We start from the raw sequence: 144179 nt of genomic DNA, 5'->3' as shown, positions 1-144179 counted from the left end.
ATAAATACCCTGCCTGTTGGGTGAATCACCAGTTCGTACCTCGTCTCTGGAGCCCCCATTGCGCTGATTCACGAATACAACTATTACTTTGATTTTCTGGCCCTTGTAAGCTCTCACTACTGCCCCGTCCTTTTCTCATGCTCTCACATTTAAGAATTAATATGTTACAGGCCTATAGGTAACCTTGCCATTACGTTAGACTATGGGCGTTTGCAGAAATTTGTCCAGAAGGGGGCAAAAGTCTAAAATTGCCTTTTTTCAAAAGTCAAAAAAATGGTTCAAATGGCTCTGAGCACTATGGGACTTAACTTCTGAGGTCATCAGTCCCCTAGAACTTAGAACTACTTAAACCTAACTAACCGAAGGACATCACACACATCCATGCCCGAGGCAGGATTCGAACCTGCGACCGTAGCGGTCGCGCTGTTCCAGACTGTAGCGCCTAGGACAGCTCGGCCACTCCGGCCGGCCTTCAAAAGTCTTTCGATGAGTTTGGGGACTTGGAATGTCTCAACAACGAAGTTCGGCAGGATGTGCAAGAAATTTATTATATCTCAAAAGTTTAATAGTTACCCAACAATTTGTTTAATGTAAACTACTTTGATACTTAAAAAGATAAGCATAGTTCACTAGCCCATGCAAAGCGCATAGTTTTTATGTTATTTATATGAATGTGGATGCCACCTTTTTGAAATACCGATTTGAAAACACTTCCTTACAGTCAGAGTAGCCAATGAGTTAGGAAATACAAAATATTCAATAGCAGCTTTTATTCATGTACAAGTAATATTGGTTTGATTCTGAAAAGTAAACGTTATAAATAGAAAAAAGACGATTGCTTGATGAAATTCTGTTCTACGTCGACAGTAATAACCCGCAAAAAACTCCACTGATTATTTCTCTTCTGAGTGGAGAAATAGGTAACTTTTGTAAGCTTTGATGTTACCTGTAGCACTCTTTTCTTCTAAAAAAAAACCTGATATTTGATCATGTTAATGGACTCAATTATTCTTAATGCTGAATGGCATAATAAAAGTTGACCTAGATAAGTTTTGAAAGCTACATCTTTTAAGTTGCTTGCGTGGAGTGTAATACAGGACCAGCGTTCGACTAGATGAATTTGGGAAGCCTTCCTAAAAACCCTCAAGTTGGCCGGTAGAACATACTCATCTCCCCAGTTGACACGTTATTGTGTAGCCCTGCAAAACTGATTCAATAATTCGTAACTATAGGATTGCTTGTTGCTCTTTGTTGCATCCCGTTTTGTGTAGAAGGCCACATCTCCTACATATGTCATCTTTTCAACATTGAAGTTACACATTCTCTCTCGTGTCTCCTATCTTATAAAATGGTATATCTTGTTTTCGATTGAGTAACTTGGGTCCATGGCTGGAGTATCGATGAACTCATTACAGTACAGCATGACGGTGTCCGTCAGAGACAACTACATCCGCTCTGCTGTCAGTGTAGTTTCAACATGGCTTGGCGAGTCATCTTCCTCCGTAGACAATGGTAAACTACGGTTGTGATTAAGTTGTGCAGCAACGGAAGAGTAAGTGGGGCCGTATTTACTTTGTGACGTGTGTTGAACTGTCCCCTCTTTCAACTTGATAGGGGATGTACGAAGAATCGACAGAGACAACAACGGGAATCCTATTTCGGCAATATTCTGTAAAGGTTCATATCCATCATGACTGAAAACCAGCGCAGAAATCGGTGCTATCAACAGCAAGAGAACAAAACAATCCAATATACGTAGCGCTTGCTAAATGCCAAAACGTTTCTCGTTGCATTTGGTGATACGAAAAGTTCTAGTAGAATCACAATCCTTCCCAGAAATTAACAAATATTCTGTAATGAGTTAAGTCTGTACCCCAGATTCCTGGAGGGGATAAGTGCCCCCTCGTGTCCCCCCCCCCCCCCCCCCCCCTCCTTGCAGACAGCTACGGGGACCAGTCAAAATCGCGTGCGGTTACCACTGACCGCGATGAACGTGTTAACTAATAAGTTTCTCTATTTATTTTCTCACAGCACCACAAAAATTCACATATATTTAAAACAAAAAAAAGATCGTGTGCTTTCACAGCGATTAACAATTAATGCAGCGGTCTCAGCTATTTCTTTTAACGTCACTGGTGCACCTCACAAGCGCACAGTCACGCATACGTCTTATCGTGTCCCTGCTCAGCCCAATTTAAACAACGCTTCATCCAGCTGCTACATCGCTGTACAGTGTTATATAACACACCTCACATCCTGGCCTTTTGATGTGGAAGGCCGGCTTACGGTTACAATACGAGGGGAGTGTGCGCAGTAGAAGCTGCGACGCCGACGTCACAGTCGACTCCGCCATCGCTCCGCGGCCCCCAGATGCCATAGCCTTTCCTGCTGTCATTGCGTTTCTGAGTGAATAGGAGGTTGTTCACTTGACTAAGTTTTTATCGATGATTGACGATTAAATGTAGAAGTATAAGATAGTAGTTAGTGCACAGCTCGTGGTCTCACGGTAGTGTTCTCGCTTCCCGAGCAAAGAGTCCCGGGTTCGATTTCCAGCAGGGTCAGGGATTTTCGCCTGCGTCAAGATAACTGAGTCCTGTTGTGTCGTCTTCATCATTATCCATCCCCATTACGGTCGGAGGAAGGCAATGGCAAACCACCTCCTTGCCTAGTACGGCGGTGCGGGTCTCCCGCATCGTTCTGCTACGCTCTGTCAAGGAGTATGGGAATTCATCATCATAGTCATTAGTGTATTGAGAGGGGTTTTGAGAGTAAGTTTCAGTGAAAAATATTGGTTTGCTGTGCAGTCACTAATTGCACTTACCACTGCAGTCAGCAAAAAAAGTTAGGAATTAGATTTCGTATAATTACTGAGAACAATGAGACGAAACAAAACTGATAAACGCTTATAAATGTGTATATTCGTTTTCAGTTGCTAGTGCTTGAGTGTGCTCAATACATTTTGCTCATTTGGATTATGAAAGAGATTTGAAAAGTGCGCTGTTGGATCTTCCTCCGAAACACGAACTGAAGCCTGATGCTGTTCAAGGTCTTCGTCAAAAATGGTTCAAATGGCTCTGAGCACTATGGGACTTAACAGCTGTGGTCATCAGTCCCCTAGAACTTAGAACTACTTAAACCTAACTAACCTAAGGACATCACACACATCCATGCCCGAGGCAGGATTCGAACCTGCGACCGTAGCAGTCGCGCGGTTCCGGACTGCGCGCCTAGAACCGCGAGACCACCGCGGCCGGCGAGGTCTATGTCGTCCGTCCTCCAGATGATTTAGGGGATAGTAATGATTTTAATGGCGACAGAAGAACTGAAGCACAAAAATAAGTTAGCATAAAGAAGTAGAAAGCTTTTACAGGTAAATTTAATACCCACAAATGAAGAAACTACTAGCAGAGAGCAGGCCGGAGTGGCCGAGCGGTTCTAGGCGCTACAGTCTGGAACTGCGCGACCTCTACGGTTGCAGGTTCGAATCCTGCCTCGGGCATGGATGTGTGTGATGTCCTTAGATTAGTTAGGTTTAAGTAGTTCTAAGTTCTAGGTGACTGATGACCTCAGTAGTTAAGTCCCACAGTGCTCAGAACCATTTGAACCATTTTACTAGCAGAGAAAACATTAACGATGAAAAAAAAACAATGTTGTAAATGAGAAAGTGCGCATTCTTGACAACAATTAAGAATTACCGAAAAGAAATAAAAGAGCTTATACACTCCTGGAAATGGAAAAAAGAACACATTGACACCGGTGTGTCAGACCCACCATACTTGCTCCGGACACTGCGAGAGGTCTGTACAAGCAATGATCACACGCACGGCACAGCGGACACACCAGGAACCGCGGTGTTGGCCGTCGAATGGCGCTAGCTGCGCAGCATTTGTGCACCGCCGCCGTCAGTGTCAGCCAGTTTGCCGTGGCATACGGAGCTCCATCGCAGTCTTTAACACTGGTAGCATGCCGCGACAGCGTGGACGTGAACCGTATGTGCAGTTGACGGACTTTGAGCGAGGGCGTATAGTGGGCATGCGGGAGGCCGGGTGGACGTACCGCCGAATTGCTCAACACGTGGGGCGTGAGGTCTCCACAGTACATCGATGTTGTCGCCAGTGGTCGGCGGAAGGTGCACGTGCCCGTCGACCTGGGACCGGACCGCAGCGACGCACGGGTGCACGCCAAGACCGTAGGATCCTACGCAGTGCCGTAGGGGACCGCACCGCCACTTCCCAGCAAATTAGGGACACCGTTGCTCCTGGGGTATCGGCGAGGACCATTCGCAACCGTCTCCATGAAGCTGGGCTACGGTCCCGCACACCGTTAGGCCGTCTTCCGCTCACGCCCCAACATCGTGCAGCCCGCCTCCAGTGGTGTCGCGACAGGCGTGAATGGAGGAACGAATGGAGACGTGTCGTCTTCAGCGATGAGAGTCGCTTCTGCCTTGGTGCCAATGATGGTCGTATGCGTGTTTGGCGCCGTGCAGGTGAGCGCCACAATCAGGACTGCATACGACCGAGGCACACAGGGCCAACACCCGGCATCATGGTGTGGGGAGCGATCTCCTACACTGGCCGTACACCACTGGTGATCGTCGAGGGGACACTGAATAGTGCACGGTACATCCAAACCGTCATCGAACCCATCGTTCTACCATTCCTAGACCGGCAAGGGAACTTGCTGTTCCAACAGGACAATGCACGTCCGCATGTATCCCGTGCCACCCAACGTGCTCTAGAAGGTGTAAGTCAACTACCCTGGCCAGCAAGATCTCCGGATCTGTCCCCCATTGAGCATGTTTGGAACTGGATGAAGCGTCGTCTCACGCGGTCTGCACGTCCAGCACGAACGATGGTCCAACTGAGGCGCCAGGTGGAAATGGCATGGCAAGCCGTTCCACAGGACTACATCCAGCATCTCTACGATCGTCTCCATGGGAGAATAGCAGCCTGCATTGCTGCGAAAGGTGGATATACACTGTACTAGTGCCGACATTGTGCATGCTCTGTTGCCTGTGTCTATGTGCCTGTGGTTCTGTCAGTGTGATCATGTGATGTATCTGACCCCAGGAATGTGTCAATAAAGTTTCCCCTTCCTGGGACAATGAATTCACGGTGTTCTTATTTCAATTTCCAGGAGTGTATAAAATAATAAAGATTTACAGGATCGTTAAGTAAAGCACTCTGAAAAAGTGGTCGTCGGTTCTTTTTCTGTCTGTCTACAACAAGTAGTTATGAAAGAATGGTGTATTAAGTGGTTATCTGAAGATATTGCGAGGGCTGTGTCTTGTCATTGTACAGGGTATTTCAAAAAGAATATGCGTATTTCGAACACATATATTTGTTAAACTGTAAGACATACAACTATAAAACTTGCGACACGTATTTACGAACCTGTCAAGTTTAGATTACAGATATTCAATATGTCCTCCGTCAGCAACACGAAGAACATCACATCAATACTCCAATTCCTTCCATACTCAGATAAGCATGTCGACCGTCTCTGAGTATATGACAGTACGGATCCAGTTTTTCATCTCTTCTAGGTTCCGTGGTAATGTTGGCCCATACACGTTGTTCTTAATGAAACCCACAGGAAGAAGTCAAGGGGTGTCAAATCTGGTGACTGTGGAGGCCAGCTGAGAGGTACTAAGTCGCTGGCTGTTTGACGATCAATCCAATGGCAAGGTAGGGTTTCATTCAGATATTCACGCCCTTGGCGACTCCAGTGAGGGGTGCCCCGTACTGTTGAAAAATGATGTTGTCCTCTTTAAGCCGTGAAACAACCAGTTTTGTAACATAGCAAGATACTGCTGATCGTTAATCGAGTTTCCATAAGAGAAGAATGGACTGTATACACATGAATGGGATATTGCACAAAATCGATTGACCTTAGGTGAATCTGGCACATGTACAATGTGTTCATGTGGGTTCTGTAGGACCCACATTCGAACTCAGTGCTTGTTTACTTTCCCACTAAGGTGAAAAGTCACTTCATGACTGACCACGATGTGTTGTGAGAAAGTGTTATCATTGTCAATAGGACTCAGAAAATTCCACACGTTTGCGTCTGTCGTCATGACGTAGAGCCTGTAACAGCTGTAACCTGTACGGCATCATAACCAACCGACCTCCCAAAACACGCCAAACTGTTGTTACAGGCAGTTATAACTCCTGACTGACACAACGAGTTGATCTTGTAGGATTACATTGTACAGCGTATTTAATTCGTGCGGCATTTTCGTTGGAAACACGAGGGCGTTCAGGACTCTTCCTTTAAATATGCACCATCCTGTGTCTACAAACTGTCGGTAACACCTGCGAATATTCCATCGATTCGGAAGATCAGTTTGGCACCTCAACCTGAAGCGCCTTTGCACTGTTATCACTGAATTACACTTCGCAAACTCCAGAACACAAAATGATTTCTGCTGCGGAGTACCCAATTTGTAATATGTGCCGATGACCAACTAAACAGAAGACAATCGACATATAGCGGCAATGGATACAAACTAGACACTGTATTGATTACTCCAATAACCGAGTCGTTCGCAAGGATCCATAGTTATGACAACATAACACTTGGTAATACGTATATCCTTTTTGAACCAACCCATATATCTAATAAAGTCCGCTCATCAGTACCAGTCATTGCTGTGTCTATAAATGAGATAAACGTTGCAGTACCTTCTGATGCCGCAACCGGCGAAACAGATCATGACGGCTGGGTGGTCGTTTTGAGCCACCTTTGGCAGCTCACCTTCTTTGAGGAGGTGTGACATTAGGGCTACAGTCTTGTATACAGGTGTCTCATACATACTGGGTGATTCACGAAGATATGCAAATATTTTAATATGTTACTCTACAAGTTAAACTAAAGAAAAAAGTTCATATAAATATAGGTCCGCAAATGTTTAGTCACGAATTACGGCTAATATAAGATTTTTCCTTAAATTTTGCAGCTTCGCTAATATGAAGCCATCGCAAAACTGTACGAGGTTAAAATAAAGCACGATTTCCATTTATTTTGTTATTCTTGGTCTGATGAATCTAATAAAACATGTCCCAGATGTGTATCTGCAGTAGATTTCCAGAACATCCCGAGAAGCAAAGATCATTATATAAGTAAATCTGTTTACTTTCTATTAAGAATGTAGAAACGTTTATGTCATTGTTTGCAACTGTTAGTGAGTTTCCAGAATGAGAAGGTAGGAGACGAGATACTGGTAGAAGTAAAACTGTGAGGACGGGGTGTGAGTCGCGCTTGGGTAGTTCAGATGGTAGAGCACTTGCCAGCGAAAGGCAAAGGTCCCGAGTTCGAGTCTCGGTCCGGCACACAGTTTTAATCTGCTAGGAAGTTTCATGTTAGTGAGTTGTTTCAGTCGTTTCCTAACCTTGAAACGAGTTAGTTTTCTGTATTGTTCAGTGCAAGAACGTAATAACAACAGTGTATTTAAGCTAATCCACATAGTAACTGTTGTAATTTGCAGATTATTTAAGAAATAGGGATGCCTTTCATATTTACGACCGAGGAATACGCCGATATGGTGTTTATTTATGGCAAATGTGATGGTAATGCTACGTCTGCAGTTAACGAATATCGCGTACGGTATACAACTCGGATTCCGAATGCACGAACCATTAACGGAGTATTTCGAATGTTACAGGAGACAGGTTCTCTGCTTGGCGTTCATAATCACTACGAGGGCTCGATACGTGAAAACGATGGTGACGATATTATGGATGCTTTTCAACGTACCCGGGGTACCAGTACACGACGCATCTCCCAACGATTAGGCAATTCACAATCTAAGATATGGCATACTCTGAAGTAAAATAATCTGTATCCTTACCATAAACAAAAAGTGTATCATTTACATCCAACAGATCCTGCCCTTCGCTTGGAGTTGCGCAAATGGTTACATACTAATCGACAATTACACAAATACATTTTATTTACTGATGAGGCACAGTTTACTCGAGATGGTATACACAATTTACATAACGAGCACGTATGGTCTGAAGCAAACCCACATGCAACAGTGCAACGCAATTTCCAGCAGCGATATAGCATAACTGTGTGGTGTGGTGTAATCAACACACACTTTATTGGAGCATTCATTTTCCCAGGACGTCTAATTGGCGAGACGAACTTACAATTTCTTCAAGACGAAATGCCCTACTTGCTCGAAGATGTTGCACTTGCTACGCGATTGCAAATGTATTTGCAACATGACGGCGCGCCTCCACATTCCACCAACGGTGTTACTACACACTTAAATGAACATTCTCCCCAAAAATGGGCGTGGTGCTACACGTCTGTGGCCACCCAGATCGCCCGATTTAACAACAATGGAGTTTTGTGTATTGGGATTGATTAAAGACATAGTTTATGAGGACAAAGTCAATACACGTGAGGCATGAATGGAATGCACTATGAATGCAGTAGACGAAATTAAGAACAACCCTGCAAAACTGAAACGAGCAACAAAATCTGCATACACGTGCAGCTAAATGCATTGAACTCGGTGAAGGCGTTTTTGAACATTTATTGTGAATGTATTGTGAAATTTTGTGTGCACTGTACTACTTCCTTAACACTAAGCTTTGTTTCCTCCGGTTTAACATGAATTCACGTGTGCTATGGTATTAATAAAAGCGGATTATCTGACACATTCATACAATTTCAGTTAACGTTATTACCACCATTTTTCCAAAATTAAATTCTCTTCAACTTCTGTTGAAAACTTTGTGCAATTGTTTGGAATTTAAAAAACAACTACGGCCAAGTAGCTAATAAATTAAAAATTTTACGAAATTACTACTTTGCTTCTCTGGATATTCTGGAAAACTAGTGCAGATACACATCTGGGACACGCTTTAATAGATTCACCACATCAATAACAACAAAATAAATGGAAATCGTGCTCTACTTTAACCTCGTGCAGTTTTGCGATGGCTTCATATTAGCGAAGTTGCTAAATTTCAGGCAAAATCTTTTATTAGTCGTAACTCCGTAACTAGACATTTGCGGACCTATGTTTATATGAACTTTTTTCTTTAGTTTTACTTGTAGAATAACATATTAAAATATTTGCATATCTTCGTGAAACACTCTGTATACATGTGTGAGCCTGGCACTATATAGGAATGCTGATGGACTGCAGTGCCAGTATACTCGTACACCTGCCGCAGTGGGCCTCTAAAAACACAGTCGAGTCGCATTGTTGGCCGCCATACGTGGCAGAGCTGTTTTCAACTCTCGTTGTTTCGACGTGAAATGTACGTCTTTTTCGGCTTACAAAGGGGTACTGGTAAGTTCATATTACCTGGTGCCAGAACATCAGACACAGTTATGTTGGGTCGGCATAGCGAGAGTGTTATTATTATAAACTGTTTTTAAGGAATAAAATGGTCAAGATTAATTGCTCAGTGTTCGTGTATTTCTGTACCCCTTGGAACCAGTGCATGAATAGTCCAGACAAATAAACCCATAATCCCCTATGGTTTATTTATTTATTTATATCACTAGCATACAAATATGTACTTGCATTTATTCTACAATTTTAAACATTCAATTAAACTTACAAAGTTAACTACAAGTTCTAATATTATACGCAACCAATTGTTCTTAGAAAATAAGTTAAATAATATATATATATATGAGATACTGTAGTATATCACTTTCCTTGTCCTATATCAAGAGTATATGCTTCTATAACATGTAACCAGCAGGACCAAATAAAAATCAAATCAAATCAATCGGATCATGGTCATATACCAATAGTTATTTTTAAGTGCGCAATATGCACAATTATTTCAGAGGCATAGGTGAGGGTGCAAGAGTTTAGTTTAGTTCTATAAATTTACGTCTGAAGGAATGTGTTTGAAGGAAAGTTCATAATGCATGTGATAACCAACTTCTGTAGCTACACTAACCTGCGTATATGTAGGCCTCCAGCAGCTTCGTTTCTCCGATTCTTTTACTGTACAAGACGGTGCAGCAGACACTGCACCGTCATTCACATGAATACCAGTTCCATATCAATCACTTAACAATAAGCACACAACAGTCGAACAAATCGGATATGATGTACCATAGGGCTCAGTTTAAATTCCTGTGTTGTTTCTCAAATAGATAATGTTTCAGAAGATACAAACTTTGTACTTTCTACAAGTGATACAGGTATAGGAACAAAAAATAGTACATCTTCTATCTGAAAAAGTAGCTAGTGAAATTTTCGGAAACATCAACAGACAGTTAAAGGCAAATTGATATTAACTGAATTTCGACAAGGCTCAGTACATACAGTTCAGTATATGTCATAGTACTGCACAGGCTTTAGGGATAGGTTTCTCAAACATTGAAATACAGGAAGTAGAAAGTGTTAAATTTTTAGTGCTACAGACAGATAACAAACTTAAATGGAAAATTCACTGTATAGCCCTTAAATGCACAGTGTTGGATATCGCCAACATGGATTGAAAATTATTTTGTATACTCTAGTGGAAATTTAGTGAACTAATCCAAGATTCACAGATGCAACGAAGTTCTTAAAGAATATGTCTGATACTGTAGTGCAATTCACCAACGATGGCGGTTGACACAAGTCGAGGCATGTACAGGGGTTGCAGTGTTGCGGTATGAATATATGTGTGCTTTGCGCTTGAAGAAAGAGTGTTTCCTCTAAATTATGTCTCTGGCTTGCTCATACAGGGTGAGTCAGGAGGAGAGGTACATGCTTTGACGCGTGACAGTATTAGTGATTCCGAATAAAAAACTCCCTATTCCAAATGGTTTCCGAGATACAATACATTTAATGTACCTTGTTATATATATTCTGTCTTATTCAAACACTGTTATTGTTTATAACGCACCACGCAAGTTTAGACGAAGTTGGGACGAACAATTTGACCCCGGACACTTGTGGTCTATCAAGTCGGGAAATTACCTAAAATAAGCCTACAAAATCTATAAGCTACAGCGCATGCACGTCGCGCGAGATTTCCAGTATTCTCGCACTTTTTTTGGAGGAAATTTCATGTAGTTTAACTTTGTACTTCGACACGTTTTTAATGGTGGGTGCGGATTTCGAGTTATTGAAAAAAATATACATAAATGAGATTAAATGTGTTCTGTCTCGGAAACCATTCAGCATAGGGAATATGTCCATTTGAAGTCTTTTGTTCAGAATCACAAATACTATCATCTTTCGAAGCATGTAGCTTTTCTTCTGAATCACACTGTCCAGAATTTGTCGCTTACCATCACAGTCAGCGATGACAGCTAGCTACAAGTGGAATAAATAACTCATTACGATCAAAATTGGTTGATTTATTCTAGAGAAAGAGCTTCACAAACTGAACGAGTCAGTAACGTGTTGGTTCACATCTGGTCCTTATGCAAGCAGTTATCTGGCTTGGCACTGATTGATAGATTAGTTGGATGTCATCCTGAGGGATATCGTGCTAAATTCTCTCCAACTAGATCTACTAAATACAGAGCCACTTGCAAGGTCCTGCCCACAATGCTCCAAATGTTCACAATTGGGGAGAGATCCGGCGATCTTGCCGGCCAAGGTAGGGTTTGGCAAGCACAAAGACAAGCAGCGTATGGGTGGGCATTACCTTGGTGAAGTGAAGTCCAGGATGGCTTACCACGAAGGGCAACAACTCGGGACGTAGAATATCGTCGACGTACCGCTGTGCTGTAAGAGGGCCGCGGATGACAACCAAATTGGTCCTCCTATGAAAAGAAACGTTACCCTAACACTATGGTTGTCGGCCAGTATGTCAGGTTGGTATCCCGCCACTGTTCAGAGCGTTTCCAAGCACGTCTTCATTGGTCTTCAAGGCCCAGTTCGTAGCGGGACTTGTCACTGAAGGCAATTCTACTCCAATGAGATTCCAGGCCGAAGAGGAGTCTGCATACATCCCGGACAGCTGTGGGATATCAACCTGACTGTCACCCGCCATACAGCCCGACAGTAGTTAATGGTCAGGGGTGCCATTTCTTTTCGTGGCAGGATCCCTTTGGTTGTCATCCGCGACAGCCTTACAGCACAGCGGTGCATTGATGATATTTTACGCCCTCATTTTGTTGCTCTTCACGGCAAGCTATCTTGGGCTATTTCAGCAAGGTAGTGTCCGCCTACACAGGTCGAGAGCATCTACTGCTCTTCTTTGTGCTTGCCAAACCCTATCCTGGCTAGCAAGGTCGCCGGATCTGTCCCCAGTTGAGAACGTTTGGAGCATTATGGGCAGGGCCATCCAACCATCTTAGGATATTGACGACCTAACGCGCCAGTTGGACACAATTTTTCACTATATCTCTCAGGAGGATATCTAAGGACTCTGTTAATCAATATCAAGCCGAATAACTGCTTGCATAAGAGCCAAACGTGGCCCATCGAATTACTGACTTGCTCAGCTCTTTCGCTCGAATAAATAATCCATTTTTTTCTGAAATTGTAGTAACTTGTTTGTTTGTACATGTGCATGACATCTACCGATTTCTGTCCCATTCGGGTAATTCCTGCGTGGCGCGCCTTTTTTTGTGTTAGTGTGTGTACACATTTATATCTATTAATATCCTATATCATGACCATTATTTCTCTCTTCACAAAAATAGTGAATAGCATGAATATAATACTACGACCAAATACACTACAGAAAAGTCAGGGGGTTAACGTTAGTACAGAAAGGAGTCAGGCACATGGGTACACATGTATTGAAATACGTACCACAGCGTATTAAATATCATTTAGACAATGTGGTAGAGTTTGAGAGACTCAACACTTTGTGCAGGAGTAGCTGCTGACAATCAACGTAAGCTAATGTAAAACATTGCATAGAATTTGACATAAAGACCTATCATTGTTGGGTTCATTACCAGGAATGCTTATAAAAGGAGACCAGACTGGCACCAAAAGGGAACATGACAGAGACAAGACCGAAATACTGAATTTAGTCTTCTGAATCTTTTCCACCTCAGACGATCGTCACACGGATGCTCCTTTCAGACACTGCACGAACTCCAAAATGACAAATACTGGGATAAGTGACCATGGGAATATAATAGTAGCTACAATTGTTTAGTACTGGAAACGCTTCTACACCAGGTGAGATACCTGTAAGATCCTACAGAGATTGCGCGAAAGAATTTGCCCCCCTTCTAGCAGTAGCTTATTGTGGGTTGCTGGAGCAATGAAGGATGCCTGATTACTGAAGAGCAGCGCAGGTCATTCCCGTTTTTGAGAAGAGGCGTAAGACAGATGCACATAATTATACACCTATACCGTTGACGTCAATATGGAACATGTTTTATGCTCACATTTTCTGACATAGTTGGAGAATGAAAATCTCTTCTATAAAAACCATCATGGATACTGAAAACAGCTTGAAAGGGGTCAAATTGTGGCCTTCCGAGTGGCGGGATGTTCCTTTCGTAGAATTGCCACACAAGTTGGATGTGCAGCGTCAGATGTGTAACGATGGTGGTATCAGTGGCCACATGAACATTCTCACACCTGCAGACGAAGTTACTGACGTCCACCCAACACAGACGCCCGCACAGTCGTCGTTTTGTAAGGGCAACAGTGACAGAACGTACAGATCCCACAGCACAGATAAGAGAGCTTGTGAGCCCACATGTCTCAACAAGAACTGTTGCGAACCCATTATTAACAGTGGGACCACACACACTTCTAGCCCGTCTTCCAATCACGCCACAGCATCGACGTGCACGGCTCGACTGGTGCTGTCAAAGGATCACTTGGAAGATGGAATGGCGCGCCGTGGTCTTCAGCAATGAAAGCGGATTCTGACTGCACGCAAGTTATGGTCGTTTGCGTGAAAAACGTAGACGTGGTGAGCGCTGTCTCATAGAGTGCGTTTGTCCCAGACACACTGGCCCAAACCCAGGACTTGTGGTCTGGGATACGATAAGCTGCAGCTGTCGTTCACCTTTGATGTTTCTGGAGGGGACGCTAACCAGCGCCGATACACGCAGAATATTGTTAGACCCGTTCTTTTACCGTTCTTGCAACAGAAAGGTGATGTGTTTTTCCAAGACGACAATGCTTGCCCACACCATGCCAGTGAAACAGAAATGCTCTGCAAGACGTGCAGCAACTTCCCTTGCCAGCACGATCTCCCGATTTGTCTCCAATTGAGCACTTGTGGGATATAATGGGACAAGAAGTGACTCGTGCGATTAGTCAATCCACAACTCTTACAGAACTATGTGAACAGGCCGAGAAGGCGTGGTATAATGTATCCCAGGATAGTAACCTCCATCTGTCCAATCGGCTGATTGCCAGAGTGAGAGCATGCACTGCCGCTGTGGAGGCTACACCACATACTAATATGGCCACATACTAATATGGGTGTCTCCTTATGGGTCGACAGTAGTACCTCACAACTGCTTTTGCTATTGGTTTGTAAATGTAATTATTTCATGTATTCCATACGCATTGTTGCAACAATAACTCTTGAGGGGTTAGGAAACCTCTAAAGGGGTGTACCAGTGTTTTTCAGGCAGTGTAGTTCCACATTGTCCTTTAGTGAAAAGAAAATACGAGCTTACCAAGTGTCGGACCAGATTTGTGATCATATTCGAGACTTCTGTTGGGACATCGGGGGTCGAACTTGGGACTCCAGATGGCAGAGCTGAAGCCGGGACCCACTATGCCGCATTTTGTCAGGAGGCCGAACAAGTTCAAGAGCGTCAAGGGGCAGTGCAGACTGATACAGCGGTATTTGGTAACATTTGTTTATTCCGATAATTTACAGTACTCAATGGGTGAAGTGTGCTGTCCTGCGAGTCCAGCCGGCTCAGCAGACTCCTGGTATGCCGACGCTGCTGCTGCTGTCATCAAGGCCGCCCTGCTGGAAGTCGGGCGCCTGGCGATGCGTTGTGACTTGCTCTGCGCTGCTGCCCACGATTCCGGAGACTGCTCCAGTCCCTGGTCCTCGCCGCCCCTCTGCCCCATTTGGCCTGCTTTGTCCGACCATGGGATGAAGGTGGGTTTACTGGTCACCCGTAGCCCTTGGGCCCCCGCTGCTCCCAGTGCAGGACCGGACTCGAACCTGCGCCCTCCTGCATGCTGTGCTGGAACTTGCCACTAGTGGTGCTTGCCAGATGGCAACACCCGCCGCCATCTCTGGCGCTGCTGCAGTGCTGCTGCGCCTCCCGTAGCATACGCCTTGCCCGGACCCCGGTACGCCAGGTGGGAAGCGAACTTGCCCCGTAGACTCAAGTGGAACCGAGCCCCCCCTGGACCCGCTGCACACCGCTGCCACTGCCCTCTTTCAGACAGAGCATTCAATCTCCAAATTCCAGGCTGCCGTTCCGTCCCGCCCCAGTGTTGTGCCCCCGGAGGCGGAATATAGCCCGAACAGGTACATAGAAGCAAAGTACAAGTTTATGCAGAATACTTATAATATTGCTGCCAGACTGGCCCCTATAAGCGTAGACAAGCACAGGTCCGTCCCTATGCTCAACTGACCTGGCACATTCTGTCCCAAGCTAAAACTACCCGTGTATTTATATTGGGTTCTCCCTCACTTCTGACATAGTGTCAGAGAGAGACAGAAACTATGGAAGGGATAAATTTCCACACGTCAGCCACTTACAAATCGCAACTCTTGCCTCTGCTCTAGTGCCTCATACATCGCAATAACTTAAAGCAACACTGCAGTTTCCTGCCTCGTCGTTGCTCCACTCAAAACAAATTGTGCGTGCAATGCCACCATCGCAGCTCCGCCCCTGCGAGTGCCATGTTTACCTTGCCTGGCCCGCTGGATGTCGAGTGATACCACACTCTGCCAGTGGCCACAGGTTTCATCACCCAACTGCGCCTTCATTGAATTTTGATAAAATTTCCCTTTCCCTCGACTAGGACTGATACTAGCGCAGTACTTCCTTGCAGATAGAACTCTACATGTTGCTCTTAATCTAACAAAATCGACGTAGGTAAAGGTAGTTACAACACTACCTCAAGGAAGTGTGATAGGACCACTGCTGTATACAAATGATCTAGTGATTAATATCGGAATCTCCATGAGTCTTGCAGAAGGCAGCAAAGTCAGAAGACTGCAGCGAATTGCAGGAAGACCTGCAGAGGACTGATAAGCGGTACAGGGACTGATAATGGACCGTGAATGTAAATAAATGTAACTAATTGCGCATTCTCTATAATCATTGTTTTCTAATATATTATGCTTCTTGAGTGGGTATTGTTGCTGTATCTGTAATGGATTAACCAAAAACGATAAAATATAAACGCTTATTTTTGGCACAAATCGGAAATAATAGATAGAAATTGATGTCGTTTATATTGAAGCATTATAAAGCATTTTAAATATATTGTTGAGGAATCGGCACAAAACAATATGCTTCGTGCCAAACTGATATTTCGCTTCCAACTATGTTGCCTGTGAAAGAAAAGATCTTTCAGTACGATGTTTCAAACTGTTTGTTACCTGACCAAATATAAAAATGATAACCATCGCATTAATATTTAGAATTTCAGAGAAATTAGGTTAACTGTCCCACTACACCTGTAATACACGCAAGCAAGTCGTACAGTTGTGATAATCAGTGCTTGAGTTCAGCTACAAATTAATTATCTGCCCCATTTTGTATAGTGTGTAATGACATAAACTCGACGTTTTGCCCTCTGTCACATGATTCACATGTTGGTTTCAAACGTTAACACGGGAGAGATAGGGCCCTGTGCAGTCCATATGTATTTATGGTCTAAGGTCGTCACATACCGCTTCCTGTTGCTAACATATGATTTTATCCATTGCACTGCATGTCCACATATACCATACTTTTTCCACTTAGAGTTACACAGGTGATTATCAGAAACTTTTGACAAATCCAGAAAAATGAAAGACACACAGTTCATTTTGCATAATACATCGGTAACAGTTACTGTTTTTTGCTGGCGATAGCTTTTACTGTAGATTTCACTCTTTGTAAACTCTCTTTTGCCGGAATCAGAATATTGTGTTTCTGTTGGAATTTAACCATTCTACTGTGTATAGGTGTCAATAACATTTTTGAGAAACCAGATAATGAAGACACTACTCTGAAGTTATTTAGTCCATATCTAACATTCTTGGTGTGTCTGTTTTGTTCTAAGTCGTGTCTCCCTGCCACTTTCGAGCAACGACGCTCTGAGCGTGTTTTTTTTTGGGAATTGACTAGTTTGAACCTGGGACCTGTTGCTGGTAAGGAGACGCCAGACCACACACGACATGTAGAGTTCAGTGAGACTAGCGATGATATAATCAAATACTTAATGATTTCAGCGTCAGCTCCACTGCACTCCCTGTAAAAGAATCTTGATACTAACTAAATTTAGTGGAACGGATTCAAGGCATTCCTATTTTTAGTTAGCTGGTAAAATAACGTCGAAAAAGCTGTTAAGTTTACCATTGGAAATTTTATTCTACTCACAAAACATTGTTTATAAATTGCACTATTGATAAAAGGAAATGTTTTAATACAGGATGATAAAACCAATTGTGTTCAACAAAAATGTGAACGAATATTGCCTGAATGGGTTTCCAAGTTCTACAATGGATCGAAGGATGACCTATGCCATATCACATCTATAATCTAGGTTTAAGTTAAGTTTCATAAAAAGAGAAAACTATCAAAATGGTCTACAGTGACCCTCAATTATCTTTAATTACTTATCTAACTTGTCGCAAATTACAGTGGCTGATGTGGCTTCTCAATAATTATAATAACAGAAAAATCATCACATTACAGGTTTTTACTTCAAGTGGCAAATGCGAACACGATGAGATTTAATTGACGATCGACACTAGTATTACGTAAAAAGGGGGTGTAACAGATGAGACTTCTGCAGTTCTGAGTGAAGCTTTATGCGCTGTTATGCAGCATCGCATGTGTTTATTACCTTGTCGTTGGTTAGGCAGTGTAAGGGGGCGGCTGGCGGCGCAGCTCCATACAGCTCGCCGTCTCGGAGCAACTCAGTCCTATCTTCTCCTTACTACAATTTACCGAAGTTGGTTTTTTAAAAAAAACTATCTGGCTGTGTTTTCATCTGACCAATCAGAGTCTCAATGTTAATCTTAAGCTCCGCCTACAAAAATTCTGTCTATCCAATGAGAAACGTTATACTTTTCGTGATGGGGCAATGTTTATTAACGTTTGCAACGTAACAGAGACGCGAAAAAGTCTCACGCTAAAACTTGCAGTTGGTGTGGCCCTTTTAGTGTTATCGTAAGATCTATACTGTTCTTCTGGAGGGCTCTATCTGTTAACATGGGCTGGGGGGTGGTCCTGGCGGTTGGCTGGCTACGTGGGTGACTGTCCCTTATCGTAGGGCCTTCTAGCTTAACACGGTTCTGCTCTCGGCTTCTGTTCTCGTTTCTCCCCTCGGAACTGCGTCTGTTTCACGGTGGGAAGGTATGACATGCATTTAAGCGTTCTCCTGTTCGTCTGTGGTATTCCATTTGCTTACTCGTTAATCGTATTACTTTGGTTAATTTAATGTCACGATTTATTTGGAGCTATGTGACATACTGCTGCATTTGCTTATTACGTCAGGGTTTTCATGGAAGGTGTTGGATTTGCCTGACACCGTACATATCACCACTCTTCGAACTTAATTTTTGCACTGAAGTTAGGCAATGATTGAATCGTTGTCTAAGTCAGTCAAAAATTATTCCTTTATCTAAATTTTGTTGCCTACTGTTCAGCCACGTTATTCTGGTTCTATGCTAGTTTGTATTAATAATTTATATTTTTATATTCTTCCACATTATTCTCGAAAATATGTTTATATTGACAAGAGAAGAATATTTTTATGCTATTATTATTATTAATTTTTAATGATTTTCTTTCTTTATTTAAGTGTGAAGTTTGTTTTTTAAGAAGTTTGTTATCGAAAGTGAGGAGTCTTTCACATCGATTTTCTTAGAATTTTTTTTTTTTATAAATGTAGTAATTAAGTAAAATCTATTCCTAACACACTTTCTAAATATCATGTACAAGTAAAATGTTTTTGTTTCTAGACACTCATTTCAACATTGTTACACTAACAAATAAGAATTATTTCCAAGAATTGCTTTGACAAAGAAATATACATACACAAGTATTGAGATATTATCCTAACAAATGGTACAAATGTTAAAAAAAGGGAAAACATCCAACAAGATAATTTTTTATTCTTTGTTTTTATAAGGAGAAAATAAGTAAAATATAGTTATTCTTTTATTTTTATGAGGAGAAAATAAGTGGCATATAGTTTTAGAGTTTATTATGCCTTACGTTTGTTCTTTATATACTATCCATTTCAGAACTAATGACTTATTTTTATCGATAGTCTATTTTTTACTTAAGTCCATAGTCAATGACTGTTATTTTGTAGTTTAGTAGCTGTCTGGTGTGCATAACTTATTTAGTTTTTCACACATTTCTTTTTCACAATTCCTACATCACATAATTTGATTTCACACATTCACACAATCCTATGAATGTTTAAGCATGAGTTTGGCGAATGTTTTTGCACGAAGGTGATGGACTTGAGCGAGATGGATGTGGGCAAGTATTTGATGTACAGCTTCGTTCGTCGTTCCTTGTTGGCTTTGCAAGTGTGTGTTGCTGTTGTGGAGGTCCTATAATGGAATGGAGCTGTGAGTGCAGAATTTCGTGGTTTACTGGCTTTGTATGCGTGAAAGTCATCGTTATGTGCCGCTGAAAGCGGTCGTTTTTCGTTGTAATACTTTGTAGACGACTAGTTTACAATAGGATAGCGATTTGGGAAGGTATGTCGTCTGTTCTTCACCCATCTTCTTTCTTGGTCTCAATCTTGCGAATCTTCAACTTCTGTTCTTCCTGCTTTTTCTCTGCTTCTTACTTGTTTCTTGGTTCTTCTCTGGGCAGGATATGGGAATATTTATTGATAACTAGTCGCTTTGAAGTTCTCCTCTTAGTAACAGTTTGATAAATTGTTTGGACATGTCATTTCCACTTTGTGGACATTTTCTTCCGTTTCGTGCATCAGCGTGCTGTTTAATAGCAGTAGTGTGACTTTTACACATATTTTTTGCCAGTGGTGGCTTGCCCAAGCGGTCTTCTCGTCGGGCCGTTTTTTGCTCGCTCCGCTGAATCGAGGCGTTCCGGGGCCCTCTTGGCCTTCCGTGTTCTGTCCCAGCAGGGTTCCTCCACTCTGTGGTTCCGCTTAGCAGCAGCTTTACTGCCCACTTCGGCTACAAGGGCCCTCTGTTGGTCTCGCTGTCCTTTCCCTTCTCTTGACGCTTTTGCCTAGCTTGCTTTTTACGTCCTTTTCTTTCTTGATACTTCTCGCGTTGCAACTTGTGGGTCGTTGCATCTGGTCCTTGCTGGAGTTTTTACAATGGTTCTTACAAAAAGTTTTACTTATAATCATCTGACATATGTCTAGTACCTACATTGGTTTACGCCTTCTTAAAAAGCTTTACAAATTTCGGCGCCCTTTCCATGTTACAATTCTAAGATATTTTGAATCTTAATTTCTACAAGAATCCTCAAATTCGTTTTTTATTTTTATGTAGTGTTGTGGTGTATAGCATTTTAGTATTTCATGCTGTTACACCATCTGCACTTTATCCCTTCACCTTAATCTATGGTACTATTGGTGTCATTTTTGTTTTTGTTTTTATTGAAACTACTTTCTTTTTCCCACCTTCCTCTCTCTTCATTCTTCTTTCTCCTGACGATCTTATCTGCAACATAAACTTGAAATATTGTGCTGATTATTTACCAGTAATAAAATTAATCTTCAAACTTTTTGATATGGCTCACATGGTGAAGTCTTAAGGTTTTGCCTGATTTTGGGTTCATTAGTTCCACAGCATTATCATGAGCAATTCGGCTAATTATGACAGGTCCTTTGTATGCAGCATAAAACCTATGTATTTTATGTTTCTGTTTGATGGAGAGATGGTGTGTTTTTACAAATACTTTCTGGCCTACTGAGAATGTTCTTTTAATTGCTGTTCTATCTCCTCTTTCTTTTCTTTTAATGGCTGCCTTTATGATGTTGGAGAGTGCTGTTGCTATGACTTGTTTGTGCTGTCTATGTGGTAAAATAGGAAATCTAACATTTTCTCTGGTTATGTTTGGGGGTTCAATATTTTTAAGTACAGTAACTGGAGGTAGTAGTGTAGTACTATGTGGCATTTCATTTATTACTTCTTGAAAATCTTTAAGGTATATATCCCAAGTGTTGTGTCTTTTGCCTACATATATTCAGCATAAAGTGCCTATGTCCTTCATAGATCGTTCTGCTGGATTTACGCTAGGTTTGTACTTAGATATGTAGATGGGTTTTATTTTGTGTTGTTTTAACGTGTTCTGCCATTGCACTGATTTGTATTGTGGGCCATTATCCGAAATTATTCGTTCCACTCAACCTACTTGTCTGAGAAAATCTTGTCTAAATGCTTTACCTATAGTAAGACCTGTTGCCCGTTTTAATGGTGTCAAGGTAACATATTTAGTAGTAAGTTCCAAAACAGCAAATAGGGAAATATATCCATTTTTTGTGCTTGGGAGGGGCCCCATCAAATCTGTTGCAGCTATTTGTTTTAATTTTTTAGGGATTAATGGAAACATAGGTGGATTGGTTTGGAAAGTGACGTGTTTAGCCCTCATACATTTTTTGCATTTGACTAATACTGTTCTAATTCGTCTTTCCATATTAGGAAAATGGCTTGTTTGTTTTATTTTTAAAAAGCTTTTCTTTGGTTCAAACTGGCCATTACTTAAATGTGTATGCCATACATACTTATTAATTAGTTCATCTGGGATATAAATTAACCATTCATTCGTTGCAACATTTCGTCTAAAAAATAAAACATTGTTTTTTCGAGATAGTGCTGTCGAATGTCTGGAAAATCCTTACTTCTCCACTTGTGTTTGATTCCTAGTATTTCGGGATCCTTGTCCTGTTCTTTATCTATGTTTTTCAATGCTGTCATAATGTAGTTTTCGAAAGGTACTTGTTTAATATAGTACATTGTAAATTGGTCTTCTGTTGCTTCCAAACCTATGTTATTGGATGCACCCTGTGGACATCGTGATAAAGCACCTGCTAATACATTCGCTGGACTGGTATGGGTGTAATAGTGATGTCAAATTCTTGTAGTATTAACATCCATCTGGCTAACCTCCCATGAGTTAGTTTGGCGGATAACAGAAATTCTAATGCTTTGTGGTCAGTGTATCCTTTTGTTTTTCTTCCGAATAGGAAATATCGAAAACGTTGGAAGCCCCATACAATGGCCAACGCTTCCAGCTCCGTGACTGAATAGTTTTTCTCGCTTTTTGTGAGTACACGACTGGCAAATGCAATAGTTCTGTATGATCTTAGCCCTGCCTGTTCATATTCTTGGAATAAAACAACTCCTAAACCTGTTTTCGCTCTATCAGTGGCCATACAAAAATTTTTTGTTAGATCAAGATGTGCTAAAATCGGTGCTGTTGTTAGTGCGTTTTTCACTTTTAAAAATTCTTCATTGGCTTGTTGAACCCATACCCATGGCGTGTTTTTTCCAGTCAATGCACATAGGCGTGGTGTTGCGAGAGAGTCGATCCAAATAAATTTTTTATAGAATCCGGTGAGACCTAGAAATCCTCTAAGAGTTTTCTTATTATATGGAGTACAGAATTCTTTGATTGCCGTTAGTTTTTCTGGGTCGGGAATTACCCCTTTCTCTGAAATTATTTGTCCTAGAAATTTGACCTCGCGCCTTCCAAATTTGGATTTTGTTATATTTACTGTGACCCCATGCTCTTTCATGATCTGTTAAAACTGATTTAATGTGTCATTGTGATGTTCCCAAGAGGGTTCTGCTATAATCACATCATCAACATAACAAGTAATTTTTTGTAAAATTTCAGGACTGAGTATAGTATTAAATCCCCTAATAAACGCTGCTGATGATATGTTTAAACCAAATGGCAATCGTTTAAATTGGTAACATCTACCGAATACGATAAATGCTGTAAATTTTCTACATTCTGGGACCAATTCTATTTGCCAGAAACTACTCCGTAAATCAACTGATGAAAATATCTTCGCACTGTGGAAGTTTTGTATCAATTCCTCTAATTTTTCTGGGCGATCTGTCTCAGTGATTATGATTGTGTTGATCTGTCTGGAATCAAGCACTAACCTGATGCTCCCATCTCGTTTTTGTGCAATATGGAGCGGGCTGTTATATGTGGAGGTAGCTGGTTCAATAATATCATCATCTAACATTTTAGATATCTCCTGGAATACTTTATTCCTGTAGCTTAATTTGTTATTGTATAGGGTGGCACTCTAAATGGTTTGTGCTGTTTTACTTCAAACTTGTACTGAAAGTGTTTAATACCGCCAGTCTGAGGTAAAAATACCTCTGCTTTATTTCGTAAAATACCCTCTAATTCTCTTTTACTGTGTTCCTAAATACCTTGAACTTCTTGCAATTTTTCGTCGATTTCTTTATGGACTTCTAACATGAGTTGAGGCGATTCCCCCTTTTGTGCATACCATTCTAATTCTTCATCCTCTTTATCTCGCATCATTCTTAATTGTTTGTTTATAACTGCCGGCCGGTGTGGCCGTGCGGTTAAAGGCGCTTCAGTCTGGAACCGCGTGACCGCTACGGTCGCAGGTTCGAATCCTACCACGGGCGTGGATGTGTGTGATGTCCTTAGGTTAGTTAGGTTTAAGTAGTTCTAAGTTCTAGGGGACTTATGACCACAGATCTTGAGTCCCATAGTGCTCAGATCCATTTTTTTTGTTTATAACTGGTATTTCTTCTAATATTAGCTTTTGTTCAAAGAGAAGTGTGACATTCCCGAATGTTACGCTACCTTTCCCCATATCTATTATCGCTCGTCTCTCATTTAAAAAATCTGCACCTATAATCAAATCTACAGTTAGTTTAGGTATAATCACGAAGTTGGCTTCGATCTTTTGACCTTGACACGAAAGAGTTAAACTTGTTTGTCTCGTAACTTCCGCAGCATTGTTTCTAATAGGACCTCTTACTCTAATCTTACGTGTTTTCAGAACTGGCAATTCCTCATTGGCGTTACACTGCATGAATAAATTTTCTGAGATCGCGGTCGGTTCACTTCCGCTATCAATTACAATATTGACTGGGATATGCTTTACCATGGCTTTCACAATTGGTTGAATTTGAAAGGGTTGGTTCTGTTCTTCTTCTTCTTGCATCAACGAATCCTCCACTGAATTATACATGAGTCTTTTCAGGAATTTCCCTTGTGAATTCGAACTTTCTGTAGGGTAAGCTTCGACTGCTACTTCTCTCTCTTTTATTTCCTCTTCTCTATTTCTTCCTTCATTTACGCTTTCTTCAACATCCTCTACTTTTTCCTCATCCTCGACTATCTTCTCCTTCTTCGTCGCTACTTCCACATATCGCATTTAAATGCTCTAATTATCGCTTCATAACTTCCTTCATTATATACGTTGGGTTCTCTGCCCACTAGTAACTTATTTTCAACTTCTGTCGACTGCGCATTATCCCCATTGAATTCGCTTTCCCTGGTTTCCATCTCAAATAGCTCTGCAATACTCATTAGTTCGTCCTTTCCTCCTACATTCGTTGTGCATGCCTTTGGTAATTCATCTTCCTCGTCAGTATTCTCCCAATTAATTTCGTCCCAACACGATATTGTTATTTTCCTGTCTTCGTTTTCATCTGGTCTCTTTGGATTTGTTTCTTCCTTCTTCTCTTCTCGTGATAAGGTATTTACTTCTCTGTTCAAGGTGCTGCAGTTGTCCTGGGTCGGTGCGTCATTCTCTTTGGCATGGGCGCTTAGCTGTCAATTCGAACGTTTATCGGGGTTTGGTGGACTTACCTCCACCTCTTCTATCTGTATTCTCTTTTCTTGCTCCGCTTGTTGATATTGGTTTCTTTGTTGATAATTTGTCGGTCTATTGGTTCTCAAATACCCGTTCCGGTTGTCGTTATTCCCTCTGTAATAGTTGTTGCCGTTCCTGAGTGAATTATAGTTATTGCCATATTCTCTTCTAAATCCATAACCGTTTTTTTGTTGAAATCTGTTGTCGTTTCTTGGTGCGAAGTTATCACGTGGTTCGTAATTAGTGTTTCTTCGTACTGTGTCTTGTGGATTCCACTGCGTTTCGCTTTCGTTTTCACGTGCGCTTCGTCTTTTTCTTGCGTCATCTTCCGAAAATATAAACTCTAGTTCCCTTAGAATTCCTTTAAATGCTTCGACGTCATTGCCTCCGCGACCTACTAATGATTGCTGGTATTTCAATGGTAACTTCATCACGCATAATTTAATCGACTCTCTGTCACTGTATGGTACATCTAAGCATTGATTTTTCTTTGCCATTACTTCGAAAAATTTCACAGGACTCTTCTCTCCTGAATTTTCAAAATATGGGTTCTGTAATAATTCGTACTTCACTCTGTTCTGTGCTTCGCTGGACCAATATCGTGAGAGAAACTTTTCTCTGAAATCTTCGTACGATCGGCATGTCGCTGCAACATTCTGCATGGTTTCTGCGACTGTTCCTGACATGTGTCCACATATAAAGTCTAATTTGTGTGCTAGCGTCCAGTGTTCTCGTAATCCTACTCGGAATTGATCAATAAAAGTTCGTGGATGTAATGAGTTTCCTTCTCGAAAGTGTTGAAATCTTCTGACTGTGAGAATATGATCGTTGTCGTACTTCGTCATAGTTCCATATGAAATTCGCGATTCTTCGCAACTTTTGTTTCTGATCATTTCTCCCGTCGTTCTTTCCGGTTGTGATAGATCCATTGGATATTGTCCACTGTAACTTTCGCCTACCCTTGCGTAGTATGGTTGGAGTGGTACGCAATAATTTTCTTCCATCGGTTGTGAACGTGAAGCTGAATGCATTGCACTGTACTCTTCGCGACATGGCTTTCCATTGTCACGTATTGGTTCGGTATCTTGTCTGGCTAACCTTGCCGCCTCAATGCACGATCCAGACTGTCTAGAAACATACATTTGTGGTTCTGCATGTGTTTGTGGTGCCGTTTGTTCATCAAGAATTTCGAAACGTGTTTGTTGCTGTGCAGGCTGTCTGATTTCACGTATGTTACTTTCCGCCTGTGATTGGAATCGCAAATGCGTAATATCTTCGTTAATTGCTTGTTTTTCCGGTGCTGTTACAGATACGGATGTGGTTGCAGACTCAGTGCTTGTTCGATCCTGTTCACTACGCTCTTCAATAGTTTGCAACAACTCTGTTCGCAATTACTGAAATTGTTGCTTCGTTTGCGCTTCTATTTTGACTATGCGATTATCATACCTTTTCAGCGCTGCTTTTGTGATACGTTTGTGTAACACACTGTTTTCGACAATTTAACGTGCTGTACCTGCTGCTTGTGTAGTAATTACGTTTATCTGTTTCTCTAGTTTCTTGACTTCTCCCTGGGTGTTGTTACGTAATGTTTTGATCTCGTCCTGAGTGTCATTACGCAATGTTTGTACGTCCGCTTGTACCTTGTCAATGTCTGTTCTCAATTGATTGTGACCTGTTACTAAGTTTCCTATCACTTCTCGAGATTCTTTTGCCTCGTCTTCAATATGACTTAGGTGTAACTGAATTTTTTTGTTTTGTTCTTTAATTTCACGCATTTGTCTCGTGATTTCTGCATTCTGAATTTGAATTTGGTTCACTATTTCTTTATTTTGCGTTGTCATGGTTTCCGTAATTTGTTGTAACAATTCTGCCAGATTGGTGGGTCCTATTGCGTTTTCTTCCGACGTCCTATGCTCTGTGTTTTTGCCCAAGTGTTGGTTCGCGACCGATTGCATTGAACTGTGCGGTGACACGTTTCTCCTCGAATTCCTTGTACTCTGTGGTGAGGGAGCTCTGATTACTTGTACTATGGGTTCTACGTATTTAAGACGCAAGTTAGAATCCTCATCGACTGTCTCTCTACTTTCCTGCTCCTTTGTCGTATGCTGACCTAGGTTATCTGTGTCTTGGCGTACATTATCCTCGTTATGGTGCGTTATCTGTCCTATTTCTCGCGATACTGCATCGTCTGTTGTACTGTCCTCTATTCTCTGTCCGTCTTCATGCTGGGTCTCTAACTCAGTTCGGTCAAGGTCTCGATCTGCCATTGCTAATCTTTCAGAATCCCTTATTTTCTGTTTTAAAAGCAATTCACGCGCCCTACTTCGCGTGAACATGCGCTCATACGATCTCACGCGTTTCATAAACTTTTTGTTCACACGACTTGACACTTATTATACCCAAGACTGACAATCCATTCACTTACTTGTTGGGTCAGAACCAACTTGTCAACGATGTATCCGCCACCTGTGCGCTTGCATTGGAGAGAAAAATTAATTCTAACAATATTAAAATTCATAACTTAATTATACTCTTGTCTCTGCTAGAATGTCTCACTTTCTATTGTATACTTTCTTACTATCTATCGCTGCAGCTACTGTTTTCAATTATTTATGCCTTTCAAAAAAAATGTTATTACGAACATTTTTAACAGGATATTTTTCTGACCTAGTTGGGCATGTGGTCGACCTTCAATCATGGTATTTTGCCATCCTGGCAGGGTCGCGATTCTCTAACATTCTGCGTGGTGTCTGTTTTGTTCTAAGTCGTGCCTCCCTGCCAGTTTCGCGCAACAACACTCTGAGCGTGTTTTTTAGGGAATTGACTAGTTTGAACCTGGAACCTGTTGCTGGTAAGGAGACGCCAGACCACACACGATATGTAGAGTTCAGTGAGACTAGCGATGATATAATCAAATACTTAATGATTACACCGTCAGCTCCACTGCACTCCCTGTAAAAGAATTTAGTGGAAGGGGTTCAAGGCTTTCCTATTTTTAGTTAGCTGGTAAAATAACGTCGAAAAAGCAGTTAAGTTTACCATTGGAAATTTTATTCTACTCACAAAACATTGTTTATAAATTGCACTATTGATAAAAGGAAATGTTTTAATACAGGATGATAAAACCAATTGTGTTCAACAGAAATGTGGACGAATATTGCCTGAATGGGTTTCCAAGTTCTACAATGGATCGAAGGATGACCTATGCCATATCACATCTATAATCTAGGTTTAAGTTAAGTTTCATAAAAAGAGAAAACTATCAAAATGGTCCACAGTGACCCTCAATTATCTTTAATTACTTATCTAACTTGTCGCAAATTACAGTGGCTGATGTGGCTTCTCAATAACTATATAACAGAAAAATCATCGCATTTCAGATTTTTACTTCAAGTGGCAAATGCGAACATCATGAGATTTAATTGACGATCGACACTAGTATTACGTAAAAAGGGGGTGTAACAGATGAGACTTCTGCAGTTCTGAGTGAAGCTTTATGCGCTGTTATGCAGCATCGCATGTGTTTATTACCTCGTCGTTGGTTAGGCAGTGTAAGGGGGCGGCTGGCGGCGCAGCTCCATACAGCTCGCCGTCTCGGAGCAACTCAGTCCTATCTTCTCCTTACTACAATTTACCGAAGTTGGTTTAAAAAAAACTGTCTGGCTGTGTTTTCATCTGACCAATCAGGGTCTCAATGTTAATCTTAAGCTCCGCCTACAAAAATTCTGTCTATCCAATGAGAAACGTTATACTTTTCGTGGTGAGGCAATGTTTATTAACGTTTGCAACGTAACAGAGACGCGAAAAAGTCTCACGCTAAAACTTGCAGCTGGTGTGGCCCTTTTATTGTTATCGTAAGATCTATACTGTTCTTCTGGAGGGCTCTATCTGTTAACATGGGCTGGGGGGTGGTCCTGGCGGTTGGCTGGCTACGTGGGTGACCGTCCCTTATCGTAGGGCCTTCTAGCTTAACACAGTTCTGCTCTCGGCTTCTGTTCTCGTTTCTCCCCTCGGAACTGCGTCTGTTTCACGGTGGGAAGGTATGACATGCATTTAGGCATTCTTGTGTTCGTCTGTGGTATTCCATTTGCTCACTCGTTAATCGTATTACTTTGGTTAATTTAATGTCACGATTTATTCGGAGCTATGTGACATACTGCTGGATTTGCTTATCATGTCAGGGTTTTCATGGAAGGTGTTGGATTTGCCTGACACCTTACACATATCTGCTGCCTTTCTTATATATTGTTACTAATCTGCTTATTTTTAATATTTCTGGAGACACTCCTTCCCTTATTGTATTATGCGATTAAATATTTCATCACCTCCTGCAGACTTCTTGGATTTTGGTTATGAATGGTTTTTTCTAAGATTCTGTTCCGTCACTGGTTCCACGAACGTTAATTAGGATGACTGTACATGTGCTATAGGAAGCTGTGGTCTTTTATTCTTTCTTTCTCACTTTAATTTTTGTAATACAACATGTATGACATTGTTATTGGGTACCAGTATGTTAGCAATTTTTACTCCATCTGTAAATACGGTGTCCTTAGTTTCCGTTGACTTTATAATACTTCTCTTATCTGCCGTCTTTTTGCTAAACCTTACATTGTGAACTATGTCCCATGCTGTTTTACTTTTACGCTTTGAATTTGTTATGACTCTGTTTGTCGCACTCGTCTTTTCTTCTCTTATTGATTCCCTATACTTCTTACAGTCCAGTTTATATTTGTCCAAAGTCCCTATTTTGAATGACATCTTTTAATCTAGTCTCGTATTATTTCTTTGGTAGTCTACTACTTGTTGTGACTGTGCTTTCCTAACAGGTCATTTTCGTGAAAACTACAAGTAAATGGCCCACTGGTGTATTAATTAATTAATCATATTTTTCATTTGTGTCATGAGCTTGCATTGTTTCCTTCCAGTTTTATGTCCTCAGAGTGATTTTTAAATTGTTCATATGTTGTTGACTCATAATCCTGACATCTTTGTACCCTGGTTTCGTTTCCGTTTTACAGCTCCTATGTTGTAGATAATGATGATTTCTTTTAAATGGCCATGGCTGCTTTCCTGTGTCATCCTTCCCGTGTCCGGGCTTGTGCTATGTGTCTAATGAAATTGTCATGGACAAGAAGCTATATACTGATTTCCTTCTTTTTCATGGCCTTGTACAGTAAACGAAGTGTGCATAAACCACAGCACTCTATTAATAGTGTATATGTATTTAATATCCTAGAAATTTTATTTGTTGAGAGATGCTGTCATTTATTACAGTGTGTAATAGAGGAATCTACGAACTAGCGAATTTCATGTATCACCTAATAACTCTATCATGCCCCAGAAATGTATTGAAGGAAAATACCTGGAAAGAGATAGTATGTGTGATACACTAAATTGACGTCATACAGTTCTTGCTTCGTAGACTGAAAAGCTCTGCTTGTTAATAAATGAATTAACGCATCTCAGATAACAATTAGCTGCAAAATCCGGAATGATGCACTTTATAGTCAAATCTCCTGGACTCCTACTGATGTTCATTCCGAAAGGCCATCAGAGAAACTTATAACGTGCAGGACCAACTGCGATTACTGTTACATCTTCCAATATTTGGGGACGCCTTTCCATTAGATTCTGATGCAATTAATGAGGAATTTGTTACCGTTATTCCGCTATTAAGGTGAACAGTGTAGGTGAGGTTCCTGACGATTTGATTTGGTATGAAATTACTGCTCTAGTTTGTCTCACTAACACCCATTAGGTGTTCCAATTTGGGCTTCCAGCAGGGCAGGCGTCTAGTATATTTGATTTCCTTTTAACAATGTTGGAAAAAAGGAAGCTTAATGTTTAACAAGCTTACGATGCTAAAAAGTACACATTAATCGGTAAGATGTTGTTATTGGGTGTGGTATAAATCATACACTGATGAACCAAAACATTATAACCACTGCCCTACCCGATACTGAATGTCGCCTGGTGGTATTGCGGGCATGTCAAGCAGTAAGGAAAGTATATAAGCGAAGCAGAGACAAATTGGGAATTATTCTAGCGACAAGACAGCCCTTAAATGGGGAATCCAGTGGAGACAAGCGACATTGAAACAGGGCAGATTGTTATGGCCCAGTGCCTGGAAACGGGCACCTGGGAAACAGCGAAGCTGGTCGGTTGTCGCATGCAGCCATCGTGAGCATGTACAGAAAGTCGTTGAAGATCTCTGGAACCACGAGAAACCGACAACGTGTTGGACATCACCGTCACCTCATCTCAGAACGTGGAGATCGGAGGCTTACCCACTCTGGAAAGCAGGATAGGTAGTGATGTACGTCAGATCTGATGACAGAATACAATGCAGATGCAGACACACGCTGTTGTGTCCGACTTCTTGGACACTGAGGTGGGTAGTATTAGTACAGTTAACTAGAAAACTCTGAATAAGTAATACTTTACTAATTACAATCAAACTTATCTTTGCTCGATAGGCTCAGTTGTAGCTATGAAATGTCACACATGGACTTCTGGTTCCGAGCACTCTAAATGAGCCATGGCTACGGAATTGATGCAAGTTCACAACTGCCATATAGTGGCTTCACTAGTCACTAGAAAACGGATTTGTAGACACTAGTTGCCACAGTTCTAGTAGTGTTGGCGCATAGGCATAGTTCACAGGAGACGGAAGTCTCTTCACTCGCCGACAGTTGACAAGGGCTGTGTCACAACAAGTAGTCAGCACAACGATGTTACTCAGACAGGAATTTCCCGGGAGTGGGCAGGATTCGACCCCGAACAGAAGTGCCATCTTGGCATTTGGCGACGCTATTTCAGGGCGTGGGCGTGGTGGTGGCACTTCAGAACTATGGGAGGCATGGCTGCTTCTTAGCATCTCATAGGCGCCTCGTGATATAGCATTGGTGTGCAGTATCTCTGTGGTGGTCGATAGCTCTTGCGCCGCTCTCGATATTCGAGGACACCGCATTCCTCCCCCCTAAACATCCGCCACGGCGTCAGTTACAGTTGCGTCGGCACTCCGTTCTCTCCCCCCCCCCCCCGCCCCCTCCCACCCACTCACTCTACCGTAGTGTCCCATTCTCATCTCTACAACTGACAATGGTATTCAACATGTCCTTACAGCGCTCTTTCATCCGCAGTTGAATGGTAAAATTGAACGTTTCATAAGTCCTTTCAAATCACATATGGAATAAATGTGTGCGCCACCCACGCACAGGACGAGTCTTTAAAAGATTATCTGTCGTCATATCGCTCCCTGCCCAAAGTTGCCAGTGGAGCTCCTGTATGGTCGACGCCATATGCCTCTACCCCATTTGGAACGTCCGCCACAGAGACCTCATGTCCCTGCTGCTGCATCACAGTTCTGGCCTCGGGAACCAGTGTTCTTTCGTGTGTTTGGCAGGGGTCGTAGACGGGAATGGGGTATGGTATCTGAAGTGCTGTTCGTCCCACTCACATTATCCACAGTCCGTCAGGGTCGTACAGGCGGTATCAGAACCAGCTTTGGGCAGTCCACTAGGGAGATTCTGCCACCCCCTTTTGATCACAGATACAGCACATTTCATGCTGTAAGGACATGTTGAATACCACTGTCTGCACAAAACTATTCAAACTCGCGAGACTTGAACTGCAGCACATCATCTGACACTGTTATCTCACGAAAGCCTCCAATGCAGAAAATCAACATAAAAACTGATACGGTGCTGTGTGGTATGGTGGACTTCATTGGAACGACAAAGGGAAAAAATGAAACGAGCGTTTGGCGTCATGGGCCGGGAGGCAGGTCCGGCAGCCTTGGTGCAGGTCTTATTACATTCGACGTCACATTGGGCGACCTGCGCGCCGGATGTGGATGAGATGATGATGAAGACAACACAACACCCAGTCGCTGAGCGGAGAAAATCCCCGACTCAGCCGGGAATCGAACCCAGGTTGACCATTCAGCTATTGGGGTGGACACAAGAAAGGGAAACTTGCTGTAAGCATTGGCAACCACTAGATATCGTGTGTTCCTGTATGGGCCAGCAAAATCTATGTGCAGGATATGGCAAGTTCCATCAGGGCAGGGCAACTCAAAGTACCACTGCAGGGGAGCAGATTTATACTCTGCACACACTGCACACTGTGAAGTCACGACCTCTGTTTGTGGATCCATTCCTGGCTGTGTATAATGGCGCCTTGCCAACTGCTTGGTGCAGACAATACCCCAATGTACTTAATGCAACAACTGAAGAACTCCCAGCTGGAAGGACTGCGAGACCACTTGAATTGCCACTTTCGGTGTGCATCAGGAGGATGCCTATCTGGACAGAAATGGCACACTGATCAGCAAATCACATGAACCACAAGAAGACGGATCTCCTTCAGACTCCGCAGCCACCCACAATGAACAAACTCGAGCACCATCTGCAATGCCAGGTCCGATGCTGTCTCCTGCACCACATGGCTGAAGGTGACTGAAAAACCTTCCGAAGTCCCAGTTTCTTCTGAATCAGTGTAATAACAGGAGGTCTCAGAGGAATCAATCACAGCATTAAGGCTCCCTATAGCCTCTACAGGAGGTCGGCGTTGGAGTGTTTTGTAGTGGGCCAGTATGACACCTCGTACTGGTAACTGGACAAGAGAAGGCCCGACCATTATAACTTCTGTGCTGTCCATGATGGGACAGGCTGGGAGGACCTGAACAGAGCTGTCAATAGTCTGAGGTCTGTAACTTGACAAAAGCGGAGGCCGTACGGGTATTGATGAAGGTGCATGACCCCATAAATGATAGCCAACACCTCCTTTTCATATTGGCTGTAGTTGTATTGGGCCCTGGTCAATTACTTTCACACAAACGTATTTGGCCTGCTATTTGACCCGACTGTGTGGCAGCACTGCACCAGTGCCATAAGATGCAGCATCTACTGAAAGATTGACAGTCTTGCTAGTGTCGAAAGTAGGGGGACAATTTGTTAGTGTGGCTGCCCACATTCAGGGGCAAACCTATTTTTCTCTTTTGATTGACAAGCCCTTAACCTATTGTTCTGCTAAGAGGATTATGACCCCCTGGGAATAATCCTTCCTTTTGATTGACAGGTCCTTAACATATTGTTCCCCAACCAATCCACCTACCCCTCCTCCTCTCCCCCTCCTCCTACCCCATTACTCTGAAACTCCCCTCACCAATACAAGCACATCTTTGATGTCAGACTGACTAATTAATTATATCAATCAATTAATAAAGCCCTCCCCCATTGGTAAATCACCCCTCCCTCTTCCAACCAAAACCGAAATCTGGAGGGAAAAAGACACAGTTGATCGGCCATTTGGAGGGAAATCGATTGCAGTCTATGGAATATTGTTTAAACAATTTAGACAATGTGTGTAATACTATTCATTTAAACAATTTTCGGTTAGAAGGCGATATATGGAATATTTAAACAATTGCAGTACTTTTTCATCCCTATCGCTCAAGGAATACCATCACGAAACACCCATCACACGTAATTACACTGTTAAAAATCTTTCGATGGCGAAACATGCACTGTCAGCCGTCCACTGGTCCCCACAGAACACCAGTTTGCACCGTGCTGGTCGCTCAGGGTCTTGTAAAGCTACTCGTCCATCAGCGGCCATGCCATGCGCCAGTGTCCAAGAGTGTCTACTCGGGCCCTGTGGCTGACAGACCAGATGTCACTCTAAGCCCCATTCAGAGGCATCAGGTGTCGGTAACCCTTTGATATCTGACATCAGAGACCAAACCGCAAACAAAATTGCGTTTACCCTGAATAACCCTGCAGAACACTGACGCACACAAGAACTCCTTCCAGGACAAATGCCTGACAGAATGGATTCCGCCATGGGCTCTAAGCTGCCAACTGTGCTGGAGAGGAAGGTTTCATGAGGGGAAGTTGAACTATATTGCACAGGATATACTGCTTATTTACAAAATTCAATTTGCAGGAACTGGATTTCACATTTATTTGGTGGGAAAAGCTCACGTCCAGCAGCTACACGTCGTAATTATGTAATTACACTGCTACAGATTGGACGTGTCGTCTTACTGGAACATTTTCATATGTGCACTCACTTTGACATGCAGGGATCGACTGAGCTAGTGCACAGCGCCATTACCAGAGAACGTCCCATCCCCTACCCCTCGCCCCCTCCCTCCCCACCCATCCGAGAAAAAATTGGTGAAAAAAACGACTCACTCTGTGCTGGAGAGGAAGGATCTCTCGACACGAAATTCAAATCAAAGTCAAAAATATATTGATACATATCCTTTATTTAATTAGTTTGCAGGAGATGGGGTTCCCCCCTTGGGTAGGCATCATGACTCCACCCTCCACCCTTGCTCCCCATGACATAATAACTATAATCACCAGGGAATGGGATGAAGTTCGGTATAGTAGCCACAGTTTGAGGTCTCCCATGTTTGTGTCTATCATAACTGCGCCGTCACGAAGATCAATACAGCCCAATACCCTGATTATAGATCACATTACTAAATACCATCGACCACGGACCGGACATCGACCTCCTTTGACCTCACAGCCGCCAAACAAAGCATCAAGTGAAACTTCCTGGCAGATTAAAACTGTGTGCCCGAACGAGACTCGAACTCGGACCTTTGCCTTTTGCGGGCAAGTGCTCTACCATCTGAGCTACCGAAGCACGATTCACGCCCGGTACTCACAGCTTTACTTCTGCCAGTACCTCGTCTCCTACCTTCCAAACTTTACAGAAGCTCTCCTGCGAACCTTGCAGAACTAGCACTCCTGAAAGAAAGGATATTGCGGAGACATGGCTTAGCCACAGCCTGGGGGATGTTTCCAGAATGAGATTTTCGCTCTGCAGCGGAGTGTGCGCTGATATGAAACTTTCTGGCAGATTCAAACTGTGTGCCCGACCGAGACTCGAACTCGGACCTTTGCCTTTCGCGGGCAAGTGCTCTACCATCTGAGCTACCGAAGCACGACTCACGCCCGGTTTGGAAGGTAGGAGACGAGGCACTGGCAGAAGTAAAGCTGTGAGTACCGGGCGTGAGTCGTGCTTCGGTAGCTCAGATGGTAGAGCACTTGCCCGCGAAAGGCAAAGGTCCGAGTTCGAGTCTCGGTCGGGCACACAGTTTGAATCTGGCAGGAAGTTTCATATCAGCGCACACTCCGCTGCAGAGTGAAAATCTCATTCTGGAAACATCCCCCAGGCTGTGGCTAAGCCATGTCTCCGCAATATCCTTTCTTTCAGGAGTGCTAGTTCTGCAAGGTTCGCAGGCGAGCTTCTGTAAAGTTTGGAAGGTAGGAGACGAGGTACTGGCAGAAGTAAAGCTGTGAGTACCGGGCGTGAGTCGTGCTTCGGTAGCTCAGACGGTAGAGCACTTGCCCGCGAAAGGCAAAGGTCCGAGTTCGAGTCTCGGTCGGGCACACAGTTTGAATCTGCCAGGAAGTTTCATATCAGCGCACACTCCGCTGCAGAGTGAAAATCTCATTCTGGAAAGCATCAAGTGTTGGCATTCTATTGATCGGTAAATTCCAGACTCACTTCCTGCCTCTGTCTGTCTCAAGAAGCCACTCCCTACTTGTCAGTGTGAACCAGAGTCTCCAAAATACGAAGATGGAGGTTTTCATCTCTCCTCAGAATACTGTATTCCTTTTAACTAATGTTGGAGGCAAAGGGAAAACTGAAGCAATATCGATATCAAACATAGAGTGAAATAATCAATCTGCACTACCCTATCAAATTAGTTTTCTAACAATTTACAGGAGACAAATATATCGTTTAAAGACTCATTTCTACTTCATGGTGATCCTTCTTCATAATAAAATATATTTTCAACGTTTGAGTATCACACGCAAACATTATGCAGATCAATAAATGAAATTTCCGTCGCAAATAGGTCTTAGCGCTAAATACACACATCAAAAAAGGTTTTGCATCATCACGGTTCCGAGAGTTCCGGAACCTGTACAGAAAATTGGAATAGAGATCAACAGAAACATCATTTCCGACCTTTTTATTGCTCATGAAAACCACCATACAGTGAGACCTTCAGAGGTGGTGGTTCAGATTGCTGTACACACTGGTACCTCTAATACCTAATAGCACGTCCTCTTGCATTGATGCATGCCTGTATTCGTCGTGGCATACTACCCACAAGCTCATCAAGGCACTGTTGGTCCAAATTGTCCCACTTCTCAACGGCGATTCGGCGTAGATGCCTCAGAGTGGTTGGTGGGTCACGTCGTCCATAAACAGCCCTTTTCAATCTATCCCAGGCATGTTCGATAGGGTTCATGTCTGGAGAACATGCTGGCCACTCCAGTCGAGTGATGATGTTATCCTGAAGGAAGTCCTTCACAAGTTTGCACGATGGGGGCGCGAAACCATGAAGACGAATGCCTCGCCAATATACTGCCGATATGGTTGTACTATCGGTCAGAGGATAGCATTCACGTATCATACAGCCGTTACGGCACCTTCCGTGACCACCAGCGGCGTACGACGGCCCCACATAATGCCACCCCAAAACAGCAGGGAACCTCCACCTTGTTGCACTTGCTGGACAGTGTGTCTAAGGCATTCAGCCTGACCGGGTTGCCTCCCAACACGTCTCCGACGATTGTCTAGTTGAAGGCATATGCAACACTCACCAGTGAAGAGAACGTGATGCCAATCCTGAGCAGTCCATTTGGCATGTTGTTGGGCCCATCTGTACCATGCTGCATGGTGTAGTGGTTGCAAAGATGGACCTCACCATGGACGTTGGGAGTGAAGTTGCGCATCATGCAGACTATTGCGGACAGTTTGAGTCGTAACATGACGTCCTGTGGGTGCACGAAAAGCATTATTCCACATTGTGGCGTTGCTGTCAGGGTGCCTCCGAGCCATGATCCGTAGGTAGCGATCATCCACTGCAGTAGTAGCCCTTGGGCGGACTGAGCGAGGCGTGTCATCGTCAGTTCCTTCTGTATCTCCTCCATGTCCGAACAACATCGCTTTGGTTCACTCCGAGACGCCTGGACACTTCCCTTGTTGAGAGCCCTTCCTGGCTCAAAGTAACAACGCGGACGTGATCGAGCCGCGGTATTGACCGTCTAGGCACGGTTGACAACACGAGCCGCGCACCTCCATCCTGGTGGAATGACTAGAACTGATCAGCTGTAAGACCCCCTCCGTCTAATAGGCACTGCTCATGCAGGATGCCGGCCGGGGTGGCCGAGCGGTTCTAGGCGCTACAGTCTGGAACCGCGCGACCGCTACGGTCACAGGTTCGAATCCTGCCTCGGGCATGGGTGTGTGTCATGTCCTTAGGTTAAAAATGGGTCAAATGGCTCTGTGCACTATGGGAATTAACTTTTGAGGCCATCAGTCCCCTATAACTTAGAACTACTTAAACCTAATTAACCTAAGGACATCACACACATCCATACCCGAGGCAGGATTCAAACCTGCGACCGTAGCGGTCGCGCGGTTCCAGACTGTAGCGCCTAGAACCGCTCGGCCACTCCAGCCGGCTGTCCTTAGGTTAGTTAGGTTTAAGTAGTTCTAAGTTCTAGGGTACTGATGACCTCAGAAGTTAAGTCCCATAGTGCTCAGAGCCATCTAAACCATCATCATCATGCATGATTGTTTACATCTTTGGGCGGTTTTAGTGACATCTCTGAACAGTCAAAGGGATAAAATATCCACAGTCAACGCCTATCTTCAAGGGTTCTGGGAACCGGGGTGATGCAAAACTTTTTTGATGTGTGTATAAAGATAGCCCCGTCCTGGCTGGGAGAGAGGGGCCTCCACCCGCACCGACGATGTCAGCCCATACCGAACGCAAGCGTGCGCGCAATACAGCTATCGGAGACTCGATTGGGTTTTTAAAAGTACTATAGAATTAGTAAACTGGTTCTCTCCACTACATTCGGAAGGAGGGAGGAAGGTTCTACTGCGTGATAGAACAGAGACCACAGCAAATATTGCTGCGAGACAGTCCACCGCGATGCAATGAGAAGCGCTAAACACGACACACTTAAACTACGACCCAGTCAGTCCATAGCAGTAGTTGCAGTAGGTAGGTGTGAGAGATCGCTGAAACACTCGTACATCCTGCGCACTGTCCTCCCAGACGTCCACACACAGCGCGCCAAACCCCTCAATCGCAGCCGGTGCCAAGGTTCAGGGACCGGAGGAAACTACAACTGCGAACGCAGCCGCACTTGTAGGCCGACATGTATGCCAGAGTGCACCATCCTCGACCGTGGAGGGCATCCGCCGATGATTGGAGGGCTAAGAAATCGGATGTTACCAATACGTCCAGCACAAAAACCCATCTTTTTGAATCTTCTCTCACGCAAAACACATGTCCGCATCTGTCGCGCTCACCCAGTACACTGGTCACTTCCCCAGCCCTCGCTGCAGTGGGCAAAATGAGACAGGTCGACGCATTCTTCGTACCCGTCACAGGCTGAGCTAATCCGTTACTTCTGGTTGCTGACTCCTCGTGACCGCCACTGCAGCCAGCCACGGTGCACTGCGAAACAAGCAGCTGCATCTTGGACGTATACAATAGTCCTACACAATTCCACCCCGACATAGACCATCCAGTTTAAAAAACCCACTGTACGCTATCCAAAGTAGTGATATTGTTGACCGTATACCTCGAATTTCTCACACGAAGTGTAGATTCCTCCCGTTTATACGAGTTATTTTCGGAGACAGAAGAAATCGGTCAATAAATAAGTTTTCACATCGCTTAAGTATCGTTACTTGTGAAAATCCTGTAAAGGACTATGGCGTAGGCTATATTCCCTCTAAGTATTCTTTTATCAAGTAGAAAAATGTCTTTTCTTATCTGTCACGTCCTACATAACAGGACTAGAATATTAAACTCATTTTTGGCTCATGATGGGATGCTAAGATTTACCACTGTCATAGGATGCCTCTTCAATTTCGGATTCTCCCATGAGCTAACAGTACTGAGAAGTTGTGAATATAAGGTTTATACTACGTATCAGTTTATAAATTTGGTAATACATCTGATTTTATTACGATGGTCGTCTTTCCCTGAGTGGGTGAGAGATTCAAATATCGTTAAAAGATATTATCGAAACGAAAAAAACGCCATTGTAACGCCCTGTATCCCAGATTTATTTATTTATTCTTTTTTGCGTATCTTAGATGTGTAATGAGGCAAGATCGTCTTAACGTCATTGCCCTTCCTAACTTCAATACAGATGAAACGATGATGCCATATGTGACAAGTTCATATACAGGAATAATTTGAGAAGTATATTTGCAGCCAAAAATTAAAATCTGCGTTTCAAATTTATTTATTTATTTGTCTTGTAAAACTACTGACCTACTTTATCGGACATAAATAGCTTTGTGCACCATTTGGTGGTGCTGCCAACGTATTTGCATGCAGCTGGCTGGTTGGGAGGGGCCAAGTAATAGCGGTAATACTACCTGTCAGCTTTAACCCATGAACTAACCGCGTTGTCTTGTGTGACATCATGGTGACGTGACGTTTTTGTCTCAGATCTTGTTTGTAGGTGGCATGTTGTAGTATTTAGCGACGCTCTCTTGTGTTGCATGTTTATGTTTCGAAGTCGTACCTTTTTATTTTGTGTTGTTAGCTCAGTGTGTGAAGTAGTGATTGGAATTCTTTCAGCCAGTTAACTAGTGGAGTAACTTTGATTTTGCGTATTTTGGCTAATGGATTCGTGCTTTTGTTTGGAATTATTAGTGCCGTGTGTTTCTTATGACCGGAGATTTAGTATTATTTTCCTTGAATGAGATTTTCACTCTGCAGCGGAGTGTGCGCTGATATGAAACTTCCTGGCAGATTAAAACTGTGTGCCCGACCGAGACTCGAACTCGGGACCTTTGCCTTTCGCGGGCAAGTTTGGAAGGTAGGAGACGAGGTACTGGCAGAAGTAAAGCTGTGAGTACCGGGCGTGAGTCGTGCTTCGGTAGCTCAGTTGGTAGAGTACTTGCCCGCGAAAGGCAAAGGTCCTGGGTTCGAGTCTCGGTCGGGCACACAGTTTTAATCTGCCAGGAAGTTTCATTATTTTCCTTTCTTGTCAGTTGTGGATTTGCGAAATAAATTTACCAAGAGGTGATTGCATGCAACTATGGGCAAAGATATGTTGTCGACTATCAAGTTCTAGTAGTTATTTGCACTGTTTACTCGTAACGTGTCGTGTGCCATGACGAAATAAGGTATGTGTGTTTACTTTTGTAGTTATGTTTGTACATCGAATGAGGTGATGATGCAAGATTTTATGATTTTTCGGGTTTTTATTGTTAATGTTTGGTAATTGTGTTCGAGTGTGATTGGTAGGTAATGTCATCGTTAGTTAGGGTACGTTTTTGATTTTAGTGATAGGAATGAGTTTTGTGTTGTTGTACTGCGTGCTTCGTTTATCTAGCTAGGATAAGTGACGGTTTGTATAAGGACTTGACGATATAGGTTTTTCGGTATCGTTAGCTTCATGTGAGCTATATATCTCAGGTGAAATTTGCGGTACTGGGTTTTCGAGTTGTGTGTGCCGTGCTTGGTATCAACGGCTTTGTCTGAACTACATAGGTCAAGTGAAATTTGCTATACCGGGTTTTCGAGTTCTGGGTGCATTACTGGTATCGCGGTTGTCGTTTGAGCAACAAGAGTAAGCAAAATTTACAATAATAAGTGTTTTGCCTTGTCTGGTTGTCGATTGTTAAAAATTTTGTGTGCTTGATTTTTCAATATTTCGTTTGGAATGGTGCTTCTATTGGTACTGTCGTATTTTTGGTTTGCCCCACCCAAACTCTCTACTCCCTGCAACTGTCCCATTTGTTTCCTTTTTCTTTTTCTTTCTTTTTCTGTTTTTTGCTAGAGTTAAATATTTTGTGTGATTTATGTCTGTTTGTGGGTGGAACTAGTGATATTATGGTCGCCATATTGGCTGTGTTTGAAGCAGGGGTTTCTCCCTCTTGATGACGTCACAGGTCAAACCAGATGGGTGGCTATCGCAACTTCCGGCTCTGTTGTTGGGGGTATGCAGAATATCGATAAAATGCTGGCCACAAGTAAACGAATGCAAAGTTATCTGCCACATATAGTAACTTACATAATGATCCTTGCTCCCCTCTCCTTATCCAACCCAGCAATATTTCAAGTTGGTGCCTCTGATGGATAGCATAGCAAGCTTATCGATACTGCGCAAAGTTAAAACGACACATTCTTGATATGCACATGCGTGTCATAAGCGGAAATAACACTGGCAGATTTCGACCATCTGAAGCTCCGTGGGATGGAGGCCATTTTCTGTCAAAAAATGCATCACACACTGACTGAGGAAGACATGATCACGCACTGACTGAGGAAGACATGAGTAGTGGGGTGAAGTGGGCATCTTGCAACTCTGCATTGTTGCCACATTTATTCAAGATGGAACAGTAGTCACCCCATTCTGCATGGCTGCCAAATTTATAATCCTCCATTTACCTATGGGAGCGAAGGCTACGGTCGCAGGTTCGAATCCTGCCTCGGGCTTGGATGTGTGTGATATCCTTAGGTTTACGTAGTTCTAAGTTCTAGGGGACTGATGACCTCAGATGTTAAGTCCCATAGTGCTGAGAGCCATTTTTTTTTTACCTATGGTTTGCGACTCCCTTGGGATAATCCGTCCTTCTGAGCAACCCCCTCTCTCCCACCCTTCGCCTCCTTCCACCCCTATGGGAACTCTTCTCGTCGACACAAGTACACATTCAGGACTGAGTTATTCGCATAGCCCCAGCCCACTCTATCAATTTGATTGATTAACTAAATAGATAAATTAATTAACCCCTCCCCATCTGGGAAATCCCAGTCTTTCCCCTTCCCTCCCCCACCTGGAAATTGGCAGTAAAAAGACTCAGTTGATTGGCTGGTGGAGATTCGATTGCAGTGTATGGAATTTTGCTTAAATAATTTCTGGTAGACAAGGCAATGTGTGGAATATTGTTTATTTAAACAACTTATTGGATACAAGCCAGTGTATGGAATATAGTTTATTTATTTATTTATTGAAAGAATTTGGTAGGAAACTGACTGCAGTGTATGCAATATTGTTTAAATAATTTATGGCAGACAAGGCAATATGTGGAATATTGTTTATTTAAACAGTTTTTTTGGACACAAGGTAGTGTTAAGAATATAGTTCATTTATTTATTTAAATAATTTGTTGGGAAACTGACTGCAGTGTATGGAATACTGCTTATTTAAACATTTTGAGAGTGACAAGGCAGTATGGAATATTTAAATAATTTTGGCACTTTTTTTATTATGATCACACAAGGAATACCACCAACATAATTCACTGCACATAATTACATGGTTAAAAATCTTTTGATTGTGATGCATGCACCGCCTGCCATCTAGCGGGCCAGCCACCTTGGGTATTCCCCAACTCGTACAGCATGCAGACCGTAAGTTGCACTTTCCCCCAAGCAGAAGCCTCAGGTGGCAGCAAGCTTTTGATATTGATACCTGAGAAATTCCTGTCTAAACGTCTAAACACATGCTCTCCCTCTCTCACCCTTGCTCTCTCTCTCTCTCTCTCTCTCTCTCTCTCTCTCTCTCTCTCTCCCCCTCCCTCTCCCTTCTTCAAGTGGATGCTTCCTGTTTGTGTGAACCAAAGTATGCAAACACAAACACACAAAGATGTCCCCTCCTCCTTCTTGTATCCTCCTTCCCTGCCCCTACCCCTTCGTCACTTATGCAGATCTGGCGTTGGTAGTCAGTATATCCCTTTGTTCTCACACTTCCACTGCTATGGAGACCTGTAGCGGATAGAGCAGAGGCATTCGAGAAGAAGTAGGTAGCATCTGTCATGTGCCACACTAAACCCACCTTTGTCCTGAAAAAAGTTGCGGATACCTAGTAAAACCCCCCAACTATTGATGTCTCGGAAATATTCCCTCACTCTATCAGACTGATTGACTAATTAATTAAATCAATACTCTTTGTGTGCAGTCAGTTTTTTCCTCTCATCCTACTGCTGGATATTAGGACTAGTGTATTTGGTGGGACTTGATCCCACAACTGCCCAGTTTCCAAACACTACTGGATTTTTCCCTTGCTCCTATTGGTGGACACATTTAGCTGATTTGGCAGAAATCCCATTATGATGGAGGTAGCTGAAAAATTTCGAATTTCAGCTCATTTGCATGCTATGTCCTTAAACAAGTTCCAGGATGTGCTGGACAGATGTACGCTCACAATCCAACTATCAACACAATAAATTTATCAATCGGGAATTTGACTTTGTGATCAGGTTTTTGAAGCACTAAAGAATTCCTAAATTTGTTCTCTCTACCACATTCAGAAGGAGAAGAGGGAAGGGCCTACTGCATGATATGATAGAGACAATAGCAAATACCACTGCAAAACAGAGTCCAATGTGATGTATTGAGAAGCACTAAACACAACACCCTTAAACCATGATCCAGTCCATAGCAGTAGTTGTCATGGCTAGATGTTGGAGATTACTAACACTCGTATATCCCGTGCACTCGTATGCTTATGTCCACACACCACACAGAAATTCCCTCATACACCACCGGCGCCAACGCTCAGAGATCGGTGAAAACTACCGCCGTGACCTCAGTCACAGTCATGGACACGTGTGTATGCCAGAGTGCATCACCCCCAGCTGTGGAGGAGATCCAGAGGTGATTGGTGTGGTAAGAATTCATATGTTAGCAATAATCCAGCGGCAAAACTTGGTAGTCATAGATACTAAATCGCTCAATTTTCCATGGAGAATAGACGCAAGACACACAATTGCAGAGACAGCCCAATGGATACTGAGTATTAATTCGCTCTTCAGCTTCAAGAGGGCGCCGCCACTGGGACTTGCCCCTGCAGCTATGGGCATGAACCGACTAGCCAGCCAGCTGAAAATTTTCTTTCTACCCACACCTCATGAGAGCCTTAAGCTGGAAATGTCAATTTGTTCCGGCCACAGGCTACCTCCTCCACGCACCCAACATACCAAATGATGTTGTCCTAGGAAAACAGCCATATATTTATCATTGTAATTACAATTAAATATTACGATTGCACTCCCAATCTGATGACATTCAACAATGAGTGAAGTATCAGAAATATCTCCTCCTGACAACTGTAGCTCTGTGACGAATCTCACACTGAAACATCAATATCTATATCCGCCTTATGACTTGACATAATTTTCCACACAAAATTTTTCACCCCTCTTATGGTTTTCGATCTGCTGAAATCGCAATTTTCCACATCAGTTCCATACCTCCCTTAAAAACGGACATCGTCATTTTCTTTGCACATGTCGGAACATTGACCAAAGTAACTTTACACTCCAACACAAACTTTACAACCTGTCAATCATAGCAAATCTATTACACATTCCCTACAAGTATAATGCTTTACCAATAACTGAACCTGGTGGCATCAAACAATACTGAGCGAAAATCCGTGATGCATGGACATTCTCGTTTGTTTTTCTTGCGAGTGGTACCAGTGTCTCTTTGGCCATGTCCTATGTGAGCGACTGAAGCGAGCGACAGCGAATGACTTCTGGATACGCGACACTCCAGTGACAAGCAGCAACATCGGGCGACAACCTTGAGAGTTCTGCATGTGATCGACCATGTCGCGCTACAAGATTGCTGCTTAGAGCCAACCAGGTGTTTCTATAAAACGGCGTCCTTAACCTGTAGAATACTGTAGCTGGAGAGTAAGGCTACAGAATTAGATTTACTTAAGAAAATAAAACGAAAAGGAATGCTCTGCATGAAATTTACAAATGGAGGCATCTCCATGGAGAATTTCATAAGTATCGTCAACTACGAAGATCATCAGACAAGTTCTTCGAATACACGTGAATGAGCAGAGGAGCATTCGACTATCTCATCAATAAATTAAATACGGATGTTTTTTTTTTACATTATCAAGAACTTTTAACAGCCAATAAATGTGGAGGAATAATTATTACATGACTGACTACGCTAAATACAAATATAAGGACAAAGAATGACATGCATGGACAATAGCTGAAAGGGTAGCGTATACAGTTCGTAATTGCATGTGTGGACAAGGTCCTGAGTTTCATACCTGGCAATTCTTATATTTTTACTGACTCAATTACGATTCTGTATACTAAGTTTTATGTATACTGTTTACACTGCATCGCTAAGGATATTTTTAAGGTCTTGCCAAAGAACTTGATCTTCACCCCTATCCCAGTATATCACACACATTTAGTTCCTAATAAATTACAATGAACCATGAAATTTTACAGATATTTCATGTTGTGAACGTAATTCATCAGCAGTCAGTGTTAAGGCCAAGCGTTTCAGTTACTCTAAATAGTCTGTAAAAGCAAAGCTTACAAATTTTTTGAAAAGAAAGTCAAACGTTTTGTGTAATGATTTGTCTAAAAGTATGAAATAAAAATATTAGGGAAACGTTTGGTGCACCTCATTTTCTGTTCGTGATTTCGAGCATCATTCAAACGCATGTAGAACGTGTCTCTGATCCACTTATTTCTTTTACACAAATAATTTCATAAAATATTTGAGTGATTTCTTCTATTTTTTTAATTTAAAGTTTCATTCAGAAAGCATGATCTTACTGACTCCTCATTTGCCTTCCTGACGTACTTGATTCGAAGGAAGCCTTTTTAACATTTAAATACCGCATCGATGTATCTTTTTATGTGCAAAATAGCTACGTCTAGAGCAGATGACATTTTTGACACTTAATTTAAAGCAGTTTTTCGTGAAATATTTCAATTTTTCCTCAGCTTATTAATTAAGTTTTCGTTCATTACCGTGATTACTTTCAAGCAGTTAAATATTTTCATGCCAAACTAGACCTCATGCTGGTCACTTTGATACCCCGTTTACCAGTTTCTCCCCCTTTGTTTGCCTACGAAAATTTGGACAAAACCTCATGGTGTAAGTTATAGGGAGTCTTGTTTTCGCTCTACTCACGTGTTTACAAAAACGTATCGAGTGTTAATCATATAATAAAATAGTCCTTTCTGCGTGCTATCATTTCCAAAAATCGCCACTTCGATATCTTGAACCTTTAATGAGATATGACGATTTTTACGACCACTTGATTCCCGAAGCGCAGGAAAGGTTCGTACTCAACGTGAGCGACCCGTCCGCGGATATAACAACCAATATCTCAAGAATGAAAAGAGATATCATTTCGGTCTCAACTTTAAATACAATTTAGATATATTGGTTACATTTCATACACAATAATGTATGGCCTTAAATGAACTATATGGAAAGTCCACACAATGTGATTTTACCTCTGCAAATTCATAAAAATTTCGTGTAGCCATATACTCAATTTCGTACAGCACAGTAACTATGACGAATAACGAAAATAAATTCCGACCTGTATCATTTATGGATATCATGCTATAGGTTGCGGAAGAATCAAATTTTTTCACCAAATAGTTTTCTTAAAATCGGATGTTAAGTAATTCATAGCTGCCATAGCGTCCGCTCCACTGCTTTGCCAAGAAGACACGTGGCTGTCGCTCTGTGTCGCGCGTGCTGCAGTGACAAGATGCAAACACGTTTGAATTCAAACGTCGCCAGTTGCAGCGGGAGACAGGCAGCGACACAGATGTCGCTCACTTAGGACACTTCCATAACTACACCTGCGGTTGTGTTTGGTCGCCTGAAGCTGTCGCGCGCTGTCGCTCGCTTCTGTCGCTCACGCAGGACACGGCCGAAACGTAATCGTCTTATAAGCGACCACATGTTAAAAACACGATCGCAACGACCATGTTACCGTCACTCTGCATAAAAGGCGGTCTTGATTCTACAGACACACACAAGCATCACGAACGATAGTTGTGTTGAAAAGTAAACATGATTTATAAATCGAGGTATGGCATTGCTTCTGAATGAAGCCACCTTCCACACAAATACGGCGACATTGAATATAACTGGTCGTGAGTTGTGTATTAACTGACCGAAAGTGTGGGTGCAAGTCGCCAGCGGCATAAGCTCGTAATAAAATCAGCCTTCTCACCGAATTTAAAGTGATTTGGCTAAGGAACGTGGGATGAATACAATATTTGCAACTCCTTGCCGCTGCTACATATTTCCCACGCTAACAAACAGTATTTGTAACACAGTCTATCTTCATATCATGTAGACAGTGTACCAGAGGTTCTGCGATATACACTCCTGGAAATGGAAAATAGAACACATTGACACCGGTGTGTCAGACCCACCATACTTGCTCCGGACACTGCGAGAGGGCTGTACAAGCAATGATCACACGCACGGCACAGCGGACACACCAGGAACCGCGGTGTTGGCCGTCGAATGGCGCTAGCTGCGCAGCACTTGTGCACCGCCGCCGTCAGTGTCAGCCAGTTTGCCGTGGCATACGGAGCTCCATCTCAGTCTTTAACACTGGTAGCATGCCGCGAGAGCGTGGACGTGAACCGTATGTGCAGTTGACGGACTTTGAGCGAGGGCGTATAGTGGGCATGCGGGAGGCCGGGTAGACGTACCGCCGAATTGCTCAACACGTGGGGCGTGAGGTCTCCACAGTACATCGATGTTGTCGCCAGTGGTCGGCGGAAGGTGCACGTGCCCGTCGACCTGGGACCGGACCGCAGCGACGCACGGATGCACGCCAAGACCGTAGGATCCTACGCAGTGCCGTAGGGGACCGCACCGCCACTTCCCAGCAAATTAGGGACACTGTTGCTCCTGGGGTATCGGCGAGGACCATTCGCAACCGTCTCCATGTAGCTGGGCTACGGTCCCGCACACCGTTAGGCCGTCTTCCGCTCACGCCCCAACATCGTGCAGCCCGCCTCCAGTGGTGTCGCGACAGGCGTGAATGGAGGGACGAATGGAGACGTGTCGTCTTCAGCGATGAGAGTCGCTTCTGCCTTGGTGCCAATGATGGTCGTATGCGTGTTTGGCGCCGTGCAGGTGAGCGCCACAATCAGGACTGCATACGACCGAGGCACACAGGGCCAACACCCGGCATCATGGTGTGGGGAGCGATCTCCTACACTGGCCGTACACCACTGGTGATCGTCGAGGGGACACTGAATAGTGCACGGTACATCCAAACCGTCATCGAACCCATCGTTCTACCATTCCTAGACCGGCAAGGGAACTTGCTGTTCCAACAGGACAATGCACGTCCGCATGTATCCCGTGCCACCCAACGTGCTCTAGAAGGTGTAAGTCAACTACCCTGGCCAGCAAGATCTCCGGATCTGTCCCCCATTGAGCATGTTTGGGACTGGATGAAGCGTCGTCTCACGCGGTCTGCACGTCCAGCACGAACGCTGGTCCAACTGAGGCGCCAGGTGGAAATGGCATGGCAAGCCGTTCCACAGGACTACATCCAGCATCTCTACGATCGTCTCCATGGGAGAATAGCAGCCTGCATTGCTGCGAAAGGTGGATATACACTGTACTAGTGCCGACATTGTGCATGCTCTGTTGCCTGTGTCTATGTGCCTGTGGTTCTGTCAGTGTGATCATGTGATGTATCTGACCCCAGGAATGTGTCAATAAAGTTTCCCCTTCCTGGGACAATGAATTCACGGTGTTCTTATTTCAATTTCCAGGAGTGTATCTATGGGGCTATAGATGAGGGAGTGTGATAGCTGATTGAGAATGATCACGTACAGTACATGGTGTGTTATTTTGGGAATCGCTTAAGAAATGCAATGCTGGATTGAAGTCATAAGAAATGTACAAAATCCTATGATCGACACACTGGCTTTTCAGATCTATAGTCTTACGCTTTCTGGTAGAATTGCTGTCTGCAATTTTAACTCAAATCTCTCCATTCAATCAGATACCTGCTTTGGATTCTTTGGAGATGCCTTTTTAATTATTACAGCGACCAGTAAGTCATATTCGTGGCACTCTCATGTCTCGAAACGAGTCACCTTTTTCGAACCTATCTGCTAAGTACCCCATACAGCAAAACTTCTGCATGGTTTTAGACATTCCATCTGTATCTTGTAACTGTTCCTCAGTCTCTGCCCCGTCTTCCCTGCAGCTTTGTCCATGTGATCATTCCAATTTAAGTCAGAACTGAGAAGAAGCCAGAGAGCGCTATATCTAAGACCTTTTGCATCCCATGCAGAAACAGGGTGAGCTGAGTTAATGTAACAGGAGCATGTTTTGACGAAGTGGAGGAAATGAGAACATGTTGTCATAGCTCCAACAACCGTGTACGATGTGTAAGACCAACACCAAACGAAGCTTCCTCGTGCAGCTCAGGGTAGTAGAAAAGACAGTACAAGCAGCTATGGTGGTGTTTCTTATCATGAAAATTAGGAAGACACCAAATCACGCAGAAACCGCCACAGCATTGCGATGTGTCTCCAAACTACATACAAGTCTGCATTCCAAAGGAAATCTGTGTTCCTCAGGGTGCATTCATGTCTGTCATTCAAAAATTCTCTCTCTCTCCTCGTTATTTTATACCATCCAACAGAGAAAAACTACAAACTATAAAAAATCCGGTAGAGAACTCGATAAGATATTACCGCGCCCCTCTCTTCCGATATATCGAAAACAGATACCGACTACATGCTGGCAAAAAGCTTATGTGGTGATCCTATTAAATGCAGAGGTATTGGTCATTGGAGCACGTGGCCAGTGATCAAAGCCGCTCGCACAGACTAGTGTAAGGTTTTGTCATCTGTACTATAGGATGATCATATCTCACAGGCTATCAATCGCAAGAGAGGGGCCCCTGTGCTGTTTTTTTATAAGCAGTCTGATACATTGTTTTTACTGCTGTAAAACATCCAAGCAGTGTATGACTACAGCTTTGTACATCTCCATATGTTTTGTTTTTGCACTACGACTTCGAGGTCTGCTTCAGGTGCTAACCGGACATTGGCGTATTTTGACCCATTTGTGGTAAAACAAGTGCTGTATCATTTGAGAGATCCAGAGGTGAGCGAGTGTGCTGGGACTTACCAGTTCACTGCTACTTGCGCCACATCCTCATAACACACCTGTGTGTAGCATACATAGAGTTGCCCCGTAATCTAAGAATAAAATTAAAAAAATAAATCAACTTTTCCTGAGTTTGTCAATGTATGCTTCAGTATATTAATGTTAAAACTGTTAAATCTCAAAATGAAAAGCTAACTGTGTTTCACTAAATGCATTATTTTAAGAAAAAAATGAGAAGCGCTAAATAATGCAGCTAGAAAGCTGAAAATTGTTCAGAATGTGCAAATATATATCACAATTAAATGTTAGAAGTCTCAACTTGATTGTAGCAATATTTTGATCAAAATCGGCGTTTTTACGAAAAATTGAAGGTACTAAATATTAGACTCAGAAAGACAAAAATTCCTATGTAGCCTCAGTTTGATATAGAAACATTAACTATGTTACTCCATTAAGCTACCTCTAATAGTTTTCAAGTAATTTACTAAAAACTAAATTTGGAACAGAAATGTCCTTATCCAGAATAGGTTAAGCATCATTTGTATTTATAACAGAAAGTTCAAATTACGGCACTTAAATGCATTCATTAAATTATATATCTGTACCAAGTTTCAATTCTTTAGTGTAAAAAACAATCAACACAAGGTCTCTTAAAGTAATAGTTCAGAGGTCATGTACTACTGTCAATTCTGTTCTAAAAATTCTAGCTTGCAAAGTTTAAACGCTGTCGAACTGAAGCTTTTTAAGAAACAAAAGCCAACTTAACTTCATTCATATAAAATTACGAAGATTGTAAATTATCACACAGTAGAGTTAAATAGTACATGTCCAAGTAAGCTGCCATTTAGATGCTGCTGACTGTGCCTAGTGTGGTTGACAGCAGATGTTCCTTTTGGCTGTCCGCTGCGCCCAAATATAAATATGGCCAGAGAGGCAGTTGAGAGAGATACTTTGTGCTAAGCTGTCAATCTAATCTGTCTGCGCCAGTCAAACACCAGCCTACGCTGTCTCTCGGATGATTTCACAGCCAGGCACCTACCAAACGCATGTTTTTGGTACAAATAGGAAGTGAACTTGTGAGGAGTGTACACCGTCCTGGATCTTTTAGATTTCTGGAGAAAGACAATTCGCACTGAGCTGTCAATCCGTGCATATCAGTCAAACACCAGCATACGTTCTGCCTTGGGTGATGTCAGAGTTAGGCACCTAGCAAATGTGCTCAGTAAAAGTAGGAAGAGAACTCGCGAGGACTGTACACCATCTTGGATTGTTTATATTTCATGAAGAGAAACTTCACACAGAGCTGTCAATCTGTCTCCATTAGCTAAACGCCAGCTTACATGCTGCGTCAGATTATGCCACAACTAGGCACCTAGCAAATGCATGTTTGCAGTAAAAGTAGGAAGTGAATTTGAGATGAGTATACATTGCCCTGGATCGCTTAGATTTCACGTTAGTAACTGTTTGTGTGCCACCCATAATGTTGGCAAAACCGCATGGCAGGTTGTGAGATTGTTTTCCACTTTTCTGGCGAGCCTACTAACTTTGATGATTAGAAATCAGGGTGATAGACCACTCTACTCGGAACTTACTGTAGAGACCGCCTCTGAACTGCTACTAGTGCTGTTTATGATAGCGACATTATTATTATTATTATTATTATTATCAGTAATATTATTATGTTTGTGCATGTGAACATTTACCGAATATATTGGTCAATTAGAATTCAAAACTTTTATTTATATTCATAGTTTCTGATCCCACTGAGCAAACAGCTACTTGGAACATTATCTTTCAGTGAGCACAAGAATAATGTGGACTTGCAGACTGGAAATTATGGTCAGTATGGTCTCCATCGCTTTCTGGCTGACAGCAAAACTAGTTTTCAGGTTCTTGTAAACACGGCAAAGCTATATTTTACTATCTCACTGGCCGCCCAACACACTGGCTCTCACAGAAAGCTCGATATCGCGTGGTGTAAACTATGCCGCTACCACAACACACCGGATGGTTGAAATAAAAGACAGAGGTAGCGTTCCTTATTGACAAATATGTGGAAGACATTGCAACAAACAGAAACTGGAAGAGTTTGCGGCATTGCGGAGCATTTCCAGAAAGCTGTCTAGCGGTGATGACCTCTACATTTAATCTCATTTTTCACAGTGACACGGTAGCAGATGTCTAGGTGTTCTGTTTTGAAGAGACCAAGAGCGTTGATTCTTTGCATTGCAGCCATGTACATGATCACTGTTTCGGTGCTGGCCATCCCCAGACGGTATTGCTCCCACCAAGACTGCCCATTTAAAACAACAGGTGATAGTCAATCATTGCATTATGTGGTAATCAACAGCGTACCAGAGGATGGAGGGGATGGAAAAGTCATTGTCAATGTACTGTTATAAGCACCACAGTTAACAGTGCTATTAATTTTAGCCAGTTTACCAGTTTTTTCATAATTTCAATTCCGACCAATGCCATGGAAGAATGCTGTCCAATTTCTGTATCATCGCTAAACAATCCCTCCACTATTTTGCATGTACCATATACTAGACTGCAAATGTAGGTAGATGACCGTGTAGTACATCCGTTCATGGTTAATTCCCAAACATACACCAAGGTATACCAGACAGCGTCCTATGCCAATGCAGTTTGGTTATCTACACATTTCTAGCACTTCAGTCATAGTGGGGAATTTACGATTACGATTGCCCATCTTTCCCTAAGAGGATGGGAGTTGAAATGAAATGAAATGTCGTGTGGCTAGGGCCTTCTGTCGGGTAGACCGGTCGCCTGGTGCAAGTCTTTTGAGTTGACACCACTTCGGCGAATTGCGCGTCGATGGGGATGAGAGTTACAGAGTATTCTCTCACTAATGGGATAAAGTTGTATATTGAAAGATTTCTGTGCATTGTCTTTGAACAACCTTGCCTGCAACACTGTTGATCCTAATCACAGCAACTATCCAAGTCCACAAGATCTCTCCAGATGCATGCATGTTGAGGAGGTTAGCATCCCTTATTGGTGTATGGTAGATATGGGAGTGTTGTGATGATATAACAGACGGTTAAAAAGAAGCATGTGGTTTATGCATGGTGGAGCTCCAGGCGGACAGAGTTTGAAGCATTTTACATAAATCAACTGTGCTATCAATTCTGAAGTATTGTTCTAACGTTTAGGCTCATACCAAGAAGGTATCAGCAAGAGAGAAATGGTCATAGAACATAAACACATGCAGTTCTAATGCTACAAAGTTCTGCACTTAAATACACTATAACATTAAAGACATGTGGTTTCTGAAATATTTGTCATGCAGAGTGCAACGCTTTTAATACTCTACACACCATGCTGCACTAATTCTGTATACAGGATCATTGCAGTTACCGAATTGAAGGCTCGAATTATGTCCAAGACATGGCACACAAATGGAGTACTTTGCATACATCTTTGTTCATCTAGAGGAGGGTGCTGAAAAAGGTTTTCCATTGAGGGACATGGTTCACCACACATGCAGTGGAAGTCCTCTGCTGACTGTGGTATGGAGACATTTGCTGTTAACGATTGGGGGCAGATAGCGCTGTAAGTTACACACAGAACACGCAGTTGTATACAAGTAGAACGCAAGTTATACCACACAGCTGATATACCCCGAGAGAACAATGGAAAAAGTTAAATGCGTGATAAATGACCTGCTGCAACATCTCCCTCTCTATAGACGCATCATCAGTTTACCATTAAATCATACCACGTTACAACCCCTCTAAACCGATCACTTCATCTACTTTCTATCATCCTTTAACGCATAAACCATGTCAATTTAGAGGCAGATGGCTCTTTTTCCCAGGAAAGCATCAAACACAGCAGTCAGCTTAAATATATCCCTATTACGCTAATAGACATACAGCAGAATGTTGTTAAAAACCATGCAGAAATTCTTCTGTAAGTTATTTGTTAGCTGACACTGTATAATTGTGACTGCTAGAGAGTATGGAGAAACACATTGCAAATACTGTTTATTAGGGTTTAAAACACCTAAACAGTCTTGCACAGAGTCAAACACGTGATCCACTCTGTTGTTGTATACTGCAGTCCTCAAGCTGGTGATAAACTTTCTTTAGCTAAGGACACTTTATACAAATTTATAAGGTTGTTGTAGATAACTTTGGGATCATATCAGAACTTGTGATCTGACACCTATAAATTTATTACTCTGTGTTTGGTGTCCATCTACATTAAACATTCTATTCCAGCGATCTTATCGCTGTTGACAACAAAATCCCGCATTTTGGTGTATTTTCCAATTTATATGTATTTTCCGTCAATGTTCGTAATTTCATCGAATTTATGTCCCTTCTACCCATGCAGTTCGCCATAGCTTCTCACCCTGAGTCACTTTCGAACCCTATCGTGGCTATAACGCGTGGTGGATCCGCTTCTCAAACCTATCCATGGCCATAATGCATGGTGGACCCACCACCAAACACTATCGTGGCCATAGTGCCTGTTGGATCCACTTTCGCACACTAACCTGGTCGTAACACATGGTGGATCCACCTCCGAACCCCATCTCTGGCTATACTGCATAATGAATCCACCCTCGACCCCTATCTCTGATGTAACGCATGGTGGATCCACCTACTAGCTCTATCCTGATCCTAATCCATACCTACATAATATCATGGTTGGGTCCCATGTGAAAACAATACAAGCACATGCACATACAGCAAAAAAAGTGCATTTGCGCCAGGTGTTGACAACTGTATTACATTTACAAGCAATTGTAGAATATGTGGAAGAAGTTACGTCATGACTGCATGGGTAGAAGTGACATAAATTCGATAAAATTACGAAAATTTATGGGAAATACGTGTAAATGAGAAAACACGCGAAAATGCGGGTAAATTGAGGGGGAATGATGGAGTACTTGAGTGTCTTTCGCTTGATAAAGGAAACATCTTGTGCATGGGAACGAGTATGTGACAGCAAAAGGAATATGAGGAAAAGTTGATATGGAAGCACCGGGAACCAGGGAAAAATTAATTTTTTGTGGACAGACTAAGACGGCAGGAATAGATTTTTTAACGTGAATAACCACCAAATTTAGAGTAACAAACATGTATATGTCAGATCACAAGCCCAGGTCCCAAAAGTGCGTCCCAAAAGTTATCGGCAACCGCCTTATAGATTTTTATAAAGTGTTCGTAGATAAAGTGTATTGTATTACCAGCTGGGGGACTGCAATATACAACTACAGAATGGATCATATAGCTGACCCTGTGGGAGACTGTTTAGGTGTTTTAAACCCTAACAACCAAAGGGGGTCAGATAATTCCTTCATGGTGCGTCGTTTTCTTCCTTAAGTGTATATATAGTGTCAGAATACCCAGTATTTTGAAGAGGTCTCTGCCAGACGTAATTCTTATAACATACTTCTTTGTTTTGAAAATATTGTCTCTATATTTTTAGTTCCCTTAAAGACAATTCTGTAGCTCATTAGCGATTGGAAATATGCAAAATAAACTAGTTTCTTCATTTTCAAATTACCTGTAGCAGTAATCATGTGGACTGCATACATACCCCACAGATGCTTTATTAATTGCAGCCTTTAAATGCAAGGTTTTTTATTTTTTAAGAAACTGTTTTTGATGTCTTTAAATGGTTAATAAAAAGTAAAAGAAAAAAGAGAGAAAAACTCCTATCTTCTAGTTTTAGAAATATATATATGCGCAATCTTATGGTGAACAGATTTTGTAGATCTCGCACTAACGAACATTATGTGTCAATATATGATTGCCAGTCAACATCCCACACAATTCAATATGGAAAAATATTACTTGTATTATTTTTGTTTCTAAGGTATTTATTAAAATCAACTTATACAACACTCTGAATATGCAAGATGATTGTAACTGAAGTTAAACTTTCAGACCACTGTAGAGATAACACCACTGGGCAGATGTCAAATTGCAATGGAATATTATTAGAGAAGAAAACCTATGGCAGAAGAAAAATAAATAGTTACAAAATATAGCAATAGATGGAACTGTAAGTATCATAATTTAAAAGTGGTCAACTACAGACGATAAATGAATCATACAACAATGCCTAAGGTATATGACTGACGTTAAACAAACTGTACTACTCAGTGAGCATGGATGTACACGCGTGATACTGATAGTTACGTAAGCCCATCCACCACGACAAGGTCATATCACATTGGATGGGAAAAATTGGTTTTTAATTGTCCTGAGGCCAAAAACCACATAAAAAGCGTCAATCAAAATCAAATCGCATTATTAATTTCCATGTGAATGGTCCAAAACATGTTCAATATGCTGTTCACCGTTTCCTGAAATAAGTTGAAATCGAGAAACAGCATGTTCCACAACTGATCGAAGTGTTCCCGGGGTCACGTTCAGAATGTGTTGCACAATGCATGCCTTCAATGCAGCTAAGTTTGCAGTCGGAAACGCTGCACACAACATCTTTCAGATGGGCCCACAGCCAGAAGTCACACAGATTAACCCTTTCACTGCTCCAGACGTAAATATACGCTACTCGTTTCAGTGCTCCAGACGTATATATACTATTTGCTATAAAGAAATACAGCGGTACCCTGCTACAGTCGTATAGTTACGTATAACGCCGACAATCGGGCCAGCGAGTCGGAGGCAATTGTTGCGCAAGTATGCATTTTAATTGTTGGAATACTAGGAAATACCTGAACGACTATTGAATGCTGAATTCTCTTTCTGCTGAGTTCATTCGTATCGCTATATTACCTAGTTTGTGTGCGGCCGTTTCCGCGTTACCGAATTAAATGACGCGACGTTACCGTCCGTTTACAGACGATGAGCTGCTGGGTATTCTAAACCAAAGTGACGACTAGGACATCATCATACCCAATCCAGCTGATTATGGGTGGACAGGTAATGACGACGACGAGCTGGCAGATAAATCTGTCACCACTAAGTATAAAAAATATTTGTGAACCAACAAAAGTTGAACCAGTAAATGCAGATCCAGATTTTGATGTTACCGTCGATTCTTTCTCCGATTCCGAAGAAGAGCCTGAGAGTATGCCTGAAAAATATCCTAAGAGACACAAAACAGTTGATTTTAGATGGAAAGACTCTGATTTGGACCCTGAAGTGTATAATTTCGATAACAGTGGTTCCGATTACAAAATCGTCAATTTAGATGATTTATGTACTGTATACGACAGCTTCCAAGTTTTTTTTAGATAAGAAATTGTGAGCTACATAGTTGAGCAATGTAATTTATATTATGATCACCTTTGCAATGATGCTAGTGAAAAATCAAGACTGCGACGTTGGAAAAACACAAACAGTGACGAAGTTTACTGTTTCCTTGCTGTAAATTTTCTGATGGCTCAAGTGAGAAAAAATGAAATAAACAGTTATTGGACCAATGATCAGTTACTGTCTACTCCAATGTTTGCGCAAATCATGCCGAGAGATGGATATCTTCTGTTACTTAGAATGTCACATTTTGCTGATAGCAGTAAGGACCCTGGAGATGACAAAAACTGGAAATTACGTCGAATTGTGGATGACTTAAGAAAAGCATTTCCAGGTGCTTTCTATCTGTGGTGTCACCGCCAGGCACCACACTTGCTAGGTGGTAGCCTTTAAATCGGCCGCGGTCCAGTAGTATACGTCGGACCCGCGTGTCGCCACTGTCAGTGATAGCAGACCGAGCGCCACCACACGGAAGGTCTAGAGAGACGTACTGGCACTCGGCCCAGTTGTACAGCCGACTTAGCTAGCCACAGTTCACTGACAAATAAGCTCTCAGTTGCCGAGACAATAGTTAGCATAGCCTTCAGCTAAGTTATTTGGTACGACCTAGCAAGGCGCCGTATTCAATTGATATTTATTATATGAAGCATGTATCATCAAGAGCGATGTTCTACAATTATGGATTAAAGTGAAGTATTCCAGAAGCTACGTACTTTTCTTTATAGCATTCATTACGTATCCTGTTTCAGACCTCACGCCAGCCTGCGTGAGTTTAAGCGCGTGCCTTTCGGCTTCCTCTCATTGTGTCTGGGCTGTCTTGTCTAGACACAACACTATCCTTTTAAAAATTTGTGCATTGACGAAAGTTTAGTTCTCTTCCAAGGTCGTGTCTTCTTCAAGCAGTACATTCCTTCCAAACGCCACAGATTTGGTGTAAAACTTTTTGTGTTACGTGATTGTGGAACTGGTTATATTCTTGACTTTATTATTTATGTGGGTGCAGCAACAGACGTAAAAAAAGAAAATGACTTTGGTGTAAATGTTGGAATACCTGGAAGCATTGTTCTCACTTTACTTGAAAATTACCTTGGTAAAGGTTGCTGTGTTGGCAGAAGAGCCAACACCGTGTTGCTAGAGGAGGCCGAAATGCACGCGTTTAATTACACGCAGACTGGCGAGAAGTCTGGAACAGTTAAGGGAATTAATAGTAGCAAATAAAGTACGTAGCTGATGTAATACTTAACTTTAATCCATAATTGGTGTCCATCGCTCTTGTTTATAGATGTTTTATAATCTCAATATAAACTGGTAATGGCGCCTTGCTAGGTCGTAGCAAATGACGTAGCTGAAGGCTATGCTAACTATCGTCTCGGCAAATGAGAGCGTATTTGTCAGTGTAGCATCGCTAGCAAAGTCGGCTGTACAACTGGGGCGGGTGCTAGTAAGTCTCTCTAGACCTGCCGTGTGGTGGCGCTCGGTCTGCAATCACTGACAGTGGCGACACGCGGGTCCGACGTATACTACCGGACCGCGGCCGATTTAAAGGCTACCACCTAGCAAGTGTGGTGTCTGGCGGTGACACCACAAAGGTCACACATTATATGTTGACAATTGGTACACTAGCCCAACGTTATTTTCTTATTTGCATGACAGAGTGACTAATGCCTGTGGAACTGTGAGAACAAACTGCAAAGGCATGCCTGCTTTATCAAAAAAATTTAGAAATCGAGTTTATGTCAACAGATAAACTTCTTGCTCTGAAGTGGCAGGACAAACGGGAAGTGAGGATGCTTTCAACTCTTCATACAAGCGAAATTACAGCGACTGACAAAATTGACATAACCACGAATAAACCAAAAACAAAACCAGCTTGCGTCGTAAGCAACACTGAAAATATGGGGGCCGTCGACAGTAGAATGTGTACGAAAAAAAGTAAAATGGTGTTTTCATTTTGTGGATCTGTCTCTGCTCAATGCGCATGCATTATATAAAACTCAAACGGGACGAAATATTTCAGTATCTGATTTTCAACAGAAATTTGTCAAGGAGATCCTAGAGATTCACCACCAACCGCAAACAGAGGGATGTGAGATCGGCAGATGGTGACAATCCCTTACGCCTAAACGAGCACCACGTTATCTCGCTATCCCAGGAACTTCAAAGAAGAAGGCCGCCCAGAGAAGGTGTATTGTATGTGCAAAACATAATAAACGAAGTGACACAAGATACATTTGTGTAAAATGTAATGTGCCTTTATGTTTGAATTTTTGTTTCGAGAGATATCACACTTTGAAGTATTACTAATGTAATATGTTTTTTATTTTTTACCCTAATAAAGTATCTTTTTTGAACAAAATAAGACTTTCTGAACAAAGATTTAAAAAAAGGAAACGATTTACACCGACAATACTGGATTTTGCGTCTCATTTTTATCGCAATAATAATGGTGGACTGCTACAGTCTTATATATACGCACCAGGTGAAAATAACGCACACAGGGCAGGAGCCGCTGAGAGTAAATGCTCAGTGAAAGGGTTAAGATCAGGTGATCGGGACAGCCAGGCTGTAGGGAAATGGCGGCTGATAATTCTAGCATTTCCGAAATGGCGCTTCAGCAGCTGCTTAACTGGATTTGCAATGTGCGGAGGTGCGCCATCTTGCATAAGAATGATCCCATTAACACATCCACGCTTTTGGAGAGCTGGAATGACGTGGTTGCGCAAAAGACAATCACAGCGCTTACCAGTGATGTTACAAGTAACAGGACCGGAAGCACCTGTCTCTTCAAAAAAAATATGGCCCTATGATAAATGATGCCGTAAACCCGTACCACACAGTGACCTTTTCAGGATGAAGTGGTACTGGTTGATTTGCGTGTGGGTTTTCCATTGCCCATATTCGACAATTCTGTGTATTGACATATCCTGTCAGATGGAAGAGGGCTTCATGTGTCCACAAAATCTTCTATGGCCGATCATTGTCCACTTCCATGCAAGCAAGAAATTCTAAAGTAGAGGCCTCTCTTGCTGGCAGGTCAACAGGAAGCAATCGTGCACATGGGTAATTTTGAATGGATAGCAGAAATGATATTTCGTAGGATTTTATGCACTATGCTCGCGGGTATGTCCAATGTTCGGGCAATTCTCAGTGCACTACACATTTTCACATCACCACTCGCCTCCTCTTGCATTGCTGTGGCCACTGCTTCTACTGATGTCGAATCGATTTGTTTCCTCCCTTTACTAGTTGCACACCAAAAGAAACTGTCTTTTCGAATTTCCGAATCATTTTCTCCAGACCCACGGCAGTCATCTGAGAAACGTCTTTTTTCAAACCCTGCAGTGTCCAGAACTTCTACACAGCGACGTGTGCACAGTCATCATTCTTATAATACAGCTTTACAAGCAGAGCTCGATCCTGCAGTGAGATAGATCGAACGTCGCTGACGCGAGAGGAAGAAAAGCCGTGCACACGGCGTGTTTATACCAACTTCAATGAGTCGTGCGAATGACATATGTTCTTATTTATGTATTCTGAAACATACAGCGCCATCTATTGATCAATTTTCACACTATTTTTTTCTTCTGCTGTACGTTTTCCTCCTTCTCCGATAATATTCCGTTGCAATTTGACGTTATTCTGACCAGTGGTGTTATTTCTACAGCGTTTTGAAAGTTTAACTTTAATTGTAATTACCCTGTATAATTAAATATGTAATTGACGCAGTCTGCTGTGGTAACATCGTGTTTGACTTTTCATCGGTGTTGTAGTAATGCTAAGAACATTAACAATAATTTTGTCTTCGTTGGAACAAGGGTACACATCACATTTTGTGCAACTAAAGAATATGTACTCATCACATCCAGGACACCTGCAACGACTTCGTTTGGCATTCTACATAGGCCAGTGGTCAGTAGAGTCTTATGGTGTGCCAACAGTCCTGGGACGATTTTTCTTTCTTGTCTGAAGTTGCTGCTGAATTTCTTTGCTTTGTCTACTCCTCTTTTGTCCAGAGCATCCTATGTTATAAAGACATTAGAACCACTGCAGTCCTAGTGTTGCTCAGAAGGCTTCTTCTTCAGTAGGACTTCCATATAAAATATCCAAGCAACTGTGTCCGAAAGTTAAAGGAAGTTTTAAAACGGTCTGAAATAGCACTTCTTGGATTTCAGTGTTATGTAGTGACGACCTACGTCACTGCCCATCAAATTCGCTCCTCCCGTTTGTTTCCTGTTACAATTTCATGACAGCCAGCTGCTTTATATGTTTTTGAACTTTGTTCATAGCACCACACTTTCGTTTCTGGCACTTTACCTGCGCATGTTGACAGAAAATCTGCACGTTTGTTGTTCTTTCACATCATAGAAGATACAACAATACCATCCATACTCAATATGGTTTCTTCTTATGTACATCCTGGCAGTTTACTCAGTTCTTTTTCTGTAGGTAACTTCTTGTCACGAAATCTGTTTCTTCATACTGTTCCTAAATACAATATGCCCTGTCGATCAGTGGCGAAGCGTCCATTAAAGCTCCAAGGCTGAGTCTACCCAAAAAATTTCAAAATAATTCGTCCAAACTGGTTTTAACCCGATATGACCTCGTACCCTCGTAAATGTTTTCAAATACTTAACTTTTGAAAGACGTATATTGAACCGTCAGTATAATACATACGTACTCTAGCTTTGCAGTCAATAGCAGTTCGGAAATCCGTGCTTATTTCGAACATGCACAGTAAGCCCGTTTCTTTCACGTGGCGGACTTGGTATACAGCGTGGATACGGTTTTTAAAGGCTCGCGTTTGATTTGTTTCTACTTCTCGCCAGCAGGTGGATACACGCCCAAGTGGAGGACATAGTCATTCAGCCGTTTCCTAACAGATAGCGCTACTTCGCATCGTCTAATATGCTAGCAGCAAGCAGGGCAGAATGAAAAACCATTAACTTTCCATTTAAATGTTTATTTGAAACACAAAGAACAAGATAACAGTCATAATTCATAGAAAGTAAATGTAAATGCGTCATTGGATGTTGTTGCAAGAAATAGCCTATGTATTGTCACTGTTCCTCAGATTAAAATTTAGTAGCCTTACTTATTGCAAACGTTGGTAGTTCCGTAATGTGTCTGTAGGTTTTCCTAGCAACAGTACTAGGCGTGTATAAGATGAAAGCAGGAACATGAATTTTGTAGTTGAAATGTAGTAAGTAGCGGTAGAGATTAACTGATTAGTGAAGTATATTTCGGTGTGCGCTGTCATGTGTGAGGTGTCACTGTCAATTTTTCTTGTTGTGTTATCGGAAGGAAAACTGTAAGTAGTCTAGAATTTAAATCAGTATCTTGTAACGCATGGTATTGCCTACTTCCAACTGCCATGGACGCGTTTATTTCATCTCAAGATCCACTGCAATTTTTAACAGAAAACCCTGCGTTCTTCGCTCGTCTTTCTTTGGCAGATAAACTGGTGAAAGAACGCAAGCCAACGCTAAGTCTGTCTATTAAAAATCTTAGGGAAAATTTTTAAGACATTTCCAAACACAATGGTACAAATTCAAAAGCGTGGTTAGGTGACAGCGTTGCAAGGAACAAACTTTTTTGTTTTTACCGTGTACAATGTGGAATGGGTAATGCGGGTTTTGAATGGCGTAAGTGGGGAGTACGCAAAGAGGGTCTTAAAAATTTCGTTTCGAAAGCTAAAAAGCTTAACTATTCCATTTCACATATCGCAGCGGCTGTTAAATACAATCAGCTAGGCACAGTAAGAATTGACCATACTCTTTAGAAGCAACACACCTGGAAGCTTTGAAACATAATGAGGAGGTCGATCGAAACAACGACTATCTGCTTTTTAACACGGAGAAAGTTAGCTCTTCGAGGTTGTTACGATTCTAAGGTGTCAGTAAATAAAGGAAATTATTTAGAACATTTGGATTTCTTACATGAAAGATCATTCACCTGATAGCGTATTTAAAGGCACATCCTCTGACACATAGAATGAATTCATAGCTTGTATTACGGACGTTGTTAGAGAACAAATTTCCAAGTGAAGTAAAAAGTAGTCCTTTAAAGCAGACGAAACAACGGATGTCTCAACTAGAAGTCAAATGAGTGGAATTTTTCGTTTTGCAGATAACGAATCAGGAGAACCACAAGAGAGATTCGTAGGATTTTATGAGGATCCAAAGAGTGTAGCGCTGGAGGCGTGGCCACTGTTTTGTTGCAGCTGCAATATTGATTAAAACAAATTAGTATCGCAGGAAACATACGACTGCTGCAGTGCAATAGCAGGGAAAAATTATGGTGTCAATTCTACTGTGAATGAAGAATATCCTCATCCTCTTTTCATCCACTGCTACCGCACATTGGTTGAACCTAGGCCTCCTCTTTGCTTGTACAAAAATTACACAAGTAAAAATTTTTGTGGCACATCTATCGGGATTTCACACATTTTTTCGCCGTTCCAGTAAAAGAAGTGAACTTCTGAGGGAAATGGGATTTAAACTACCATCTCCTTGTAAAACAAGGTGGAATTTTCATTCACGCGCCTTACGAATCATTATTCTTCACTCTACAGACCTGAGAGCAACATTTAATGATGTGATAAACGACAAAGGGTGGAATGATAATTCTTTACATCAAGCAGTTGGACTAAATATTATACTGGGTGATCAAAATTTTCTTTTTCTACTGCAGCTATACAATTCGATTTTCCAGCAGAGAAGTATCTTGTTTGACATCTTGCAAAGTAAAAACGTGGATATAAAACGCTGTAAGCTCGAAATTGAAACCTGCATTAAGACAGTTGAAAGACGAAAATGTGAGCAAATTATTCTGAAATGCAAGAGCCTCATAAATTCAGCAGGAGTATTTGAATTTAATTTTTATGAAACAGAAGCAAGTATTCAGAAACTGAGAAGGCTAGCATTAGAAATAATTGACACAGTAGTAGTAAACATGGAAACTAGATTCCAGGACGTCGTTAAATAGATTTTGCAGAACTTATAAATGAGAAAAATAGACCAAACAATTTCCCCATACATGAAAATGAAAAACCACTTAAATTATGATGGCCAAAGTGGCCGTGTGGTTATAGGCGCTGCAGTCTGGAACCTCGAGACCACTACGATCGCAGGTTCGAATCCTGCCTCGGGCATGGATGTGTGTGATGTCCTTAGGTTAGTTAGGTTAACTAGTTCTAAGTTCTAGGGGACTAATGACCTCGGAAGTTGAGTCCCATAGTGCTCAGAGCCATTTTTGAACTTAAATTATATCCTTCCTTTTACAGTGAAAAACCAAAAGGAGAACTCACGTTTATTTGCAGCAATGAAGATAAACGACTATAGCCTCAGGACCTTCTTAAAGCTAGTGTAAACAATGGTTTAAAAAACGTGTACTATGAATGTGTGATATTACTGTCATTTGTTTATGCAATTCCAGCAACCACCCCATCGTACGAAAGAAGCGCAAATACATTTAAATGCGTTGAAACCTACCTTCGCAACATAATCACAAATAACCTGTCAAACTTGGTGGTTTTGGCTATAGAGAAGAGAACTATGAAATCTGTCACCAAACAACAGGAGTTCATATCCCGTGTTATGGAAGTTTGCATCCAGAAAAAGGACAGGGGGATAGAACTAATCTATAAAAAGATGTAATGATGAGTTATTATGTGTTATATCTTTATTAATCTGTAACTGTTTAATATTTTCATGCATTTACTTACAGCAATTTATGTAGTAGTTACAAACTTAGTAGAAATATGTAACTAGGTTACTTTCACAGTGTTTTTGTTTTACAAGATTTTGTTTTAAGATTTTTTTCTTGTTTCGAAATTCGTAATTCTCACCCTACCCTACAATAAACGCCACGCTTCACCACTGCTGTTGATATAAATATACCATAAGAGGGATTGATGTGTACGAGCTGTCAAACTTTATTCCTGACATGTTTTGGGACGTCTCTTGCAGGTCGGACAAAAACATTCGCTCTTTCGCTGAAATCTGCTCTGTAGGTAATCGAACAGGATTATTCTCTTGGCCAGTGCAGATCTCAAATCTGTAGCCAGATCCTGATGTGGAACCAAGTACAAAATCACATGTAACTCCGTTTGTGAGGCTTATTCTAAACACACTGCCACAGATGATGCCTGATTTTTTTGTTGCATACATTTGTTCTTCAAGTGTCAAATTTTCATCCATTGGAACTGCTTAAAGCTTGTTAGCAGAGCTTCAACAATCGATCTGATTTTATGCATATTATTATGACCTGTTTCACCTTTAAGTATTTGGTAAAAGTTCCAGTTTCACAGGAGAGCTTTTGTGAAGTTTGGGAGGTAGAAGATGAGTTACTGGGGGGAGTAAGGCTGTGAGGGCGGGTTCTGAGACGTATTTGTGTAGCTCAGTCGATAGAACACTTGCCCACAAATGGCGAACGTCCCAAGTTTGAATCTCATTCCCGCAAATAGTTTTAATCTGCGAGGAAGTTTCAGTTGCTTTAAGTTGTCGTTAAAATGTAGACTTGCCCAATTCTTTTAAATATGTTCCACGACATTGTGTTCATCACAATGTTATTTCTAATTATGTCATCCCAAAATTCACATACGTTAGTACTATCGGTGACAGATGTCAGTAAACAGATATCATTGTACGCCCTCAATCTCAGACTTTGTTATGTGTAGGACTTTAGCTAGATCTTTCTGGGAAATATACAACATATTTTCGTCTATTAATTTTTGTAACAATTCATCCTTGAAGAAATATTTGAAAAAGTAGTATGGTGTCGGTAGTCGTTTTATTTCATGTGAAGAATCTAAATTTCCATTAACTTTCTTTTTTTCTGCAGTGAGGAAAATGTTCTTTCTTTTCCTTTTGCACGGTAGGTTTTTTTAAATTTGCTTTGATGCTTTTATGTGCATCATTCTTGTTTGATTGCTTGTGAGCACCGTTAATAGTCTTCCTGTTATGGTGGTCGTTTAGTAGCTTCACATAAAGGGAAACATGTTCATTATTGACCCTTTAGGTGGTACCGGCAGAAGAATGTGATTCCTCTACAGTTCATGTTTCAATCTAATAGCTGTCTTATATCCTCTACATCAGCATCTCTATTTAAAAAACTACTGATATTGAATGATAAATCCACAACCAAAAAATCCATGGTAAATAATAAACTACCATAGTAACTGTACAACCCAAGGAAAAAACAATCCTGACAGTTGAACGACAATATTTATGCAAAAATGTTAACAAGGCAAAATAATCTTACTAGTGCTGTATGTCAGTATTCACACAACATGCACTTGTGTGATATACCAGATTGTCAAGTGAAACATGCGGTTGAATATTTGTAATCTTTTCTTGTAGGATATACACGTTCCAGTCACATGCGTTTGACCACTGCCATGTTCAGCGTCAACATGCAATAATCATCTACAGATGGCAGGTGGCAATGCTTGTGGTGGGGGCTATATAAGGCGTGTAAAGGGGGGGGGGGGGGGGTGGAAAACAGTGCACTCATTATTGTAATGCGGAAACAGAGCATTTTATCTGACGTTCAAAAGGGCCTAATTATTTGCTTTCAGGTCATGGGTGGAATTATTTCCGAAATGGCTAAGTCTGTAAACTGTTCCTGTGCCACCATGGTTAAAATACAGTGCATGGCAATCTGGTGCTATCCAAAACCAGTGCTGTGGCAACTGTGGTACACCACGGGCCATAGGTGACAGGAGTGAATGGCAGTAGTGGAGCAACAGTAGTGTCAATGCATTTTGTTAGTTCAGGTGCTTACATTCGGGTGCAAGCATATATTCAGGGGCAAACGTGACTGATTTATGTCCTTAACCTATTCTTTTGCTAAGTGGTTTAGGATTCCCTGAGGATTGACTTATGACTCCCTGGGAATAATCTCTCCTTCTGAGAAAGCATCCCATCCCTCTCCCTCCCTCTCCACCTCCCCCACGCCTCTGGAAATCTCCAAACGTCCCCCTCCCCCTTGCCCATGCAAGCACACTTTCAGGCCTGTGTTATTCGAGTAGCCCCCTCCCATTATATCACTTTGATTGAGTAATTAATTAAGTCAATAAATTAATTAACTCCTCCCCCTCTGGTAAATATCCCAGCCCCTGACCGCTACCCCCACCTGGGAATCGGTGGGGAAAAACCCAGTTATTGGCTGTTTGGGAGGAAATCGCTTGCAGTGTATGAAAAGTTATTTAAACAATTTCTGGTAGACAAGGCAATGTGTCAAATACTGTTTATTGAAACAATATATTGGATACAAGGTAATGTATTGAATGTAGTTTATTTATTTCTTTAAAGAATGTGGTGGGAAATCGATTGCAGTTTATGGAATATTATTTTAATAATTTCTAGCAGACAAGGCAATGTGTGGAGTATTGTTTATTTAAACGATTTATGGGACACAAGGCTATGTTTGGAATATACAGGGTGGTTGACAAAGATATGCAAATATTTTAATATGTTATTCTACAAGTAAAACTGAAGAAAAAAGTTCAAATAAACATAGGTCCACAAATATTTAGTTATGGAGTTACGGCTAATAAAAGATTTTGCCTGAAATTTAGCAAATTCATTAATATGAAGCCATCTCAAAACTGTATAAGGTTAAAGTAAAACATGATTTCCATTTATTTGGTTGTTATTGATCTGGTGAATCTAATAAAACATGTCCCGGACGTGTATCTGCAGTAGTTTTCCAGAACATCCAGAGAAGCAAAGAAGTAATTTCATAAAATTTTTAATTTATTAACCACTTGGCCCAATTTGTTTTTTTAAATTCCAGACAATTTCACAAAGTTTTCATCAGAAGTTGTAGTGAATTTAATTTTGGAAAAATGATGGTAATGATGTTAACTGAAACTGTATGAATGAGTCAGATAATCTGCTTTTATTAATACGATAGCACACATGAATTCATGTTAAACCAGAAAAACAAAGCTCAGTGTTAAGGAAGTTGTGCAGTGTACATACAATACAGGAATCTAACTCTTCTCAAGATTGGGAAACGACTGAAACAACTCACTAACTTGTCAACAATGACATAAACATTTCTATATTCTCCATGGAAAGTAAACAAATTTACATGTATAATAATCTTTGGTTCTCTGGATGTTCTGGAAAATATGTGCATAACTCTGTAAAAACTTTTCACTACCTCTATTTGGTGATAAGGATATCCACATTCAGACATAATTTTCCATAGACTATCACAGCTCACATGGTCAAAAGCCTTCTCATAGTTGATAAAGGCCATATGGGTTTCTGTATTAAATTCTCTGCGTTTTTGTATATTTTTTTTATCACAAACTTGTTGTCTGTGCATGAACGACCTGATATAAATCCATTTTGTTCTTAGGAAATTATAGCTTCTGTGATATTCTTCACGTGGTTATTGATTATCTTTGAAAATAGTTTGTAGCTAGTGTTTAGAAGACCGATGCCACTATAGTTGTTACAGTCATTGCGTTTCCCTTTTTTCAAAAGAGAGATTACTTCTGCTATATACCAAAGGTTTGCGATCTTGAAGTTGTACAACTTTCATTTATTAATTGTAAAATTCTTTTATGTAGTGGTAAACCTCCATATTTAGTTAGCTCTGCATTTATTTCATCTATTCCAATAGCTTTCCTGTTCTTCTAAGCTTCTTGTAGTTTGTCCATAGCAATTGGAATTACTATTTCATTGTACATGCTTTCGCCAGTGTCACCTTTGGCCTTCTGTGTACGCCACAAGCCTGAATAATGATTTCTTAGTTAGTTAGGTAGTTGCGTGTTCTATTGATCAATCACACGGTGCGGTAGCCGCTATGATGTGTAACGTGTCAGGTGCACAAGAGATGCACATATGAAACAAGATATATACACTCCTGGAAATGGAAAAAAGAACACATTGACATCGGTGTGTCAGACCCACCATACTTGCTCCGGACACTGCGAGAGGGCTGTACAAGTAATGATCACACGCACGGCACAGCGGACACACCAGGAACCGCGGTGTTGGCCGTCGAATGGCGCTAGCTGCGCAGCATTTGTGCACCGCCGCCGTCAGTGTCAGCCAGTTTGCCGTGGCATACGGAGCTCCATCGCAGTCTTTAACACTGGTAGCATGCTGCGACAGCATGGACGTGAACCGTATGTGCAGTTGACGGACTTTGAGCGAGGGCGTATAGTGGGCACGCGGGAGGCCGGGTGGACGTACCGCCGAATTGCTCAACACGTGGGGCGTGAGGTCTCCACAGTACATCGATGTTGTCGCCAGTGGTCGGCGGAAGGTGCACGTGCCCGTCGACCTGGGACCAGACCGCAGCGACGCACGGATGCACGCCAAGACCGCAGGATCCTACTCAGTGCCGTAGGGGACCGCACCGCCAGTTCCCAGCAAATTAGGGACACTGTTGCACCTGGGGTATCGGCGAGGACCATTCGCAACCGTCTCCATGAAGCTGGGCTACGGTCCCGCACACCGTTAGGCCGTCTTCCACTCACGCCCCAACATCGTGCAGCCCGCCTCCAGTGGCGTCGCGACAGGCGTGAATGGAGGGACGAATGGAGACGTGTCGTCTTCAGCGATGAGAGTCGCTTCTGCCTTGGTGCCAATGATGGTCGTATGCGTGTTTGGCGCCGTGCAGGTGAGCGCCACAATCAGGACTGCATACGACTGAGGCACACAGGGCCAACACCCGGCATCATGGTGTGGGGAGCGATCTCCTACACTGGCCGTACACCACTGGTGATCGTCGAGGGGACACTGAATAGTGCACGGTACATCCAAACCGTCATCGAACCCATCGTTCTACCATTCCTAGACCGGCAAGGGAACTTGCTGTTCCAACAGGACAATGCACGTCCGCATGTATCCCGTGCCACCCAACGTGCTCTAGAAGGTGTAAGTCAACTACCCTGGCCAGCAAGATCTCTGGATCTGTCCCCCATTGAGCATGTTTGGGACTGGATGAAGCGTCGTCTCACGCGGTCTGCACGACCAGCACGAACGCTGGTCCAACTGAGGCGCCAGGTGGAAATGGCATGGCAAGCCGTACCACAGACTACATCCAGCATCTCTACGATCGTCTCCATGGGAGAATAGCAGCCTGCATTGCTGCGAAAGGTGGATATACACTGTACTAGTGCCGACATTGTGCATGCTCTGTTGCCTGTGTCTATGTGCCTGTGGTTCTGTCAGTGTGATCATGTGATGTATCTGACCCCAGGAATGTGTCAATAAAGTTTCCCCTTCCTGGGACAATGAATTCACGGTGTTCTTATTTCAATTTCCAGGTGTGTATATATACAATACAGAGTTAAACATTAATATTTCTGTTATTAGCCCCATTCCCTTAAATGGCACAAAATGCATATACTATATTTACAGATTAATTTATTCCTATTCAATAATTCATCTATGGTATAGAAGGAGTTGTCAAGGAGATATGATTTCAACTTATTTTTGAAGCTATTTCTGCTGTCTGTCAGACATATTATTTCATCTGGTAATTTGTCGAAATTTTTATAGCAGCATATTTTACCCCTTTCTGTGCCATATATACGTTGAGTAAAGGATAGTGTAAGTCTTTCTTTTTTCTGCTATTATAATCATGAATGTCACTGTTGTTTTTAAACTGGTCCATGTTGTTGAGAACAAATTTCATTATTGAGTAAATGTACTGTGAGGCTGTTGTAAGAATTCCCAATCTTTTAAAAAGATGCCTACAAGATGTGTCACTATGAACCCCACACATTATTCTAACCACTTTCTTTTCAACAGTGAATACTTTTTGTCTAAATGTTGAGTTACCCCAAAATATTATTCCGTATGGCATCAAAGAGTGAAAGTATGCAAAGTATGTCAGCTTACTAATTTCTATATCCTCAAAATTGGCGATTATTCTGGTTGCAAAAGTTACTGAACCTAATCGCTTTAGAAGATCCAAAATATTAATTTTCCAACTAAGATTCGCATCTATATGTACACTCAATAACTCAGTATGCTCTACCCTGTGTACTGACTTCTGTTGATGTGTTATATTTATTGAAGCAACTGTACTTTTTACAGCAGAAAATTGGATGTACTGTGTTTTTTCAAAGTTTAGAGCAAGCCCATTTGTAGAAAACCAATAAATGACTTTTCCAAAGACCTTATTTGTATCATTTTCATTTGGAGTTTCTTTTACTGGATTAATAATTATGCTTGTATCATCAGCAAACAGTGTCCGTTCAGCTTCCTGTTTCAGATAGGGAGGGAGGTCGTTCACATATATCAAGAACAGAAGTGGACCCTTGATTGAACCCTGTGGAACACCTAATGTAATTTCACCCGTTAGATGAAGTGGCAAACTTATTTAAATCACTTGACCCATATAGGAAACTTTTTGCTTCCTGTTCTGTAGGTATGACTTAAACCACTCATATGCTATTCCATTTCTACCATAGAATTGTAATTTCTGTAACATAATGTCATGGTTCATAAAATCAAATGCCTTGGACAAGTCGCAGAAAATTCCTGTTGGTGACATTTTACTATTTAAAGACTCTATTATGTGGACAGTGAATGTGTATATTGCTGTCTCAGTGGAACAGCATTTTTGAAATCTGAACTGTGATTTACTAAGTATCCCATTACTGTTTTGATGGCCAACCACTCTTGAGTACATTGTTTTCTTGAAGATTTTTGAAAATGCTGTAAGCAAGGATACTGGTGGATAATTATTGACATTTGTGGCATCCCTCTTTTTATAGAGAGGCCTGACAATGGCATATTTTAACCTGTGTGGGATAATACCTTGAGTTAGTGATGCATTGCATATGTGACTCAGCACATCAGCTGTTATTGCTCCAAATTGTTTTAATTATCTTATTAGAGATGTCATCTACTCCAACAGAACATTTATTTTTTCAAAGATTTAATAATTTTGCTTATTTCACAAGAGGTTGTTAGGTGAAACTTAATCTGACTAATTTTTTTCAAAACAGACTCTTCCGTGTACTGCCTGGTTTTTTCTTTTGAACTGTTCTCACCAATATTTTCTCCTACACTTAAGAAATGGTTGTTAAATACATTAGCTACTTGTGTACTGTTGGTTAGGATTGTCTCATTCTCTTTAATAGTAATACTACCTACCCCAGTGGTTACTTTTCCTGTCTCCCTTCTAACAACATTCCATATTGATTTGATTTTATCGCCAGAGTTGTTAATTTCTTCTCTGACATACATATTTCTTGATTTCCATACAACTTTTCTCAGTATGTTACAATAATTTTTATAGTGTGTAACTACTTCTGGATCTTTACTAGTTCTTGCTGTATCATACAGTTTTCTTTGTCTTTCTGGAGACACTTTAATACCTGGAGTAATCCAAGGTTTCTTTGAAAAGTGTGTGGTGTTACATTTAGTAGTTTTCTCTGGGAAACAATGTTCAAAAAGGGATATCAATTTTTCAAGAAAATTTATCATTAGCATTTGGCTCGTTATTTACATCACCCCAATTAACATTTCTTAAGCTTTCTCTGAAATGCTCTATAGATACTGGGTTGAGCGACCTCACACTTTTAGTTAATGGTTTCCGAACTGTACACCCTGTTAGGTTTTGTAAGTTAATCAGTTGTGCATCATGGTCTGACAATCCGTTTACCATAGGGAAAGCATGTGTTTGTTTCTGTACAAATACATTATCTATTAGCGTGCTACTGTCTTGAGCTATACTTGTAGGGAAATTGATCACTGATTCTGAGTTTTATGTTGTTAATAACATGTCTAGTTCACTTTTCCTATCAGAATTACTTAGAAAGTTTACCCTGAAATAGCCACAGATTAATAACTTCTTCCTTTTGTCTGACAGACAGCATAATAGGGAGTCAAAATTTTTAAGAACAGCTCCCAGTCTCCTAATGGGGACCTGTACACTGTTGCTAATGTCATCTAGCTGAAGTTCAGGTGCACAATCCTCAAAGTGCTGATCAACACAAAATTTGCTTGCTTCTAGAGTCTTGCGTTTATACCCTTGTTTTATGAAAATGGCAACTCCTCCTTTATCCATCCTAGATGTATAAGTGTAAGATGCTAAATTATACCCATTTATACTAACCCTATCCATGCCCACAGTTACACGGTGTCCGGACAGACAGAGTATATCAATCGCATTCTTATTTTTGAGTTCATCTAAACACACTAATAGCTCATCTACTGTATTTTTTATTCCCCTGATATTTTGATGACGTAAGTTGAACTGCCCTTAGCTTTACCCCTATTTACTGTACATGAAGTTTCTTTTATTCTGTTTATCTTGATTGTCATCTGTCTGGACTTTGGCTTTAACCTAAAAAACCTGTCTTCCTGGACCCATTAACCACAGCGATCACCCCTTTTGTGACTGTGGACCCTCTTACAGTTTCTGCTGATAGAGAAGCTAACTTATTTTTCCCCATCCTATTCAGGTGCAGGCCATGTGTAGTGTATCCCCACCTACAAATAGCATTTACTGGAACAACACTTATGTGAGATTTTGCCGGTGTCTGGAGCATCCTGTTCAGCTCAGTGTTAACATGCCTTACAGCAGTGCTTACCAGGGCCGATTATGGCGCTGAAAGACCTCCACAAATCCCACATTTGTGTGCTGTTTCTGCTGCTATTTTATCCAGGTCACTCCTAATACTGTATCTTGGATTCATAGCCAGGCTGTTTTCTGCTCCCCCAACTGTAATTACCTGATCATCCTTCTCAAAGTCCCTGCATAGCTGACCTAAGCTTTCTGTCACCTGGCTAAGGCTATCACTTGGTTTCACAAAACTTGTGACCTAGTATCCATTACCTTGAATGCACATTGCTGTCTACCATGTACATCATGTGCTAAGAAATTTATGAATGAGTCCCACATCTCTTGATGTGCTTTGTGCACTATTTTTTCACTGCATTCCTTTTGGTTTTGTATGTTTGCCAGCTTTCTGATGTTTTTGTCTTACAAACTTCAAATAAGCCATTTGTTTTTCTTTGCTGGGTTATTTAATTTCTGTGTTCCTGATGCTGCCTTAATGATGCAGATGTTGATATTAGTCCGCTCTGTATCGATGTCTTAAGTGACTGGTAGTGAAAAGAACTTTCCTTGTAGTCTGTAATGATAAAGTTTACTAATAGTATATTCCCACAGGAGGAGGAGGAGATTAGTGTTTAACGTCCCATCGACAGCGAGGTCATTAGAGACAGAGTGCAAGCTCGGGTTAGGGAAGGACTGGGAAGGAAATCGGCCGTGCCCTTTCAAAGGAACCATCCCAGCATTTGCCTGAAAGGATTTAGGGAAATCACAGAAAACCTAAATCAGGATGGCCGGAGATGGGATTGAACCGTCGTCCTCCCGAATACGAGTCCAGTGTGCTAACCACTGCGCCACCTTGCTCGGTATTCCCACAGGAGATGTACTTTGAGCAACTCATGTTGTGACTTCTTTGGCGTTTCTTTGTCTTCTTCCAGCTTGATAGTATCCGTATCTTACTGGCTAAAAGGAAGTAGTCGCTACCTAGTCGCTTCCTCTACAAACACATAGATCTTGCATAAGATTCTCATTTTATCATTGATTAGTGTATAGTCTATCCCAGGCCTTAATCCTTATGCACTCCATGTAAACTTGCGAGTGTCTTCCTCTCTGTAAAATGTGTTAGTAATTTTAAAATTTTTGTACATAATATTTGCATAATAGTTGCAATCTATAATTGGCCGACACATTTACATATGCACTCACTCACATTACACGTCTGCAAGATTGTTTTGGTGTCTGGAACTGGATCGTCCAGTGTATGGCGATACCACGGCCACCAAATATGGACTTCCACATTACGGTACTCGCTTCCTGGATGGCCAGCCACTGTGGCCGAGTGGTTCTAGGCACTCCAGCCTGGAACTGCGCTGCTGCTACGGTCGCAGGTTCGAATCCTGCCTTTGGCATGGATGTGTGTAATGTCCTTAGGTTAGCTAGGTTTTAAGTAGTTCTAAGTCTAGGGGACTGACGACCTCAGATTTAAGTCCCATAGTGCGTAGAGCCTTTTGAACCATTTGAACTTCCTGGATGTAGCAACATCCAGTCTGCCCCTCGGTTGCGCCTCATTGTATTCTTACAGAACAACAATAAGTTCCCAGAAATGACTTTACATGATTGACATAAACGACAGTTCAAGGAAAAGGGAGTTGGAGCTTAAGAGTGACTGGTGACGACACCTCCAAGATCGAGTATGGTCCTTTCCATACCTTCTTAAACTTTTTTACCTGACTCTTCTTTAACAATTTGTAGCTCAAGTAGAAAAGATTTCAAAGTCGATACTGTGGTGCGACTGCTTGGCGATCGTATTTTTTCGCTTTCTGAAGAAAGGATTGATGGTTCCAGTGTTTCACTCCCCTCCACGCTTCCTTTAGCTTGTGGGATTATTCCTTTACATGCTCATTGCTGATTCTAGTGGTCAGTCAGACAAAGTCCAAGGGTAAATGCATCCTCCTTCCATATACAGTTTCATATGGACTTAGTCCAGTTGACATGAGCATTTTTGCATTTTAAACACTCATGGTACACAGTAGACACACTTCCCAATTACCATGTCTGCTGCTTACATATTTTTAATGCGTGTTCTGTGAACCCACTCAGTGGGCCCATTTCTTTCAGGGTGTGCCGGTATAGTCCTTAGCTGCATTATTCACATCAGCATGCAAGTCAGTTTAAGCAATCCACTCCCAAATATCCACTACTTGATCTCTGATTATGCTTAATGTTGATCCAAACTTTAGAACCTATTCCTTAACAAAAATTTTAGCCACTGTCTCAGCACTCTGATCAGGTATTGGTCTCATGAGAAGATATCTGGTGAAATGATCTATCATAGTCAGTATGTATTTATTCCCGTTTTTAGTCTTAGGTAAGGGTCCAACAATGTCCAATCCTGCTCTTTCGAATATTTCACGAGCCTCTGACAGTTCTTGTAATAGTACCTTAGTTTTTGCCAAAATAGTCTTCATCGAGCCATGTTCGCAGTGCATCTTCATCCAGAAAGAAAATGCCTTGCAGGCTGTTCGACAGAGAGCGGAAAACATGAAAATTTTGGGATGCAAGATCAGATGAATAAGGTGGGTGCAGAATGAGTTCCCAGCCCAGCTCCTGTATAGCGCGTTTTGTCAGTGTAGAAGAATACAGGCAGGGGTTATCATGGAGTAGCATCACTTCACGCAGTCTTCCTGCTCGTTTTTCTTGGACTGCGTCTGCCAGGCGTGTCAGTTGTTGACAGTAAATGTCAGCAGTGATGGTTACCCCTCAGGGAATCAAAAAAATGGCTCTGACAACTATGGGACTTAACTGCTGTGGTCATCAGTCCCCTAGAACTTAGAACTATTTAAACCTAACTAACCTAAAGACATCACACACATCCATGCCCGAGGCAGGATTCGAACCTGCGACCGTAGCGGTCGCGCGGTTCCAGACTGTAGCGCCTAGAACCGCTTGGCCACCCCGGCTGACTCAGGGAAGCAAATTGTAGTCACTGTTCTATCATATGCATGTCATTATCTTTTGTGGGTGCATTCAGGTCTTTATATGAGGAGTTGCTGCTTTGTTTGGGCTCAGCCACTCCTTTCTTTTCCTTGTGTTAGCATTAAGACACTATTTCTCATCACCAATAACGATACAAGATAGGAACGGTCAGTGTTGTTCACGAATCAATTGATGATGAGCAAGCACAGATGCACATATGGCCACCCGCTGACATTTATGATTTTGGTGTAGAGCGTGCAGTACCCATATACTCGATTTTTGAACATTTTTCCTTGCTTGCAAATGTCGCACGATGGTGGAATGATCACAGTTCATCACATTTGCCAGTTATCGAGTACATTGACCTGGATTATTGTGGATTAATGTGTTTAAACTATCTTCATAAAATTCCAAAGGCTTCCTGAACATGGAGATCCACTAATGTCAAAACGATCCTCCTTGTAACGAGAAAACCATTTTCTCGTCGTGCTCTCGCCAGTGGCATCATCCCCATACACGGCGCAAATGTTTCGGGTGGCTTGGCTGCTGTCACATCTTCATTGAACTCAAACAGAAGAATATGTTGAAAATGTTCCGATTTCTCAACTTGGCACGCCATATTCTAGCGTCCACAGCTCCACTCACTATCTCCAAATGATAAAATGGCAATAAGTAAACTCAAATAGCAACAGTGAACCACAAGTAAATAATGGCAGTCGATAAATAAACTCATAGTAATCGGAATACCAACACACAAAACAAAAACGCTACCAACTTTTGCTCCTACCCCAGTCTAATACTTTCACCTCCTCTGTATAATTTTCTTGGCCTACACATAATTCTTAGTTAACCCCCCCCCCCCCCCCCCCCCCCCAGGTTTGCATAACTTCTCGACATTTAACCTGTGCACCCTTAACTGTGGCAACCGCAACTTATCCCTTTTATCAATGCAATACCACATTAGTGAGGTCTGTGCTCCGGTGTCAGTAAGTAGTTTCATTCATCATCATCCATGATATACGGCACCCATCACAAAGATATTGTCGATCTGATTTTTATTGGGGCTAACATGAATCTCTGGCTTGGGCAGGGCACATACATCCCTATACTCGTTTAGTGATCTGCCAAGTTATCTGATGCTCGCATCTTCTTTTCTTTTATTGCAGCAATCCCTCAATATGTATCCCACAATTGTAGCAAATTCGTTTCTTCTTACAGTCTTTACACTTCTGATTAGGTTTCTTACATCTGTAAAATTCTACATTTATGTTGAATACACGACACTCTTCTCTTCAAATATCATTCGGCCGTCTTAATGCTTCCAGGAAGCCAACAGATGGGTATACTGCTACCTGAAAGGCCTTACATCCATCCTGTTTCGCTGCTTTGCTTACTACCTCTCCATACAGCCTGTGGATGAATGTGTCTGAAGCTCTCTGATCGGCCTTGAACAGCTGAATGCCATTCTCAATCTCATCTTCTACTAGCTCGTATGTTTGAAAGTTAATGTCTCGAATTCTGGCGACAACCGCTCAATTGATTCGTCCTATCGCACCCACAAACTATGAAGTTGCCCTCTGTGGAATCTGATACCATTTTTTTGTTTGAGTCACTGAACAACTGTCGCTGTAAACTCTTTTGATTTCGCACAAGTGTGCTCCATGCTAATGAAATCTTGTGCGGTTCCCTGAATTCTTGATTTAGCAACTGCTGACTGTGCTCGCTTCTGTCCGTTTTTAACCTGACTCTTGTTTCGCAAATCGTTTATAGCGATTTGGAAACCAACCGTGTTACTCAAATTAGATTCTGCGACTGGGATCACGGAAGTACAGGAAGAAGTTTTACAAACCCATCACTGACTTTCATATTTTAGCCAAATCTGAGTAGACCTACCTCAATTCCAGCGTTGGATGTCCCCATGTTATCAGATGATGTCCATGCTGCTCTGCTGCTTTGTCATCTTGGAATTTCTCACATCGTTGCACCTCGTCAGGACTGTAAGGTTCCATAATTGATCCCCATGCTGACATCACTTGGATAGGGGGTTACAGGTTTTGTATCCTCAGCTGAGGACCTCCCATGGTGTTTGTCAGTATCGTGCAGGCCTTGGGTCCTTGAGGTACAGAAATATTTGAACACTGAGTAATTAACCTTCAACAATTTATTCCTTAAAATAGTTATTCAGCATCCAAATCACACAAGTTGAAATCAGCCTTGCCTTGTTGAGCGGCCAGTGATGGGACTCTACTTTGTCTGTGGAGGAGCTTTGCAGCAGGTGCACACCAACACTGCAGTTCGTCAGCATTCCGAGATGGCGCCAGCTAGCACAGGTATGTTATTGAGATGGCTTGTCCCATCATGTAGCCCTTAAAAAACTTACATTTTATCATCACAGTTTAAACGAAAATATAATTTTTTCCATTCCTTACATAGTGAAAGTATCACGTTTTTTCCTGTCAAAAGTATATTTTTACTTAAGTGGTTTCCTCTATTTTTTAACTAAGGTATATTATGAATTCATTAATTTTTTAAAAAATAATTGATCTGCGAGGCATTTTCCTAGTAGTCTTTGAATACATTTACATTATTAATTTCCATTTTTTATGGGAAGATTATTGTATATTTTTGTACCTGACTCAGTAACTCTTGTGTGTACTTTTGTGTGAGTTGCAGAGCGTTAGTGGACATTTTTTGCTTGTCTTGTATCATGGTTGTGAGTGCCACAATTAGTCTGAGAGAACTCTCTGTTCTTGGCTACAAACTTCATCAGTGAGTACATCTATTGTCCTGTAATAGTAAATGAGAGACTTGAAGAGGTCGCTACAGGATGTTCTAAAGAGGCCTGATATATTATATTACTGCTTGCTTTTGAAGTCTGAAAACATTCTCAATTCCTGCACCATTTACCCAGAAGATTACACCACAGGAGACTATAGAATAGAGACATAAAAAAAAATAACAATATGATTCATCTGTGATGATGATGGTTTGTGGGGCGCTCAACATTGTGATTATTAGCTTCTGTAAAAGTTCCAAATCTTTCCATTTCCAGTCTCAGCAATTCCCGAATGATGATGAGATAATGAGGACAACACAAACACCCAGTCCCCGGGTGGAGAAAATCATTGACCCAGCCGGGCATCGAACCCGGGGCTCCGTGATCCAGAGACAGCAACGATAGCCACTAGACCATGAGCTGCGGACTGATTCATCTATCAACAAAGTAAGAAATGGTTCTCAGTGCAAAGTGTACTGCACTAAGTTTCTTAAGCAGCTGATCAATTTCCTCATTCAATCTAATCTGATTGTCCATCTGGTTTCCTAGAATTTTGTATGTATGATTTCATTAATTTTCTGGTAATTAATATCAATTTCAGGAACTCAGAGCTATTTATTTGCTCTCTGAAACTGTATAATATTAGGTTTTGAAAAATTTATAATTAGCTTATTTGCTGTGGACCATTTGAATGCTTGGTTAGTAACTGTCAGGGCTGCACCCTGCACTGTGAGTTTGGCTCTTTGACAGAATACTTGTGATACCAGAAAACATAAATATTTTTGTTCTGTAATTAATCATAATTGGTAAATCATTAATGTAGATGCACAAATTCAGTGGCACAGGAACTGAAATCTAAGGGACTCAATCCTTTACATTTCCCCAGTCTGAGTTTATTTTTAAATTTGCTCCATTAAGACAACACTTTGTTTCTTCTAACTTCTAACCAAACCAAAGATTTGTCTTTAATGCTGTAGTGTGAAAGTTTTTTAGTAATGTCTTCCGGTTTATGCAGTCAAATACCTTGGCAAGGTCACAAAAGAAATTCCATTGTATCATTATCGTCATCATCATCATCATCACCATCACCATCATCATCCTTTCAAGGATTAGGCTGTTGCCTGTTCTGAGCTCTCAAACAAAACCATTCCCATCTTTTTTAAGGTTCTCCAATATCTCTTTTCCAATCCAGCTTGTGGTTGAGGATCTTCTGGTGAGTTCTGTAACCTGCCATTTTCATGAGATGGTGTCTCAAATTTTCACACAATATTCGAATTTTTTTCACCCATGTTGACAATATTTAATTCTGTTCCAATATCTTCATGTCTGCTGTTCCCATTTTATTTTCTTGTTTTGAACCTCCATCACTTTATAGAATTTTATGATGGTCTCTGTTTGTACTTTATGGCCCAATGTTCTGCTGGTTGTATGACAGACAGCTTGGAATTTGTGTATTTTATTTTCAGTATCTGATTCAAGATCAAAACTTATAACACAGTCGAAATAAGAGAGCTGAGAGACTTGTATACCATCTGAAATATAGTCCACTTCGAATTCCATCCATTAGGCTAAATATAGCTCTCTTTATGGAAAATTCCTTGTGAAAGCCAAACTGTGTAGGTGTCAGCAAGCCACCTTCTGTATTGCAGCTATGAATTCTATCATACATTATTCTCTCAAATTCCTTTTGGAAGACTAGCAGCAGAGAGATGGGTCGATAATTGTGTATTACTTTCCTGTCTCACTTTTGTGCATTAACATCACTACTGCATATTTTAGAATACCGAGAACTACCAAAGTTTTCATTGACTGGTTACACAGTTTGCACAATATGTGACTGATTAAGTCTGCACATGATCTTAAAATTTGATTTGATACAGCCTTATATCCAGAGTATTTTGATGTAATTTGCATTCAGTTAGGTAGCTTTATAGGTTCTGTGTGTAACAGGTTATTATAGTTCCCTTTTTCTTCAGCTGCAGTGAGAAAAAATTTACTGAAGTTGTTGTGGTTGTTACTAGAGGAAGCCGAAAGGTACGCGTTTTAACTCACACAGGCTGGCGTGAGGTCTGGAACAGGACAAGGAAATTAGAATTTAGAAAAAACGGACGTAGTTGGTGGAATACTTAACTTTAATCCATTAATGGTGAACGTCGCTCTTGACGGTACATGATTCACAGTATCAATAGTAACTGGTAATGGCGCCTTGCTAGGTCGTAGCAAATGACATAGCTGAAGGCTATGCTAACTATCGTCTCGGCAAATGAGAGCATATTTTGTCAGTGAACCATCGCTAGCAAAGTCGGTTGTACAACTGGGGCGAGTGCTAGGAAGTCTCTCTAGACCTGCCGTTTGGCGGCGCTCGGTCTGCAATCACTGATAGTGGCGACACGCGGGTCCGACGTATACTAACGGACCGCGGCCGATTTAAAGGCTACCACCTAGCAAGTGTAGTGTCTGGCGGTGACACCACAGAAGTCTGACGCTATTAGATTATTCTTGTCTGTTCAGTTAACAGATGATAGTGGTGTCACTGCTTGTTCTGTTTTTATGTTCCTGTTTGTCTCACTTTTTATTACTTTATTCTTTGAGTTTCTAACTTTTTTGCATAATTCATGCAGGTTTCCTTCCTGATTGCACAAGTTAGGATTTTAGAGTAGTTACTGTAATGCAATGTCACTGCTAGGTTTGTACTAGCCCTGTATACTGATCCCTCTTTAGAAATATTTTATTTTAATGTCAGCTGTTAACAACTCTTTCCTTCCATTACAAGTTGGTCTGATTTTAATCTGTCTTCAGAGGGAGCAGGCTTCAAAATGTTTAAAAAAATAATTTCAAGAGTGAATTAAATTTATCATCTGCTTTGTCAGTCTGGTACACTTTCTTCCATTGTTCCTGGTGAAACCATTTCTAAACAAACTAGTAGATTCCTTATTTATTATTCCAACATGCTTAACTTAGGTGTGATCATTTACTGCTTTTAGAGCTGGCAAGTTTTAAGGTTGTCATTTGACCATTGTGATCAGACAGACGATTTATTTACTTCACAGTAATTTGTGGGGACTAGGAACAAGTTATTAATGATGGTCTTAGTTTGCTCGTACACTCATGTTTGAAATAAGTTCATAGGGAATAGGGTGAAAGTGGACAATAACGATTCCATCTGTAAACAGAGACAAATGTTGTTACAATACAGGAAATAGAAGTGATTACCATCTTTAGAATAAACAACTTAAAAGACCCTACAAAGGCTACATTAATTACAGAGAAAGCTAATTTGTAGACCAAAATGCAGAGAAATTTTAAAAGTAATTAAAACATTTTTCAGTCTCATCTTGTGTATGAAGTTTAAAAGAAAATTCAGAAACCAGTTATTAGAGAGGGTCTTTTTACAAAGAAGATCACCTTAAACAACTAAGTATTAATTGAGATGAATAGTGTACTGTGTCACCCATCTGCTGTTATAGAAAAATGGTTGTTCTTCTATTTCTCTTCTTAATTCAGTTACAGTCTCTTCAAGTACACAGCAGCCTACTGGTGCAAGCGTTGCAAAGGAACATGCTGAATGAGGGATTTTCAGTATAGTGGTGTTCAAACATATATGTATATACTCGATAGTTAATTAGAACAATATTTTAATATACCTGTAACTACACTGTCCATACATTTGCAACATTGCTCTGCTTTTTTTCTTTTTTGGATGAATTCCCATGTCATTAATGTTTGTAAAATGGTTCAGTTTCGTTAACTGAGGAATAGATACCACATAAATTAATAAGTGATGGTATTGATCCCCTATGGTATCCAAAATGGGTCAGATCGCTGTTGCAGAAGCAACGAAAAATGCATGCCAAATTTAAAAGAACGCAAAATCCCCAAGATTGGCAAATATCATCGGTGTAGCAAAGCAGCTTAAATCACTTAATAAAGGCAAGGCCTCTGGTCCAGATTATATACCAGTCAGGTTCCTTTCAGAGTATGCTGATACAATAGCTCCCTATTTAGCAGTTATATACAACCGCTCACCCACGCTAAGACCTGTATCTAAAGACTGGAAAATTGCTCAAGTTACACCAGTACCCAAAACGGGAAGTAGGAGTAATCCGCTGAATTACAGGCCCATATCGCTAATGTCGATTGCAGTAGGGTTTTGGAACATATACTCTGTTCGAACATTATGAAGTACCTCGAAGAAAACGATTTATTGACACATAGCACAGATTCAGAAAATATCGCTCTTCCAAAACACAACTAGCTCTTTATACTCATTAAGTAATGAGTGACATCGACAGGAAATGTAAAATTGATTCCATATTTTTAGATTTCCAGAAAGCTTTCGATACCGTTCCTCACAAGCGCCTTCTAACCTAACTGCATGCCTATGGAATATCACCTTAGTTGTGCAACTGGATTAGTGATTTCCTGTCAGAAAGGTCACAGTTCATAGGAATACAGGAAAAGTAAAACAGAAGTAATATCCAGCATTCCTCAAGGAAGTGCTATAGGCCTTCTATTGTTCCTGATCTATATTAACGACATAGGAGACAATCTGAATAGCCCTATTAGATTGTTTGCAGATGATGCTGTCATATACCGACTTGTAAAGTCATCTGATGACCAAAACGAATTGCAAAATGATTTAGATAAGATAGCTGTATGGTGCGAAAAGTGGTAATTGGCCCTGAATAAAGAAAAGTGTGAAGTTATTCACGTGAGTAGTAAAAGAAATCCGCTAAATTTCGATTACGCGATAAGTCACACGAATCTGAAGGCTGTAAATTCAACAAAATACTTACAGGTTACAATTACAAATAACCTAAATTGGAACGATCACATAGATAATATTGAGGGTAGTGCAAACCAAAGAATACCATTCACTGGCAGAAAACTTAGAAGGTGCAACAGGACTACTAAAGAGACTGTTTACACCACACTTGTTGGCCCTGTCCTGGTGTATTGCTGTGCGGTGTGGAATCTGCATTAGGTGGGCCTGACAGATGACATCGAAAAAGTTCAGAGAAGGGCAGCTCGTTTTTTATCATCACAAAATAGGAGAGAGAGTGCCACAGACATAATAATATGTGGATTGGAGTGGCAATCATTGTTCGTTGCAACGGGATCTTCTCATGAAATTTCATTCACTAGTTTTCTCCACCGATGGCGAAAATATTCTTTTGGCACCCACCTACATAGGGAGAAATGATCATCACGATAAAATAAGAGAAATCAGGGCTCGCACAGAAAAATTCAAGCGCTCGTTTTTCCCGTATTCGAGAGTGGAACGGTAGAGAGACAGCTTGAAGGTGGTTCATTGAACCCTCTGCCAGGCACTTTATTGTGAATAGCAGAGTAAATACTGATTCACATCGACCATAACAGCGAATTTGACGTTATGAATTGGATGATGTAATAGTATTGCATTGGCCGTGGCATCTTTTACTTCGTAGAAGACCTCCAACATTTCTCTCAGTCCCAGGTACCTTTTTGTTCCCTGAGGTGAATTTGTCTATGAGAATTCCTGTCAACAGTCCCTGTTTCGCAGCTGCTTGTGGAAGATGGCGCTAGTAAAAATTTAATGTTTCTAAAAACTCATAATTAATCGAGAGATCTAGGAACAGGAAGTTTACAAATAATCTGCATCCTGTTAGGGATTGGGGACAGACCTCCTGCTGAAACGGTGGTACCCAGAAACCTACACTGTCTTTGCTGAAAACAAATTTCTCAGTGTTCACCACCATCCCAAAATCCTTAAGTCCTGGAATAGCCTTTGTAGATCCGAATCATGTTGTTCAGGGGTAGCCGAAGAAACGAAAATGTTGTCTATGCAACACAATAAAAAAAGGTAGGCCTCTTAGAACCTGGTGGATAAACATTTGCTGGGATTGTATGACATTCTTCAGCCCAAAGGGCATGAAGTTGAAATGAACCAATCCAAAAAGAGAAGCAGCAGCAGTCTTCTCTCTGCCCCCTTCGCCATAGGTGTCTGTGCATATGCTTTGTGGCAGTCTACTACACTGTCCCTTCTACAGTGTTGCTGCAGTCTGCCACCTGAGGCAATGGATATTTGTTGGGAATGGTGTGGGAGCTAAGAACTCTATAGTCCCCACACATGGGCAACTTCTGTCCGTTTTTTATTTAGATGTATAGGCAATGCCTATTTGCCATCAGATGGAGTCACAATGCCTTCACAAATTTGTCTGCTGATGTCTTCTTTTGCCATGGCATATTTTTCTGTTATGAGTCTGCAAGGATGATCCACCACCTGAGGTTTAGGAGATATCCAAATATAGTCTTGTGTGTCATGCTTTCAAATCAAGCCTCTGTAATTTCAAGGAAGTCCTGCAACACAGCGTCATCCATTAGTAACTTTAGCTAACTGTGCTGCTTTGAGAAGGCATTTGCCAAAATGTTGGGATGTAATTTGAAGAATTGCAGATAGTCAGCCCCTCAAATAGCTGTGTCACATTTGATACAGTAAAAGACCACTTGAATGGAAGCTTTAGTCATAAATCTAGTGAAAAAAACCTTCCTTCTAGAAATTTCTATTCTGGAATTATTTGCTGCTATTAGCAGAACTGGCTGCTTAGAACTGTTTTTCCTGTGAAAGATCTTTCCAATAAAATGCTGCAGTGAGAACGAGTGTTCGCCAAAAATGACTGCACATCCATGGAACACACAAATCCGATCTTTTTCTGTAGCTGTATTCTATCTGCAGATTGGAGCTGTTCAAAACGATAGTTCTTAAACTCGTCCATGAAGGCTGTGCTTTGTCCTCTTGTAGACTTCCTTGAAATACAAAAGTTGACACCTCTGTCGGCCTGTAAACAGCCCCATGCACACCATTATACCTCTGGAATATGTCGTTCTGTCCCATAACTGTATGTGAAACATTGAACAATGACGCAGCACAAATCTCATGTGACATACCTGGGTATGTACCACATTGCCCCGCTGAAGGAGTTTGAGTGAGCGCACAGACTGTTACACTGACATTCTGTTTTCCGAAGTGCTAATGGTACCAACACCAAGAATTATTATTTGAGTCTCTGCACTCAGGTGACTTTTGTTTAGCTTCATGTGTGTACATTGCTCCCATCGCTGTGCTGCCACTGTGGCATGCAATTCTCTCGCACATAGTGGCAAGCAAAATTTTGTGTTGGGGCTGCACTGTCTTTCTTCACTGCTGAGGCCTGATTCAGGGACCACAGCCCTGCACAATGCAGCAGTCTTTGTGCTCCAAATATACAGCAGTTTCTCCTGATTTATCTGCCAGTGATAAATTAGTATGTGCTGCCAAGACATTGCTAATTGCCTGTGGAAGTCTAGGCAACAAATTATTACATGTTTATTTTTATTCCGAGAATGGGCTTTTTCGTGAACTATTGATGTTTCCTGATGGCAGTTGCTAGTGTAATAATACACTGTTTCAGGATTTTGCCGAGTTTCAACTGCACTAGAATATTAGTGGCATGAATATTTGCAAACTCTGCTGTGTTTTGACGAAAGAAGCAGCTTTAAACATGACAACAAAATAAGTTATGTATTACTCAAAACTTGTCATATTCCTTCATAAATCTGTCACGTCCACCTCTTGATATGGCCAACAACTCGATACCTGTCCTCTGGCGTAACATTCGCAATTGCTTCTATTGTTAGCTTTCAATCTCACTGAGTGTAAAATTCTTGTAGTTTTTTTGTCACATTACTGTTCATCTAGGCCCATATATTCTCATCTGGATTTAAACGAGCGTGATACTGAGAAAGTCTGATTTATACTATGTCCTTCAGCGTCAACCAGTTTGTCGACCTGGTAGCGTGGAATTTGTGGCTTGTACAGCACTACAAGTTCGATTAACTTCGCCTTATTTTGCAAGGCATATTTCTTTGCACCCAGAGCCAAATATCCGTATTCCTTCACTGCAGTGTTGTAGCTGTATAAATCCCGACAGAGTGGTATGGCGCATTCTCCATTACTGTTATCGAATTGGGAGGAATATTTTGCAGCAGAACATTATCTTCAAAGTCTGTGAATATATTTTTGGAAGACCACTTGTATTGTAAATCTCGTATTCAGTGTGCTGCACTGTTATTATTAGTGGAGCTCCAACACTAATCACTTGTTCACAGCACCTGACGACTGCAGAGCACTTCAACTCCAGAAAAATTCTACTTTACAAGAAGAGCTGACGAACGTCGACGCATCTAATGTGCGACACCACATGGTACTGTTTATCCGCGGCATGGCAACAGGGCCGCTTTACCAGCCGAAATACTGGCGTCGTGGTAGGGAAAGCCGGCTCGCCATTGGTGTTACCCCGGCCAGGGCGTCGCGTCCCCCCCCCCCCCCCCTTTTAATCAAAGTCAAAAGTCGCAACTAATTTTAAACGCTCTATTGACCACTCGTACAAAATAACACCATATATTTAGATACCACTCGAAATTGCAGAATCACATTCATAGGGCAGCACCTAGCGCGGAAAACACAAAAGCAAAACTCAAAAAATACCTCAAATGCTAAGCAAAGAAAACAAACACTGAAAACTGGTCACTGCAGTCTTTGTTATTCAGGATGATATCATGTCGTTTCATACTTAATGGAAAAAATAACCAAGTTGTCATGGAACATGTGCAATTTGTCACAAAAAGAAAGCAAAATAATAACATAAAGACTAAGGAGACGCAGAAGCACAAAATCCGTTTTATAAATGAATGTGCGCGGTGAAAATAGGTTAACTTCTGATGGTAGCCGACGACGACCCGTTCCACTCACCAAAGTCAGCATGCAAAACTTCCTTCCCGAGAAACCTTGACGGCGATGTCCCGTTCCGTTCTGTCCCGTCCCATGCTGTTAGTAGCCTGTGTAAATACTGCCTTTTGAAATACTTTGTGGAATATTTTGACGTGACGCTCCATTCCGTTCCCTCATATGTAAATCGGATTTCTATGGACCGACGGGGCATATGCCAAATCTGATGGCGAACCATAGTAAACTACCGTATGAGCTGTGATAGGTTTCATAAATTCGTCACCACATCGCGTATTACACAAAGCAGAAAATTATGGATGGTTTTACACAAACAAAACGTCGCCATGTAGTTTTTGTGGTTATCACATAATCATGGTTACGTAGCATTGTTACTTTGGAATCCATATTACGCGACTATTGCGCTAGTAGCATCTTTGGCTTAAAATGCAGTTGTTTTTTCAAGTTTTGTTTAGAATGACACGGCCGCGGATTGTTTTGGTAAATTCCTTTTCCAGAGGAATCATTTGGCCGTGATTCTCAAAATTGAAAAAAAGCATGTGTGATCGTAATTGATTCCATCACAATTTTAAAATTTCCCGTTAGGTACTTGTTCTTTCGGAGTTTCCTTTGTTATGAACTGAGACGATTTGACAACTCATACTAGCAGGTAGAAAGTGATACATATTTTTTGTTGGCAGAATCGTTAGCCGATGTGATATAAATAAATTAGTGAACATGGGAAACTGTCTCAAAGGAACAACTGCAGACGACATTTCGCTTTTAAGGGGATCGGAAACAAACAGGGATTCAACTTCGTCAGATCAGCTTGGTCCACCACCTCCGTACCAGGTGCGTAGCTGCGAAATAATTTGCACATTTGTGTATATGATTAATGGTAATGTGGTCTCCTTTCAGCCTGTGTCAAGTATAAACTGTTTTATTCTTATTGTTTCGTCCTTTTTCTTTCTTGGACATCGTTTTTAATGTCTCGTTTTCTTGTTTCTGGATTAGGTGTTTTGGTAGAAAAGTCTACAATAGCAGAAACCCGTCCATATATTTTTTAATTTGTACTTGCGAATTTATGACGACGTACGGTAATGCTCACTGGGGGTGCCAAACCGATTGGAGTTCATCCATGGTTTTGGCCACAGCATCTGCAAAATCTGTTAAAATTTTTCGGAATCTCATCTGATGAGGTGTAGTTAATAGATGCAGAATTTTCCACCGGCCTGGTCTGCCTCCGTAATCATGACAAGATGAAAAAGTGTGAGAATAAACTGTTGCAAAATTTTAAAATTGTTTCCGATTTCTTGGTTTGTACAGTTAAGGATAGACCTGCTTTCAGTTACATGTTTTGCTAAGTGACACAAAAAGATTTTATCGCGTAAGTTTGTTACTTCTGATAGGTTGCACTATTTATAACAAAATTTTACCACAATGGATAAATGTTGTGAAACATACAAAAAGCTGTAACAGTCTGATTTGTCGGTTGTCATGTCACTTTCAAAGTAGAAACTAATTCATTTATCCACATTTTTTTATGTAGAATGCGTGTACAATAAACTACTTTACAATGTATATTGGAACATAGATCTTCAACATAGAGCATAGACACTAGTAAGTTTTATGTGTATGGGGCACAGTTCCTGTTCGGTCATTATTCCAGCTCTCTTTGTTATGTACATAGATTAAAATAGACCATAGGATAGTCATAGGTTGGATTCTGTGTTAAGCTGATAGAGAAACCATATTTATATGTACTATTTAACCATTAACAAAGTAACTGCATTAGTTAATTAAAATTGAGTATGACTTTCAGAGTACTTTAAAATATACTGATTACATGATAGTGCTATGACTGCTGACACAAACAATGTTTTCCTCATGCCAGTCAGACTATCTGGATTGCATCTACCAGTATCAAAGGATACGCTGTCTCTTCAACTTTAGCCTAATATGAAGTCTATCTTGACACACATTTTGGGCTGGATTACTTGGTTTTGAAAGTCAGAAAGTCCCACTCAGGTGTCTAAATGTTGAAGTGTTAAGCCCTATTTCTCCAACATTTTTTTCCTTACATTATCAAGTATTTATGGAAAAATTCTGAATAACAGTGTTGTTCAGTACCCACATTAAACTTTAACCTGCTCTTCTCTATCATGCCAAGCACTCTCCTGTTACTAGTTGCAAGAACTGGTGTCTGCTTGGGAAAGCACTACCATTTTCAAACAAAGCTTTCTTGTCAATGACAGTGTGTTGTGTTTTGATTTTGAGAAATTATTTTACATTAACATAGTAGGGCCTACTGCAATATGTGGTCTCTCCAGTGCATAAGAAATAGTGAGACTTTCAGGCAGTACTGGTAAGAGATGATAAACCCTATATTTATAATTGCTTTGAGAAAATTATGAGCTTGCAGTTAACGAAAACTACATTACAGGTTGAATGCCATGGAAAACTTGGAGGGAATAAGGTACACATTGACGTTTCACATTTGTAGAGAATTGCTGGATGATTTCTTGCCACCCTATTTTTCTCAGAGACCTTAATATACATCCTGTAATGTTACTTCACTATCACTCACTCACTTGTTTCCTGTCTTTTAGTAGTGTCCTTTTCAATCTTAGGAAGCAAGATGTTACACTGGTAAAAACACTGGCATATCATTCTGGAGAAATGGCATTCAATTCCCTGTCTATCCATCTAGTTCTAGCTATTTCATGATTCCCTTAAGTTGCTTATGGAAAGTGTGTGGATGGTTCCTTTGTAAAGGACATGTTTGCATCATGTTCCTTTCCTTAGTCAGCAGAGCTTTCACTCATCTCTAATTATCTTGTTATTGATGGACTGTTGAACCATTGTCTTCCTTTTTTGTTTCACCTGCCTCGAGATGACTGAAAGTGGCGAGATTGGACTGATCAATGGTTGGGAATTTGTACACGCGCTGATAACCACGTAGTTGAGTGCCCCACAAACCAAGCATCATCATCATCCTTTTTTGTATATTCATCCTCATGAGCTTTCTGTTCTGATGATCTATAAAAATTGCCAGCCAAGTTTAAGGGAAAAAAAAGAGTGGTTTCTAATCTTATTTATTACTTAGTGCGGAATGTATTGTTCACAGTATTTACAACTATATCAATGTACGATCCCTGCCTGGATTATTTCTTTACTCTATGTAAAACTCAAGTGTTTGACATTATCTGACTTATGTTTGTAATGTGGTTTGGTATATCACTTCCTTCCGGAAGTGCCTTTAGTACAAAAACTACTTTAGCTGTCAGTCTTTTCTTGTTTGCTGTAGGATACTCAGATTATTTCTTATTTTTCTTTTCTATACTGCTATTCAAACAGTTTGTACTTGCTGAGACTGCTGTCTGAGTCACTTGGTGGTGTCAGCCTACTTTTTTTTGTTGAGGAAATGCTGAAGGTTGTATAGTTCTTCAACGGTGTTGCTACTGCTGTTGCTATCACAGGTAGTTCAGTATTGGACCACCCAAAAACTTGGATAATTTTCTGTCTGGTGTAGAATGCCTTATGAAGTTGGGATGTTTGGCACATGTTAGGAAGTAATTGTTTCTTGTTGTTGTTGTTGTTGTTATTGCCTTCAGTCCAGAGAGTGTTTTGATGCAGCTGTCCATGCTACTCTATCCTGTGCAAGCCTCTTCATCTCTAAGTAACTGCTGCAACCTACATCTATCTGACCCTGCCTGCTGTATTCATCCCTTGGTCTCACTCTACAATTTTTACCCCCCCACACTTCCCTCCGATACTAAATTGCTGATACTTTGATGTCTCAGAATGTGTCCTATAACTAATCCCTTATTTTAATCAAATTGTGCCACAGATTTCTAAGATCAGAAATTTCAAAGAGGGTCATATCATTTACAGTACTTATAAGCTGTGCATATTTGACGCACTATTGCACTGGCACATGAGAAACTAATAAAGCACCTGTTCATTTATTTGTTTTTATTCATCTAAGGATCATCTCACTATGATACAGGATTGCCGTGGTCATACATTGACAATTTTGTACACAACTCATTATACACATATGAGAAAGGTGGCATGCGTTAAACTCTACGTACATGATTTCATCTCTGTTCAGTCAAAATATAGACTGTGAATGGATGAAAACAGTGAAAATTTAGAAGTGTCATCTTATCAGTCAATGAAATTTTGTTTATGTACTCACTCTAAGACAGCACTTTAAAATAAATCTGTGTATAATGAATAAACAGTGATGTACTGCTATAACCTGCTTACGCTCACCAGGGAGTTGTATGATAATTTGATGTTCTTTGATAGATGCTTACAATTGTGAAAGCATAAAAATCTTGGCTGTAGAATTGGAACAAGTTTCACTGAACCTTGCAATGACCTTTAAGGCATTATGTCAGACAAAAAGAGTGGCTCTGCTTTAAAAGCAGACTTAAAAGGCCAGTAGAGAAATGTGATAACCATTTGGCCAGCCAGTACTGTCACTAATGGTGTATTAGACGAAATGTAAAGTAAAATGTCCTGTAGTAAAATACTGCCAGTGAAATTTACATTAAGAGTAATGTAAATATAACAGGAGTCAGTGAGTTACATGGGTAACATGTAGCTTTATTTCACTGAGAAAATGTGTTATATTTAAAATAAATGGCATCTTTTACATAAAAGTGAGGTATGATTGATGGAGCATTCAAGTAATGTCAGTGAATCATCTCGCTAGCAGAACAAATGAGGCAAGTAATGTCAGTGAATCATCTCGCTAGCAGAACAAATGAGGAAAACGTGCAAGTGATGCCAACAAAGAGAACAGTAAAGTGAAAAGACAAGATGAAGAAAATAATACCATTTCCAGGAGACAATATATTTAACACAAATGTGGCAGAGGAAGGTTTCCAATGAATATCATATATTTTTATGCTACCACTTTCTCCAACACCTGGTTTCATTTTTATTTTATTATATATCCAGTCACAGACAACAAACATTTATCAACTAGTTCATTAATTTCAGTCTGTTGATGGCCAAAAAGTAAGCATACAAAGGTAGCTGAATAGATGAAGTATACTACACACATCATGTCATTACATATATAGATGGTACAGTCATGATAATTAGCCATACATGCTTAATCATAAAGTTACAATTTTGAGTACTGTGAACAACATTGCAACTTAAAAGTTGAAAGTGTCAGCATCTACATTACAATAGTGTTCATGGTACTCAAAATTGTAATGTTATGATGAAGCTTGTGTGAGTATGACTGCACCATCAATACTGGGTGGTCAGAAGAGAGTGTACTGGTGTTGCAGGATAGAAATAGTTGTTAAGGAAAAAATGTGATACATTGCACTGCAATTAGTGTCACTTGTTCTTATAGCATAGATGATAGTGCACGAGACAGCCCATGTCCAATTTTTGTGTTGCTCTGTTGTTAGGTTTTAGGAAACAAAACAAAGATTGTGACTGGTGACACCTTCTGTGGTGGGCTGCTTGAAATTGAGCACACACTGGTCTGATTGGCTAACTTCAATGCTAATTAACTTGGGAAAGGTGCAACACATAGAATTTTTACTCAAAAATTATTGCTCAGCACAGCCTACTGTGCAATGCGCTTACAAGCGTTTCTGGCCACCCTGTATATGTAATGACACGATACTTGTAGTCTATTGCATCTACTCAGCTTCATCTATATGCTTATTTTTAGGTCATTGACCGAAATTAATAACCTGATTGATAAACATTTGTGCTCTGTGACAGATTTTGTAATGAAATAAATATTCCCTGAAGTACTGCAATATCTTATTGTGACTGTGTAGCATTTTGTGATTTCATTTTTCACATTTTTTGTGATCTATATTTCAATATAGATTCTGAAGGAGAGTCAGGAGCTGCTTAAGATCCAGTGTTTCAGTTTGACTATTTCCCATGCCATATGACTAGTTTTTGTGCATTGTAAACATGAAACTATTATTCATAGGAAAAACAAATATATGTAGTAAGTTACTCATCACTTTTCTTCCCTCTGGGGAAGAGGGAGAAATGTGAAGTACTCAGGTAATAGTTCCAGCCCTGTTACAAGGGAGCATGTTACGTACACAAGCAGAGAAGTCAAAGAACACAAATCAAAAGTAGACAAATGAAATATTGAGATATTAGTAAAACAAGTTTGATGAGAAAACAGTTTTGTTGTCTGGCAGCTATCAGAACAGAAAAGGCAAATCAAGCAGGCTGCTTTAACACAGAGGAGGATGCAGTAGGAAAAAGAAACTAAGAAATGAATGAATGAATGAATGAACAATGAAAAGTAATGGGAGAAAGATAATCTAGAAGTAAAATAAAAGAAATGAAATAAAGAAGGGACAAAAGCAAAGATTAGACAGTGATGGAAGAAAACTGTGCAATATAAGTTAAGGTCTGTCAAGAATTAAGTACAAGCTGGAGAACTCAGTTCCCACTTCATGATTCAGCAAGTGGAACTCTGAAAATATTATGACATGTGTAGATGCCAAATTTCCAGGCACATTACATTTATACTGGATATTTTTCTTTCATAAATAACAGCATAAATTGAAGAACTTGTAGAAAGCACCTCCAAGAAACACCGCATTGCATTCATTCAATTGAAACTTATTTGAGTAGCAGTCAGTCCTATGGTCAATTGCAGCAATATTCATGAACCTGGTTGGTTATTATGTATCATGGAGTTCCCACTTCTTCCATACTTACATATACTGTTGAAAGCACAATAAAGTTTTATACAATATGCTTGCCAAATTGAAAAAGAGCTCTTTGAAACATTAATTCAGAGAAGCTTCTTAAGAAGAATGGCTTAGGACAAAAATGTAAAATGTATACACAGTAAACAAGACATCCAGTTCCCCAATATATTCACCATCTTCAGAATGGGGAATAATCACTACAGTTGCACCACAGAGATCAATTCTGGCTCCACACTTGTTGTTATTATAAATAAATGACCTGCTGTCATATAGCCAAAAAGCAGCAATAGTTAATTTTGCTGATGAAACAAGTAATGCAATCAAGCTTAATGGAAAAACTTCATTACTTCAAAATGTAAATAAAATCTTCTTGAAAGTTAATGGCTTGTTTTCAACCCTCATGCATGAATCTTATTGAAGTCTTTCACTATGATGTGGAATGAGTGTTTTGCAGTTACAGTGCATTTTCTCACTGAAAAAAATGGCAGCATGCTGACCACTTCCATTATTGTCTTGAGCTACGTAACTAATATGTAGCTATGTCAAATATATCTCCTTCCCCCCCTCCCTCTCCATGCTATTAACAGTCCATATTGGTATGCTTGGTGAAATATTGCAGGATATGTGGCTTTTGAACCATTTGTTTCAAACCTTTTAATGGATGAATTTGTTGCACACTGTGGCACAGATAAATTCTGTAAGAATCTGTTTTGTTTTGTGTTCATGTCCTTGACCAGTTTACATTAATTAGTCCCATTCCTAAGCAGCAAGCTAGTAACTCAAGCAGCACTTAAATGAGTATACAGTTTACATGTGTACATCATGTGTCTTTTTACTTCTGCGGCTGTATTGCATTTTCCGTTGATCTCTGTTTCTAATTACTCTTCTCTTCTTTTTTTCAACCCACTTTCTTTTTTGTGGGAAAATTGAGTAATGTTAACCAGTGTGGTGAATAGCACTACTCCAGTTTCTTGACCTGCTTTGTGACCCTGAAAAGTTCCCCAAACAACAAGGGAGCAGAACTAATAATGATACGAACATAATGCTAATAGAAATGTGCCCATAGATCTGAATCAGACAGTGAGTATGGGATATACACTGAGGTGGCAAAGTCATCGGATAGTGGTATGCACGTACGCAGATGGTAGTAGTATAGCATACACAAGGTATAAAAGGTTAGTGCATTGGCAGAGCTGTCATATGTACTCAAGTCATTCATGTGGAAACGTTTCCAACAGGATTATGGCACAAAATGGGAATTAACAGACTTTGAATCCAGAATGGTAGTTGGAGCTAGGCGTGTGGGATATTTCATTTCGGAAATCATTAGGGAATTCAATATTCTGAGATCCACATTGTCAAGAGTGTGCCAAGAGTACCAAATTTCAGGCATTACCTCTCACCACTGGCAGCGCATTGTCCGACAGTCTTCACTTAATGACAGAGAGCACCGGTATTTGTGCAGAGTTGTCAGAGCTAATGAACAAGCACCACTGCATGAAATAACCACAGAAATCAATGTGGGACATATGGTGAATGTATCCATTCGGACAGCCATGAAATTTGACATTGTTTGGCTGCAGCAGAAGATGAGCAGTGCAAGTGCCTTTGCTAACAGTATGACATTACTTGTAGCACTCTTCCTGAGCTAATGATTCTAGGTTATTGGAAAACTGTGGCCTGGTATGATGCATCCTAATTTCAGGTGGTCAGCGTTGATAGTAGGATTAGTGTGTGGTGCAGAGTTCGTATAGCCATGGACCCAAGTTGTCAACAAGGCACTGTGCAATCTGGTAGTGGCTCGTGTGGCCTGTGTTTACATGGAATGGACTGAGTCCTCTGGTCCAGCTGAACCAATCATTGGCTGGAAATGCTTATGTCCAGCTACTTGGAGACCATTTGCAGCCATTCAAAGTCTTCATGTTCCCAAACAACAATGAATTTTTTATGGATGACAGTGCACCATGTCACCAGATTGCAATTGTTCTTTATTGGTTTGAAGAACATTCTGGACAGTTCGAGCTAATGATTTGTCACTCAGACTGCCCGACTTGAATTCCATCAAACATTTATGGGACATAATCAAGTGGTCAGTTCATACACAACATCCTGCACTGGCAACACTTTCGCAATTACGGATGGCTATAGAGGCAGCATGGCTTACTATTTCTGCTGGTGACTTTTGACGACTTGATGGGTACATGTCATGTCGAGTTGCTGCACTATTCTGGGCAAAATGTGGTCTGACATGATGTTAGGAGGTATCCAATGATTTTTGTCACCTCAGTGTAAGAAGAAACAGTGGTGGAAAGTGAACATTAAGAACAAAAGAGGATTGTAAAAAGGAATAAGAAAAATTGTTAAAAATAGCGAGCAAAAATATGACAAAACCAGTAGCTTAGCATGGGAAACAAAATGTTTGAAGGGATTTGTTACTGAATGGTAAGTGCATTTAGAATTAAGAAAATGAAGACCAGAAATATATAAACTCTGAGGCTTGATGTCCAAGAGGCCTTTGGCATTCCAAACTCATTTAACAGATTTAAGTATTTAGCATTTGAAAGCCTACATGTTATTTCATTTATTCTCATTTGGACATGAATACTTCTTTCACAGAGGATGAAACCCCCCTCCCCAAATATTATCCCAGAGGACATAAGTAAATGGAAATATGCAAGATGTTAACAGTATATCATCTGTGTCCCCATTGTTGACAATTTTTCTTATGGCACTAGTAATTTAATCTATTTTGATTAGCAGATCCACTGTTTATGATTTTTCCTTTTTTCATTGGTATGAGCTGAAAAATGTATACTGTTTACATTGTCTTGTTTGTATAATGTGTTACTGGTATGCTTCATGAAGATTGGCATGACAACAGGTACAGTGCATATGTCTGAATAGGATCTTACTGTATTTATTGCAAGTGATTGTAGGCCTCATTGACTACCCGTAACTGTAGAACTGCTATTCAGCACAAAGTTATGTGCAGCTGAATACATATTTGCTGGGCATTGTATTAAATCCGTTTTAAAACCACAGTCCTCAATTCTCAAATTTTGTGTTCCGTTTACATTCCTTGTCCATCTTACACAGTCTGTTGAGATGTATTAGGGATAAATTTATTTTTGTGCCACAAATTTACATAATCTGCATGGCTGTTTGTAATCTGTGCTGTTACAGCTGTTAACCTTTTCATAGTGTTGTGGTGTAATGACATGCATGACATTTAGTTATTCTTTCACATCATGTTGAACACCCCCCTCCAACCTCTCACCTTGTATGTGCAATCTTTTGGATCCATTATTTCAAATTTGTGTCTATGAAACCATTTTTTATTATTATTGTCATTGTCTTCTTACAGTAACTTTGTATTTCATACATTCTCACTTTTTTTACATTGCTGATTCAGTGTTATATTTTACCTGTGTGTTCTGTTCATCTAGCCACGAGTCCAGTTTTATTTTTTATTTGCCAGTTTTATTTTTTATTTGTGTAAGTGTTTAGTTGATACTGACAACTTTCTGTCCTCGCTGAATATCATTTCATTTACCTTCCTTTTGGTGTGCCTTTAATTTGCAACAAGATCCATTATGAAAATAACTGTTAAATTAGGTTGTCAGAGTTCCATTCATTGGGAACAAAAGAACAACTGCAGCAACAGCAGTTACTTACTTCAGTCGACAGTGTAAATAAGTCAAAACACTTTCTAAGCTAATAGGTTGCACTGTTCTCCTGCCTGTAAATAATAAATGTGCTACATTTATTGTATAGGATTTCTTGTAGTGATTATTTAGCTACGTAATTAAATATGGGTTGGATATCCTGGAAATATGTTACAGTATGTATAGTGAAGTTCTTTTCGGTCTGTAGTAATTATATTGTATCTGTCCCCCTCCCCCCTTCCAATAAAAGTGTTAGCAGCTTTGACCAATAACATTGGTTTATTAGCAGATTCTGTCTTTACAGTGACCCAAACTTCAATAGACAATTGTGTAGAGAGAGTTGTCTATGATGTTAAATTTCCCTTCCAATACATTCTGAATAGGTGTGACATGCATAAAAATTTTTGAAACAACATATTCATTTGCTGTTTCTGAGGAATTACACATTTGCAAAGATAGAACACAATATGAAGAACTGTTAAAATTTTGCAGTGAAACAATATCAATAGTTCTGACGTAACCTGTGTTAGATTGTCTGTCTGAACTACTGATGTGTTATTTATCCTAACACTATAATTTGTTGTAACTTCTGTATCAGCAATTTTGGTTATTAGTGAAAACCGTGAGTGTTCATCCTCTTCTGCGTCTGCGTTTCATGAGGAGTGTAACTAGTTGTTTCATACTTTATTGGGATGTGTTCCACTATGAACATGAAGAAGAATACTTTATATAGCAATTTGAATACAAAATGTAAAGAATAAGTATTTCATTCCATATTCTTCAGCTAAACAGATATTATATTTAACAATGAAACTGTTAGGTTCTACTTAAGTTATTTATTCATAACCTGTGCCATATATCGGTGACTAGAAGATCACAAAAAAGCTGCATGCTGCAAACTGCATATCTTTTTTTGTATAAGGTGGGATGTGAACATCTTTCTGTTTGGATAAGTTGTGATTTCAGTATTTACTTCCTGCTTTTCACATTGTTGTTCTTGTTGCTCCTTGGGAAACAGACTTCTAGTAACAGTCATTTTTATTTAAAGTACATCTTTTTCATATGATTTTAGTTGTGTAATTAATGTTTGGAGCTTTTTTATGCTCCAACATGTCCATCATGTTTTTTATAAAATCAAAGAAAAAAAAGTTCGATTATTTAATACCTTGGAGGTAGTATATAACTGAACTTGAAGACATGAAGAATTCACAAAGTAATTGACTCATGTAGCTGTGAACTGACGTCCAGGAAGATGCAGCTAAATAATCTCAATGTGGATTTGATTTCTCAGCTAATGTGCCTGTAGTTTGTGACAATAATATTATTTCTGTTGCATACAAATGCTTTTGTGTTACTGTGCATATTAATTTAAGGTAAATTTATATTTTATTTCCTTACTAAAATGTACAAAACTATTTTTATATAGCAAGAGCCTACTCCTGTATATTACCCATCTCCAAATGTAAGTAGGCCAGTGACCCAACTTACGGAAGAGGAGCAGGTCAAAATTGCTAAAAGAATTGGATTAATTCAACATTTACCTACTGGAACATACGATGGTTGTAAAAAGAACAGAGAGTAAGTTGTAGTTTTAGTCACAAACTGTTACAGTTTAAGATTTTTATTAGTAACAACTTCATTAATAAATCATTATTAACAATAGCTTATTGAGCACTGATGATTCGGTTATTATGCAAACCAAAAATGTGGTTGGTTAGTTATTAGTTAGGTATTGCTGTATGTTCCATGGATCATTTTGCACGATAGAGTGTAATGATATCACAAATTAATTTGCACATACAGTTTCATTCTGAAAATTTATAAGTTTATTTATTCATTTGTTATTTCAAAGGGATAAAAGAGATGTGTGTTAGCAATTCCAACCCACCACCTTTTACGCATTACAGTAACAGAAATTCTTCTATGGAATTGGAGTTGTTGTCAAGGAGAAATTTTCTCAGTTTGTTTTCAAATTTTACTTTGCTGTCCGTCAAACATTTTGTATCACTGGGTAAGTGAAAAAATTTATTTTTGCAGCATTATACACACCTTTTTGTACTAAAGACAACATTAATGTTGAGTAATGAATATCATTTTTCCTTATGGTATTGTAATTAAGTGCATCATTGTTCCTTTTGAACTGTAGTGGATTATTTACAACAAACTTCATGCGGGAATAAATATATTGTGAAGCAGTATTCAGAATGCCCAACTCCTTAAACGTGTGTACAAGATCATAATGGGTGAGCACCACATATTATTGTTACAGCACATTTTTGTGCAGTGAAGACATTCCTTCTCAAAGATGAGTTACCTCAAAACATTATTCCATATGACTATATTGAAAAATATGCAATATACGTCAAATTACTGATTTCTCTCTCCCAAGATCTGCAACGATTCTAAGAGCAAATGTGGCTGAACTAAGTTGTTTTAGACATTCCAAAATGTGTTTTCCATTCAAATTCTCATTAATATGGGCCCCTATTTGTTGTAGAATTGTTGTATTCATTAGAAACACACACACACACACACACTGAGAATACAATGAGAATGTGTAACAATATTTAATAGCTGATAACATTGCTTCCTTGCCAGTTTCTGTACAATGAAGACTACATTTTGAATGAGAAATGTAGCTTTGGAACAGCACTGTGTAGAAAAGGTTATGTATATTCTGTATTGAGCAGGCAGATGGTAGTCTTCAGATTTCAAGTTATGGTGTGTCATTACAAAACAGTTTACAGTGACCATGAAACCAAAGGGCAAAACCTCAACATGGCTGTTGCTTCATTACAGAAGCCATAATATATTCTACTGTGACATGTCTGTGTTACTCTGGACTTACGCGAAAAAAGTATATGTGCTCGGCAAGCTTCTGAAGTCTGCCCAAAACCACATCGGCAAATGTTTTTCCTGGTATACTCAGAAATGAGATTCCACGGTGACAGTTGCAATCGTCGCGATCACCTTTACCTTTGTATAAAGTAACAATGTTGGCATCGTGCATGTCTTGCGGCATGGTACCCTCAGCCCAACATTTCAGTAAGAGGTTGAAAAGCAGCAGAAAATGGCTTAAGTTTTACAATTTCTGTGCAGATGTTGTCTTTGCCAGGGCTCTTCCTATATTTGAGCTGTGTAATTGTTCTTTGAAGCTCCTCCATAGTAGGCATGAAATTCAAGTCATGGTAAGGTGTCATCTGAGGAATTTCATCCATTGCGTTTGGACTAATGTTGATGGGATGTGAGTAGAGGCTGGAGTAATGTTCTACCCAAAGGTGCAATCGACAATTTTGATCTGTAATGACTTTTTCATCTATTTCCTTGAGTTGTACACTCTTCTTTGAATGCCCGAGCACACACCACCAATGTTGCCAGCATTGAAACACTCATGTATACCAGTGCAAAGTTGCTCCCAATAGGAGTTGACATAGTTATGGACAGTGCATTGAACAGCTGCCTTTGCTTTGCTTAGTTCCCTGCATGTAGAATTGCATGGGTTTTTATGCCAGATGACAGTGGCCTGATGCTTAGCTTCACGGAGAGGTTTCAGGACATCTGTGTTCTCGATGAACCAATCCTGGGATTTTGCTTCCAGATTACCAATCACATTTCCAGCCATAACGGTAAGAAGTGATTTTATCTTCTGGCAGTCTTCAGAAATAGGAGCGTCTGGGTCCCAGAGATACACCTCTTTTCATGCCTTGTCACTAAATACCTCTACTGCAGCAGTGTTTCTTGTTAGGCAAAGATTAATTTTTGTTTTGCAAGGTGTCCTGGCAGAGTGAAACATTTTAGTCACGAAGTGCACTTTTGTTGCTACTAGTGCATGATCCTTGTCACAGTCTGCACTAAGGAAAGAATGTGTATGAAGAAAGTAATACAGATCTTTCGTTTTAGTTAGAACAGGATCTAATTGGTGCCAATGTTTTGAGTGGAAGTGCATCCAGGAAACCTTGTGGTCCAGTTTGCCTTTAAAGTGTGTATTGGCGACACACAACTGATATTTTGAACAGAATTCAAGCAACCGTAGACTATTTTCATTAATCGTACCCACTCTGTGTTTGCCTAAGCAGTCAGGCCCAGTGGCAAAATCACTACCAATACTAGTGTTGAAATCGCCAAGGATGCATAGACGGTCCCCGGAGTGCACTCCTTGTACATCACTGAGTTGTTCATAAAACTGATCCTTGGCTTCTGCAGCTGAGTTACGTGTTGGTGCATATACAGATATCAGTGCCAGTGGTCCACTATTTGTTGTGAAATGCAGTGAGAATGTGTTCTGCGATCCCAATCGGGTTTTTGGTACAACACAGCAAGTCATTGCAGACAGGAAAAGCGATTCCGTGCTGTATGGGGCTAGCAACATCTTTGCCCTTCCAGAAGAAAGTGTAGTTTTTTCCCATATTGAGCATTCTTCTGTTAGCCTGGTTTCCTGAAGTGCTGAGTCTGACTAGCTCTAAGTCAATAGCAGCCATTTTGCGTAGCTCTTGCGAGCTTCCACAGGTGTCCAGGAAGCCTTGCAGCATAGTGCGGATGTTCCATGTACTAATGCGAAATGAAATATCTTCACTTTTTATTTTATTTTTTATTTTTTTACTTTTGTAGTAGCGGTGCCGAATATTATGATGAAAACTTCTAGCAGTGCTAATGTTCCATACGCCCAGTGGAACAATTGACACCAGGCCGGGCCAGTCCCTAACCGACTGCAGGCTGCTCAGCGTGAAGCATGCAGTTACTGGCCAGTAGACCCACGATGGCTCCTCCCATTGTCAATAGCGACCTGTGGCGGCTGCTCCTACACCCATTAGAGCGAGTTTATGACTGATAACTGCTGCTATCCGTGTTCTTCTCACTTGGATGGAGTGTCCTCTCCATGGATGCTACTGTGCCTGGGACACAGATTTTAGGTGACAGTGAGCTTGCCCACTACTCGTGCCACCCTCTCACCCTAGATGACTCATTCCACAGGAGCAAAAATACGCGACGTGCAGAGTCAGGTTAGCTGAAGGCGATTGCCGCTCATATCTGGTTGGACCGTACTCATGCACCCAGAAATGATTCATATGACTTTGATTTCCCAGTGCAAAACTGTCTTTCTGAGAGTAACAGAGTCATTGTATTCTGGTGGGCTACCATGGAAATTGTTTGGATCAAAATGTAGTAAGGTGTGTCAGGGTAAAGAATCTTGTATGTGCAGGGTTAATGGAGGTGGGGTTCAGAGTTGTATTACAGTCAAGGAAAATGGAGAAAATTGGTTTAAGAAGTAGTGATGGGCAAATGGCCGAAAAGAAAGTGAGATGTATTATGTACATCTACATACATACTTTGCAAGCAACTGTACGGTGTGTGATGTAGGGCACTTTGTGCCGGTATTAGTCATTTTGTTTGAAGATGCCATTATGGCCTTATCACTTTAGGACATGGTGTAAAAAAGATCTGAGGATGGTCATTACGGACTGAAACCAGTCATCGTCTAAACAATTCATATTGTGATCAAAGACTGGAATAAAAAAATTTCCTTTCCTGTTCCACTCGCAAATAGAGTGAGGGGAAAAACGACCATCCATATGCCTTGGTATGAATCCTAATTTCCCTTGCATTATGTTCATTGTCCTTATGCGAAATGAACATTGGCTGCAGTAGGGTCATTCTACATTCAGCTTCAAATGCCAGTTCTCTAAAGTTTCTCAGAGCACAAACTTTTTATATTCCAGACATCTGTAGCTGTTGAAGGGCATGTTAGGAAGAAATCCACTAACAGCTGGTAGAATTGTTATTTATTAAAACACCGTCCGGTTTTGCCGCCTAAAGCTGCATCATCAAGTGCAAAAACATAAAAAGATTACAGACACAAACATTGGTCCTAGTTAAAATTTACTATTCAGTGAATGTCGTCAATACAATGATGACTGAAAGGCGACGAAGATGTGCTCATTCATTTAGGACAAAATGCTGTTTGTAGGTGCAGCTTACGGTTATGGAGCCATGTTTTAAAATTTTCCTGCATCAGTGATGGCAGGGTAACCTGGTGTTGAAGAAATTACAACCAGTCCACACAAACAACAAAGAGAGACGCTAGTAAAAGCACCCTGCACAAACGACAGAGAGAGACTCAAGAGTGTGTCTTTTTGTTGTTCGTGTGGGCCGCTTTTAGTTTGCCCAACACCAGGTTGTCCTGCCATCACACTGTGGCGGGCCAATTTTGAAACATGGCTCTGTAACCACAAGTTTCACCTAACAGTATTTTGTCCTAAATGAATGGAGCACATCTTCTCTTTATTATTTTCTGCTCAGCATAGTATTTACAATATTCACTGAAAAGTAAATTTTGGCGAGGTGTGATGGATACGCCTTTGATCTTTCAACTGTGTTGCACTTGATGATGCAGCTTTAGGTTGCAAAACCGGCTGTGTTTTAATAAACATTAGTTTTATCACCTGTAAGCATAATTCTTCCTAACATCATGTTTCTCGATAGTGTTCCTCGAAAAGAACGTAGCCTTCACTCAGGTATTCCCATTTGAGTTCCCGAAGCATTTCTGTAATACTTGAGCATTGATTGAACCTACTGCTAACAAATCCAGCAACCTGTCTCTGAATTGTTTCAGTGTCTTCCTTTAATCTGACCTGGTGGGATCCCAAGCACCTGAGCAGTACTCAAGAATGGGTTGCACTAGTGTTCGGTATGTGGTTGCCTTTACAGATGAATCCTGAAATTCTCCCAATAAAGTGAAGTCAGCAATTTGCCTTCCTCACTACAGTCCTTACATGCTCATTCTATTTCATAATGCTGTGCAGTGTTACACCAGATATTTAATCAACATGACTGTGTCCAATATCACACTACTAATGCTGTACTCAAACAGTACAGACATTGTTTTTCCTATTCATCCGCATTAACTAAAGTTTTTCTATCCTTGGAACCAGTGCCATTCATCACACCAACTAGAAATTTTATGTAAGTCATCTTGTATCCTCCTACGGTCACTCAACTATGACACCTTCTCATACTCCACAGAATCAATAGCAAACAGCTGCAGATTACTCCTCACTATGGCCATCAGATCATTGATGTATATAGGAAATAATAGCAGTCCAATCACATTTCCCTGGGGCACTCCTGTTGATACCCTTGTCTCTGATGAGCACTCGCAGTTGAGGACAACATGCTGTGTCCCATTACTTAGAGGCTTCCTTTGAGCCACATGCATATCTGGAGAAACCTAACCCATATGCTCATACCTTTGTTAAGTCGCATTGGGGCACCGGTTCAAACACTTTTTGAGATCTAGGAATATGGAATCTGCCTTTTGTCCTTCATTCATTGTTCACACGATATCATACGAGAAAAGGGCAAGCTGAGTTTTGCATGAGTGGTTCTTTCTAAAACAGTGCTGATTTGTGAACAGAAGCTTTTCTGTTCCGAGGAACTTTATTATATTCAAACTGAGAATATATTCAAGAAAAGCAAACTGACCTCAAGGATATCAATCTGTAATTTTTCAGGTCACTTCTTTTATCCTTCTTATATACAGAGGTTACCTGCACTTTTTTCCAGCCACTTGGGACTTTGTGCTAGGCAAGAGATTCATGATATATGTGAGCTAAGTAAGGGACCAATGCCATAAAGTACTCTTTGTAAAACTGCATTGGGATTCCATCCAGACCTGGTGACTTACTTGTTGTCAACTCTTTTAGTTGCTTTTCTTGTACTAGAGATGTCTATTACTATGTCTTCCATATGGGAGTCTGCAATGGTCAAATGATAGTATGTTTGTATGATCCGTTGTATGGTACTTTCCTAGACTGCTTGATTGATTTATTAACCTTAGTAACCATGGTCGCCAAGATATCATGGTAGCTGGTCCCTGTTTCTATACTGACACCACTGATAATGTCAGGCCTGTTTGTTGTTACATTTCTAAATATTTCCATTGTGTGTGGGCTGTCGAACTAGCTGCTGAAGATGGTTTTTGGAAAACATGTTCAAAAGCACTTCACAAGACTGCCTGTCCATACTTCAATGAATCTATAGATGTCCCAGTCCATTCTCAGTTGGTTAAACTTGTCTGCAATTAATATTGCATTGTCCATGCTACTGATCATAGTTTTTCTTTGACTGTCTGTAAAACTTTCATGGCATCATCGGGTAACTTTTATGGCGGAACTGAGTGGCTGATAAAAACATCCAACAATTAACTTATTTCACGTAGACCAATTGTACATTATACACATCCAGATAACTTCAAAGTCACACTCAAAATCGACCTCACAAGAGACCATAGTTTTGTTGACTGCAATGGACACTCCCCCCTCCTGTGGCATCTAATCTGTCTTTCCGATATATGTTCCATGACTTGCAAAATATTTTGGAGCTTTCCACTTCAGGTTTCAGCCACCTCTCGGTCCTGAGAATAATTTGAGTGAGACAAATTTCCTAGAGGGCAGTAAATTTGAGAACCTTATTACAAATACTTTAAAGATTTACTGATAAAATTTTGACTTTCTGAATGTGGTCTGATTTCACTATCTGAGTGTCAACTAGCGAGAGCTGCTTCTTTTGTGTAGTGCACCCCTGACCTATCAAGAGGAGTCTTACAACTCTCCACCCGATAATGCAGGTCCAGAAATCTGCAGCCAAGACCATCACAGAGTCAATAAATCGTTTGGTTGAGACCCTTCACTCGGCTGTAAACCATGGGACCCCAATTAATTCTGGGAACAAGGCTGCGAATTGCGAGCTCTGCTTGCATCCCTTGCATGAGGCCAGCGGACTTTATCATTTCCACTAGCCACCCATATGAACTGAGGATGACGCCGGAACCCAAGCGAAAGGCATCATTGGTGTTGATGTGAGCCACAACATGCCGACAGCTGCACTCGGCACACTTGATAGCCGCATGCGAGGCTTCCTCCACATCTTGGATGAGGCCTACCAGAAGACTTACAGATTGCACCGTGACAAGAACAGTGACACAACTCAGAAATGCAATACTTGAGAAAAATTGATTATATATCCATATTACTGTTGTGTAAAATATGGAATTAACTATCAAAAATTCTTACTTGAAATCAAAAGGAAAGCTTACGCAATTTCACTGTGAGTTTTATAGAATTCTTTAAGTTGATTTTTCTCAGGTTTTGGGTTTTGTCACTGTTCTTGCCGCCATGCGATATATAAGGGGCATTCAAAAAGAAACAAGCTGGAGGCATAATTACAGAAACCAGTACCTGTATGTTAGAAGTATTGACCCTGGCTGTTAAGACACTTGTTCCACTGTGACACAAGACAGTGAATGGCTGTCTCATAAAATTACTGGGACTGCGATGTTAACCAGTTCCACACGTACAGCTGGACATTGTCGTCTGAGGTGAATTGTTTGCCCCTCAGAGCCCTTTTAAGGGGACCAAAAATGGTGTAATCACAGGGAGAGAGAAACGGACTGCATGGAGGGTGGCCAAGAACCTTTCATTTGAATGTCTGCAGGAGTGCTGTGACTGTGTTGGCTGTATGAGGCTTTGTATTGTTTTGGAGCAGAATGACCCCATATGTGAGATTGCCTGGTCGTTTTGATTTGATCACTTGGCGAAGGGTGGTCAAGGTTTGTGAGTAATGTTGGGTATTCACTGTTGTCCCATGCTGCAGGAAGTGAATCAGAAGGGGGTCATTTTGGTCAAAGAAGAATGTTAGCATAGTGGCAAACGATTCACCTTGGACGACGACGTCCAGCTGTAAGTGCGGAACTGGTTCACATTGCAGCCTCGGGAATTTTATGAGACAGCCATTCACTGCCTTGTGTCACAGTGAGACGAGTGTCTCAACAGCCAGGGTCAATACCTCTGATATACAGGTACTGGTTTCTGTAATTATGCTTCCAGCTCGTTTCTTTTTGAACGCCCCGTATAATAAACCAGAGTTGTGTTATGTGAAAATGGGCATAAATTTGAGGCCATAAGTATATGAGGAACGAATTGCTGACCAAAACAAAGAAAAGATAACATTGATGGGAAGATAAATATAGCAAAGAACAGGTAGAAAAGAAAAGAAATAAAATAGTCTTTAGGAAACAAGGTGGGTTGGAGAAATGCCGGTCATCTAAGAGTAATAAGAGAAGCAAAGAATGCTTATATACTATGAAAAGAAATAAATCATGTCTAGGGAGGAGAAAAGTGCCAGAGAAGCAAAATATAAGGAAAAAGATAATACTTAATGAGATTATGGAAAATTAAAATGAAAGAACTACAGGTAACCAAGCGGGCCAATGGAAACAAAGCTTTCAGTGCATAGGAGACAGTGTGAGCAAAAGCAAAAGAAAATACTCTGACTTAAAATAAGGAGTCATTGCAAAAAATACTGCAAGCCAGTTTTGAAACAAGGAAAGAATAAAATCTGGTGCTCCCTCCCCAGATGTGACTTTAGTTTGCTTATTTCGGTGAACATGGTGCACAGAACTCCTAAAACTCTGTAGAGCTTAAATGTTGTTGCAAGAAACACAACAGAAATTAGTGAACCTGGTGCACAGAACTCTTAAAACTCTGTAGAGCTTAAATATTGTTGCAAGAAACACAACAGAAATTAGTCCAAAAATTTAGGAACCATTGACTTAGGCTAAAGTATTCTACTGTTAAATGATGCTACTGCAGTAAAAAAATCTGTGTTTGATTAGACTTTGTAAATGCATCTTTCTACTACATGAAACCATTCTGACAGAAAGAAAAGCTTTCTGTTTGTTATATCTACTTGTAAAATTTGTTGAGTCTATTTACATTACATTGAGTGCAATGCCTGTTGCGACAATTAGAAGGGGGGGGGGGGGGGGGGGCGGGCGGTTGGGATATACTAGACGTGGTGTACACCTGAATAGGAGAGGGAAAGATAGGTTGGGTTAGCTTCTTGCCAATAATATACATGGAGCCACCACCAAACAAAGCAAAATCCCAGTGGTTGTAAGTGTCAGGGAGGTGCCCTTTTTAGGTTTGATTCTGGATTCAGACAGCCAGTTTTGAAAGACATCAGAATAACACAAGAGCCCCACATAATGCTTAAGAAGGCAAAGAAAAGTAAGGTTAACTTATTTCATCAAAATATTAGAGCATTGAGTAATAAGATAGAAGAGTTTCTTTTCTGTTTGGAAAATTTAGAGAGCTCTAACCACAGGGTTAGACAAGTTACATATAAAAGATTACACTTACTCATGTAGAATTAAAGCAATAAAATGAGGAGTTGTTACATATATTAATACAGAACACAAGTTCAAAAACATGGAGGCACATAGATTTTGTAGTGATCAGCACGTAGAAGTCTTGTCTTGTGAATTAATGCAGGAAAATAGTTCAATTTTAATTGTAACGGTATATAGATCCCCATTGGGAAATTTGGAACTGTTTATGAGTAATCTGGATTCCTTACTGTGCTATCTGTCAGACAGCATAACGCAATAAGTAGTCTGTGGGGATTTCAGTATAGTTTTTTTTCTAAAGGATTCTGATGGGAAAAATGATTTCCAAACCTTATTTGGATCCTACAATTTGATCTCATTAATTAACTTCCCAACATGGGTGGATGAAGATAGTAGAACCGTGATTGACAATGCTTTCTTTGGTGAAGCTAAAAGAAAAAAAAAACCATATCCAGTAAAAAATGCTCTCTTAAATCATGATGCACAGTTAGTTAGAATGAAATTTAACCTATTATATGATAAATTTATACAGTTATTTGGAAATAGCTATCTGCATAAGCTAATCCTAAATGACATTGAACAGGCATTTGGAAAACCATGGATCACTAGAGGCACTGAAGTATATTTTAAAAGGAAAAAGGAATTGCTTATGTTGGCAAGAACAAATAGAGATACTGTAATAGTTGTACATACAAAAAAATACTCAAAATTACTTAGAAGATTATTAAAAAATCAAAGAACATACACAATATGCTAGAAATCAGTAATTCTGACAACAGACTTAAGGCTGTATGGAATGTAAGGAAACAAGATACATGAAAACCAACCACGGAGTAAGATAACATCATTTTAAACTAAATGGAAGGCTATAAATGATGTGTCACAAGTAGCAAATTCATTTAATAATCGTTTCATAATATAGCAGGAAGTATAGGTGCAAACAGTTCAAGAGAGAAATCGTAGCAGTATGTTAAAAAAAAGTAACTCCATAAAATTCAGTCTTAAAAGTGTATCACCAACATCTCCTTCTGAAATCAAGAAAATTATAAATTCTTTAAAAAATTAAATCTTGTCAGGTATGTATGGTGTCTTCAATAGGGTACTAAAGATTTGTTCCCATATAATAAGCCCGGTGTTAACTGAAATATTTAATGTGATAGGACAGATGTCAATAACTACCGACCTGTTCCACTGCTGATGTCATTTTCCAAAATTTTCTAGAATAGTATCTCACCTGAGCAACAGTGATATCCTCAGCAAATCACAGTTTGGATTTCAGAAGGGTTACTCTACTGAGAATGCCATTTACATGTTTACTCACCAAATTTTAAAAGCATTAAATAATAAATAGTGCTGGTTGGTATTTTTGTGACCTATCCTAAGGCATTTGATTGTGTGAATTACAGTATTCTCCTAGATAAATTGACAAAAAATGGTTCAAATGGCTCAAAAGCACTATGGAACTTAACAGCGGAGGCCATCAGTCCCCAAAACTTACAACTACTTAAACCTAACTACCTACAGACATCACACACATCCTTGCCCGAGGCAGATTCGAACCTGCGACCGTAGTAGCCGCATGGTTCCCTACTGAAGTGCCTAGAACTGCTCGGCCACCACAGCCGGCTATAAATTGACATTTTATGTGGTTGATCGTATAGCCAGCCAATAGGTAATGTCATATCGAACCAAAAGAATTAGTAAGTAAAACCAGTTAGTAAGTAAACCAATGCACTTGGTGCAGGGAGTGGCAACTGACCCTTACATAGACAAATGTAATGTATTGCGAATACATAGAAAGAAGGATCCTTTATTGTATGATTATATGTTAGCGGAACAAACACTGGTAGCAGTTACTTCTGTAAATGTCTGGGAGTATGCGTGCGGAATGATTTGAAGTGGAATGATCATATAAAATTAATTGTTGGTAAGGCGGGTACCAGGTTGAGATTCATTGGGAGACTCCTTAGAAATGTAGTCCATCAACAAAGGAGGTGGCTTACAAAACACTCCGTTCGACCTATACTTGAGTATTGCTCATCAGTGTGGGATCCGTACCAGATCGGGTTGACGGAGGAGATAGAGAGATCCAAAGAAGAGCGGCGCGTTTCGTCACAGGGTTATTTGGTAACCGTGATAGCGTTACGGAGATGTTTAATAAACTCAAGTGGCAGACTCTGCAAGAGGGGCGCTCTGCATCGCGGTGTAGCTTGCTCGCCAGGTTTCGAGAGGGTGCGTTTCTGGATGAGGTATCGAATTGTATTGCTTCCCCCTACTTATACCTCCCGAGGAGATCACGAATGAAAAATTAGAGAGATTAGAGCGCGCACGGAGGCTTTCAGACAGTCGTTCTTCCCGCGAAACCATACGCGACTGGAACAGGAAAGGGAGGTAATGACAGTGGCACGTAAAGTGCCCTCCGCCACACACTGTTGGGTGGCTTGCGGAGTATAATTGTAGATGTAGTCTGAGGACATTTATACTGACTGGAGAGAAATAATGTATGGGGCTCCCCAAGGCTCAGGCTTAGGTTCATTGCTGTTCCTCATGTATGTAAACCACCTTCAATCTAGTATAAAAGGAGGAGAATTAGTTCTTTTTGCAGATGGTGCTAGTATTGTAATAATTGTAAGTATATATAAAACAACAGAAGAAATGGTAAACATTGTTCTTGGAAGTATCATTGACTGGTTTTCTGTGAATGTCGCAACCTCAGTTTTAAAAAGATACAACATATTCGGTTCTGTACATCTAGGGGTACTACATCAATGATGATGTAACACAGTGTGAGGAAATAATAAATATGTTGGAAACTTCAAAATTTGTAGGTGTTCCATATTGATGAGAATTTAAATTGGAAAAACAAACTGAGAAAAGTTTCTCCTTGACAACTCCTATTCCCTAGAAGAATTTCTATTATTGTTGTGTAAAAGGTCGTGGGTAGGATTTACTAACTCATATTGTCTATTTAAAAAATCTTATAAATGTTCAGTATGTAGCTGTATTTATAAATAAATTGGTGATGTGAATGTAAAATGACTGAGTTCACATCGTTGTGATTTATCATGCAAAATGATCTATAGAACATGAACAAACAAACTTAAAATGTCAGACATGCTGAAGTCTTCTTTTCAAAACTTCATTTATGCCTTACTTAATATATATTTGTGTACTGTTACCCTTCCTTTCATTACTTTAGTGTGTTCGAGTTGTCCATTATCTTGTAAATGTTCTTGTAAATGTGTACACTGGACGAAAATAAGATGGCGAGAACATTTTATTTGAATTGAGTTGTGGCTGTCGTTACCAGGTGTATTGGGATACTCCATCCTTATAGTATAAAGAACTACATGACCCTAATTATTAATGACATTATTAGAGTACAAGATCCACTACAATGAAGACATTAACATTCACCATGGATGACCCACTAGTCAACTGTAGCTACTTTTTCAGCTGAATCAGCAGAAAATGCTGGGAACAAGTCAGGAACATTAAGCAAACCCTTCAGTGACTAGCATAATATTAAAAGTTGTTAAGGGAATTTTAAATGTAACTAACACGACAATGAGACAGTCTTGGTTCCATGGGATATGAAAACATAAGACACCACCACAGGTTCTTATGTTGAGGTCTCGTGATAGGGGATAATTGCCTTAACTGGGCTTGAAAAGTCTGTATTTCTTATTTGAAACCACTTCTTCCGCTTTGTCATGGGAAGCATGGATGCTGTGAGCCTTTTTGTGTATGAGGCACTGTACTTGTGGGGAGGTATTTTTTGTGGCATTTGCTGGATCCATTGAGCTAGCAGCTGATAGTGGGCCACTCGTATACAATGTATATCCATTCAATATATCAATAAAAAGAAAGAAATTATCAAATAGAATGATGAGAGTTCATAGGAGAAGGAATGACCAAGCTTGATTTGATTAATGATTCTGAAAATTTTCTGGTAAGAGCTTGGCCATCTGCTTTGTTTCATTTGGACCTAGCCATACATTTGGAAGATGTAGACACACCTATTCACGATGAAGAAATGTTCTTCTTAAAACAGATGGATGTCCAAATGACATTCCTCAGTATTTACCCCTTGAGATTTTTCACCCGTTTACTACGTCAGTATAACAGTAAACTTCTTTGATACATGGCGGAAGTGTGTATGTTCTACAGTGTTAAGTATCGATAATGCAATTTCCCTTCTATGAACATCATTGATATAGTGGAACTCTTCTTTTCCTTACAGAAATAAGCCTCACATTAACCATTTTTACTTTAACCATTTAAGGATCATTGCTAATGCCAGGTATAAGAGTAATTAATTTTATCAATAAACCATAACTGACCGAAAATGTTTCTCAAATAATCAATGTGCACAGTTGCTTCCAGAATGTAAATGAAATTTATATGACAAAATACTATTCTGCTTTCTTTATAATGTAAATTATTAAACATAAGTGATGATAAATTGATTTCATTGCTTTGTTATTGTTGTGGATAAATGGAACAATACTGTAATTTACAAGTTATGTTCCTGTCAGTTTCAGGATAGGAATAAACTTACTTGTGTGTGACTGACAATTGGTCAGAATTGTTTTATTTTAACCACTCCCAAAAATTTAAAAATCTGCCAATAAAACAATAAAACCAACTAAATTTAATTAACGTACAGAATGTTACATAGTTAGCCGTAAACAAATGAAGAAGAGCCATCGTCTTTATTGAAGGCAGCTATTTACTGTAACAAGAATTTATTTTATTAATGTTGTGTTTTAACTTTTCTTGCAATATAAAAACACAACTAAATAACATTTACACTTCCAGAAAAAAAAACTTTCAAGTTGATGTAAAAATGTAAGGACTGTAAAGTACAATTTGACAGTTTTTGTAAGCATGCAGAAATGTGAAGATCGTCGCTAATTTCTCGCATGTTTTCTCTCCTAAAGTATTTATTAATTTTGACCAAACAAACCCGTAGGTGGAGAAGATTCTCTCAGTGGATGCAGTGGTGGCAGGGCAAGAAAAGAGGCAATAATAAAGTAGCTGTAAAACTGGGTTAGCTGTTTGAATAAATTTATAATAGGAGTTTAAATTGAATTATTTAATTGTCAATATGAAAAAAAAATAGATAAAAAAAACAACAGTACCCATAAACACCCAATTTTTTCCACTAGGTTGGTGTTTCACATACCTGGATTTTTCTCAACCATGCAATAAGGGTATTTGACTGTTTTCTGGAAATTGTCTTAAATGATTAATTATGTCATTCTATGCTCCTAACACGCTTTTTTTCCTTTTTGAATTTCAGTATTCTCTTATGAAAATGAAATTCAAATAATTTAAACACCTGCTAAAACGCTCCATTCGAGTCGTGATGCCTGTGACATCACTGGCTAGCTCACTGCTCCTACTATCATAATGCTAATTAACAGTGATGTCTTGTTTTGAAATTTATGTTTTGGGGGGAAATGGGGTACAAAAATAGTGTGTAGTATCATACTGTACAAATACATCTATAAAAATTCCTGAAAAGTTGTTTTTGAGTGTTCAAGAGAATAAGAAGATACGTAAAATGTGGTTGCGCTGTACTAGCGAATTGCCACCATGTTGATGCACAAGTTCACTAACTTAATTAAAAGTGTCTGGCACTGTGAAGTTAACATTCACTTATCTCAAAGATATGCTCTCGCGCTGTTACAACGAAGGATAGTGTCATTCAGCAAAATTAAACTCTTAGTGAAAATTGTCGTTTTACCTAACTACACTTTAATTATTCCGTAGCTCAGTTTTTAGAATGGTAAACCATTAAATGTTATAAGACAATGTTCATAGACCACTGGTTCGAATCTGACCCAAAAGAACATTTTAACTTATTTGTAAAACGACTCGACAGTCCTCTCATATGAAAACAAAATCACAATTACAAAACTTCACCACACGAATCAGAAACAGGATATTATTGTGTTTTCCTTGCTGTTTACATGCACATGCATTTGCAATCGCTGTCCACACGCATCATGTTCAACAAGACATTTTCTAGTTAATTTAACCACACACTTTTTACTTTATTAGAAGCAATGTTTTTATCTTCATACTGTTTAGCTAGGATCCATATTGTTTAAACTTTTGAGGTTTCATCATCTTACATACAGATGAAGTAAATCCGCTTCAGAAGCTAACATTAGTTTACACTCACAAACATCACAACCTTTACATTTGTGTCACTTGCGTGTTGTATGCACTTTGTATCTGTCTGTATATCCACATAGTCCTACACCTCGTTGTACTGTGGAAGTCTGGTGATATCTGCACTACTAGTAATGATTTCCAAAACGTGATGTTTGGTCCCAAATTAAATGCACTTACCCTCTGTTGTCCATTTCTCAGACTTGGACTAATGTGAAACTATATATGTTACATCCCATGATTGAAACAACTACTTCAATCAGTTTGTGCTAACATTATTTTCATACAGGGTGAGGCAGTGAAATGGCATGATTTCGACTCTGGCTGATGGGCGCAGTGGGGGGTTATGGAAGTGTGGGAAACGACCTTGAGCATATAGACAGGTGGAAATTTCAGCAGTCATGAAGCATTGATCAAGCACGCAACGTGCGTTTGCTGTAAAAGCATATTATAAAAACACGGATTGTGTGGTTGGTGTCCAATGCGCTTTCCATATTGAGTTTAATCTACCACCACGGTCTCCCGTGCCATCAAGGAAAACTATCCTCTTTGGGTGAAAAACTTTGAAGCCACTGTAAGCACGACAAAGAAAATAGGTGGTAGTGAAAAAACAATCCGGACCCCAGAGAACAATGATCGTGTGCACGATGCATTAGCACGAAGTCCGCAAAAATCAGCAAGGTGGCACAGTGCTGAACTTGGTCTCAGCAATCAATCAGTGAGACAGATTTTGAAGACTGACCTACACTATCATCCATACAAAATACAGATAGTGCAAACCCTAAAACCTAACAACTACAACCATCGCATAAACTTTTGCCAAGCGATGCTTAATGTTATCGGAAGAAATGGGGAAAGAGTGCATAACTTATGGATGGGTGATGAAGCACACTTTCACCTTAGTGGCTACGTCAGCAAGCTGAACTTCCGGTATTGGTCCGCAAATAACCCACGTGTTTTTCATGAAAAACCTTTCCATTCTGAAAAAGCAACAGTTTGGTGTGCAATATCTTCTTGTGGAGTTGTGGGACACTACTTTTTTTTTAAAAGATGTGCATGGTAACACAGTAACGGTAAACTCTGAACATTATTCTGACATGTTGGCAACTTTTGGTCTGCCTGAAATTGTTCAGTATGATCCAGATGAAGAAACATTCTTCCAGCAAGATGGTGCAACAAGCCATACCGCTAATGTCTCAATCAATTTGCTTAAACTCGCATTTCTAGGATGGCTAATCAGAAAGAATGGTGATATCCCTTGGGCTGCCCGGTTTCCAGATTTGACCGCCCCAGACTTCTTTCTTTAGGGCTATAAAAAAAAAGGGAGGGGGGGCTCTAAACACTATGGGACGTAACATCTGAGGTCATCAGTCTCCTAGAACTTAGAACTACTTAAACCTAACTAACTTACGGACATCACACACATCCATGCCTGATTTAGGATTCCAACCTGTGACTGTAACAGTCGCGCGGTTCCAGACTGAAGCGCCTAGAACCGCTCGGCCACAGCAGCCAGCTTTGGGGCTATCTGAAATGCAAAGTCTTCGAGGAAAGTCCACCAAGAACAAAAGATGATCTGAAGGAGCGAATCTGGCAGGAAATTAACAACATTACGTTGAAGATGCTACAGAACGTCATCTTTGACAATGTGTGCAAAACCAAGGACGCCTCCTTACTGACACCATATTAAAAAAAATGATTGTTTTTAACATTAATTTACACTCATGTACTTAAGATTCATGTTGAAGTAATTATACTCTTTTTGTAAATATATTATTGGTGATTTTTTCAAAACTGTGCGGTTTCACTGCCTCAGTCTGTATTTTGTGTAAAACTTTTAAAAATATAAGACCCTTCAGCGATTCAAACATTTGATCTCTTTCACTGCAGTCAAATGTGCTATCCGTTGCACTATGGAACGCCTGATGGGTGCAGAAGCTCTACTAAGTGCCTTCTACACAGGAAATCAATACTAAGATTTGCCGAGAATAATTTTGTTGTGTTGTGGTTCGAAGCTCATGACTGATAGTCCACAATTTAGTTATAATATACGGACCCATTTGCAAAAGTTCTAAAGTTCCTTAGTTTTGAGTGAGGTTAATGATGTTGCAGGGAGCAGCAGGGAAAAGAATGTCTGTTGTTGCACATATCACTGCTCTAAATCGGTGGAGCACCTACCTCCTTCCGTATGTGCTCACAACAGTAGCACGTGAACATTCGACCAGCTTCACCGTTTTCGAGATACCCATTCACAGGCTTTGCATAATAATAATCTGCCCTTTGTCAAAGTGGCATATGTCTAGAATGGTTTTGGTAATAAGTTTGTCATATTGTACTAACTGAAATCAGATGCAGCATTGAGACACTGATTGAGGTCTTCTGAGAGAGACACTGGTTTTCATTACTTGAAGAAGTAAAGCTTTGTACAGCTTAATTTGTGCTCAGATGCATTTTGTGCTACTAGCCATGTTGATTGGCCCAGTTCATTGATGTTTTCACCACTGCAGTGATTTTTAGACTGCATTTTGGGTGGAGCAACAGCAGCATTCAAAATGAAGTCAATAAAATCTTTTCAAAATGTATTACCCCTGTTGAATGCATGGTCAAGTCCAAAAGGTGTCTTGGCACAAATAAAGCTATATAAAAAGTTGCTGGTTGCTGTGTTTCTTCAAAATTCATTCAATCCACAGCCACAGAGCTCATCCACGATTAACACAGACAAATTGACATTAATTTTTATTTTTTTGTATATAAGGTTAAGAACTGGTTAGTCATATTTAAATTTACACAGTGAATTTCTTGGAAGTTTGGCCAGTGATAGACAGAGACTGCGTGTCCCACAAGTATACATGCCTTCCATTCTTTCTGATTGGGTGTTTCGAGGACCAAGGTATTAACAGTAATGCAACTGCAAGTATGATGTACTTATACTTCAAAGACCCTTCTCCTTTAAATACACAGAGAATGCATTGTGAAGGAGTCCAGCATGCTACACAAATAGGAATATGGTTTATACTGCAGCTCAAGAAGAAGTGACAGAATTTTACAATCCTGGTGGTAATGGCATACACAGCATAAATCATTAGCTGGTCAGTGAATTCAGTTTACTAAAATGAAAGTATATTCAACCAATACCTACAAAAATGGTTGAGTAATGGAAAGAGGATGAATACGTCGAATGATATTTAAGAAGTCAGTGGCATAAAAATCTGTATGATTTCAAAAGAACCATAACTACTCTGTACTTAGAGAATATTTACTACATGTATTTCCTTCCACGATATGTGTTCCTACAAGTTAGTGCTATAAAGTGTTGGAGTAATAGCTACTTGTGCCGTATTATGAAGTATACAACTGATTACCAAAACAACTTGAACACCCATGTTTTTTAATAAATAATATTTATAAAACAGTGAGAGTGATCTTTGTTTTTTGAGTAAAGGAAGTATATTTTGCGGTATGTTAGGCAATAAATATTTGTCCAACCATCTGGTCAGAGAAGGGTGAAGGAAAATGGTTGTCCTTTCATACTTTCAACATAGGCAGATTGTTGGACTGTGTTTAGTTGTAACAAGTGCCCAACAGGTTGCCAGTGCATTCAAGGTATTGAGAGAAAAAATATCAGTGGTGGTAATGGCATACACACCTCATGGAAAAACAGCATCACCCAGTGGTGATAATGGACGATAACCAAACCTTAGTGACAGGAATTGCTTAAGATTAAAGACAGGCACAAAAAGTCATAAACTAACTTACCGTTAAATGACGTGAGAGCTTTATTGACATTCAAACAATCTGTATCTGCAATCTGTGACACAAGACACGCAGACTGAAGAGCATGTCTGGGTAGTGATGTATACATGTCTGATCATAACCAAGGATGTATTATTACAAGGCTAGTAAGTACCAAGGTCATGCATCATAAAGAAAGAGAATAATGTAGTGCAATAAGTCAAGAAGTTAACTTAGTGTGACAAGCTCAAAAGAAACTTGTCCAATGTACTGCCTTTTTTACCATTAAGCTTGTAGGTAGCAAAAGTTTAATGTCATTTTGTCAGTTATAGTCTTCCTCTCAAAGGCTGAATTATAGCGAAGTCCTCATTTGAGACATCAGTACCCCAGTACCGTCAAACGGGGTGATTTCGGACGGTTTTGTTGTTATTTTGATTGTAACTTTGGTATATATTGTTAGATTAAATTGATTGTTATGGAAGTAGTCAGGTATATGTGTAACGAATAAAATATCCCAGAACCAGAAAGTGTATGTGTAGGTATATTTATCTGAGGCAGTTAAATAAAGTATTCGAAGTCACCCTATGAGTTGAGGTGATTTCGGACACGTGTATTTTTTAAATCTCTGTCCGAAGTTACAGTATATAGAGGGTGAATTCGGACAATTACTGCCCCCCCCCCCTTTTTTTTAATTTTTATTTTTTTAATTCTACATGCTTTTTATTTGATTTTGGTGACATTTTACACATTTTAAGGTAGCCCTTTGTTAAGAATAAGTGATACGGAATGATGGTTTCATCATAGTTGATCATGTTGCTAGGTGGTGGGAGATTTTCCAGCTTTGCCTTGGTGTTGGAGAAAAACATCTTAACAGTCTCTTTGTCCACTTCTGCACGAGTTCGTTTAATATTTCCGCTTAAGCGAACGGAAAGATCTTCTGACTGTTGCTTGAGGAATGAATGCATCCATACTTCTCTTGGCAAATTATTATGAAATTTCTTCTCTTTTCGGCCAGGTTTATCAGGGTAGCCTTTAACTAAATATCTTATACCCAATTTAGTGAAGGGAAATCGCCAATGTGCTCAAGATACCTTGCTTCAACATTTCTTCTTCTTCTTTATTTAGCACTGGCTGTCCTCCCCCCCCCCCCCCCCCCCCCCTTTTTAGGGTTGATTATACCGTACAAATGACATGCTTTTCTGTACGATGATTTACCACTCTGAATATCACAAACAGCTTTATCTAAAAGTTCCAGGTCATAATTACACCGTACTGTAGCACCTCTCCTGCTGTTATATGTTCTTGGCATTGTCCGAAATCACCCCACACAGTACACAGTTTTACAAAAACCGTCGTTATTTTATAACCTAGCATGAGAAACTCGACAAACTTGTACAGAAATTGTCACAATGCTGTTAGTTACGGAGCGCATCAACAATTACGGTTACAATAACTTCCCACTTGACTCAACGATAGAAAGTTTCCACTTTACGATGATGTGTGGATTTTTAACACTGAGACTGTTCGTCAGTTATTCACGTAGGGTAACAAGTGACGCAAAATAAAAGTTGTGGAAAGCGATAAATGCAATCTTGGGCTTAAAATAACTGGCACACGGGCGATAAAATAAGTAACTCTTTGTTTTTATGCAGGGGCAAAGAGCAAATAAGCCATACTGTCCGATTTCGCCCCGGTGTCCGAAATCACCCCGTTTGACGGTACATACTGCCAAGTTTCTCTAGGTATATCTTGATGGACTTCCAGAGTCTTTCCTGGCCCACCCAGTCTCCTCCTTTGGATATTGTGCAGCATTTGTGGCCAGTTTTTGATCAGAGAAGCCCGTCAAGGCTCCCTCCATTATTATTGCTGATGGAACTAAATATCTCATTGTTCATTCAGAATCTCACATACATAAAATTAATGTGAGGACAGTATGTGCCTATTTTGTGTTTAATTGTAGCTGTATGAGTGGCTAAATGCCATACTTCTCATATTTGAGGGGTTATCAGCATTTTGATAACCATAGGTAGTGTTGCACATTTTGCAATCAAGACACACTGTTCTACATGATCATGAACTTTTCAGTTCGCATTATCAACAAGAGTTTCTTGACGCTGTTGATGCATGTTGCTTACAAATAGTTGGGTTCCTCCTCCTGGCAGATATCATAGTACTCTTATGCAATATTATTTTATTTATAGCTGTTATTTTTCAGCAAATGTAGCATATATTTCCGAATAAAATTCAGTCATCAGTTGCACAGATATTTTTATTTTGGTTCACTGGTTTCAACAAATGAGTTGTCTTTAGAAGCCTACAAAATGCCATACCTTAGTTATACTTTTTATATATGCTCCTTGCTCGTGGTGCAACAGCTGGACATGTCCACAGATGTGATTCATTTACTGTAAATGATCAACCTGTTTTTACAGTAATCACATACAGTACATACATTTTTGAACATATCATGGTATAATGAATCTATGAAGAAGTTGACATCTGCTATACCTATACTAGGTTAGTTTCTGTAATATGTTTCTTATACTTTACATACATGTATAGCCCTCTGTTGATTTATAATACCCGAATTTTGTAGGATTCTGAAGATGACAAATTAATTTGTCAAAACTGGTAAAGCAAAATAAAAATAGCTGTGCAACTTACGACAGACTGTTATTCTGAAGTCTTGTATGGTAACAAAATTGTGTCGCTGTAATGTAGTTTGTCAGAAGACTGCGTAGTATTTGTGTGCATAAGTTTTATGCTGTGACCAGCAATCCCTTTTCTTGTATTGTGTATCTTGCAGAGATCTACATGCTCACAGACTTTACAAAAAGCCTAAAAAATTCTGTTGTATCATGAATGTGAACAACATGAACATGTTTGTGAAGTACGAGATAAATGGTAATAATACAGCTATTCTGCAAGTTGTAATCTACACATCGTGTCTACTTACATAAATTAAAACTTTCTTGTTGCTGCAAGCACTCATTTTGCAAGTCCTTTGTTAGACTTCAAAGTGTGAATGTTCCAGTGCATGGACACTCGTATTATTTGAAGGGTTATAAGTAAAGAATCTACGCATTTTCCCTTACTAACATTTCCTTTGAAAATTCTTTGCTTTAAGGAAGCAAATGTGTTTCAGCTTGAAAGGTGTCTTAGCTATTGAACTAATGGGAATCATGTCTGGGAGGGACTTGGCAGCAGTTGAAACCTTTGTTAGGTATTCCACATGAAATGCTGTGAAGTATATGGGAGGGGGATTATTTACACTGCATTATATTAAATTCATCTAATTGTATCCAAATTTCAAGAAAGTTATATAATTTTGGAATGTTTGTTGCATTTTTATTTATTTATTTATTTATTATTATTATTATTATTTTTTATTTCAGATGTGTGATCTGTATGGTGGAATTTAATGTGAATGACCCAGTACGATACCTGCCATGTATGCATATTTATCATGTTCAGTGCATTGACGATTGGTTAATGAGGAGTTTCACGTGTCCTTCATGTATGGAGCCTGTGGATGCAGCATTACTGACAAGTTACGAAACGAATAATTAATATTTATGTTTCTCTTGCTCAGAGCAGTGCTCTGTCTTGGAACTCTTTAGGGATGCTGCACCTCTGATGAAGAGGTGACTCCACAAGACTGACTGTTTTATTGTTTTTACAAGCATAAAGCAGATTTGAAATTTAGAACTGTGCTGTGATGTGAATATGAGGTAGTGCTAAGAAAGTTAATAATCAGGGTACTGATAATGTCTTTATACACAAGTATTCTGTTGCTTTCCTTCAGATCAATAGTTGGCTTATACATAATTAATAATGATAAATATGAATAATCATAATAATCATAACAATAATAATTATATTTTCACATTTTATGGTTATAAGTAAAAAAATCGGTAACTTATATGTGAAATCAGAAAAATACAGAATTATGTCTGGTACATTTAGTGAAATAACAGGAGGTTCTAATACAGTTTTATGCTTGGACAAAATATCAATTTTTATGTGTATGTTAAAAAGTTATTTGTAAAAACATCACACACACACACACACACACACACACACACACACACACACACACACACACACAATGGAATGGGGAAATTAAATGAATTATTTTACCAAAAAAGAAAAAGATTGGTGTTTTATATATCTTGAATAAGTATTGATGTATATTTGTCATTTAGTTGAAATGACGACATTGTGCTGTAAAATCTTCTTTTAGCAACATTTGTTATTACAGATTATTGAAAAAGGTGAGTAATCTAGCATATGTAATGGAAAGAAGGAGAAAGAATACTATTACTGTCACTTACATAGCATGACAATGATCTTTGTAGTCGCAACTAAACTGCTAATACCATGCATATCACCACCAGTATGAAATGGTTTTGTCATATTGCATTATTGGGGAACAAATGTTATGTATGTATTTTTGTTTTGTGAAAAATCAATTTCAGTTCTCAACAGTCTCCATCAAGTGACTGCTAGCCACTATTAACTGAAAGGGAAAAATGTTACATAAGTCTCTGCAGAATAGTGATTGTGGTTACAGTAGCCTTCTCTGTTTATGGAAAGTGTGTGTCAAGTCATTATATTTAAATGCAGGAACAAAAATAAATCAGCTGAGATCTGTCAAGCTGTACTCAACAGTAGCTCCCTCACTAACTGGCTGGATAAATCAGTCCAAAGACTGGTGGAAAGTGAGGGCATACCACCTTCAGTAGGACCGGGTCTAGTAATGAACTGGAGTGTTCAAACTAACTTTAATGGTGAGGACCGCCATACCTTTCCACTGTATCCAAGCAACAGAGTGCTTTACAAATTAATTGAAATCTCAGTTCACACAATTTCTTTGTCACAATGATTGATCTGTTAGAAGGAAGACTGTTACACTGAAGCTTCTGTAATTGAGGCAGAGTACTTTAATTTTTCATTTGACTTTATTGGTACCTGAGAAGTGGATTCAGGATGAAGTCATAATTTTATAATCTTGAGAAAAAGTGACACATAGCTTAAATTACATTATGATAATGACTTTGAAAAAAAAGAGGTCTTGAGACCATTTTTTATTTTTACAGTTTTGTTTCCAAAGAGTAAATGGTGAGTCAATAGTTCAGTGTCAGTCTGCAGTACTTTTTTCTTATATTCCACACAGAGAAATCTGTATGGCTCTTTCAGTAGATCTTGTCTTACCAGTGTCATATTGTGTTAATGGGCCTGATGTTCCAATTCCTGCTGTAGATAAGTGCCCCATATAGTTGGACTAGCTGATAACTCCTCTTGGCAAGGATAAATAAAAATTCCATCTGATACACACTAGTAGAAATGACATAGTGAAACAATGGTCCAACAGTTTTATTCACGAAAGCACACTGGTCATGTATGTTATTGCTTGATTGAACACCACCACACTCACAAATGGCCATCAGTTACAAGGCAAACTCTGCTCACACCCAAAGCACAACTTGGAGTTGTTCATCCCTCCAGTTACATCTCTTCCATTACATGATTAGAGACATGCTGCATGATAATGGCCTGTGAGAGGAATCCTGGTGAACAGTACCATTGTTTTTAGCACAGCTTCTATCTAATATTTACTGATATTCTTAGTTGACATTGTACATGTAACATTGGTGCTAATTCATGCTGTAGTGATTGTGAGATAAGCTTTGATTGCTACCGGCAGAGGCATTCATTTTTATACTCCTGTCATCCAGAACCAGTGTGACAAGTGTGAGCACCTTCTTGGACAACTGACACCAACATGCATGAGTTGGTTTTCATGTCCCTTTTTTCCTTGGATGGAGGGCAGTCCCCAACTGTTTAATTATTGCAATATTCACACTGCAGAACTAGTAGCGTAGAAAGATTTTGTAAGTAATTCACAACTGGTTTCAATGAAACATGGTAATTGCCCTAGTTTATGACAAGCAAGCAAGCATAAGAAAATTTGCCTTACTCCTGTGCAATCAGAATGATGCAAATTACGTTACTCAACTGTCATGTTACGGTCCTCTTGTAGCTAATCAATGATGTTCTCAATTTGAAACACTGAAAAAAATCCAGGATGGTGTGATGACAGTATTATGAAAATGATAGTTGCTACTCACAATATAGTGGAGGTGCTGAGTCATAGATAGACACAACAAAAAACCATGTCACTTCATGATAGAAATCTGCCAAGGACAGTACTTCTACTTATGGCATGTATCGGTTAGAAAAATGCACCAATGATGACTGATACCAGTCAAAATCAATTTGCAACAAGATAAATAAATTATGTTTCTGCAACTGGTTGCTACATTCTTTATAATTTTACTGTCAAACAACGCATTTGGCCAAACAGGCCTTCATAAGAATTAGGCAAAACACACACACACACACACACACACACACACACACACACACACACACACACGAGACCACAGTCTCTGGCCAGTCTGGCCTTGGCAACCAGAGTCTGAGGCTCTCTCTCTCTCTCTCTCTCTCTCTCTCTCTCTCTCTCTCTCTCTCTGTGTGTGTGTGTGTGTGTGTGTGTGTGTGTGTGTGTGTGTGTGTGTGTGTGTGTGTGTTTTGCCTAATTCTTATGAAGGCCTGTTTGGCCGAAAGCTTTGTTTGACAGTCTTTTCGTTGTGCCTATCTGGGACTCAGCTTCTCCGTTATATGGTGTATTTGGTGAGTAATAACTATCCTTTTCATAATAGTGCCACGTGTGAATTTCAAATACTCTTTTTATGCAACTAGAGCTGAAGTCTATATATTGTGTGGTTTGTGTTTGTTCACACAATTCGTATATATCTCCAATGTTCACTAATGACCTGACCCAGAATGATAGTCCACTTCAATTAAAATACAAATATGGACTCATCATATTCATTCTGAGCATAGTAGTTTGAATAACACAATTACTGCTCTTGTATCAGCGCCCCATGGTATTACATTCTAGTCCATGTCTTCAGAAGTGTTGATTCAGTATCATCTGCTACTGTATGTTTTAGGGGAACATTCGGACTCATGGTTCTTTTTATCATTGGTTTTATGGGCATTAGGCCATTTTCTGACATGTTTCTGTGCCTAATGTTTTGTTCCCGATTGCAGATGATGATCTCAGAGACTATAAAGACATAATATGTTAAAACTAGCAATTGCGTACCAGTTTCGAAGATTGCAGATTCATGCCATTTGTGCTATTGTGTTTGTACAGCTGTTTGCTTTGCGCAGCACTACGGCACTTCACTTGCTAATTTCAGTCCTCCTCCTTTTCTGCTAGAGTTGTTTGTGTATTTGAGTTTCTTTAGTATCTCTGTATATCCTAGTATAATAATAATTGTTTCATGTAAATCTTTAGTATTGGAGAATGGAATTTGGTGTTTCCTTGGTCCCAATGCATGATCTGCTACTGCCATTTCATGTTTTCTGGGTGACTATTGTTCCTGTATTCTTTAGTATGGTGTTCATGCTCATGCAAACACTTGTTGTTGTTGTTGTTGTTGTTGGTGGTGGTGGTGGTCGTCGTCGTCGTCTTCAGTTCAACGACTGATTTGATGCAGCTCTCACACTACTCTATCGTGTGCAGGCCTCTTCGTATCAGAGTAACTACGGCAACATACATCTGTCTAAACCTACCCACTATATTCATCCCTTGGTCTCTTACAGTTTTACCCCCATACTTCCCTCAGTTACCAAACTAACAAATCTGTCTTGCATCAGGATGTGCCCTATCAATCAATCCCTTATTTCTGTTAAGTTGTATTGTACATGTCATTTTTCCCCAATTTGGTTCACTATCTTTTCATTAGTTATTCAATCTCTCCATCTAACCTTCAGCATTCTTGGTTAGTACCATATTTCAAAAGCTTCAATTCTCTTCTTTTCATAACAGTTGATCACTCACATTTTTACACTCTGGACAAACACCTTCAGAAAGACTTCCTAAGATTTAAATTCATATTAAGTGTTAGCAAAGTCCTCATTTTCAGAAATGCTTTACATGCTATAGCCTGTCTCCATTTTATGGCCCCTCTAGTCAGGCCAGCATCAGTTATTTAGTCACCTAAATAGCAAAATTCATCTTCTACCTTTAATATCTCATTTCCTAATCTGACTCCCTCAGCATCACCTGAGTTAATTTGACTGCAGACCATTAATCTTGTTTCACTTTTGTTTTTATTTCTCTTATAACCTTTTTTTACAACATCCATTCTGTTCATCAGTTCTTCGAAGTCCTTTGCCGTCTCTGATAGAATTACAGTGTCATCAGCAAACTGCAAAGTTTTTATTTCTACCCCATAAACTTCAAATTTCTTCTCCAAATTTTTCTTCAGTCTCCTTTATTGCCTACGTAATGTGCCACTGCTTTCCTTTTCGTACCCTTCAGTATTATACTGTAGTGTGGTTGCTGCAAAAATTGTAGATAACTTATTGCCCCTTGTATTTTATCCCTGCTGCCTTCAGAATTTCAAAGGGCGTGTTCCTGTCAACACTGACTAAAACTTTCTCTAAATGTACAAATGCTATAAATATAGGTTTGCCTTTCTTCAACCTATCTTCTATGGAAAGTATAAAGAACAATATTGCTTCACTTGTTCCTAAATTTCTGTGGAACCCAAGCGGACCTTTCCTGGGATTGGCTTCTATCAGTTTATCCATTCTTCTGTAAATATTTTGTGTCCGTTATTCACACATATCAGCGTGTGCCTTCTTTATAATTGGGATTATTCCATTCTTCTCTGAAGTGCGAGAGTATTTTGGCTGTCTCATATGCCTTCCACATCAGGTGGAATAGTTTTGTTTGGCTCTCCCAAGGACATCAGCAGCTCTGAGGGAATGTTGTCTACTCCAGGGGCAACATCATATCTCCCATCCTACCTTTATCTGTTTCCCCTTCCCTTTCTTAATACTGCTTTCAAGTTTGTATACCTTTCATAGCCTTTCTATATATTCATTCAACCCTTCAGTATTCCCTTCTTTGCTTAGTACTGTGTTTCCATCTGAGCGCATGATATTAATACAGAGGCTTCTCTTTTCTCCAAGAGTCCCTTTAATTTTTGTGTAGGCAGTATTTATATTTGCCTTAGTTATGCTTGCTTGAACACCCTTTCATTTGTGTTTTAGCCATTCTTGTGTAGCCTCACTTTTTGATCTGCATCTGGCCATCCAGATTAGGTTTTCCGTGATTTTGATAAATCGCTTAAGGCAAATGCCAGCCAACATGGTTCCTTTGAAAGGGCATGGCCGATTTCCTTCCCTACCCTTTCCTAATCCGAGCTGCTTGTCCATCTAATGACCTTGTTGTTGACGAGATGTTAAACATTAACCTTCTGTCATTTTTTTAGATGTGTGTATTCCCTTGTGTCTGTTTTATTAGCTGCATTTTTATATCTTGTCCTTTCACCTGTTACATTCAATATCTGGTGCATTATCCAAAGAGTTTACTGGGCTTTGTCTTTTTGTCTATTTGATCCTATGATGCCTTCACTATTTCATCTCTCATGGCTACTCGTTCATTTTCTATTGCGTTCTTTACCTATGCTTCAGTCAATTATTGCCCATTGCTGCCTTTGAAACTCTTGGCAACCATTGGCTGTTTCAAATTATTCAGTTCATGTCTCTTTAGTTTTCTTGCTTTTTGTAATTCCTTCACCTTTAATTTGCAGTTCACAACAGAGAAATTATGACCAGAGTCCACATCTGTCCCTGGAAATGTTTAGCAATTTAAAATCTAGTTTCAAAGTCTCTGTCTTACCATTATATAATCTACTTTACACCGTCCTGTGGATCCATGTCTCTTCCGCGGTACAACCTTCTTTCATGATTTTTAAATGAAATTTTAGTAATGATTAAATTATGCTCTGAATTAAATTCAATGAAGGGTTCTCCTCTTTCACTGCTTTCCCCATATATGTTTCATAATATTTTTCCTTACTTTCAATTTGATACTATAAAATTTTAGTCCACTATGACATTAAATTTTTGCCTCCCCTAAATATCTGAATAATTTCTTTAATTTCATTAACCTCTTCACTTGCAAAGCTAGTTGCAGTGGAAGGGGAAGTTTCGTTCTCATTCACAAAAACAATAACTGATCATTTGTACAGAGTGCTAATAAGAGTCAGTGTTTATTAAAACAAGAAAGGTGCATGAATATTTGAGTACTGCCTTCCACAGCAGGAGTATACAAAATCTTTTTCTCATGTGGTTAAATGTTCATAGACACTATTAAAAGAAGCATCAACACCCAATTTAAAAAAGAATTGCGTGTAGCAGATAATACACTGGGACTATGATTCCACGAAATTCAATTCTCTGATATTAAAACTGTGTCAGTGTCCAGCCGTTACTGTGCTAGAATGTAGAGGGGCCATATAAATTAGGTAAGCTATGGGACTATATTTTCAGCAACCCAATACACAGAGGAAAAGAAATTTGTTGTAGTTCCTTGAGAATTAATCACTTATCGCTTAGCTTCAATTCCTGTAATGAGATACTATGTAATTATTAGGACACAGAATTTTTTTTCTTTTCTTTTTTTACATGCTTATGTGACGGAAGAATGATGCTTCAAAACAACAGCTACAGCAAGAAGAATTTGTGTCACAAGCAATTAAGCAATTCACCTTAACATATTTTCTGACAGCCTGTTTACTGATTTACAATTGCTTGGTATCACAGAATGTTTCACAACATTGCTGGACAAAGGAATGAAAACTTACTAAAACAATGACTTTAAAATTTACACTCAGTTACCAAAACACACACACACACACACACACACACTCTCTCTCTCTCTCTCTCTCTCTCTCTCTCTCTCTCTCTTCAAAAAATACATAAAACAAGCAATTTCTTTTGGGTCCACATGAGTACTGTTGATCAAGAGACAATGCAACCTATGGCCTCAGAATCCAACTGGCTGCCCCCAGGTAGTTATTCAGCGTAAATCTGATATAGACACCTCCCAGATAATTGAGACAATTCTGCGCACGGTGCTAGTAACTGCTGGTAGTACGTGGCAAGAAAAAGGATCTTTAAATTCAACAAGTAATCTAATCATAAATGATCTTTAGCCTCTCAATCATGGAACTGAACACAATATGTTTACAAGTGTAATTACACACCCACATACAAAAAGGGGCCAAAACTAAGCCCTCTAGTATTATAACAAAAACGCAATCACGGCCTTATTACTGAAAACACACACACACACACACACACACACACACACACACACATATTCACCTGTCAACTGCAATTCAGTTTCAAAACAATGCCCAGTGGCACAAAAGTAACAAGAGGTCACCATGCGGGGCAGAAAATCAATGAGATTTGAATGGATGCACACAGTTGCCAAACGAACTTCGATTACATTAGCAGAAAGTACCTTAAATACAAAGAAATTGGCATGAACCCTTTTCTACCAAAATTAACAAGTTAACTAGCAAGCATCGAAGTCACTCACAGCAATAAAAGAGGCAACTTAAACCACAGTCCACAAAGTTATCATATAGGAAGGTAAAAGTGCAGTATGTCTTTAAATACAGAAAATCACAAATTTATGTTTGTATAATAAGCAGTTAGTACAAACACGTGCAGGCCTCTTGAACTCCAACTCAGCATACTCATGACTGGGGCTTAAGCAAGGGGGAAGATTGAGCCAGTATTTTAATGGTTATAATAACTGTGAAGACGGGTAAGGCGCATAAGCAAATGGTGGCACACTGGGAGAGACAATAGGAAAGAAAATTTTGTGAACCTCATGCTGTCGCCAAATTACCTCAGCAGAAGTAAGGTACCTCGCCATAGTTCTAAGATGGCACACTTCCCTCTTAACCAAAGCGCCACAGCCACAGACTTCTGCAATAGGAATAGCTGTGGCCATCTCACATCTTCGGAAGCCAGCGAGATGAAAACTTATTCTCAGACACGCGACCCCGATTGGAATACCAAAGTCCGTTTGTCCAACAGAGAACTTACAAGACTCAAAATCACAACACATCATACTTGAAGGGCCCTCCCTGCTCTGCCGCCAGCCATTGTATGGCTCACTCCTCACACTGCCACTTGCTTATGTCAAAACAGGACGCCCTCCATTAGAGACAAAGATGGCATGCGGAAAACATACGACAACCTATCGACATGGTATGGCTCACCAGAAACTAATGTTTTTATGTTTTGAGTTAGGGGGTTACTTGATCTGTTTATAAACACTTTCTTAGGATGCTGCACATCACTCAGTATCATTTGTAATTAATTTTAATACAAGTATACTTCTCTTTCCATAGGACTGCTGATTTTAAAATTCCAGGCCAGGAAACAAGTCGAACAGGGGCAGTGTGTTCACAAAATCTGTAAATAAATTATTTCAGCTTAATATCAATAATGCAATGATACCATAATTTACACAGGAAAGCATGTAAGTTACTATGGCACAAAGACACGGTGAGAGATTTCTAGTGCGGACGCTAACGCCCGTGATGTTGAGCACCCTCCAAAAGCGCCCCGCCCCCTCCCCCCCCCCCCCCCCACACACACACACACAAAATCATGACTTGTGGATGGTATAGTATCTTTTTTTAAATCTAAATTGGGAGATATTTTAGTTGCATGAAGATGCAATGATTGTTAAAGCACAGGCCACTAGTACTTCTGGTTTTGAGAATTTGATTCTTGGTGCGAGGGTGTGCTCAGAGGATTAAGGCAAATGCTCATGATGAGCAGAAGATCCAGATAGGGATTTTGGTGTGGCTGCTCAAATTTTTGTGTATCACGACACATTCAATATACTGCTTGTTCGACATTTCAGAACAGATTTCACTAGTGGAATTCCATGTCACTGCATTTCATTGATTTCATCTCCATCTGAATAATGTAACAGCCTTCAGATTAGAAATTTACCATGACATTATTGCTGTCATTGCCGGAACAGCTCAACATAGTGTTATTGTGATACTCTTTCATTGCATTGAATGAGCCCATACACACAGTACATATCTGCCATCTCTTCATCAGTGAACCTATTTTGCTGTGTGTCATTGTCAATGTACAATTAACACCGCCGGAAAAACAAACCTGAGATAGAATGGAGCAAAACTGAAAGCGAACTTGAGGCCAAAGAGTAAACTGGGCTTTACTGTTGTCAAAAGCAGTTGCCATGAGTGAATAGAACACATTTGTTTCCAAACAAAACACACAGCACTTTTGTCAACACTTGCAGTGTTGTGCAGATGTTTTCAGTGCAATACAGATACAAAGGTACATGTGGTTATGAATCAAATAAAATCCAATTACTCTGCAAAGAGCCATGGGAGATTGTGGGTCCCTTATGCCAAAATACACTGAAAATATCCACGATCAATCTTCGAAATTTTGTGTTAAAGTTCAGGTTCACACTGTGTAATCTGTCACTGAACTATACGATTGGAAAACTGTGGTGTGGAAATCACAGTTTGGATTCCTAAAGGCTTTGGTACTAGAAATGGCTGTTTGTACATACACTGAGAACGTACGTAATTCTTAGACAGTTACTTAGTATTTTGGTGTATTCTGTGGTCTGTCAAAAGTATTTGACTGCATAAATTACAACATCTTTATAAGTAAATCAGAATATTGTAGGTTGGCAGGAAATTATGTGACATGGTTGAAGATGTGTCTAACAGCAAAGAAAGGGTGTGAGAAGTTCCAGTCTTAATGTAAAGGAAAACTAATTGAATGTGGTGTGCCACAAGTTTCCATCTTGTGGCCCTTTTAATTGTGTGTGTCAAAACCCTCCAACAGTAACAGTATTAGGCGCTAAGTTTGTTTTCTTTGCAAATTATACAAACATTATGTAAACAGCAAATCAAATGCAGTTGTGGAAAGAGCTGTTAACAAAAGTTAATGGGCATTTGTAAATGGTTATTGACCAGCTCACTTTCATTAAACTTTGGAAAAAGATCCCCTCCCATTATGCAGTTCAGAATCTGGAAAAGATTTCCTCCCAACATATACATAAAATATGAGTACATGCAAACAGAAAAGGTTGACAACACTAAATTCCCGTTATGAAGACTTCATAATAAATTTCAGTGGGAGCAGCATAAACAGAACTGCAGATATGCATAAACAAATCTTTGTTTGCAATACAAAGGGTGTCATTCTGTGCTTACTTTCATTCCATTATGTCATACAGGCTTATAGTGGTAGATCCATAAAATATTTTAATGTAATAATAATAATAATAAGAAGAATATGAATAATAATAATTTGTTTGCATCAGTGAATACTGCATTGATTTAGCACAATTTCCAAGAAATTGCAATTCAGAAAAAGCATACATCAAAAAATTTTAGAAGTACTGGTACAAGTGTGATACAATTAATTAAGAATTATAACAACACCAAATTAATTCAGCTTTGACGATGTCATAATTTATGCAATGTTGTGAACATGGTTTTGCAGGTAAGACTCTGTAAATGAGGGAATGCTGTTTCTTTTAGACATTTTCTCCTACCTTTGGGAAGGCAGGCTTTTTTATACTCTTTGAATTGCCCTTTCTGTCTTGCCTAAGGATGGGTCCACATGTTGAGACCAACATTGGCTATATTGGTACTACTCCGTTGCTTGTCGGTATTTCAACCAAACATAAAAGGCTGTTGGGGCTAATAGGGACACGTCGACCAAGCATTGGTACCAACGTTTTCTGGTTTGGTTGTTGTTTCGAAATCTGAATTCATTTGTTTTTCACTTGTACTTCCAAGTTGGGATTTTGAAATCAAAATGTCTCAGGAGCAGTGGAGTAACAGACAAGTTTGTGAGGTTTTGAAGCTTTGCCAGCAAGAAATACATTTATGGAATCTCACTGCTGCGAGGAACCACAAAGCCACTCTGCATGGAAATGCATCCAGCTAAAATTCGGCATTGATTGCACCACAGTCGAATTGAAGAAGAAGAAGAAGTCTTTAATATGAACTTAACGCCTCAGAAGAGGTCAAAAGACTCAAGTAGTTGAGGGGCACCAACTGCTGAAGTATATTGAGGTTGTATGTTTTGTCTGCATTCTTATGCCTTATTTAATATTTACTGATTTTGACGTGTGTGAAGTGTTGTAGCCCATCATCATCTTTGAAATGATTTTCTTTTCTGTTCTGCAATGACAGAGTATAATTATTCATGCCCAAAGTTGCAATGCATGTCCAAGATGTCTGTGTAAGACCTGTTTACATAGGTCCTCTACGAATTCAACTGAAAATGTAGTCTCGAATGTATGGGCACTGTCCCAGAAATGTTGGCACCAATGTGTAGCCGAAGATTACTGAATTACCTGTGATTTGCGGGTTCTGACTGTGAACTCATTTTTGAGACTTAGTTAAGGTGTGTCCAGAAGTAACGGAAATTTTGCAGTTTCGCTTGTTGCATAGGCTAATGAGACGTTCCCGTTTTGTCAGGACAGTTCTGGTTTTCATATAAATGTCAGTGGTGTCCCTAGAAAATCTTTTGGGGACAAATAATTGTTCCAGTATGTGTGCAATAATATTTCTCGTTAATTTAAATATTTGTGAAAAACAAGTTTCCTAAAAGCAGAACCTTATAGAAATGTGGTGTTGGTTTTCACAATATGTATATAGGACTACCGCATTTCCTTTAACTCGTCTTATGTATAAAGAAAGAATAAGAGATATGTTGAAAAGAAAAGCAGGTGTTACTTACCCCCACCTCTAACATGTAGACCTTCTTCTTTATGGCCCTTGAGACAAGTAAAACCTAAGAAGATATAAAGGAGCATCACTAAAACTGTCTCCCATATTGGGACTGCCGCCATATGGAAGTTAATTTGGTGAAGAATGTGAGTGATGCAGTAAGTGTTAGCAGCGATCATTGAATATTGGTTTTCATGTATGCATCATTTGTGTCTGATTACTGGTTAGTAATATTACATACTTTTTAGGATTAACAAATTGCACCTAGGTCCCTAGTAAGTGACTAAACACTGCAGACAGTATACTCAGGCTATCACAATAAAAAAAGTATATATCAGTTTTTCTTATTTCTGAAGAAAAGGATTTTTTGTGTGTAGTGTACCTACATTTTCCTTTACAATTCACAAAATGGAGATACATTCTTGCTATGGGTTTTTCAGCTGCTGCATTGTCATAGCCCTATTATCGATTTCAAAATATCACGATAAGTGCCAAGAAAGGTAAGCATAAGTGTAGTGATGAAGTTAGGTATAGACACTAGAGTCCTGGTTTATTCTCTTTGAAACCCAGTCAACCTATTATAGCATTTTAGCCCAAGTAGCTCAGTTTCTTCTTTGTTGAGTTGGTAAACATGTCTGAAAAAGTATCTGTACAATGTTAGCCATATCTAGTATTTAGTCTGTTGTCAGTCGTTGAAAGAAGTTACGTGTGGTTTTGTAGTAGAGAAGATGGTTTATTTTTGGATAAAAATGTTTCATAGAAATTGTACTAAATTTTTCTGTAAGAATAGAATGAAGTGCATCAAAGTTTTTCTAATGTTAGATACTGCTTTTGTGAGTCTGTTTTGAGTAAGCCGTGGGTTTATGAGTGGTATAAGCATTTCGATGGCCATGAAGATGCCCGCCCCTCTCCCCAGTACATTATCAACCAAATAAATTGTGGAAAAAGTGAAAGAAATGATTATGAACTATCACTGAATCACAATTAGAGAAGGTGCTGGTGATGATGATGATCCCATATAATTTTGCTTGTGCTGTGATATTTTTTGCGTGTTGTGGTTATGAAACGTATGACAGCAAGTTTGCTCCAAATTGATAAATTTCGAACAAAAAAGAGCACAAACTTTTCCCATAGTCTCTAAGTTACTTTAAGAAAATCTTACGTAGATGAACAAATAATTAAAAAAAAACTACTGTTCAGTTTTTCTGGGCACACATTATGTGTAAAAATATAAAGGGTTCTACAAAAACAACTTGGGTGGGATCATGACCCTTCTTGGATCTGCTCCAGCAGTCTCATATTTTTGGGTAACAGATCAAAACAATCAAGATTTTTGTAGATCCAAAAGCATGTAAGACAAATCATTTGTAGTGTGAATTCATGAACATTTTGTAAAAGCCTAGTCAAAGAACTTACTACTGTACATTAATGACAGCTTCTCAGTGTATTTATTATGAAATTAAATTTTTCATTCAGATTATATCTCTCTATAGAACTAACAAAAAACTTCTCAGAACCAGTACAAGAAATAGAACAATCTTCATAAAGACTTACAACCACTCATAATGGTCCAGGAAGGTATCCATTATCCAGCAACACACAATTTTTTATATTTTGCCTGTAATCATAAAGACATAGCGACTAATAAAGTACGGCTTAAAGGAGGCCAAAGGATTCACTTGTGGCCACGTCTTTCTACTCCACTGAGACTTTAAGAGAATCAACTGATTCATACATTATTACAAGGGTATGCTGAATAGTAATGCCTCCAAATTTTATACATCTATTGTAGAATGAAGGCTTTCACGACCGGTTGACATGGCTGTTGATATACTTTCCGGGATGTGAGGTCGTGGTCCAAGAACTTTTCTGCTCCTTACGTTTCGTCCAGGACTGCGCTGGGCTTCCTCAGAGGTGCTGCTCCGCTGAGTCGGCAAGACTCAAGAACTTTTCTGCTCCTTACGTTTCGTCCAGGACTGCGCTAGACTTCCTCAGAGGCGCTGCTCCGCTGAGTCGGCAAGACTCAGCGGAGCAGCGCCTCTGAGGAAGTCCAGCGCAGTCCTGGACGAAACGTAAGGAGCAGAAAAGTTCTTGGACCACGGCCTTACATCCCGGAAAGTATATCAACAGCCTTTATACATCTATACTCTGAAAACCACCGTGAAGTGCACGGCAGAGGATACTCCCACTGTACCAGTTATATGGAGTATGGGAAGAATGATTGATTGAATGCTTCTGTGTGTGCTGTAATTAATCGTGTGCTCGTGATATCTATGTGAGCAATGCATGTAGGTTTGTAGTATAATCTTGGAGTCATCATTGAAAGCCAGTTCCAGAAACTTTGTTAGCAGACTTTTGTGGGATAGTTTACATCTGTCTTCAAGAATCTGTTTGTTCAGTTTCTTCAGCATCACTATAACACTCTCCCATGAGTCAAACAAACTTGTAACCATTCATGCTTCCCTTCTCTGGATACATTCAATATCTTCTGTTAGTCCTACTTGGTACAGGTCCCACACACTTGAACAATATTCTAGAATGGGTTGAACAAGTGATTTGTAAGCAGTCTCCCTTGCAAACTGATTGCACTTTCCCAGTATTCAGTTACATCGGGTGATGAGTCTGGTGAGCAATAGAAGGATCCAATTACAATATTATCATCACCTCTGATACTGAGTCCTGCCCAAACAACACGAATCTTCAATTTCTATCTTGGTATGTTTGAATTTCTTGTCTGCTGCCTCCATGTCCCATTAGCCTATCCTTTCTGGTGAAAATTTTTTCCCCAGAAATTTCAGGTTTCAACCATCTTTCTGTGCTTAGTATTATGTGAGCTTCACTGCATTTCAGGAGCATTTTGAAGTCTCGTGCTTTGTTGCAAATGCTTCAGCAGTTAACCACTAGGATTTTAATATTCTCACCTGTGGGAGGCATTTCTTTCGATCTTATCACCAATAATTCTGGGGTCCTACAGCTATCGTTATCTGGATTGGATGGAGAGTAGCCTGATCTCAAACACCCTTGTGTGCACCCCACACACAGTCAGCTACCTGATTAGCAGCCTCTGATGTGTAGTGCACACCTGGCACATTTAGGGGCAGCCTACAGTTCTCAACCCTATGGCGCAAGTGCAGGAAGTTGCAGACTAGCATGTCGCATGTCTTCTGAAGTCTCTGGTTCAGTCCTTCCACTCAAGTCAGAACCAAGGGGCCACGATGAGTTCTGGGCACAATGCTGCAAAGTGCGAGCTTCATTGAAACTCCTTGCACAAGGCTGGTCTTCTCAACCTTCTCTACCAGTCACTGGAATGATACAAGTATTACCTCAGAGCCGAGACAACAGGCATAATTTTTTCCAACATGTGCCACAATCTGCTGTTGCTTGCATCCTGTTCCCTCAATGGCTGCCGGAATAGCCTCTTCAACATGTTGAATGAGGCTGCCAGGCATGCAGACTGAGTGCACCTGGTGCCCTGTCCTGTACCTTGCTGCCATTTCCCTTAGGGGTAGCATCATTCACTGTATGTTTGAACTACTGAAGATTAATATGCCCCTAGCCATTTGTGTGTGCCTCCTGTTGATACCAGACAAAACAGGTTTCCACAAAAGAGGTGAAGTGAGTCCCACTGTCTGTTTCGGTGAAATACAGCGCCTTGAACTTGTTGGCTAGGAGGATTGGTATAATACACTGTGTTCTCCCAGGTCCATGTCCACACTGTACAGTCTGCCAAGATCTATGACCGAAACGCCACTCACAGTCAAGTGGATGAGTAATGACAGACCCCATACTTTCTGCAGAGGAAACAGCATCCACAGGAGACGATACGATTTTGTGGTATCTTTGGACTGGTACTGAGGTACATGACTCTTGGGAGCTCTTCCAAGAGGTGGAGCAACTGTCAAGCGTTTGACAGTATTCAGGGCAATTTTCAGCCACTTATGAACCAACCAACTCATCCCATGTTGGAGAACAGCATTCTTAGTGGGATTGCATTTTGGCTGGTGCAATGAATTACAGGACAGTGAACAAATTACTTTAAGCCTGCAAAAAATTACTAATTCTCTATAACAATTGAATCAAATACACAAAAGGCAACAGAAAGACCTGTGGTAAAATCACTAATTCGTAAAACTTTTTTGAGTTTAATTATAGATATTAACAAACTCGAATATAGAGTTAATTAACAATAGACGTAAATAATATATATTTCCTCGTAAAGGGAAAACTAGAGGTTACAGAATATGTTAGTTATGATATCTGCAACAGTAACTAAATTACAAACGTCGATTTATTACACATTACCGCGCGGTTAGAGGCGCCATGTCACTGACTGTACGAGTCCTCCCTCGGGCATGAGTGTGCGTGTTGTTCTTAGCATAAGTTAGTCGTACGTAAGTCTAGGGACCGATGACCTAAGCAATTTGGTCCCTTAGAAATTCACACACATTTGAACATATTACAGATTAGACTGTGCAATGGACAAAGGTACCGGTAACTTCCGAAAATTCTCAAAACCGCACATTTATTTGCGTCGATATACGATGAAATTCGGGCTGATCTATTCTTTAGTAGTAACTGTGAAACACAAATGCGGATTTGCTACGAGATAAGTTATCCAAAAACATCCATAACAGTAACTTACGAAAATATAGCTTTGCAAGCGTCCAAAAGTTACCTGTTTCTCATTTGAAGGCTGCTGGCGTCGCACGCGGGATGCAAGCAGAGCTCGCATTTTGCAGCATTGTTCCCAGAGTTGATCGAGTCCCTTTGGTTTGGAGCTGAGTGGAGGGTCTCAACCAAAGGCTTCGTCAACCCTGTGATGGTCTTGGCTGCAGATTTCTGGACTGCGTTATTGGGTGGGGATTTGTAGGACTCACCTTGATAGGTCAGGGGTGCACTACACAAAGGATTGCAGCTATTCGGCTAGCAGAGTACATGTGGGGTGCACGTGTTTTTTTAGGCTAGGCGGCAGTTTGAGTCGATACGCATATAGGGAAATCGGAGCGTGTTTAGAGTAAAGACAGTTCAGTTCGACTGTAAAAATTTTATTAGTAAATTGTCAAAGTATTCGTAACAAAGTTCCCGAGTTAACTGTCCTCCAAGAGAGTTCTCAACCTCAAATTATTCTTGGGACTCAGGGCTGGCAGAAGCTGAAGTAAAAAGCTCTGAGATATTTAGCGAGTCTTGGAATGTTTCAGAAAGACGGATTAGATGCCGAGGGACGGGGAGTGTTCATGGAAGTCGACAAAAACATTGTCTCTACTGAGATTGTGTGATAGTGAAGTTGTCTGGTCATGCATAACAGGTCTAGGTGAAACCAAGTTAATTGTTGAATGTTTTTACCGACCGCTCGACTACTCTGCTATGATAGTTCTAGAGTCATTCAAAGAAAGTCTATGGTCAGTTGTGCATAAATACCTAGATAATGCAATACTTGTTGTTGGTGACATAACCTACCGAGTATAGAGTGGGATGTGTGTGGATTCATTGCAGAGGGTACAGACAGATCGTCTTGTGAAGTACTATTGAACACGTTTTCCGAAAACTGTGTTGAGCAGCTAGTTCAGCAGCCCACACGCATTACAAGTATATTACACCTTGTAGCTACTTATCGATGGCGTCAGTATAGAGACCGGGATTAGTGATCGTGATGTCATCATAGAGAATACGGTTACGAAAGTTAATAAATCAGTCAAGAGGGCTAGCAGAGTTTTTCTGCCAGAAAGGGCAGATAAGCAGTTGTTAGCATCTCACTTAAACAATGAACTGCAATCATTTAGTTCCATAATAATGGCCATAGAGGAATTATGGACAAAGTTTAAACAGATTGTAAATCGTGCTTTGGACAAGTATGTGCCTAGTAAGTGGATTAAGGACGGAAAACACCCTCCATGGTTTAATAAAGAAATTCGGAAAATGCTGAGAAAGCAAAAGGCTGTTGCACTGTCGGTTCAAAAGAAGACACGCAAATGACGACAGCTATCACCACCATCACACCTTGTCTAAGGATCTGGCGGAGAAACCGAAACAATTCTGGCCCTGCGTAAAATCTCTAAGCGGATCTAAGGTTTCCATCCAGTCACTCGTTCACAAGCCTGTTTTAGTAATAGAAGGTAGCAAAAGGAAGGCCGAAGTTTTTCCAGGTTTAAGAAATCATTCATATGGGAGAAATGTAGAAACTTATAGTCGTCTGACCATCTTACAGCCGGCCGTTGTGGGCGAGCGGTTCTAGGCGCTTCAGTCTGGAACCGCGCTGCTGCTACGGTCGCAGGTTCGAATCCTGCCTCGGGCATGGATGTGTGTGATGTCCTTATGTTAGTTAGGTTTAAGTAGTTCTAAGTCAAAGAGTCCCATATGTATAACATAGTAATAAGCATCCCTAGCGTCGAAAAACAACTGAAAGAGTTGAAAACAAATGAATCGAAAGGTCCAGATGGAATCTCAGTCCAGTTTTACAAAGAGTGCTTACTCTACATCATTGGCCCCTTACTTAGCTTGCATTTATCGCGAATATCTCGACCAGCACAAAGTGTCAAGCGACTGGAAAACGCGCAGGTGACTCCTGTATATAAGAATGGTGAAAGAACGGACCTGTAAAATTACAGACCAGTGTCCTGAACATCAGTTTCCTCCAGAATTCTAGAGCATATTCTGAGTTCGAATATAATAAATTTCCTAGAGACGGGAAAGGTCATGTCCATGAATCAACAAAACTTTAGAAAGCATTGCTCATGCGAAACTCAGATTGCTCTTTTCTCACAATACTGTGAGCGATGGATGAAGTGCAACAGGCAGGTTCCATATTTCTAGATTTCCATAAAGCAAAAGCATTTGACATGGTACCACACCGCAGATTGTTAACGAAGTTATGTGCATATGGAATAGCCTCCCAGATACGTGACTGGCTCAAAGACTTCCTAAGGAAGAAAACCCAGTGTGTTTAGACAACGAGTGTTCATCAGAAGAAGGGGAAACATCAGGAGTGCCCGAGGGAAGTGTGATAGGATCCTTGCTATTTACTACACTACTGGCCATTAAAATTGCAACACCACGAAGATGACGTGCTACAGACGCGAAATTTAACCGACAGGAAGAAGATGCTGTGATATGCAAATGATTAGCTTTTCAGAGCATTCACACAAGGTTGCCGCCGGTGGCGACACCTACAACGTGCTGACATGAGGAAAGTTTCGAACCGATTTCTCATACACAAACAGCAGTTGACCAGCTTTGCCTGGTGAAACGTTGTTGTGATGCCTCGTGTAACGAGGAGAAATGCGTACCATCACGTTTACGACTTTGATAAAAGTCGGATTGTAGCCTATCGCGATTGCAGTTTATCGTATCGCGACATTGTTGCTCGCGTTGGTCGAGATTCAATGACTTTTAGCAGAATATGGAATTGGTGGGTTCAGGTGGGTAATACGGAACGCCGTACTGGATCACAACGGCCTCGTATCACTAGCAGTCGAGATGACAGGCATCTTATCCGCATGGCTGTAACGGATCGTGCAGCCACGTCTCGATCCCTGAGATGGGGACGTTTGCAAGACAACAACCATCTGGACGAACAGTTTGACGACGTTTGCAGCAGCATGGACTATCAGCTCGGAGACCATGGCTGCAGTTACCCTTGACGCTGCATCACAGACACGAGCGCCTGCGATGGTGTACTCAACGACGAACCTGCGTGCACGAATGGCAAAACGTCATTTTTTCGGATGAATCCAGGTTCTGTTTACAGCATCATGATGGTCACATCCGTGTTTGGCGACATCGCGGTAAACGCACATTGAAAGTGTGTATTTGTCATCGCCATACTGGCGTATCACCCAGTGTGATGGTA

The 144179-nt window shown here is 40.3% G+C and overlaps 1 protein-coding gene across 1 annotated transcript; it reads left to right on the top strand.

Annotated features, from left to right (window-relative positions):
• Window positions 1–89601: 89601 nt before the first annotated feature.
• Window positions 89602–124775, top strand: LOC126471538 (RING finger protein 11). The gene is made up of 4 exons (XM_050099763.1): window positions 89602–89763; window positions 89859–90009; window positions 100971–101122; window positions 124037–124775. Exons 2-4 carry the CDS (start codon window positions 89896–89898, stop codon window positions 124209–124211), a joined length of 441 nt encoding a protein of 146 aa, XP_049955720.1. The 5' UTR covers window positions 89602–89763; window positions 89859–89895; the 3' UTR covers window positions 124212–124775.
• Window positions 124776–144179: the final 19404 nt, after the last annotated feature.

This window comes from Schistocerca serialis, chromosome 3 (genome assembly GCF_023864345.2).
Source record: "Schistocerca serialis cubense isolate TAMUIC-IGC-003099 chromosome 3, iqSchSeri2.2, whole genome shotgun sequence".
NCBI lineage: Eukaryota > Metazoa > Arthropoda > Insecta > Orthoptera > Acrididae > Schistocerca > Schistocerca serialis.
The sequence above is the reverse complement of the archived record's forward strand: the minus strand, read 5'-3'. Positions and strand labels throughout refer to the sequence as shown.

What these genes read in the sequence shown, in the direction of transcription:
- LOC126471538 (XM_050099763.1), top strand. Translation starts at nt 89,896, where the DNA reads ATGGGAAACTGTCTCAAAGGAACAACTGCAGACGACATTTCGCTTTTA. An exon ending in GTCCACCACCTCCGTACCAG is followed by an intron (nt 90,010 to 100,970) that starts GTGCGTAGCTGC and finishes ATTTTTATATAG; the next exon opens with CAAGAGCCTACTCCTGTATA. An exon ending in GGTTGTAAAAAGAACAGAGA is followed by an intron (nt 101,123 to 124,036) that starts GTAAGTTGTAGT and finishes TTTTTATTTCAG; the next exon opens with ATGTGTGATCTGTATGGTGG.